At 44.6% G+C, this 144,179-nt stretch overlaps 1 protein-coding gene and 1 long non-coding RNA gene across 5 annotated transcripts; one reads left to right on the top strand and one right to left on the bottom strand.

The window, feature by feature from the left end:
- Positions 1-943: 943 nt before the first annotated feature.
- Positions 944-74,964, bottom strand: SGK1 (serum/glucocorticoid regulated kinase 1). 4 transcript variants are annotated; one of them, XM_081855334.1, is made up of 14 exons: positions 74,725-74,964; positions 40,990-41,205; positions 25,019-25,094; positions 7,270-7,345; positions 6,411-6,486; positions 5,963-6,067; positions 5,471-5,554; positions 5,223-5,354; positions 4,743-4,855; positions 4,218-4,341; positions 3,716-3,811; positions 3,070-3,225; positions 2,860-2,949; positions 944-2,330 (listed from the first exon to the last, which is right to left on the bottom strand). In XM_081855334.1, exons 1-14 carry the CDS (start codon positions 74,791-74,793, stop codon positions 2,163-2,165), a joined length of 1,581 nt encoding a protein of 526 aa, XP_081711460.1. In that variant the 5' UTR covers positions 74,794-74,964; the 3' UTR covers positions 944-2,162. The 4 variants fall into 4 exon arrangements, with proteins under 4 accessions (XP_081711460.1, XP_081711462.1, XP_081711463.1 ...); XM_081855336.1 differs by lacking the exons at positions 25,019-25,094; positions 40,990-41,205; positions 74,725-74,964 and adding an exon at positions 13,287-13,490; XM_081855337.1 differs by lacking the exons at positions 25,019-25,094; positions 40,990-41,205; positions 74,725-74,964 and adding an exon at positions 9,710-9,836.
- A 17,322-nt stretch (positions 74,965-92,286) lies between these two features.
- LOC309338655 lies at positions 92,287-97,593 on the top strand. Its single transcript, XR_014154999.1, has 3 exons — positions 92,287-92,425; positions 95,031-95,219; positions 96,730-97,593. It is a non-coding gene; the product is annotated as an uncharacterized lncRNA (long non-coding RNA).
- The last annotated feature ends 46,586 nt before the right edge of the window (positions 97,594-144,179 follow it).

The following is a 144,179-nucleotide window of genomic DNA, read 5'->3' on the forward strand; positions in this document are numbered from 1 at the left end:
GTACCACCCATTGTAGAAGCACAGGCACACATTCAAAGCAAGTTTCCTTGCTATAGGGTGTGCATTTTCTCTCAGATCAGGTTGGCTAACAGTGGGTGGAAGGTGAGCAGGGAGTTATGCACACCATCCCCTCTATGTGAGATGACTCACTTGTTCGAATCACCAGGTCCTTTTGCTAATCTAAATACATGATGCAACAGGCATGTTTAGCACTATGTGTAGTGACAGGTGAGGAGCAAACTGCTTTAGACCCAAGCAGCCCTGTGGTTCATGATTCCAGCTCCAACTTCCAGATTCGTACTTGTAGTAAGAATACTGTTACCGCAGTAACATGAACAAGTGGGTTCAACCGCCAGGGAACACACTAGTGGGGTTTTGATTTTGCACAGCATCTACACAAGTTTCTAGATACTTCTCTGGAAATCACTCCTTTAGTCTGCTGTCCCCAGCATGCATGTGCTACTGGCAGCCTGAGAATGCCTACCCACCAGGTTGATTTGACAGCTGGCAATCGGAAAAAGTGCCAGGCCAAAGGAGGTCGGATGGCTGTGATAGCGTCAAATTCTGTGCAAAGCAGGTTTCTGGGATAGGAGTTTTCACTAGCCTATTACCAAGGCTTAGCTGGGTTGGTGGGCATGCTGGGCTGCTTGAGGGGTTTCTCACCAGGATCTGCTTGGCCACTGTGAAAACAGGACACTGAACTACATGAGCCTTTGGCCTGATCCAGCAGGACTTTTCTTATGTCATTGATTTTCTCACTGGCAAGCATTTTATCAAATAGCCCGAATGTACAATACTGAAAAGACTACTCTTTCTATAGTAGTTTTTGACCCTTGGATATTTAAAAACATACACATTTCATGTCTTGTGAAGGAAAATGCTAATGAAAAAGTGGTGCAGAAGAAATGATGTCTTGATCGTATAAAAGGAAGAACTGACAGCATTTATAGAAATATTGTCCAAGATTTTACTGCAAACCAATGGGTTTGGTCACAAAAATTATACATATTGTATAATAACCATGTAAAGTACATTATAATAGTGGTATACATTATAAGCCTTTAAAGGTTTTTTTTCCTTTTTAAATATACATCTACTATTGCAACCAACTGTACAAGTCTTTTTACAAATACGTACAACCAGGAATGAAAAAAAATACAAACCATAAATAATGCCCAGTTTTACAGATGAACAAAAAAAATGATAATGAAATAAACCAACAGCTTTGATAGACTGCAGCTGGGGCATTTTGGTCCCTAGAAACCCATTCTAAAAATAGAAATATTTATATATATATATATTTATATATATTTTTCCATAGCAGCAATGCTTTCTTCAAGCATTATGGGTACTAAGTCATTGAAGCCCATCATCATTATTTTTTACATTTTTTTTCTTTAAAAAAATCATCTATCTACACATATTAATTTATTGTCTTCCAAATATGGAAGGAACAAGCAATGCCCCCTATTGTAGAGTCCTGCAAGTGTTGCACTGATGCTTCTGAACAAAGTCCATCTGAAAAATGTGCATACCACACTGACACCATTGTCCTCATAGCAAACTCGCACATACACACAAAAGAAACACACGTGTGAATCAGGAAACACTCTTGTGACAGGAAAAGCTTTGGAGCTCACAAGATCTCAGGGGAAAAAAGGCACGTTTTCGTAAAATCATCCCCATCGTATCCAGAAAGATCTTCAAGCTAGGCTTTTCAGAACAAACTCTCTCAAAAAAAGGGGGAAAGGGGGGATGCACACAGGATGTTGTTCTTAAGCTTACAATCTATGGCAGTCTATGGCAGCAGTAGCTTCTTCCTTCTTTCCTTCTAAAGGCGATAGCACCACTTTGGTGGGTGGGAAGAACTGGAAGTTGAAATGTTTTGCAAGTTCATTTAAAAGTAGTTAGAATGTGCTCTTCCAAATGAACGGCAGGAACGACGACAACAAAAGCTTCCAGAAAAATAAAATAAAAACGCAGTTGAAATTAAGGCTGCAAAGCTGCCACACAGTGAGAAGATGTGCAAAAAAAAATTTCCCTCTCCTTTTTGAAGGTGACCGGACAAACTGGCAGCTCACACAGAAGGCCAACAGAAGGGTCATTATTAAATGAAAAAAAAAAGAAAAGAAAAAGTACAAACAGATCACTATAATAGAAATTCACAAGAAAGAATCCATGGGAGGGGCATAGGAGAAGCCCAGAAATGCTTCAGCAGCTTCCTTGACGCTGGCAGTGATGAGGATGCTGTCTGAAGACTGGCCAATGGAGTTCGGGACAGGCTCATCTGTAAACTCAGGGTCAAAGTGCCGCAGGTCATTGGGGCCACTCTGAGAAAACAAAGAAGGTTCTGTTGTTAATGTCGGACTGGGAAGAAATGTTCAAATATTTCCTTAACTGGGAGTGGGGCCTACGTGTTTTCTTGTGTGTGTGGTTTTTTAAAAAAGTAAAACCAATCTAGGCACTGCATGAGACAGCAATTACATAAAACAAAACTGGATCACCCCCCTGAACTCGTTTCAAACAAAAACTAGAAATCTAATGGTGTGTGTGTGTGTTGGACTGGAGACGGATCTGGATTGGCTGCAGCGGTCTCACAGGTCAACATGCACCTCCAAGCTCATAGAGTTCACCTGACCTGGTTGCCTCACCTCATACCTGAACTGCATGAGGCAATTCCGTCCACTTATGTATAAACTCAAGGCGGCATTTAAAAATTAAGACACCTGCTCGATTGCTTCACATTGATAACACACTAGAACCTTCTAAAACCTAGCCTGTCATTATTTTTATCTTCAACCCCTGGGTACCCTAGTATAAATAGAAAAGTCTCTCCCATAATTAGAAGACAACACTTACCACATTTGGGTTGAAAGGGGGTGTAATCTTCTTATTAATGAGATCATCCCAGTTAATTAGGGAGAAGAAGATGTGGTTCTTAATCTCCATCTGTTGAGGAAATGGAAATCAGATCAGTTCAGGCAAGAGTAATTGGAAAAGACTGTTATCGTCTAGCCAACTTCCGAAACTCCCCCACCCACCCCTCACAACTCGCAGGGTTATACTTACAAAGTCCTCCTTTGCACCCAGCCTCTTGGTCCTGTCCTTTTGCAGAAGACCTTCCAAAAGGTGTCTCGCAGAGTTGGTAATATTTGGCTTCAGCTGCAGAGGTTTGTTCAAGATGTTGTCATACATTTCTGCTGTGTTTCTGCTATAGAAAGGGGGCTGGAGAGAGAGAAGGGGGAACAGATTTTTACTCCCAAGAGTCTAACTTACTGTACTGCCTGTATCACAATACACTTAGTTTGATACCCATCTTGAGGCACTGGAATGGCTATGGCACCTGTAACTACATCTTTCCCCTTCTCATGTCCCACCCACCCAAGGAGCATAAGGCAACTGCTTATATCGGGTCAGACCAATAGTCCATCTAAGTCATTATTGGCTACATGGCTCTCCAGGGTTTCTCAAGTAGGGAATAATTCCCAGCCAGGGACTGAACCCAAGACCTTTTGCATGCAAAGCAGATGATCCATCACTGAGCTATGGCCACAAATATGTGCACCATGTTAGAGATCCACATGCAAAATATTGGCTCTAACTGAAGTTCGCAACATTTATAAATTCAGTGGGACCAAGATTCAGCTCTTTCTTATGCTGGTAACATGACTGGTATGTGTTTGCAATTAGCCAGTTGCTCACTATTTTTGCTTACCAGTCCATAAAGCATCTCGTACAAAACAGCCCCAAGGCACCACCAGTCAACAGTCCGGTCATAGGGTTGCTTGTGAAGGACTTCGGGGGCAAGGTACTATCGAAAACAAGAAGATAGGAAACATTAGAATAAAGTAGCCAGCCTGCATTCTTTTAAATGCTCCACTTAAAAATAACCTTAGTGACCTGATTGAGTGGGGGCTGCACTTGTGGATAGATGACCACACCAATCTTTGCATCTGTAGAACTTTGTTCTGCAGGAGTCCCTAGGTAACTTTATTTTTGCCCTTAAAGCCTTGCATTTGTAACCTCTGACCTTTCTCTCCCTCCCCCACCCGCTGCAGCTTTGTCAGCAGGGCTCATCAATCAAAGCCTGTCTGACTGCTTCACCTAAACAAGACAACATGCCCTTTTGTCCCATCTGGGAAATTCCTCTTCCCTCTGCACACTTTGGGCACATGCATCACTGCCATGTGGATAAAGAAAGCAGAACCCAGACCTACCTCAGGAGTGCCACAAAATGTGGAAGTTGTGCCATTGTGTTCTATGTTCTCTTTGCAGAGTCCAAAGTCAGTCAAGACAATGTGGCCTTGAGAATCCAGCAAAATGTTCTCTGGCTTCAAGTCCCTAGGGCAAAGGAAGGAAAATACACAGGTGAGCCAATGGCTCTCAACTCTTATGTTTATTATAAGCAATGGGATTTTATCGGGGTTTTTTTTTTGAAGGGGGGGTTGTCCCTTTGAAAACAAACGGGTTTGATGGATAGCCCCCAAGCACTTTCTAAAGGTCATTTACCAACAGGATTTAGTCTATGTGCATGAGAAGCATCTATTTACCGGTTCTAACCCAAAACCTGGAAGCGAATCTAAAAATTTTGTGCTGCACTGATCCCAGTACTCAGTGTCAGTGTCTGTGTCTTGGGAGCCTATTCCACAAGGTTCCTGACCTCCCCTTATTACATATTACAGCCTACTTCCCACAGTTTTCACAGAAACCATGCACGTGTGCAAACCATCTGCCCTGCTTACCGGTAAACTATATTCAGTGAATGCAGATAACCCAGTGCACTGGCGATTTCAGCAGCATAAAAACGAGCTCTTGGCTCCAGGAAGCAACGTTCCCTCTGGAGATGGTAGAACAACTGCAGGAGACAAGGAAGGAGGGGGAGAAAACTGTTAGCGATCCCAAAACCATTCAAAACAATGCATTTAATTAAGCTCAATATATATATATATATATATAGCTAGAGAGAACAATGGTAGGAAATGGCCTAGTAATCCGCTGGCTGCTTCCTGCTGTGAGAGGCTGGCAAGCAGGAGACCCTGAATCTAGTAACTCCTCCCCAAAACTCCTCTTCATACTTAATAGGAAGAAAGCACTGCCTTATTTGTACACATGGCAGGACTGGCTTTGTTTTCAGCAAGGAGTTTCAATGATCTTTTGATCAAGCCCTGTGTATCTTTGGACACCCCCCCCCCTTTATGGTTCTGTGCACTCTCTTTGCTTACCTCTCCACCATTGATGTAGTCTAGGACAAAATACAGCTTGTCTGCAGTCTGGAAGGAGAAGTGGAGTCCCACCAGGAAAGGGTGCTTCACGTTCTTCAGTAGGACGTTGCGTTCAGACATTATGTGTTTCTCCTAAGAGGAAGGGAAGTAGGAAATCATTCATTGGCTGAGCAGCAGAACAGTAGGACTATTATAATTAGTTTGCCGATTGGCATTTCTCGTGAAATGGGTATAATTCAGTTACGTACCTCTTTCTTTTTCAGGATTGCTTTCTTCTGGAGGACTTTTACTGCATAGAAGTGCTCTTCTGCCTTGTGCCTTGCAAGAAGAACCTGAAATAAACCAAGGCACCCTCTTTGTTTAGGTGTGATCATGATGCAAGGGAACTATCAAGTCACAACTCAGCTACGTCCCTTTTGCTATCATGAGGCCCAGCCATAGAGCAACCCTGCACAACTCAATGGGCTGGCAGTAAAATACCACATATCAACATAACGAGTGGGTGCCACTGCCTTAAGGCAGGGAATGGGACAATACAGCCTTCATTTCCCCTTTGTGCCATATGATCCATATAGCAAATTATCTTACATAAATTTTAATGGAACCTTGATTTTCAAGAATACTCCACCTCACACCCCTTCACAGTCACCAGTTCGCTTATTAAATCCCCCTGGCACTCCCAAGTATTTTGATACCCTTAATATTACAGACCCATTGACCAAATGAATATGTATGCTTACCTTCCCAAAGCTGCCTTTTCCAATGACCTTCAGGAAATGGAAATCTGATGGTTTAGCATGTGGGTTAGAAGAAGGGCCAAGGTTGATCTGCTGGGATGGACTGGGCTGCAGTGAACAAAAAAGAGGGAAAAAAATTGTACTGAAATATTTTGGTGCAGATTATTACTTTTTTAAAAACACAGTAAATTGCATTGCATTCTTCTATGGGGGAAATATTCTTGAAAGAGTATGTCAATTTAAAAATAAGAGTTTTATCTGCTCTGGAGGGAAATGCTAAATCTTTATTGCAAAACACTTCTTTCCAAGTTGCATCACTACAATATGTCCTGAATGGAAAAAACCCATGCCAGATTACCAACGGACAGAACATCTATCTTTAAAACCTGTTGCTATTACTGTCACATTAAAGTCTTCTCAAGATAGGCTGTGCATAATAGAAGCTACTTACTGGAGGAGAAGGATTGGCATTCATAAGTTCAGGCTCTTGAGGCTGGGAGATCTTCAAAATAGATTGAACTTCAGGGCTGCAAGAGATTAAAGTCAGGAGAATTTGTACAGCTGAACAAGGTACAGAACATTAAAAACATTTCACCACTAGGGGGCATGGTAACATTCTAGATGGAAAGTTTCAGGTTGGCAGGCTGCTAAAAACAACTGGCTTACTAGGTTTCAGGGCTAAGATGAAACCGGAGACAGAAACAAACCATTCTGAGCAAAGAGACTTAAGTTTCCTCTGTAATTAAAGGTCAGAGGAGGGAATGAGGGATCAGGAAATCTAAACTAGGTGCCTTTCTCCAGTTTTCTATTCTTCAGCCAAACAGTAAAACTTAGCTGAATGCAATTAACTCAAAACTTGTGATATTTTCAAATCTAGAAAATTATATTCTGTTTCCTACTAATTTTTTACAGCATCTACTCTACTGCTGGTCTTTTTTCTTTTTCTTTTTTTGGCATAAGGTGTATCTACTCAAAAGTGAGCCCAATAAGATCTATTCCAAAGTGCATATAGGATTGCAGCTTTAATGACACTCGCTTCTACCACACAGGTGTCACTAAAGTTCCTTTCTAGTAAGTATACTTAGGAGTGTAAGTCCCACTGAAATTTCTGAAATTTACATCTGAGTAGGCATGCATGATACTGTAAACATTTTTTAATTTAACAAAAAAAAAATTCAACTATCTCTCGCTGAAAGGAGTTATATAATTTCTCATTCTCTGTTAAATTTTAGAACGAAGTTCCATGCATTTCCCAGGCAATTTCTGCAGAAGGGCGTAAGAAAAAAACACAACCCACAAAAAATACTTACTGTTTGCATGCGTAGGAGTTGGTGGCTATCTTCTGAATGAAGTCATTCAGCCCCATTCGTCTCTGTTTCATGAAAGCTGCAAACAATCACAAGAGAGAAGAGGGTTGTTACAGATTAATTCCCCATCTTCTTTCCTTTCTTTTATTTAATTAATGCACGCGCGCGCCCTCTCCATCCCTTGAATACAACGAGAGCCTCCTACAACACGGTTACAATCGGGAGGGCGCACGCCGTTTTATGCTCTTTTTCTCTATCGCTATCTCCTCGTCGTTCCCACTCACCGATCAGTATTGCCACCATCCCTCTCATCTTGGAATACGTTAGCGTGGATCCCGAAGCTTCGGCTTTGACCGTCATCGCGGACTTTCTAGGTTTCTCAGTGTTGGAAAGAAAAATAATCCAAGCAGATGCGCGAGGGATAAGAGTGGATGCGCGAGCGCCCTTCCAGGCAGCTGGCTGTGGCTTGTTGCTTGCTCTGCTTCCGAGTTAGGGAATTAGCAGCGGGGGTAAAGCGCGCAGGGTCAAGATCGTTCAGCCTGTTGAGTCAGCTCGCGTCTGCCGCTCCGCCGCTCGCCCCGGGGCTTTATATAGGCGCGGCCTCGGCGACAGCCCAGGCGGAGAGGAAGGAGGGGCGGAGCCAGAGGGGAACAAGGAGGAAGAGTCTCGCTCTCCCCCCGCCCCAGGCGCCCGGAGCTGCCGGGAGACATGCAGGCCTGGCGCCCGGCCCTTCCCTTCCCCATGACATGTTCCCCTCCCTTGACGTTAGAAAGGAGTCTCGCAAGCCGGGTGGAGAGGAAGAAGCCCGCCAGCTACCACGCACCAGCCCCCCCCCCCCTTTATCCTTTTTCACCCTCAGCAAATTGCAATGGGATTAATTGGCAGCAGTTCGAGAGAGGGAAAGACAATGCAACAAAGCTCTGGGGTTGCAAACAAACCTTGGAGAGAGATGCCTGCCTTATTTTTATGTACTGATTTATTGCACGGCAGAATTAGAACTCCGCTCTTTGCCTTGCCAAGGCGCCCAGGGCACTTGCTGCGTCCTTGTGGGCCCCCCTCACCGCACTCGTCCACCCGTGTGAGTTAAGAGATGTGCCCAGGAGGTCGCTGACCCTCGAAGGCGCTAAATTAGCCTTGGCCAGCAGCCCCTCCTTTTTTTTCCTTTAAATGTACCTGCCTTGTTCCTCAAGGCCACCATAACGCGCAAAGGAAGTCCCATTTTTGCCACTCTTTACACTTCCACAGAGAGACCCGCCGCGGGATAGGCTAGCCTTGGTTTTTCAGACACCCCCAGGTCCGAGATGGACCTCATCCAAGGATCGATTTGTTCCAGAGATAAGAACAAAGGCATTTCCGTTGCGACACTCTGCCCTGTCTCCCGCAAGAGGCGCCGAGGACTGGGGTGGGGTGGGGGGTGGGAGAGCCATCTCCAGGTCGTTCCCCCCTCCCAACCTGATAATCGGAAGGTACATACAGCCCCTGGACGTGGAATTTCCATTTTTAATCTATTATGGTTAAATCCACACGGAGAAGGATGCCCTTCGCGACCTTACTTAGCCCCCAGAAATTTACTTTTTTATATAAAAAGTATCCGTACAGTTATTATATAAAGTAGTAACCAAGGGTGTCCTTGAACATATTTAGATGTTCTGTGAATCAGTGGACAACCACAGCTAATCCACACACACAAACACACAGACAGAATTAGACATCGGGGTTTCCCGAGAGCTGTGACTCCCAGGCAGGCCGGGGCATCCTTAGACGTTCAGCCCTGCCCTCCTCCTTAGCATTAATCCGGCGGCATTCCCTCCAACATTAGCTATTTATGGCACACCTACATAGGAAGAAATCTCCTTAATCTAAGGCAGTGAGAGCAAAGAAGGAATCCCATTAGGTCGGAAGGTCCTGTGCCTCTGGATTCCTCCATCAAGGCAGGCAGAAACTTTTCCTACTCTTGAGAAAATACGCCTTGCGGATCTGAGCCGCAGAGAGCAGACAGGGCTGCTTTTGAGGAGTCTCTGAACTTCTTCTGTCTGTTTCCACCCTCCCTTCCCTCCCTTGCCCTTTTCTTTATAAAACCACCTCAAAGCAACTCCACTGCCGTTCAGACTGCGAAACAGAAACCGCTGGAGTCACACGGTTCCTGCTTTTACCAGATGGTTTTTATTAATCGCCAGAGAGCGTCGCGGCGGGACGGGGCTGTCCAGGGCTGCCTTGGCTGGCAAGCGCCGGGAGGCTCCAACCACGCGGCTCCAAAGGAATCCTGGGCCGAAGGGAGGCGTCCGGAGGCGGCTGCCAGTCAAGCAGGAGCTCCTCGGAGCCTCATAGCAGGGAGGAGAGAGAGTCTCTCTCCCTTCACCCTGCAAGCAGCCCGAACACAAGGAAGGGAGAGAGACGCAAGCAGAGCTGTAAAGGTCCCCGGCGCTGCGCAGGACTTTCTTACCCGGATCCCGGCCAGAAGCCCCGGTCTTTTCCGTTCCCTGTAGCCCCGGCGGTTCCTTCTCCGTCTCACATCTGCAGATGTTAAGTTTATGGCAGCCTCCCCACCCCCAGGTCCAAGTGAAGCAAAGGGAACCGGAGAGAGCCCCCCAGAGAGGATCTAAAGGAGAACCTCTGACGTCTGGGGTGAAGGCCGATAAGCAATGGCCTTTCCGCAGGGAGTGACTTCGGGGGGGACGGGACACTCTTGTTTCCTGCCGCTGCTTCCTAAATCCCACAAACAAGCGCCCCTTCCAGGCGAGACCCCAGAAACCGATTGGCCGGGATATTGCTGAAAGCGCCTTAAAAATATTGGGCGCGTGTGCCTGCGTAATAATAATGTTTAAAAACGAAAGAGAAATGCCATCTCATGGAAGGAGATGATGGAAATCTCCACATTTGCAAAAGCAACGGGGAGAGAAAGAGGAAGGGGGGAGCTGACTCAGGCTGCAGCGATTTCTTTTTCTTTTTCTTCATTTGCACAATTGTTTGAGAACACTCTGTGCCCGGATGGCCCGTTTATTTATTTATGCCCGTCTCCGCAGCAGCGTTGCGGAACACGTGAGGCGTGTTTATGAATGGAGTTGGCCGGGACGCCGCCCACCGGTGACCTGAAGCACCGGCGGTGGCACGCAACGGACGGCAGTCATAACATATTGCGGGGAGGGGAACGGGGCGCGGAGAGCGAGCGGCGAGCTTGGGGCTGAGACCACCTCCCACGTCGCGGCGAGGGGGGGGGCACCGCCTTCCGACCCGATTGTTGTTACATTCCCCCCCACTGATAAATGCAACACGAATCAATTCAAGACACGCCCCCCCCGCAAAATAATAATAATAATAATAATAATTATTATTATTATTTCACCTTTGGGCACTGGGAGAGAGGCAAGCTTCTGATCAAGAGCTCGCCTGCTTATTTAGCTCATTATTATTTTTAAGTAGTAGCCTTCCCATCGTTCCCCTGCAATATATTAAAAAGTCGGCACCTTCTCCTTTCTCTTTTCCTATCACTTAAATGTATTATCTGCGATGCAAGAGCCTCGGCGAACGGACAGGCCTGCAAGTGCAATCCAGGCAGGATGACTCGGGAGGAAGCCCGCCCGCCGACCCACCAGTCCAAGGGGTCTTGGATGCAGCAATAAAACTGCAAAGCACATTTGCTAAAGCTAAGCAGGGTCCGATATTGTTTCCAACTGGATGGGGAAACACGTGTTGAGATGGTTGCACTGCAGGGGGTTGGACTAGACTACTCTCGGGGGTCGAACATACTAAACTGATTGATACCAACTGGATCCCTGGAACCCACTATTTTTTGGTTCCTGAACGCTGCTCATTTTTCCGCGGTTTTGATTTTTATTGGATAAGCCCCGCCTCCGTCCTTCCCCCTTCCGAGCTCCTCCGGCTCGCGCACGATCTCCTGCGCGCGCCTCTGCGCGCCCACTACAACATTGTTTTCCCCGACTGTCCTGTTTCAAAGCTGGGGCGGATGGTTTGCAGAACCCAAAAATCCTAAACAGAAAGCCCGAGTTGGAAGCGGGGTGGGCGGGTAGGGCTCTTCCACGCCGGATCTAGAATTAACACCCCAACAAAAGGGCTGGGCGGAAGCGCCTCGGGCCTGTGCGACTCCCACGGGCTGCCAGTTGACTCTGCTGACGCAAGTTTGCAAAAGTTGCAGTTTGGCTAATCCGCTGATTTATTTTTTATTTTTTTAAAAAACACTCATACAAAACCTTTCGACTCGAATCCTTCAAGAATTCGGGCTGTAGGAAAAAGCCGGGGACCAGTCCTGCTTTATTCCTCCTTTATAACACCGCAGCTTTGATTATTAACAACAATAATAACAATAACCGAGATCCTCCGGGGAACTCAACCCTGATCTACAGCTTCCTCCGCTCCTTTCCATTACACATATGTCCCCGCGGCCTTTTCCTCCGCCAGCAGTGGCAGAGCAGCACCCGGGAGCCCCCGGCGACACACCGCCTTTCTCGCAAACTTTACAAGCCTCGCATCGCCAGCAGCTCGAAGGGGCGGCGGCGCCTCGGGACTTCCCGCAACGCGCATGCGCTCATGTCCCCGCTTTGGCTCCTTGCCTGAACCCGGCGAAACTGCTCCTCCGCAGCCGTTGCAAGACTCAGCCTTGGAGCCCCATTCATTCGCGGCTTCATTCACTTATGCTGCTCTAGCGATCAGGTGGCACATGATGCCGAAGAGTCTCCTCTGTGTGCCCCTCCCCCCGCGCGCCTTGGCCACTTTTCGCCTGCTTGCCCACACAAGAAGCTGCTATAGTATGTATATATATACAGTATAGGGTCAGACTCATGGTCTCCGCTTGGGACCCCCAGTCAATCTGCCCACGTGATCTGCTTAACCGGAAATGCCTGCCAACTGGGATGGTGTTTTGGCCAGTTCACTAGCGGTTGTTAGCCACGGTGGCTGAACTCTTCTGCCTCCCCTGTTGGAGGCAGCTCGCCTCCGGATACCAGTTGCTGGGAATCGCTGTCGTCCTTCTCAGGTCCTGCTTGCCCCCGGGGGCTTTGCATAGGTGTCTGCTCCCCCAGTCTGGGAACAGGATGGCGGGCTAGATCTAGGCCAGTGGCCGGACGTGGAAGGGCGCTTCTTACATTCGCAGGAAATGCCAGGAATCGAACCCGGAGCCAGATTCTGCATTCCCAGCATGAGCCACGACGCTTCTCATCTAATGTCCCTGAGCCAGCCAAGGTCGTTCTCACCCTCATAGCACCACATTCTTCAGCATCATTTGTGCTCCCACAACATTAGTCCTGTGGCAGGTGGCTGGGTGAAGCAAGCCAGCTGCCCTGGTGAGCCTTCTCTACCAAGAGCTCAAGATTTGCATTCAGAAGGTCCCAGATTCAGTCCCCGCAGCATCTCTAGGTAGGGTTGGGTTTGGGGGAGGAATTGTCAGAATCCCTGGAGAGCTTCTGCGGTCTGCCAGCCAATACCGAGCTTTGATGCACGAATGGCCTTGGAAGAACACATCCTATGGTATTCACTACATCCTTGGAAGGATGCACTTGGAAAGAAGCACTGCTGTAATACCTGCCCCCCACTCCGCAAAAACCACCTCCCCCAAACATTTAAGTTGCACTGAGACATCCAAGCCATTGTTCCACTCCTTCGTCCTCTTTGACAAGCCACCTTTCAGGGAAGCCCGCACAAGCAAAGCGAGTTCAAGGCAACATTCCTATGGATTTGCCAAGGAATGACCTACAGGCAGTTTTCCCGTAAGACTTAAGCCTCTAGCATACAAAACCCTGGTTTTTACACAGCTCTGTCCATCCACTCCCCCTCCTCCTGCTCTTTCAGAGATTGCCTCGGAGCTAATCTTATCAGCGCACCCAGAAAACAATTGAGCCTCCAGCCCTTATCTCCAGCCGCATCTGATAGGACTATTTTATAGAGAGGGACAATCTAAAAGTGTCCATCTCAACTCGAGATTCAAGCGCTCTCTTCCTTCCCTAGTTGTTGTGAAAGTTTCCCACCGCGGAAAAATATATATACAGTGTAACGTTAATTCGACCAACCTTTCAGCGAAGACTTTTCTTCTTTCCCTCTCATGGTGTTTGCCTCTTCCTCTCTGCCTGCTCCTCAAGATCCCACCACAAGTGCCAGGAGCCGCCGTTTCGGCAACCCTGTTCTAAATCCTCGGGCTTTGTTGTATTGTAATTCCCAAGCAAAAAGCGTCTCCTTCTTTGGGCCGTCCGGCTCTCCGTCAGCTTGCAGGGAGGCGGGCAATGAAATAAAGGAAACGAGCTGATCTGGCTGCCCAGTTTATGAACCTCGTATTAAAGGTGATTTACATACCAGAGAACTAAAGTTCAACAAGAGCCACGTTGTTGCAACATAAACCCTGAGATTGACTGAAGTCAACACTTGCTTATTATATATATACTGTATGTGTACACACACACAGAGAGAGAGAAACATGCCCACACACAAACACACACCCAGCGCGGCAACTAGAAATGCCGGTCTCTTTTAATTGATGCAGCAGGAGACTTGAATCAAAACACAATTTGGGAAGTAAGGAGGGAAGAAAACACAGAGGGAGGAGGAGCCTGCGTCTGCGATCCCAAAATGCCCGCGTGACTTCTTTAATGTCCCTGCCTGTGCCCTCCAGGTATGGTTGGACATCAGTTCTCTCCAGCCCTAGCCAGTGGCCATAAGATTATGGGAAGAAGAATAGGAGGAGTAGAGGCAGCCGGGCTCCTGAACATTTGCCATTCTTGTTATCATTAAGATCTTTTGCCAGCCCTTCACAGCAAACTATTTACATGCGATGTTAAAAACCATCAAGACAGATTTGCAGCCCAGCAACATCCCAGTTTGCAGGGTTTCCCACTGGTATCTGGTTGGCCACTGTGAGGACAGAAACACTGGACTAGATGGGCCATTGGCCATTCTCTTGCTTGCTTGTTTAATCGCATTTATATACCCCACCTCTGCTCCAAAGGTGGTACATGGTTCTGTCCTGGCCCGCTCTACAACAACCCTGCGAGGCAGGTTAGGCTGAGAGGCCGTGACTGGCCCGAAGGTCACTCAGGGAGCTCCGCGGCCCAGTGGGGATTTGAACCCTGGTCTCCCAATTTCATAGTCCCCGACACTCGAACCACTTCCCCACGCTGGCATTTTTGTGTTCCCCACCTCTGATGTGGTCTGGGAACGCTGGCTAAGGGTTCAAGGATGGGGATGTGGAGGCAATCTGGTGTTTTGTTTTGCTTTTTTAACCGTCGTGGATCATTGTAGGAAGAATCAGGCAGGCGATCCCCCAGATGAGCTGAAATGGGTTGAGGAGTTGGGTAGGTGGGGGATGGGTATCGTCTCACTGGAAGCTTGAAGGCTTAAGGAGGGGGCAGGCCAAAGGCAATGCGGGGAGACATCGCCCTCCTGCCCGCCTGCCTCTTCTGCTTCGTCCCCGCGTCAGATTTGCGCTGGACGGCGACGGCAGCACCAGGCGGCGTCCGGCCGAGTTCCTCTCCGCTTCCCTTCCCGCCCGCCCAGCCGTCCGCTCCACTTCCCCCCTTTTCCTCTATATAGCAGCGGCGGGAGACAGCCGGGCTCCTGCTGCACACAAGTCGCTTGCGCAGGAAAGGAGGCAAGCTGCGCGGAGACTGGCAGCCTTTTCCTCCCAGCCCGGCCAACGGAGGGGCGTGTGGAGGTTGGAGCCGGCGCCCCCATCCCCCGCCCGCAGATCCTGGCACCTAAGCGCTTCCGAAAAGGAAAGCGACAGCTATTGCAGGCAGGGCTTTCCCCGCCGCCTGCGCCTCGCCTGCATCCCTCTGACGTCTCTGCTCCACAAACTCACAGGAGAATGAGAGAGAGAGAGAGCGCGCGCAAAGGGTTAATAGCCTCCGACGGGGCGGTCGTCCCTAAGCTCCTGTAGTTTAAGTGTGGAATCGGCGACTAGGGGGCGCTCGAGTTCACTTCCCTTTCTCGTGGTGGAGGAGGGGGAAGGGCGCTTTAATGAGCTCCCACCGTGTACTCCCTGCAGCGAGGAAACCACGCCGTGTCCCCATTTGGAAGGGACGAACGCGCCCCTCGTTTTAAAGCCCCTGCCCCCTTACGATTCGAGAACGCGGCAGCCCTGCTGTTATCTGAACGAAGGCTACGGCCGGCAGATCAAAGGCACTTTGAAACTCTTGGCACCTGCAGTTGGCAGGCTGTGTCCCTGAGATGAGGGGTGGTTCAGGTCCTCGTTTTGCACGACGGCCTGCAGCACAGTTAGGACATGTCTGCGCCCGGAAGCTTCCCAGGCTGCTGCTGGGACTAACTGACCCAGAAGCACAGGAAGTGCTCCTCCCTACGTCCCCAAATAAAGCTACAAAGGAAGGAGGCGCAGGGCAATTTATTCCCGAGACTTCAGCATCCTCTCTGCCCTAGCAATTTGGCGCGTGGATCAGCGTAGCGATGGTTTGCATTAGCTGCGTGCCTTCCTCGGGGTAATCGCATGAACCCAAGTCATGCTGAGTTAGACCTCTGGCCCATCACGGACCAGAAGTGGCTCGCTAATGTTTCTCCCAGCCCCACTATTATGTCTGGGGTTGAAACCAGTGGCGCCTGCCTAACATGGTGTTGCACTGAACCTCTGTGCTGACCAAATAGGCCAGCAGGATCAGTGCTGTACAGTGATAGTAGAAGTAGCCCCCTCTGCAAGGTTCATGGTTACCATAGAAGGATTAGACTAACAGCTTTTGCATGCAAGACCACATTTCCACATTATTTTTGATGGCTTGATTTTCTGTAATGTTCCAATTCTAACCACACTTATTGGGGGATAAGCTCTGTAAAACACAGCAAGACTTACTTCTGAGTAAAATATGCTTAGGATTGCCTAGATTGATGGGTGGTAACAATGACAGGTGCTTATAGGAGACAATGTGGTAATCAAGGATGTCTTAACTGGTAATGGTGATTTGCCAGTATTGTGGTTAGACTCAGTTAACCCCCCAAGTAGATACAAGACAGGTACCTAAATGTACCACTGGCAGAGGTGCAAGCTCTTGCTAGCCTCAGCAAATCACTCTGAGGTGTGTCTGTGGTGGTGGTTCTTGTTGTTACAAAGCACCTAGCATAGATGTATCTACACATAGCTTCATCCAACTGGTCTGCCTGTGTCATGTCACAAATCGGGCTTCATATGCAACAGCTCTTTTCAAAGGCCTGAGGACTGATGCTCCTGCAAGCCAAATATCCATTTAAGCCAAAGCACTGAGTTTACACCAGTAGATCCCCAATCTGAAAATGTTTACATAGAAGTAAGACCCATTAATTCCAGAAGAATGTATTGCTTCCAGATAAGTATGCCAGGACACCAGCAGTCCAAACCAGCAACTTAAAGAGAGTCATGACTAATGTCCCAAACATTTGCTCTCAAGGGATCTTAGTTATGATTTTGTTCTTGTTTCTGTTGGATCAGACCCCGTTACATGTAAGCAAGTCCCACTGATCAGAAAGCAATTTGTTTCCACATTTGGCTTAGGCTGTGGGGTTTTTTTTTGTTTTTTTTTTTGGGTGTGTGGAAATAAATCCCCCCTGGAATCAGTGGGCCTACTTGCAAGTAATGGCCTCAAACTAACAAGGGTTGGATGCAGAATAATTTAGCTGCACTTTGACCCCATTGAAATAAATGTGACAAATCAGTCACAGAGCTAAGTGAAGTTCCATTGATTTCGATGGGAAGAATTAATCTCAACTAACAGCCTGGGTGGTTTGTGGTTCCTAGACCTGTTTCGCATACTGAGACTGCTGGCCTCATTTTCACTGCTTTGCCTAAGCTGCAGAATGGATCTGGCAGTGTACATGTAAGCTGTTGACAATAAATAGGCCACATTTAATAGATTTAATAATAATCGATTTAATTATTGCAATAGCAGGAGGCTGCCGAAAGACTGCTGGACACTTCTCCAGCAAGGAGATTGATATTGGCTGGGAAAGCTTCTATGGATCTGATTTGAGTGCCATATTTTGCCAGAGATAAATTTGCTACCTATTTTACAGTATTTCAGTTTGCTGCTGGCCATATCGTGGGTTTATGGCACTGTCAATAAGAAGCTTTAATGCCAGGGGATTGGAAGTGCAGGATCATAAAGTGAAGAGTCTCTGAACTAGGAGAAAGTAATTTCCCAACACGGAAAATTACAGCATCTCTTAGCTGGCGTGACCTGTAGTTAAAAAGTATCTGATACTTTCAATATTGCTCCAATATTCCCTTACTGTTGGTTGTTAAACTAGCTGCAGTTATCAGAGAATTGTGACCTGGTGGTGACCTGGTGCACTCCCAGAGGTGATGGTCTGTTTGCTGCCTGCATGACCCAGCCCTTAGGGGGCTTCCAAGTGGAGAATTTTGTAAATCATAGGATTGTAGAGTTGGAAGACACCATAAGGGATCATCTAGGCCAACCCCCTGCAATGCAGGAAACTTTTGCCAAACAATGGAAGACTCAGAAGGGAAATGGGGATCAGTGCCAGTCTCAACTGGACCTGCATTTGAAAACCCACACTTGCAAGCTTCTCTCCCTGTCAAAAGTTATTAATGGACATGAGGAAACAATGGTCTGGAATGCCCATGTGGTTTGCAATTGGCTCTAGCAAAGAGGTTTTCCCTGTGTTACAATGGACTTTCTGATTCATTGCCGATTAGTGATTGCCGATCAGGGTATTGTGAACAGTCTCATGAATGATATATAAGAAGTGTCTATAGTCTCTGAAATGTATGGTGCTTGTAATTGAGAACAGAGCATAATGGAAGTCTAGGTATATGGGCCTGTTCTTCCCCTCCCCCAGAAAATAAAGGCTAGAGATAGGGACAGTCTGCCTTGTAGTTGATTAGATCAAGACAGGGAGTCCCCACTGCTAGGCTTCATTGAAACAGCATGGAGAAGGAATATTGCCCCACCTTAATTTACATTGTATAGGAAACTCCACATTCAAACACTGAAGTAGCCCTTATGTCATACCTGGTGCAACATACAGGGTGTACTGTAGCATTTTGTGCTGCGCTGTATTGAAGTTTTAATGCTTTCTGAATTCTAGTTTTTTACTCTCTCTTTTCGTTTCCTGATTTTTGTGGATCTATGGCTCAAAAGGTAGGATATGAACGTTTAATAAATGACATAAATACTATACTCATAATGACATACGCTAGAACATTCAACCTATTCCATTACTCAAGCAGGACACTCTAATGATGTGCAACTGGAAGCTAATCTCATCTATCCGTCTGCTTGACAGAGAGTTGTTCCATTACCACCTCTGTCTCAGAGCCTTTTAAGTGGGACCAGAAGCCCAGCCAAAACAAAGGCCTGGGAGCTGTGCAGGCACACAGACCCTCATGAGTCTGCTGAGCATCAGGAGCCAAGGGAATCTGTGGGGACCCAAATGGGAAAACAGATTAGATGACAGAATACATGTCCCCTTAGGTACATGTCCCCTGAGTGAATGCACAACCTATAGTAGGACCCTTTCAGCCAGAGGTGGAGAAATTAATCAGCTTTAATAATAATAATAATAATAATAATAATAATAATAATAATAATAATAATAATATATTATTTATACCCCGCCCATCTGGCTGGGCCTCCCCAGCCACTCTTGGCGGCTTCCAACAAAGTATTAAAATACAGTAGTCTGTTAAACATTAAAAGCTTCCCTAAAACGGGCTGCCTTCAGATGTCTTTAAGTCTGGCGTTCCACAGGGTGGGCGCCACTACCGAGAAGGCCATGACGAATGCTCAGGGTTGATAGGACATGTAGTTTATCAACAGTTTAGCAGCGTGTGTGTGTGTGTGTTTAAAGATGGTTGTAGCCTATCTCTAAATTCATCACTGAATTCATCCTGAAAGTTGTTATTACTGGTGTAAGTATCTGTGAAAAGTGGATACCGGTAGCTGTTTCTGAGATGGGGCCCCAGGTTTAAAATGCAAGAAATACGTCATAGCTTCAAAGGAGTTAATTTGTTTATGCAGTCAGACTTGAAGCCATGCTTCTGCTGCTTGCAAGAGGGTTCTAAAGCAAACAGAAAAACAGTGTTGAGCCTTATCTGAAAGCGAGATTGCTTAAGTCCCTTTCTAAAGCACTCAGATCTCATCTGAAATTACCCCCATAAGCATTCACATAAGCCTTTGTAACTACTGTGGTGATCCCCACTTGGTTGTTAACAAACGCTTATTATGTATGTGTATGTCAAACCATGCTCCCACTTGAAAAGTATGCGTAGGCCCACTGTGCTTCAGCCGGTCTGAGGTCATCCTGACGAAAGCTTTGCAGTCAGGCAATGCCTGAAGTGTTGACCCAGTTATTTGAGGAATGTTTGCCTTTGGATGTTGCAACCACACGGTCACAGTTCTCTGGGCCAATTACCTTGGCTGCACCTGAAGCAATTCCCCTCCTCCATCAATTGCTTCCATTCATACCTTAGTCAGTGTTTATTAAGAAGGATCAACACACACGCATAATAGCTGTGCACACATCAATTAGCACAGATCCCCTGAAGACAAGCTGGTTGGTGGGAAAATGTAACCGCAGCAGTACTACAGCCATAGGACAAGGATAGGATAAGTCCCGTTATTAAATCACTGGCAATGTTATCACCATGCATCTTTAATTCTTGTAACTGAAGAAGGCAATGCGTATTCCATGTGCTGCTGCAGCAGTGTAGCCAGCACTGAAAGAAGCTCCACTGAAAACAGAGAGAACCAAATTAAGGAAAGTCTCAAATGTTCCATCAGTAGCCAAGTGGGGAACCTGTGACCCTCCAAATGTTACTGGATCACAACTACTATAATTCCTGACCACTGGCCATGCTGGAAGGTGCTGAGAGCAGCTGGAATCGGACATTACTGGAGTGTCTGTGATCAAGCTGTGGTGCTCTAGGCCAAACATATTTCTGTTAAGAGTGTTTACTGTGTTTTGGTGGAATGAAGAATTTGTTAAAGATGGACACCTGGTTTCAAACAGGAGTGGCTTTTCTGTGACTCTCCAGATGTTGTTGGATTCCAGCTTGGCTTAGTCCAGGCACCCCCAAACTTGACCCTCCAGATGTTTTGTGACTACAACTCCCATCATCCCTAGCTCACAGGACCAGTGGTCAGGGATGATGGGAGTTGTAGTCGTAAAACATCTGGAGATCTGAGTCTGGGGATGCCTGGCTTAGTCAATGGACAGGGATGGTGGGAACTGAAATCCAGCAACATCTGGAAGTCTACTAGTTAGCCATTTTGCTTTAAGCAATGTTGACGAGCTATTGCTCATTAAATTGTAAAGTTTCCTTTCCTTCCTGCCCTTTCCTTCCTTATCTCAAAAGGTTCCACATTTGGAAATCTGCATGTTTAATTATATTTAATGATTACTTGAGTACACGGCACCTCGTTAATCAACACAGGGCCAAACTGCATGAGATGCTAAATGCGTCAGTAGAAGTTGCTTATCTCTTTCTTTAACTCAAGCAGGGACCATGATAAGTGATAAGCCTCCTATGCCACAGTCCCAACAAAAATCATTTGTCCAACTGTATAGGAGAATCCTCACCACATATGGAGTCTTTACTCTCCAACAGAAAGCAGCTTTGGGGCAGGGTCTGCCCTTTGTTGGGCATCAGCACCTCCTCCACATGTGCCATGGTCCCAACCCCAATTACACAGCTGTCACAGTGAAGGGGCAGAGTTAAAAGAGAGAGAGAAAAAGAAGGAGGGGAAACTTCCAGTGACATTGCCATTTTAAACAAGGCAACACAAATCTTGTCTTTTTGGACAAAGAGACGTATGCCAGAAAAACATCCTGTATTTGTCGTTACCATTATAGCCTAGTAGCCATGCTTTTGGTATGCTGTTGTTAAGTCTTAGATTATTATTCACTGCATCATTCACACTGCTATTTAATTCTCAGCAAGTAATTACATGCTCCTATGTTCTATGCACATAAGGGCCTGGCTTCCTACGGCAATTATCTCCCTGCAATCATATTTCTCAGGATGTGATAGTCAAAATGAAAAGGATGGCAAATTGATTTCCACTATCAGTTAGCTAAATTGATTTCCACTATTTGAGGATCTCATTATTACCGTGCCGTTTGATTTTCATTTGTCTAAGTACTACACTGATCATCCTGCAACCTGGCGCAAAAACAAACATTTACTGCTGAGTGGTATTTAGAATCTCAGGATTGTAAGGTGGAAGAGTAACCCAACACCCCCACCCCAGATGGATAACCTAATGTCATCAAGATTACACAGCATGGCACAAACTGAATGCAGAAGCAAAAAAAAAAAAAGGAAGGAAGGAAGGAAGGAAGGAAGGAAGGAAGGAAGGAAGGAAGGAGAGGCGCCATTGGAGGATTCCCTTAAAATGCAAAAGGCAGCTTTGGAGAAGCAATCTTGACAAAATTGTGAAAGAAAGATAAAGAGTTGAACTTCTCCTTTGCACTTTCCATGGACCTGAGGCTGCTTAAGTTTCCTCTCTGCTACTCTTTACATAACAACAACAAAAATCCTGATTCCTGACCATTAATGGCATTCACACATTTTTGCATTTGCACTATTAATGTCATGCCTAGTTTGGCCTTCAATCAGTAACGGCGGTTGTTAAATCCACCAGATGTCAAGGATATTATCTCTCGCATGGCACAACTATATTTTTTCCTTGTTCCTCCCCGAGCTTTGGACAAGTTCCTATTCAAAGGAGTTCCTTTGAGCCTCATCGTTCTATTATTCTATGCATCTATAATCATTTGTCTCCACCTAAAAATATAATGGCTCTCAATGAAGCCAAGAGTTTTGTGTACTGGAAATAATCCTGCCTATGAAGCATCTTTCCAGTTGATTTGCCAACTAAAATGCAGAGTCCTGCAGAGGCAGCAGGACAAGCCTTCAGTGAAAATAGCTCTGGAGTTTAGATATTGTCTGGGGGTAGGGCTGGATATTGGGATTGCCAAAGACAATTCTGACCATCACGTAGGAACAGAGGAAATTGCCTTGCGGTAAGCCGGATCACTGGCCTATCTAGTGCAGTGTCATCTTGTCTACACTGCCTGGCAGCAACTTCCCCAGTCCTAACTGGAGACACAAGGGATTGAATCTGGGATCATCTGCATTCCAAGTATATGACCTACCACCAAACTATGGCAGTTTCTGGTGCAACTTTTCAGATGTGGTGGGGAATGCATCAATGCTATAAAATAAAAACTTCCAACAGCAGTCAGTCACGGGGAACTTGCAGACAATGTCAGGGACTCTGCCAGTTCATGTGACAGATGCATGCAGAATACAGAACATGCCTGTGGAAAATTACAAGTACTAGACTGACAGCAAATCCTCCCAGGACCATTCTCCAGCTATTTGCTGCTTTACACAGAAATCCAAACACTCTCCACCTGAAAGTCGCATTCCAGCCATTCCAGTGGAAAAGACACCCTCAGGAGTGAAACTGTCTGCCAACGGTTCAGGGACAAGCCTGTCCCCTGGATGATTCAGTGGACAGGTTAACTTCAAAGTCAAGCTGGAAGCACTAAAATGGAAACATTATCAAGGAGCCTAAGGGAGCAAACACTCAACTGGAGCCATGGGGCAGCCAGAAAAAACAGAAGCTGAAGCTGATAATCCAAGGCTATCTGGCAACCTATACAATCACAGATGCAGTATGACCTGACTTACTGAGGTTGAATAGGATATTAAACACACACACACACACACACACACACACACACGGGACCATCCTGGTGTTTGACCTTAGTCAAACAGCTGCATCCCAGGAGTAAAGTTGAAGACACATATATCCAAATCTGTGCATATTTTGTTACGTCATACACATGGTGCAATGAAGATGCCTGTAATCCCTCTAGGTCAGGCATACCCAAACTCGGCCCTCCAGATGTTTTGGGACCACAACTCCCATCATCCCTAGCTAACAGGACCAGTGGTCAGGGATGATGGGAACTGTAGTTCCTAAACAGCAGGAGGGCAGAGTTTGGGGATGCCTGCTCTAGGTGATTGCCTGGGCCTTTTGCCCAGGCCTCTTTGTCTGGTCCTCAGGACCAGGCCTCACACCTCCTCTCTTCACAGCCCCTCTCTGGTCCTGCCATGCACCCACCTTGAGCATTTTTTCCTGGATGGAACATGCCATTGCCTGGATATAGGTTAGAGAAGGGTGTGTGAAAGTACAGTCATACCTCATGTTATGTTTGCTTCATGTTACGTTCTTTCAGGTTATGTCCCGCGGCGACCCAGAAGTACCGGAAAGGGTTACTTCCGGGTTTCGCCTATCGCGCTTTGCGCATGTGCACAAGCACCAAATCATGCCACGCACCTGCGCAGATACGGCACTTCAGGTTGCTCTCTTTTCAAGTTGCAAACGGGCCTCCAGAATGGATCCCATTCACAACCAGAGGTACCACTGTATGTAGAAACATGCGTATTGTACCAATTAAAATGAACATTAGTTGCTTCACTGACTTTTTTCTGGCCTTGCCAACCACCACTGGCATGTGGCCCCAGAAGTTTGCACAGAAAGAAATGGAGGCCTCGAGTTGGAAAAAAAAAATCCCCTCTCCAGATCTAGGGGAAAATCATCATACAGCTAGGGAAGAAGACTAGCGTCAACCCTTTTTCACATGAATATATTGCTCTGCTGTGATCCAATCCATTTCCCCCCCTCGGAATTACTCCACCACCACCACCCTATGTAAAGCAATCTACCTGGGGGACAGACTAAAGAGGGAGAAAAAGGACTGAAGTTATCTCATGTGAACAAAGCCTTAAGGACTTAAAGTGAACTTGACCATTTCAATTAGATACAGTTCATTAGAACTGACCCACTTTGGCGCCTATCAGCTGAACAGTAACAAATGCTGGAGCCCTCAAGTCGATTACTGCACTTTTGTAAAAATGCCATAATAGGGTTAGAACATGATAAACTAAATGGGCAATTAAACAGCGACTCTTCTCGGATTGCTTAAGTTAGCAGTAGCCTTATTGTGCCTTATCAGTCCAAGAGATTCTCTTTAAGCAGTGTTCCCAGTCACTCTCCTATGCAGATTTCAGTTTCAGATTTCCTTAAATATTATTGGCTTGGGTTGAGCACCCTGCCATTGGTTGCATAACCACCAGACCATTCATCCAGCCAACTGTTCTGCTAAATATCTAAGTGAGCTGCCTTACCAAGGTGCTGTGAATAAGGGGCTATGAATGGTTAGTTTTAAAACAGATCCTGGGCCCAAAACCTAATGGGTTCATGGGGCTGGACAGAATATAGGTGATACAAATGGTCATAGTGCATGTTAAGGTATGGAATTTTCTTCCACAAAATGCATGGCCACCAACTTAAAAGGAGGCTAGACAAATTTACAGAGAATAAAGCTATCAATGGCTCATAGTCATGGTGGCGGGACACTGCTTCCAATATTAAAGCAGTCTGCCTCTGAATATCAATTACTGGGGAGCACGTGGAAAGAGGCCTCAGATTGGCAGAGTTTGCCGTAGGCATTTGGTTGGCCACTGTGGGAAACTGGATCCTGCACTAGAGACACCTTTTGTCTGACCCAGCAGGGATTTTCTTCCATCCTTATTCTGAAGTAGTGTAACCCTCAATGCAAGCCCACTTTTGCAGGCTCAAACCTTCCACCACACTTAAAAAGAAGAAGAAAATATGTTAGTTTGGGATGCAGTGTATGCATATTACTGCACAGGTGTGTGTGTTTTTTTTAAAATCCAAACATAATACTGACTGCAGCATCCTGAAGGATATGCCTTTACTTGCTAAATTCTTACCTGAGTCATCATTAGTCCAGAAAGTTCTCTGATCAGGTTGAGCCAACAGATCTTCTTTACTGTAATGTTCTTTCACCTATAAAGCAGAAGGAACAAAATGTATCTTGAAACATCTAAAACTTTTTTCTACTCCAAAGAAACCTTTTAAATACACAGGTGTATTGTATACAGCTGTGCATTGAAGTGTGGACTCTGTATTTTGTGATATAGTTTCTATGTAAAGTTTATGAGATTGCTTTACACAGTGTTGAGGGAGAATCTTATCTCAGCCCTGTCAGTCAGACTGCCTGCCCATACCCAGCTGGTCTCCTTCTGGCAAAGGAAAATTTCCATTAGTTGGACATGGAGGAAAAGTGTAAACGAAAGACTCAGTTGTGGTCCTTATACACATCACCAAAAACAGGATCATAACAGGGACACAGATTTGCATTAAGTGTGCATATGCTACTTCTATGTATAGATGCAAATGTAGAAATGATTTATACATTTTAAATAGCAATCTGGTAAATCTTGCCATGGCAGGGAAGGCTAGGAAAATGTGTGCCTGCTTAATCTGCAACCCAGGTGCTAACAACTGATGGGCAACCTCAAGGCCTCTGCTCTCACTTCTTGTGGTTCCTTATCATTAAGTCAGACTTGGACCAAACAGCTATTCAAACAAAAGGACTAGCTTTGGATGGTCTTCAAATAGAGGACTATAAAGTAGGTCACATCCCCCACTCCACCACAGAGAAGCCCCTTCTTTCCCCACGAGTATTGCTGCTGTGTGGTGGTGAAGTAGACACCCTCAGAAGGTGTACCTGCACTCTGCTCTGAAGAGTTGAGACAGTGTAGTCTGGTTCCCAGAGACAAGTGTGTACACACACAAAACTTAAGGGTTTTTTGGGGGGTCCCAAACCTATTTACCTGCATCTGGAAATTCCCTGTGTCAGATTATATGCAAATTTGTGGGAGATAGATCTAGATATATTGGCATCTTCTAAATACTAAAGCTAGGAAAGCACATGGACGAAAAGTACTGTTAAATTACACTGGTGTAAAATTGGACATAACTATTGTTTATATCAATATATATTGATATAACAATATATTGATATCAATATATATCAATCAACCTCCAGATGGGAAGCATATTTATGTGCTTTCAAGACATGAAACCAAACACTCTCCGCATCACTGAGACTAACTCTTTCTGTGGACAGTACATGAATTTCATAAATAGTGAGGAAATATTTTGTCCAGTGGTCTACTTATGACTAGGTTGAAAAAAGGCATTGATTCACAAATGCTAACTCTTCCCCCACCACATTCTGCCCCCAAACAAGAAAATGACCAGGGAATGCTTTTCTTCCATCCCAGTAACCGAAGACCATATGAACTGGCTGGAAGTCTTGTCCTCTTGAACTTGCCCATTTGTTGCACTTATTGCTCTTTCGATTTTTGTTCCTTGAAAAGTTTTCCTCCAGAAAACATGAGCTTTCTGCATGCCTTCTTCGTGCACTCAAATGGCATTTCCCAATGTACCTGCTTAGATTTCTCTTGATATTGCTTAGACTAAGTCAATTTGGACAATCAGACAAATTGCTTAATAGGAATCGCCGGGTCTTTTTGTCTCTTTGATTGTTTGGCACACTTAAGCTTTGGCAGATAGCTACTGAAAGTAGTCAAATATTTTAAAACACCAGTTAAGACAATGGGCGATCAGGAGACAAAAGCCCTGTGCAGTCTATCATATCATTACACACTGAACTCGGAGTCTCCAGTTTCCCAGGTATGTTGCACTTTGACCCACAAAAATAGAACACCGGAGCTTAAGCACTCACTTGATCGGCCTTAATGATTCTTACCTAAGGAATAAGAAATGTTTGGCAGAATACAGTGACTCATGGAAAATTCTTACCAGTTCCATACCAGTACTTATATTTTATATTGGATTTAAAATTATAGGGCATTTTGCTGCCAGAAGCTTCCCCAAAGAAGCTTACAACCAGTGTCTTTGAGACAGGAGTGTGACTCTGCCCTGCCATGTGATGCCCTAAACCTTTCTGACACAGGGCATGTGCAAGGCATTAAGGCTTTGTTCCTGGCGGTTGTAAGTTGCCCACATCACGCTACCATAAAGCAGCATGCTCAACACACCAGCCTGGTAGACCTTCATCTTGGTGTTGGTCATTAGCATCACATTCTCCCATAGCCTTTCAGAGAGGCAAGCCATTGCCATAGCTGCCTTGCCAATACTATTGTACAACTCAACATCCATGGAGAGGTTATGAGTTATGGTGGAGCTCAGGGAGACAAAATCATGTACATCTCAAGCATGTGGTCATCAATGCAGATGTGTGGGGTGCTGGCAGTGTCATTACCCAGGATGTTGGTCTTTGTCAGGCTGACTTTAAGAACAGAAGGAAAATGTGCTCTGGCCCAACCCATCAACTGGAAGCAGGACTGGCCCTACCTTTAGGCAGTGTGGACAGGGCACCTTGGGCAACAGATGCTGAGGGATAGGGAGCATTTGTGAGGTGTTGGAGGACAGAGCTGCTCTGTGGCATCAAAGTTAGCCTGCTGCCTTCAGATGTCCCATTCTTAGGGCTGGATTGAACTAACTGGTCCTGCTCACATAAGGACTTCCACTAGTGCAATGGGCTCCCCCCTTTCCCCCACCCCATGCTCCCCTAATTGGCTCACGAACCCCTCAGAAGAGCATGTGGGGGAAATAGTTCTGCAATATTTGCTCTGATAGAACATTTGTAACAGCACACCATTGAATTCTAACCCCCACTAAATCTGAAGTAAGATTCAGTTGCCAGTTTGGTTGGTTTCTGTATGTAGAATGGTGAGTACTGTCCTGTCATTTGCCTCAGGTAAAAAAAAAGAAAAGGAATTGAGTAATCCCAGAGTGGAAGACCAAGGTCTGCTGAGTTTCTGTGTCTCTGTGCGTATATATTTCTGGGTTTTGCGATAATGGTACTATTATCTGTTGCTTGTAAATCACCTTGATAATAATTTGAAAGGCAGAATATAAATCTTCTAAATAAACAAACAAATGAATACCACAGCTGCTGACATAATAATAAATCTTTGACAGATAATGAAAAGCCAGTAGAAAACCTTAACATCTTCAGCCTCTTTCAGACAGCTGCAGCTGAGAGTGGCTTCATGGATGCTGCTGCTGCAGAGATAACAGGAAGTGCAGCTGTCTCACACTTCCTGTTTCTCCTATGTCATACAAGTTTCCACATCTCCTGAGTAGAAAAGCAGAGGCATTCTCAGTTCTCTGGGCCTCAAAGAACTACTCTTTGAAGAAGACTTGGAAATTATGCACCATCACTTCCGATCTCATGCTTCAACCCACATACTTAACCAGGAGGGCCAGTGCCAACCATGTAATGGCTTAACACTGAGGGACATGGATATGTGAGAGTGTGTGCCACAACACCACTCAATGTCTGAAATCTTTTCCACAGCATGTCTACCAAAACCTGATTTTACTCTACCTGCATTGTGTGTGACCATAGTGGTACTTTCTCAGGGAAAGAAAAAACCCACCCTCATATTATTAGAAGCCAGCACCACATTTCTACATGGCTGCAGCCTATTCAGGGATGTCAACATGTTTAGTCATCAGCATCAGATGCTGCCAGGAACATTTTCAGTCCTGCTTCCAAACATGCATCCTTAATAGATGGAAGAGGTTGTTGTTGTTGTTGTTGTTGTTGTTGTTGTTGTTGTTGTTGTTGTTGTGAAATGGGGATCCTGTGGCTCTTTGGATGTTGTTTGGCTCCAGCTCCCATGCAGGCTGGGACTGATGGAAATTAGGAGTCTAGCAACAACGGGAAGGCCACAGGTTCCCCACCTCTACACTACAGACTGAGGAATGAACATCTGAAGGACAATTTTTGGTCAACCATGTAGATACAAGCCCTGGGCCCTGACTGGAGGGGGAAATGCTTTTTGTAGGGATTTCTGCTTGGTTAAGTAGCATGCTTCTGAATGTCAGTCGCTGGGAATCATAGGTGGGGAAAATGCTATTGTATTCAGATCCAGCCTGCAGCCTTCCCATAGGCTAGAATCATAGAATTGTAGAGTTGGATTGGACCCTGAGGATTTTGAAAGCTCTGATCTAATTCAACCCCTTGCAGTGTAGGAATATGCAGCTGTCCCATATGGGGATCGAACCTGCAAAATGTAGTGTTATCAGCACCAAGCTGTAACCAATTGAGCTACATCTGGTTGGCTACTGTCAGCACAGGATGATGGTCTAGATGGGTGTTTGGCCTGGTCCAGCAGGGCTCTCTTGATGTTCTTAGTGACCAAGTAATACTGGTTATGGAGTCTCTGAATGAGTTGAAATGACCTATCATATTGAGTCAGCACTAGTTATTGTATAGATAAGTCTTTACTCACTCCCTGAGTACTATCATAAAGCTAACTGTTCAGATTGTTTGAACATAATGTTTGCATTTAGGTCATCTGATGAGCCATTCTCTGAGTTCCATCTGTAGAAAATATGTTTTATGGATTCACTGAGGGCATTTGCAGTGATTGTTGCCCAGTTTTGGAATGACTTCCCAAAGGTAAAAGACTGGTGCTGACACGGGACTCTTTTTGGCAACACGTTAAGATGTTTTTATTTGCCCAGACATTTTATTTTGAGTACAGTGGGGCAATCACTGATGGGTAAACTATGTTATCTTTTCAAAAATCCTGGCAAAGATGAGACTATTGCAAAGTGGGAGTCTCCTTAGCGAGTTCACATGCACTGGGATTTTCCACTAAGATAACTTCCTTGAGTTAAGTGACTTCCATTTGAAAAGGACAATGTCCATGAAAGTGTATAGGCAGCTGGCCTCAGGCAGGTGTACAGATAAAACAGCACAGGAGCTTTTGCACAGTTGTTGCATGTGCTAATCAAACCTGTGGAAAAGTTTCTAAAAGTTACTTGCTAGGGCTGAAAAAGTTAAGGTCACATTCAAAGTTCATTCTGAGCTACAGGTCTCTCTAAGCCCAATTAAGCCCATACAGACGAAGCTGTGTGCTGACTGCACCACTCCAGGGCTGACATAATTTAGGAACTACTTTGGACAGGAGTCAAAGAAATAAGGGGACTTTGGATCCTGCAAAGCCTTAGCTGCCCCAACGTACCCCATTTTGGAACCCCACCAGAGAGCATTCTGCTGCAGAGTGTTCTGCAGGTGTACTGGGGGTGGGGTCCAGAAATGAAAGTGCTGCCCTGCTGGTAGGCCTCCCTTTCTGCCAGTTGAGTAGCACACACCTTGTTTTCAGCAGGCTCTCTGATGGCCTTGGGCTAGCTTTAGCATCACTCCACAATTTGCATAGTGCTTGATGAGTGACAGAAGTACTTAATGATTGGCGGCATGATATCACTCAGTTTTCCACCATATTACATAGAAGTCCTCCATTGTCAGTTGCCTTCCCAAAACGTAACACTTTAGTCTTAGAAAAATCCAGGAGTGCGAAAATGTTTGAATGGAGTTATGAGAATCTACATCTCATGAGTCAGAAGAACAATGCGGACCCTTATTCTAGCCATATATTTGCAGAGTTGCATTGTTCAACATTTCTCTGGCTAATGAGATGTAAGCATGCAGCGGCCATGAAAAGCTTTTGAACAATCTTTCTGTTAGGCTTAGGATATTTGGCTTCTGTAAATGATGTTCTGTATTGTTGCAGGCCACAATAATACCTGTGAAGTAGTAGCAAGATTCCAGGGGGTTCCAGGTGCTCACCCAGGGTTGTGTTTCTGCTGGGAAAACCGAGGCACAGTGGAAAGTAGTGTTTTTAAGAAATATGGTTTATTTTACACATATCTACACCTAAAACCTTCAGTGGAGGGGGTGCACAACATTACACCCCAAGAGTATCCCTATTACTCCTTTCATAGCTTCAGCAAGCTTGGGTCCAAAGAAACAGCCAGTCTTGGTCCCTGCTCTCTCTTTGCAGCATCCTTCAGTCAGCACTGCATGGAGTTCTCTCTTTTGTTCCCCTCCTTCCTCCCAGAACACCTTGCCAAAATGCAACACACACACCCCTTCTGCTTGCCCCGCTTCTCCAGACCTCTCTCTCTCTTTTTAGAAGGACCGCATTTTTTATGTGTGACATTCACATTACATCATCATTTGATGGCTATCAACACCTTTGTCATGCTTAATGACAACCCAGGCTATACCCTGAAAAACAAGCTTAGCCTGCGTTTTTACACTGCTAAGCTGTCTCTCCCCCCTCCCCCCCCGGAAGACCCCCAAGCATTTAGTAATTTATAGCATCCAGTAATTTCTAACATTCACTAACTTTTTAGAATTATGGGCGCTTTTGTACCCCCAAACTCTAGTATCCCAAATCTGTAATAGTACTAGTATGGTTATAACTCCTTACAGCCTCCAGAATTCCACAGATGAATGCAGGGACACTTCTAGGATGCTTATTCTTACACCAAGGTCCAAGAATCATTGCCTGAGGGCCCTGGGACTTTGTTACACACTACCAAAAGTTCTTGTCTGCATTCTGTATTTATTTACTCTGCAATGACTGGTCCTATAATATGCTGATCAGCTCAAATTGATCCTCAGCAGCATGTGAAATGTCATGGAGTGGAATTCAGTGTTGCACCCTTCCAGCCCTTGCACAACTTAACTAGAATGCCATACCAGTGACTCTTCATTTCTGAAAACCTCTCGACAGAAAACAGATCACAATCTCATGTAACTTTGGCATGTTGACATTTTGACATTAAATGTCAAAAAGAATTGCCTTGTGCAACTCAGAAACACATTTCTGATACAATAAGAGGCACATGAAATGCACTCCCTTGTTCAAACTAATGCTTCCTAACATGTTTCTTTTGTTCATGCTTAATAATTAAATAATTAAGAACCTGGCCAAGGGCACAATTTTGTGAACAGAGAAGGGTCATTTAAATTGCTGTGTGTTGAGCATAACACAGACCTGGCTTTTCAGATCATGAATGTGTCACCAGTGGCAGAGCATATGCCCGCGCTGCCCAGGGCTGGCGCTCTCTCGAGGGGGGCATGGTGGGGAGGGTGCCCTGCCAGGCACGGGATAGCCGCTCAGGTGCCCAGAGCAGCGTGCGGGCCCTGCAGCTGGGCATAGAGCAAGCCACCCATGGTGGACATTCGGCGCGCCACCCGCCTGCGACTCCCAAGCCTCCCCCAAGCTGTCAAAACAAAGGGGGGAGGGGGGAATGCCGCCAGCAAAGCGGCGCAGCTCCTACCTTACCCCAACGGCTTGGGATAGGCTTGGGAGTCACGGGTGGGCGGCGTGCCTAATGTCACCCCCCTCAGTGAGGGCACCTGGGATGGTCTGCCCAGACTGCCCCCTTTCCTATGCCCCTGTGTGTCACAAACACGGGGTTTCTTGGATAGATCTGTTGCTGTTGGAGAAAAGCAGCAGCTGAAGAATGCCACCCCCCTTCTCCTGAGACCCTGGTCAGGAATTGACGTTTGAGTCACACATAGGCAATAGAAACAATAGTGCTATACAGTGGTACCTCGGGTTACAGACGCTTCAGGTTACATGTGCTTCAGGTTACAGACTCCGCTAACTCAGAAATAGTACCTCCGGTTAAGAACTTTGCTTCAGGATGAGAACAGAAATCGTGCTCCAGCGGCGCGGTGGCAGCAGGAGGCCCCGTTAGCTAAAGTGGTTCTTCAGGTTAAGAACAGTTTCAGGTTAAGAACGGACCTCCGGAACGAATTAAGTACTTAACCTGAGGTACCACTGTACTATCTCTTAGTTCCTGTCCTGATGGCCAACAACTTTCATTATAATATTTAGCTAGATGTAAATCCAAATCAGCAAAGGTCCATTGTTACTTTAATTAGAAGCTTTCTCCTTCATTAGTTTCAAACACTCTGTGTGTGTGTGTGTGTTGTTCTGATGTGATTAACCCACAATAAAAGGCATGGGTGATGCCCAGCTAAGCCTCACACAGAGAAGACCCACTGATATTAATGCCCTTGCCCAACTCCATTGATTTCAATGGGTCTGCTTTTACTATGACTAACGCTATGTACCATCCTCGGAATATTAAACAATCACTCATTGAGGGCCCCATACATAGATATCAGAGAATACAGATTCAGGGTTTAGGAATGGACTTCCCTTAATTCCCATGTGCTTAAATTTGCCTTTCCAGATTAGTGCTGCCCTCTTTACTTTTCCACTTGGGAAGAGGCAGCAATCCAACCCATACCAGTGGTATTTGCTTTTGTCTATGATGCCTCAGAACCCTTGAACAGATTCAAGTGGGATTTAATAATACTTGAGTGCAGTCACTGCTTATCAGCATAGCTGATTTTGCATAGCAGGCGCCTGACCTATCATGTCTCAGATCTGAGTCATACTAAAGATTTGCCAGCTTTCCTTGGACTGACATTTGTTCTGTCATCAAGAATTGGGGAAGGGGAGGAGAGGGGGAAAGAGGAGGAGCACCAGCTGTGTGCCGCACAGTTTGATGGTGTTCATTGGAATTACATATAATTTTAGCCTGCCCATTTGCTGGCTCTCCTTGCCCATGCCTCATTTTAAAACTTTGTGCTCAGTTCTTCTGATGCATCTAAATAACTTTCGTAATAACCCTATATCAAACCATTACGAAATCATGGAAGCAGATACGGTATTTCAATTTAATAATCAGAACAAACATCCTGCTCTCACAGAAGATCCTCTCTCCAAACTACTCAGGTTTTGCAATAAAAACTCCTTATCTTCTTCTTAAGAATGATAAGGCACTAGAATGGCAGAAAGACTGGGTATAGTAATATACCTGCTATCTCTGTACTGTATTTGCTGCTCTGTCCAAGTAGGTACTTAGCTTGGGCAGCCTAATGGATCCACTGATGATTTTGGAGAAGCAATGGCCAAAAACTAGTTTTAAAAATCAATTATATCTGATATCTCAGATATGTCACTTTCTGGATAGCCAAGACCTTTCAACATTATCTGTGCGCTTTGTTACACCAAGGACTGACTACTGTCATGCATTCTGCATGGGGCGGCCCTTGAAGATGAATCACATGTTGCAACTAACGCAGGTTGCCACATTAGCAGCCAAGAGCATATTCAGTTGTTCTTGTGCCAGCTGGGCATTGGGCCTCTGGGTTAAATTTAAAATGCTGATTCTTAGTTTTTCAGAACCTCATGGGCCAGGACTAAGATATCAGAGAATGCCTCTTTGCATTTCAGCCTCTGAATCACTGCTTGAAAGGTATGAATATTTGATCCGTATTTGATCAAATCAAATAATGTGCCAGGACATTTCTTTATTTTTGTAAACAGGCTCTTATTCTGGAAGAGTCACTCAAATCCAACAAGCTACTACAGAGTAGTGATATTAGATTGCCGTCTGTATCAGTAGATTCCATTGAAATCACAGTACAGTGGTACCTCGGGTTACAGACGCTTCAGGTCACAGAGTCTGCTAACCCAGAAATAGTACCTCGGGTTAAGAACTTTGCTTCAGGAAGAGAACAGAAATCACGTGGCAGTGGCGTGGCGGCAGCAGGAGGCCCCATTAGCTAACAGTTTCAGGTTAAGAACGGACCTCCGGAACGAATTAAGTTCTTAACCTGAGGTACCACTGTAATACAATATTTATATTGCCAGTCAACCTAGTCATTGAGAAGTGACTGTTTAGGAAATGGGCCAAAGCTATGGCTTCCATTTCAGAATTTTGGCTCACAATTTGAGGGATGATTTTGGTTTGCAAACCAGCTGCTGTTGGATTTTAAAATGAGGGATGCTGAAATACCCATGCTCTAATTGCTCCCAAATGCAGATTTAGTTATTTTTAAAAACTGCTTTTTGGTTTTAAGACTGGATGACATGTGTATAGTCAAAAATTTTATTAGTGAGTGCCTCCATACGCTCTACTAGGTCACTCGTCATGCCAACCGTATGAAGATAAAGTGGACAAAGATCAGAAGATGGCTTCAGAAGCTGCTGCTTTCGTACTTCTGAGCTACATCTGTCCATCCACTGTGCAATTTCATGTGAATGCTTACATAGTGCAGCCCCCCCTTAACCTTTCTTAGAGCCACTTTGAGAGGGGACAACTGAGAGCAGGAAAAACAGTGGATGGCCTCACAACTCCTCCCTCACTCTCAGTGACCTCTGCCTGAAGCAGCTTTTCAACCTCACAAAAGGGCAATCAGGTCACAGTTACAGGCATCTGTATGCAGGGCCAGTTCAAGATCTCTTGGTGCCTGAAGCAAAGGGCAAGATGCCATCTCCTCCATTCCTGATACAGAAGCTGATCAGATGGGCACTTGGAGCTTACTTCAATGTTGGTTGAAGGGCCAGTATCATTCACTGCTCCTGCACAGCAGCAGATACTGGTGTGGGGCACTGCTGCCTGCTCGCCTGGCCTCTGCTCGGAGGGGGAGAGGTGAGGCTGGCATGCTGCAAATGCACACCAGCAGAGCCAATCCAGTATTGCATCTGGCCTACCCATGAGGCAGAGTGAGGCAGACACCTCAGGCATAGGGAAGTATCCCCACAGGTGCCCCACCCGCCCCTGCCACTGCTGGAAAAGTGAGGAAAAGTGGCAGCTTCTGGCTAGATCTCTCAGAACTAATATGAGGTCTAATTGGAAGCTGCCACTGCTGGTCGACCCCAGTAAGCAAGGCTTTGGTGGAATAGCAGTAGCAAGCATGGTGCCTCATGTCACCTCAGGCAGCAAAAAGGGATGTGCTGCTCTGGTCTGCCAGTGCATTAGCACAGGGGTAGGCAACCTAAGGCCCGTGGGCCAGATGCGGCCCAGTCGCCTTCTCAATCCAACCCACGGATGGTCCAGGAATCAGAATGTTTTTACATGAGTAGAATGTGTGCTTTTAATTAAAATGCATCTCTGGGTTATTTGTGGGGCACAGGAATTAGTTCATCCCCCCCCCCAAATATAGTCTGGCCCACCACATGGTCTGAGGGATGGTGGACCAGCCCACGGCTGAAAAGGGTTGTTGACCCCTGCATTAGCACCACACCACCTGCACCACTGCCTCCCCCCTTCCCCTCTGCCTCTGGGTTGGCAGCAGTGATGGAACCAAATGAGGGCTAGGTGAGAAGTGTCTCCATGCCACGTCATCCACTACTGCTCCTGCGGGCCCCATGTCTAGCTTGGGAGGTGCAGGGCAGGCTGCATGTCCAGTCCCCACCCCTCAGTACCTGAAATGATGTTTGTATGTAAGGTCATCAGCTATGTCAGTCTCTATTGGACCCACAAGAGGCCTGTGTTTCTCTTGAAAGTGACTGAGTTGCCCAACAGACATAGGCTCAACTTTTCGGAAGCCCCAGCCTGAGACACCACAGATAGCTTTGGACCACATAGCTGACAGATCTGGGGCAACAAGGAAGCATTTGGTCCAACATTCATCTATAGGCAACTTTGGGCTACGTCCAAAAATATGATTGGGTACTTACGAATGCTGCTTTTAAATGACACCTTACCAAACAGTGGCACATGAGTAGAGGGTTGGAGCAGCAGTGATACCCTTTCCACAGCAGTCATGCTACAGTCACTGGGGCAGGGAAGGGGTGAGGGCATTAGCAAGATCACCTAACATGGCATTTTTGGCCTTACCTCCCACATCTCTGTCCCAATATTGGCAGCACTGCCACTGAGAGGGCACTGCTGCTGCTGCACCTTACAGGTGTTAGTAAGTTGCACCAATTAAAGTTGCAATCCTAATCATCCTTACTAGGGAACAAATGAACATAGTGGGACTTACTTTCTAGCAAACATGAACAGGGTTGTACTATTAGAGTCTTTTTGACAGACGATAACAGATTTATCTTGTTTATTGGGTAAGAGAAATGTTTGATGTATCAGAAAAATATTTGGAATTCATTATTTTTGAAGTCTTTAGGTCAATTAATCTAAAAACAGAACTAAAACACAACACACTTGATTTTCTTTTTTCTCCTGCCAGCATCATTTAAAACTGCTCTGCTTTTACTAATATTTCTGTGGTGGGCGACAAAGCAAATCAATAAATCAATACAGCACAACTATGCCAGAGAAAAACTTATTGAAGGGCTTATGTGTTTTCCATGTTAATCCAAGAGTTGCACAGCCAGTTTTGAGGGGGGGGGAGGAGGGAATATTCATCTAAAAGCAAAACTGGTATTCAAACTTGTTGTGCCAGCTTTTTTAAAGCTAGGTTATTTTCAGTTGCCCTTGTTATGTAATGTGTGCTTGGCTTTGTTTTGAAAGTTAAGGTTACAAGCATCGAGTGAGGCAGCACATGCTTTAATTGGCAATGTTCACATGGAATAAAATAGAAAAAAAATCACAATCCTTTTAACCTAGTCAGAGGTGTGTCTGTTTGAGCACCTCCCACATATCCAGTTCAGCGCTTGAGGGTTAAAAACAGCACATGAGAGCAAAAGCAAGGATGATGTATCAGAGAAGGGAAAACGGTTTTAATTCAGGGAGGTGAATTATCTGTGCCAGAAATCCTGGTCTTGTGACCCTTCCTGTCCAACAATGCACTCCAGATGGGCTGGACTTGAAACACAATTGTTCTGTAGCCGATGGCAAGAGATCAGAGTCATTGAAGCTGCAAGTTTGATCCCTGCAATGCTGCCTATTCAAACACAGCCCCAACACTTGCATTTATTTCGAATTTATACTCTGTCTTACAAGTAAGGTTGCCATATTTTGAAGAGCAAAAAAGAGGATGCTATGACAGCCATTCATAGCAAATAAACGCAATTTGTCTCAAATTTTACCCCTGAAAAAGAGGGTGTGCCCTGGAAAAAGAGGACACATGGCAACCCTACTTACAAGGAACCTCAGGACAATTTAACACACACTTAGCGTACACTTACATGGACAATATTCCATGCCAATATTCATAGTAAGTGATGAAAACGACAGTGGACCAATCCTACAGGGCCCTCACTGAATGCTCTGTTAATGCTCTCATACAGCCATCTTTCATGTCCCCCACTTCTCAAGAATGGATTTGCCAGCACAGCAGATCTCAGGGAGGCCCTCCTCACAAACAGACCCAGAAGCCACTTTCCCCATAATGCAGTCCTACACCACTGGATAGTGTGTGTGATTTTCCAAACATATGGGCACGGCTGATTGTTTAACTTTCCCATCCAGTTGTGCCTTTCCCTTGCCCTTTCACACACACTGTGGTTTGGGTGATCAGTGCCATCCCTCCCTCCCTCCCTGAAAGGTGCCCATTTGGTACAGAAGAGCCAGGACATTAGTTGCACTGACATGCTTGCTTTTCTTGAGTCTGCACTTGCCGCTTTGGTGCAGGATTGTGCTTCGATGGCAGCAGCTGGCATGCCTCTGGATGAGTGTGCAAATCCTTAACGTTGAAATACTAGTCCTTGGGTGTCAAAGGCTCCCTGCCTGCTAATCTTTCATAAGCAAATCCTCTGGGTTGTCCTATGTGCATATCCTGCTATGTGCGCATGGTGCGCTTTTAAGTGACCTTTTCAAACTGTGTCAAGATTGTGGAATAGCATCTCCTCTTTGTGCTTTTTTCCTGCTGAGGAAACATCTCTACATCTCTATGCTGCCTTTAGCAAAAGGAAAGAGGGGTGAAGAAAATCTCCATTCAGCTAAATCTTTTCCATATGAATGTGCAAATGTAATGGAAATCAGCTATTGAGGCCTTTTTTGTGCAGCAGGCTCCGACATGCCTGAGTCTTAGAGCTAGCATAATAATTTACACAAGGGTCTTTTCTTTAATTATTTGGTCCAAACTTCATATTTTAGGGGAAAGTCATCACTGGAACTCAGCTTCTGAAGAATAATTAGATTTTTTTATTATTATGACCAACATTTTTATTCACCTATTGCTGTTCCTTTTTCTAATGTGGAGCTATTACTGTTTTCAAGTACCTTTTTAAAAACTCCTATCATAACAAAACCAGGAGATTGGTAACCCTTCCGTGGCTTGAATGGTCCACAATGTGAGTTTTGCTTTCTGAGAAACCTGGATTTGTTTGGCTGCCAAAATCCACAGTGCAGAAGCAGATGCAATTTTAATAATCTGGCTAGGTTTGCTGTATTGGAATCTTCTTTTTGCTGGGGCTTCTTCTGCTGCAGCATATTGCCTGCTAGCTTCTTATTAAACAGGGATTTGTTAAGGTTATTATACTGAATGCCACATTTCCTTTTAAAAAAACCCTCAGAGCCATTTATGTGGTGCTGCGGTTAGAATGTTGGACTAAGACTGCTGAGAGCTAGGTTCAAATTCCCACTCAGCTATGAAACTGACTGGGCAAAGTTGGGCCAGTCCACTCTCTCTCATCCTAACCTTCCTTCCTTCCTTTCTTCCTGGGTGGTTGTGAGGATAAATGGGGTATGTCTGTCACTATGTACATTGCCTTTTGCTCCTTGGAGGAAAGGCAATATATAAATATAATAAATAAGCACATGGGAAAGTGGGTCTTCCAGTGGCCTCCAGCAGGACTTTACTATCAATCAAGCACTCCCAGTCAGTTCACCAAGTCAGTGTTAACAATTAATGGTGCTGCGAGGGCTGCCTGCGCCATATGCTTTTTCTGAATATTTAGACCAGTTTTATGATGGAAACCATTTGGCTGGCTCTGCCAAACACAGGGGGCACAACTGTATATGATGGAGGATTGCCATAAGGCCCCATGACATACTACAAAATTGCCAGGAAAATGACCCCGTGGAAGCAACAAAATAAGAGTGGGTGATGGGTGTCTTCAGTTCTCTCCATTAGAAATATTGGAAGCTGCCTTAAACCAGGTCATAATATTTGTTGATCCAGATCAGTATTGTCTACTCTGCCTGGCAGCAGCTCTCCTGGACCTCAGACACCACATCACATCAGCCAAGGACAATGCCACTGCTGTGTCAGATGAGCCCTGACCTTACCACTGCCCTGCCCAATCCAGCTAAGCTGTACGGACGTTGGCTTCAAGAGGGCTCGGCTCCACTGCACTGGCTGCTACTGATGCTAGGGATTAAACACAAGGTCTTCTCTATGACAGATAAGTACTCTACCACTGAAGTATGACCCCTTCCAAACTAATCCAACAAATGGAGAGTGTTCTACACTTACTATTTCGATAATGGATGGTGATACAGGGGGCATTGCAAGGAGCTCGGCAGCATGGGTTGTATAGCCAATGTTCTTATTAGACAAATCCATGGAAGAGATATGGATATCAATAGCTACTAGTCATGGTGTTCTCCCTCCACTCTCAAGTCGTATGCCTCTGTATACTAGTTGCTGAAAGTCATAAGTAAGGAGAGCTCTGGACCACTCAGGTCCTGCTTGTGGATTTCCAGTTGACCTGACTCAGTAGGGCCCTTAGGTTCTTACATTGTGCAGATGGAAGGCAACTTGCTCAACCAATCTTCCTGTTCGTCATTCTCCTGAAGACCCAAGCCTCCCCCCAAAAACCCTCCCCAGAGGACCAGAGGGAGGCTCCAAACAGTGAGGGCTCTATCACATGGGTTTTTAGTGGAAAGAGGGAACTGTCAAACGTTGAGCGGAGGGATCTTGCAGAAGTGGAGCTGCTACTGGAGCAAGATCCCTTGGCCTGATTCCAAGGGATTTCGTCCTTGGGACTGCAGCTCCACAGGGCACAGCCTCCACTGTTCAGGTGGGCTCCCAACCCCCTTGAATCAAATCAGGGGTGATACAAAGGAGGGAGGAGGGAAGGGCAAGATGGGTTGCACTAGCTCTTTTCCACTCACCTAACCATTGGATACAGCCCCCTGCCTCTGTGCAAAGTCAACACGTGCACAAAAGCAAGCTAGATGGGGCTTTTAGCTCACATCTCCTCTAGCTTATACCACTTTAGATGGAACCCCATTTGACCCCTGAATGTATGAATTGCAGCCCTTTCCCCATAGAAAGCTAGGTGTAGTATGTTCTTATCTTAGTGGAGAACTGCACGTGGCGTGAGAAGTGAGGAAGAATCTTGCTTACTTTGCAGCTTCTGTGGTCTTCCCAGGAACACGATTCTGTGTCCTGTGGGACAATCCCTCTTGGAAAAGCGTGATCACTGAAGCACATCTGACATAACGGAGCCTCAATGTCAGGCTCCCCTTGAGGTATATGCATCACAGTGGACCCCGGGTATTTGAGGCTGCTGGCCTGATGTTTTTCCATGCTCACCATAGGGCTCTTAATCCATCTTCGTACCTGTAAACATAAAACAAATCCTCCGTTTAACATCTGCCCTGCAGATTTTCTGACACAGGCTGTTTAATGCAAAGCACATGTGGATAATCAGATGGCGATGACTAACATTTGGACTGGGCTCAGAAGAATATATATATATATATATAAAAAATCAGTCTGAAAGTCTGTTTGAGGGAGAATGCACAAATCCACCCTACCCAGAACACTACAGAAACTTCATGCATTAAGAATAGACATACTGCAAGTGTTAAACGAGTTCAACACATTTTAGTCTCACTCTGCTCACAGAGTAACAACTTTTATGTTCAACTGCTATCTTAAATGGTCTGATTACTTCCCATTCTGTTGATAGCGCACCCCTGGCAGCAGTGATGGTCAGATTAGGAAGTGCCTGTTCTGCACCCTTGGTCTCCTTTCTGCCTTTTTGCTGTAGCTTTTTGTTCTGAGATCCCATGCATAGGGTGTTCCAGTTTAAAAACTATATTGCATTTTCAAGACATCTCATCTCATTCACATTCTAATTTTGCAACCTGCAGGCCCTTGAACCAATGTTACCTTCACTCCAAATCTGCTTTATCCCTATCAAATGAATCAAAAGTTGCAGTGCTTCATTTTCCCCAGAGGAGCAAATGGCAGTCACAAACTTACAAGGGAAGTTCAGGTTGAATGAGTACAGCAACTCTTTTCAGTAGACCTTGCCTCAGTGAGGCAGTTGAGAAGAGTGAAGGTTCCCACCTTCCCACAGTTCCCTAAGTCTTTTCCTCCCCAGATCCTTCCCAAGCAGGAACCAGGGAACCAGGCAGAGGGCCTTCACGGTAGTGGCACCTGCCCTGTGGAACTTCCTCCCATCAGATGTCAAGGAAATAAAAAACTACCAGACTTTTAGAAGACATCTGAAGGCAGCCCTGTTTAGGGAAGCTTTTAACGTTTGATGTTTTATTGTGTTTTTAATATTCTGTTGGGAGCTGCCCAGAGTGGCTGGGGAAACCCAGCCAGATAGGCGGGGTATAAATATTACTACTACTACTAACTCCATCTTGTCTTTCTTTGCTCTGCCCTCTTCACTAATCTTTGTGTTCTGGGAGACCAGGGGGGAGGCGAGCTGGTCACAGCAGGAGGGGGAGACTCCCTGGCTTCTTCAGCAGTTTGCCTCTTGGCCACACTCCTGTCCAGCCTCTGCTTCTGCCTCTGATTTTGGACTGCTCCCTGCCACAGACTCTTCCTGCTCACTAAACCCTGTTACCTCTTCAGCTTCCAACACCTCCTCCTCCCAGTCTTTTCCCTCTGTCCACTCATTGCTGTCCCACCACCAATCCCCTGGCTCTGTGCCTTCTTCCCCTGGGGGTTCCCATGGGGGTTCCCTGGATGGTGCCTCCCACCATTCCTGTGCACCCAGTCAGTCCATTATATCCTTGGAGGAAAAGGTGGGATATTAATGCAATAAGAGAAACACTTTGTTTCTCACAGAACAGCTGTGGGTCTTTTGGGGAAGTGGGTTTGTTGTGCAAGATCTATCTCTACGCAAGCTGAATTTGCCCATATGTGACTGAACCTGCCTCCAAAATAGCAACAGTCAGGTTTCTGTTATCTTTCTGATTCAGAAGACCCTCTCCATTCAACTATTTTAAAAGCCCCAGAACTAAAAACAAAACAGAACATACTGCACAGTCAACTGTATCTGTCAAGTGGGAGTAACTTTACCCTCTCTGACAGGGTTGCTGGCTGATGAATGAGAAACGCATTGAATGATTACAGTTACAGTAACACAGGATGGCTCAAAGATCTGTTGCTGCTTCCTGTGTTGTGTATGGTGTAACCCAGCATAGAATTTGGGGTGGTTTGTTTGCATGTTCTGTATTAGACCCAGGCTCATGCTCTGAATGGGGAAATTAACCGTTTCATGAATCATCATTCCTGCCATAGCAGTGAGAGTACAGCCTGGCATCTGGTAACCAAGGACACAGGTAAACAAACACAATGACTCTGATGAGTTGCTGAGTCTGAATTTTGCGCTGTTGTGTTGGTTTGTGGGGAAATCACACAAACATACCTCTCTATGGACACAAAAACAAATAAATGGACTCATCTTCTGGGGAAGGGGGAATATGCCTGTCATTTTCCTATGTTTCCTCTGCCTGTGTCTTCCACCCTCTCCAGGACTACTAGTTTCTGTTGATTAGTTTAAATTGTAACTCCTTTGATGTTTCTTTGAGGTCTCCATCCTTTTGTGTCCTTCAACAGTCCAGAACCCCTGCAGATGGGTCCATGATTCATATAATGTCTGTGCTTTTCCAACAAAGCACAAGATTTAAAACACACACACTCACACACAGGGCAAAATGCCGAGTGAAATCATTTTTCCATGATGCAAAAACCAAATGTGTTTTTGATCTGTCTTCTTCTGTTTTTATAATTCCCACATTCCTTAATAGGGTACATGGTCTGTTCTTTTTAGTCTTGGTTTTTTGCCAGACTGTTTTTAAAAATATATATATTAAAAAAAGCTTTTTGTTTCAAGATTTTAAAATTTAATTCATTTATTTTAGTTTGGCAGGTCTTCATGGCATTCATTTTGCCAAAGATCATATAGCCTGAGATTGTTTAGCACATCATAGATGTGAAATCATCAATGTGTGTTTTGACCTATTTACCAGGGCTTGGTATCGTGACAAGAAACATTATATTTTCTTGGACAAACAGACAGTTTCTTTTTCAGCTCGGTCATGCTATCAAAGGCACTGCATTAGGTATATCTACATCTATTTGGTTTTGCATGGATGGAGTGGATCTAAACTTTATTACATCTGCATCAAAAGCCGATGGAAACTTTCTCCTGGAAACATTTACTAGCCATACTCTTAATATGTTTTCACTATGGGTTTTGGCATCGGTAGAAAGATGTGAATTATTTAGAATGAGAACTTCTCAAATTTGACCATCAGAAGTCAAGCCAAGTCAAGAAAAAGTATGTGAATTATTTAGAATTAGAGCTTCTCAAATTTGACCATCAGCAGTTAAGCCAAGTCAGGACAATGTACATTTGAGCTCCTCACTTCAGTATAACTGCTTCCCTAAGCCCAGCGGCTATACACCCTTTGTTCCTGGCTTACTACAAAACCATGAGGAAACTATGATGAGATGAGTCAGAGAATAACTCCTGGCTTCCTTAGCTAAGTGGGATAAGCTGGGATGCGATGAGTGATCCAGTGGGCAATGGAAGCAGTCATGGAGGCCCTTCAGAGAGCTGAAAAGAGGGATATAAATAACTCTTATAAATAAATACAATGCTTTTGTCAGGCCCAGCATCCTTGGACAGCATACAGGGCACATGTGTCCAGGCAAGGGCCTCCAGAACAGGCATTTACTGTAGGGCCACCAGGGATAGTCAAAGACATCTTGGCACCTGAGGCGAACCACAAAATGGTGCCTCCCCCAGCCAGAGAAGAAGGGGTGACTGAAGAGCTACATCAGGAACAAGGGGGCAATAAAGATCTACATCAGGAGCAGGAGAGGGAGAGACTCGCAGTGCTTCCTATTTATCAAGCAGACACTGTAGAAGTGGAATGGGGGGTGTTGCTGAGGAGGAGGCAGATTGCCTTCCAAGGAGAATGCTGCAGTGAGGGATACATTCCTTGGATGTCAGATCTGCTGCCCCTGTGGATCCTGCCACCTGCTTCACCTTGCCTCACTAGTGGCCCTCACTGCCACCACTTGATTTAGTTCCTCCATTCCAGCAGTGCAGCAGCCAGTCACTCACCTCTAACTGACACCAGGAATTGTATTTTTTGGAAATATAAGATGGCACCTCTCTGACTCCAGTGGGGTGGGGGGAGTCTACCACATCCAGGTAGGCACATCCAGGAGAGTGAGTTGTGGTTGTAGCACCACTAGGATGTCACATGGCTGTGGACAGAGGCAGATTCAATGGCAATGGCCGAGGTTTAGTGGTTAACTAGTATGTGGGTGGAAGCATTATTGCAATCTCTAGGGACCAGCTTGGATTTGTGTCTCTGTGTTTACTGTTACAATTGAGCCACTGGATCCAAGAGAGATTTCAACCACCTGGTCTCCCAAGCAATAGCCTAGCAACTTACAAGAGGTGCTGGCTGCTGCCTTGCAGCCACAACGCTTCCTGTTAGAGTGCTGCTGAATTTTATTTTATTTTTAAAGTGCAGATCTGATACCAAAAGCCGAAGACGATTTAAGTACTGCAGGGGAGCAGAGTGAAAACAATGGATCCAGTTGTACTTCTGACAAGATGTGGACATGGAGGAGGCTTAAGCCTTTCCACACCTGACAAGTACCCCCTACAAATATTTCCTGTGCCCAACTGACCCCCCTATAGTTTTACAGCCAAACTTAGGGGCAGAAATGACTTGCCTTATACCAAGTGATACTATTGGTCCATCTAGCTCAGTATTGTCTACATTGACTGGCTGGAGCTTTCTAGGGTTTCTGATGGGAGCGTTTCCTAGCCCTAACTGAAGACGCCAGCAGCTGAACTTACAGCCTCCTGCATTCAGGGCCACGGCCCATAAGATGCAAATGTTGAAAGATGGGCAGGCATGTTGAAAGATAGGCTGTAAACACTCTTGTGAGTTTAAAAGTGGAATTGTTAACTAGTTTTAGCAGGTGTGTTGAGTCCTTGAAGCAACGAAGGGCCATAACTCAGTGGCAAAGCATCTGCTTTCCATGCAGAAGGTCCCAGGTTTGATGCCTTGCATCTCCCGGTAGGTCTGAGAATGTCACCTTGCCTGAAAACGGAGAGTCCCACTGTCAGTGTAAACAATACTGAGGTGGATGGACCATTGGCCTGACTCACTGTAAGGCAACTTCCTGTGTTCCTAATAAAATGACCAAGAACATCTTTATTGCAGCTGGGTGGATTAAAGGAGGCCAAGATGAATGGAAAGCTTGGTGACTTTAGAAAATAAGCACAAACACTGACTGTTGCTCTTAAGACTCTGCAGAAATGTCCATCACATCCAGCCCATGTTAATTCATCTACTCTACTGCTGGAACCAGCTAAACCCCATTTGATCATATTTGGTTAGGCAAGGTTCAGGTTCACATGTGTCCAGCCAAGCCCAATGTGGTTTGTTAGCTTAATACAAGCAGTTTAGGTTTCAGTCCTGTGTGCTGCTCCAAATGAACCCCATAACCCACTGGAAAAAAGTTCCTGAGGTCAATTAACTGAAGGCTGGATTTGGCAGGAAGTTCCTGGAAGCTGAGCAGGCTTTTAAAGCTCTTGCATTTTAGACAGCAGAGATAATGAGCGCTTGGTATCCTTGTTAGCAGCCCCGTCAGCTTTTAGAAATGAACCCTACCTTGTGCTATAGTTATTTTAAACAATTCAGCAAAATAAGCACCTATTATTACTGGAACACACAGTGGAAAAAGTGGATAATTTATTATTGAGATTGGTCCCAAAGCATTTCAAATGTTGAAGAAGAAGAAAAAAGCTCAAAAGACAAAGAACTGACTGGCTTTTTACTCTGTTGCATCAATGCCAAGAGCTGATTTCGCTTGTGGGTCACATGGGAGAATACTGTTACTTTACTCCTGAAACAGTGACTGGAAGTCCTCTGATGTAGGGTTGCCATGTTTTGAACAGCAAAAAAGAGAGTACATTTGCTGACTTCTACTTTCAATTATGGATTGCTCTACCCATGAAAAAGAGGACATGTCCTGGAAAAAGAGGACATATGGCAACTGGAAAATAATGGCTTGGTTCTCATGAGAGTCATAACGGTGGCGGCAATAAGCTACCCATTTCCCTCTAAGGAAGTCCTAGCAACATCTGATTTCATTGACATAGAACCAGTACGCCATATTAAAAACGTAAGTTGAGTGGATCTGTGAAAAGTTCAGCCAGTAGTGACTGGTGCTAGTTGGAGCTCGTGGAGTGGGGAGCAGGACAGCTAATTGTAGGTGGAACCAGAGGTAGCAATAGACAGAGCCAACTACTTCTGGTTTCCTCCCCATCCTCCTCCTTTGCAGTTTGTATTCAGGGTGGCCAGATTCTTTTTAAAGACCAGAACTCCTGTACCTTTAGCAGTAGGATTGAAAATTCCCTCCTCTACACAACTATGTCCTCTTTTGCATCCAGTCAATACATACAACAGAAAGGTCTCTCACCTTCTTTAAGGTGTAGGGAACCTTTGGCCCTTCAGATGTTGCTGAACTACAACTCCCATCAGCAAGCACAACCAATGACTAGGGACAATGGCAGTTGTAGTTCAGCAACATCTGGAGGGCCAGAAAGTTCTCCATCCTCACTTGGTTTGCCATTCTTAATCCATTTGGAAGAGTTTTCTCTTTCCTTCTCCCTCCTTCCCTGTCTTCCCATTTTTAATGAGTCTGGAAGGAACTGCTTCCATCTCTCTTTTTAGACAGAGAAGACAACACACACCTCTAATTGATTGATGACTATATACGGGTGTCAGGAGTGGAGAAAGAGTGGACTCTGGTTCTGGGTTTTTTTTCAGGAAGCTGCAGCCCCAGTTTGCCAAGCTGAAAAACTATCCCTGGAATTACTTTGTACCTCTTGTGCTTGATGGAAATGCCATCCTGCCATGCCAAAATTTGTTTTTGAAGCATTACTGTTTGGGATCCAGAAACAATATATATATTTCTTTAAAAGAGCAAGGCCAGAACTATGCCAAGTGATCCAAGTACAGATAGTTCAGATATGGTTCAGGTGAGGAGTGCTTATAAGGTGAATATCTGATCTGCAACCTGGCTGGGTTGGAGAGAAGCCGGTTATTAATCTTAAACCACATTGGAACTGTGACAAGCAGAGACACTCATTTGCCCCCAAGGCAGCTGTTCCATTGACACCTTTTGCAAATAGGCCTTTCATTTTGCTAAAAGGTATTAATGTATTTGTAGAATGTTGGGCTATTTTCTCAGGCTTCTTGAAGCTTTTTACTAAACAAAAACTTTTTGAAAACATGATATCCCATCCCGTTAATTCCTTAGAAAATTGCCAAATGTGCAATTGGGCAAGATTTGGTGAGTCATTACAGGATTATTATTTTCCACTGTTCACAGCTTTTCCTGTTATATAACAGCATACAGATATAGCTTTTCAGGCATTTGCAGTGGCATCTGTCAGTTCAGCACACTTGGGAACTCAGTCAGCCTTAATTCATAAATCCACCTCATTCATAGTAACCACAAGCAATGTTTCCCATGAGAGAACAATATTGCAATGTTTCAACTGCTGTCAGTGAAAACAATTGATCAGCCAGTCAAAGCGATTGCTATGCATATGTTCTGAAGGCTGCACACTGACTTTGCATTTATGCATGCTTACTTTAGAGTAAGCTCTACTGGACTCTGTAGGACTTATTTCCAAGCAAACATGCATAGGATTGCTAAGCAAGTTCCTTTCAGAAGAGTAACTGGACTTCTGGATTCTATATATTTATTAGCAGTATCCGAAGGCTTAAGCATTATGATGGAGTCCCTGAGATATTTTTAATGGTATTCTGATTTTCCAGGAGTCTGTCTCAACCTTTTTTAAACTCAGTTACACTACTGGGCAATCCTATTATGGGTGGCAGTGAGTTCCAAAGGTCGACCAACACTGTTTCCCCCTCTCAAAGCACTTGAAGAATCCTCATATACAACTACTGAGTGCTATGAAAAGGTGTAAAAAATAATGTTGTGCACAACACATCCTGGAGAAAGGAGCATATGATTGTATTTGAGGGCAGGAGCAGTCAACAGCACTGTTCAGACATTTGTCAGAACATGTGTGTACTCGGAAGTGGGATACAGTGGTACCTCAGGTTACATACGCTTCAGGTTACATACTCCGCTAACCCAGAAATGGTGCTTCAGGTTAAGAACTTTGCTTCAGGCTGAGAACAGAAATCGTGCTCCGGCGGTGCGGCAGCAGCTAGAGGCCCCATTAGCTAAAGTGGTACTTCAGGTTAAGAACAGTTTCAGGTTAAGTACGGACCTCCGGAATGAATTAAGTACTTAACCCGAGGTACCACTGTACATATGTTCAGAGGAAGCGCCTCAATAAAATTGAAAGAGCCTAAGACCCGGCAGACTGCACATGCTCACAAATTGTAGGCCAGAGCTTTCCAAGCTGTGTGTTGAGACACATTAGTGTGTCGGCTGCATGTGTCATGTGAATGTTCCCTGCACTCCTCCAGGACTGGAAAGGGGTTAGTTCAATCTCTGGTTTGCTAGGAAAACTAAATTACTGTGTTGTGAAATGATGCATATCTAAAAAGTGTGTCATCAACATGAAAAGTTTGGAAAGTTCTGCTATAGACTCTTGCCTATGAGGTAGGGGAGGAGTAGCTAATGTGGGACCCTCCAGATTGGGACATCAGCCCCAGCCAGCATGGCTAATGGTGAGGAGTGTTAGGAGCATAATACAAGGACAGCTGGAGCGCAGTTTTTTGGCTACTTCTGGGGTAAGGCCTGGGCTAATAATCATGAGCAGGCATGGCCCTTTCTACAAGGCATCCTGAGAACATCTGGACAGGGCTTTGAAGAAAGCAGAATTTTCCCATGGCATGCTCACATCTTTCTCTCTCTCTCTTCTATGGTTGCCTCCAGTTAAAGATGTCTTGACTCCAGGCTTAGGGCTTATCCACACTTTCTCTTGTCCCGCTGCCTCCTCCCTGGAGAAAATGGCTATCTAGCCTTCAGTCAGAGAAAACGGCAATTCAAGCTTCCCCCCCAAATTGTCACTTGTTCTGATCTATCACTAAATAACAAGTTTTAGCTCGGAAAGAAGCGGTGCAAGGGATAAACCACTTGGATCCAAGCTTTCTAAGCATGGCATAAGTGGAAGTGTGGACGAGATCCTAGTCATAAAATGTGCAACAAAGCCTGAATATTATGTTAGGGATCCAGCAGGCGGCTGGGACTTTGAGGACCAGAGCTCTTCTGTTCCAGGGCACAGAGCCTTGGTGCCTGAGCTGAGCAAGATTCCAAAGTCCCGTCCCTTGACCGCAGAAGAACTCCCTCCAGCTCAGATATTTGTGCTCTTTTTGCACCAGTGAAACAAAATGTACTTTGGCCGGCCTTGACTCTCAAAACAGATTATTTTTGAAATGAAAGCGAAAGCTCAGCTTTCACTTTAGAAAGTCAGATTAGGGCGAATCTTGGCACATTCCCAGACATGCAAATCCTGCTGGATGCTTTGACACCCAGTTCATAGCCACTTAACAATTTGTTTTCTTGGTCAATCAAGGATGGAGATCCTGCTTTCTTGATGTCCCCGGAATGCTAGTGTCAAATTGAATTGCAACCCATTTGTTTCCCGAAGCTCTCAATCATCCACTTCTTACTCTGCAGCCACTGTTCCCTGAATGAATATTCATTTCCCCCTCCAGTCAGTAACTTATACTGTTACAGGAAAAATCCGAGGGCTCCCTTGGACAAAACAAAGACACCAACCAGGATAACTTGGAGCAAAACAGCAGCCTGTAGGCTTGGCCTTTATTGAACTGTTGCAACAGGGTATTCCCCTCACGTGCAGGAGAGAGGAAAGACCCAGAATAATGGTGTGCAAGGTCTTATAAAAACTTTTGAAATTCCCCTCCTCTAGATCAAGCCCACCCCCGGAAACATCATGCATACATTACAGAAAGGAGGGGCTGAGGGAGGAGTTGGTGGTAACCTGAGTGTCTTGTCACCTGGCTGGTTCCTCCCTTCCCCCCTTCCCCTGAGTCACTTCCAGGAACTTCCAGGAGACAAAGGGGAGGTGGCAGTTTCCTGCCCCCTGAGGGAAGATCTGATCAGTGTCCTTTGTTTCAGACCATGTTGAATCCACTCCCATATGCAAGTTCTTTGTGATCTTGATTGTCTTCTTACAGATAGGTAACCGTGTTGGTCTGCCATAGTCAAAACAAAAAAAATTCCTTCCAGTAGCACCTTAAAGACCAACTAAGTCAGTTCTTGGTATGAGCTTTCGTGTGCATGCACACTTCTTCAGATACACAGAAGTGTGCATGCACACGAAAGCTCATACCAAGAACTGACTTAGTTGGTCTTTAAGGTGCTACTGGAAGGAATTTTTTTTGTTTTGATTGTCTTCTGTCTGGGATCATCAGGGTTGGCATGGGCAGGGCTCCTGTGTATGTGCTGAGACAGTGAAGGGACTATGGCTGACCAGGACTAAGTCACCCCCCTTTGTTAGTTCTTGTCATATGGAGTAAAATAAAAAATGGAACAGTGCAAATCCGATGTATGGTTGATTTTCTATGAATTTATAACAGAAATGTGGCGCGTGTGTGTGTGTGTGAAGTTTATGCAAACAGAATGATTGGGGTGGGGGGGTTCCTGCTACAATACTGTGTTTGAGATCTAGGCCTGCTGATGTGTTTGCATGTATTCTGTGTCTCAGCAATATCAAATGTTTCCTCGTCCCCTCCTGGTCTAGCTGCAGTCCATCTGATCTGCTCTCTCCTTCCTGCAGCATTATCTCATTGCACCTTGGACCACTTTTGCAAATGTAAGGTGCACATTGTATGCAGAGCCCATGGAAATAATCTCCCAGGAACCTTAGGGGCAGCCTTCAGGAAATCCACTTTATATGGCCCTGGAACAGATTGTCCGCATGAAAGATACATTGTCCGAGCTGTGTACAGTTGGTTAATTAAGCAGGCTGATTAATGCCAGAATGGCAGTTTATATTGCTGCTCCCTGGTTTGACTTCGGTATTTAGTTCTGTTTTGCCTCACTGGAAAAGTAATACGGTGAGAAAACAAGTTTGCCAGATAACAACCAGCTACTGTTTCATTCCAAACTGCGCAGTGTGTCATTTTGCTTAATGCACCTATTATTTCAGGTGGGAAATGAGTCACCTAAATATTTTGTTCACTCTTGGAAATGATCTAGGAGTGTGCAAATGGCATGAAACTAAATGACAGAGGTCACTGTGGCAGTTTTGGTCTTGAGACGGAATTATTTCAACATTTCTCAAAACTATTTTGACCCCCTTTCCGGTTCCACAGTCCAGCATGCCAGCACAGCCTATTTCTTTCACTGGTGAAAGTGCTGACAGCTTCTGCTGAATGGGAGGTTCACTGTACAGGGCCAGTAATCCAACACTGGTTTTAGCAGAGGAAAGGAAAGTGTGGTGTAGTGGTTAAGTCAGGGATAACCAAAGTGGTACCCTCCAGATGCTGTTGGACTGCAACATCCATTACCCCTACTGTTGACTGTGATGACTAGGGATGATTGGAGCTGTAGCCCAACAACATCTGGAGTTACCGCAATGGGTACCACATTTGCTGCCTCTTGGTTAGGCTGTCAGGCTAGAAGTGGGGAGACTCAGCTTCACATCCCCAGAACACATTGGGTGACCTTGAGCCACTCTCTCTCTCTCTCTCTCTCTCTCTCTCTCTCTCTCTCTCTCAGCCCAGTCTACTTCACAGGATTGTTCTGATAAAAGGGAAAGGACAGGGAAGAACCATGTGTGCTGCCATGAGCACACTGGAGAAAGGTGAGATATAAATGTAAGAAGTACATGTCTGAACCTTTCCTAAAGCTACACCCAGGAGAATGCCAAAGGGACAAAGCAGCAGCAGTGATCTCTTCTTAAATCAAGATAGGATGCCCTGTTAGATAATAATAATAATAATAATAATAATAATAATAATAATAATAATTTATTATTTATACCCCGCCCATCTGGCTGGGCCTCCCCAGCCACTCTGGGCGGCTTCCATAAAAACCAAAAATACAGTAAAATATCACACGTTAAAAACTTCCCTAAACAGGGCTGCCTTAAGATGTCTTCTGAATGTCAGGTAGTTGTTTATCGCTTTGACATCTGCTGGAAGGGCGTTCCACAGGGCGGGCGCCACTACCGAGAAGGCCCTCTGCCTGGTTCCCTGTAGCTTTGCTTCTCGCAATGAGGGAACCGCCAGAAGGCCCTCGGCGCTGGACCTCAGCGTCTGGGCAGAATGATGGGGGTGGAGACGCTCCTTCAGGTATACTGGACCGAGGCCGTTTAGGGCTTTAAAGGTCAGCACCAACACTTTGAATTGTGCTTGGAAATGTACTGGGAACCAATGTAGGTCTTTCAAGACCGGTGTTATGTGGTCTCGGCGGCCGCCCCCAGTCACCAGTCTAGTTGCCGCGTTCTGGATTAGTTGTAGTTTCCGAGTCACCTTCAAAGGTAGCCCCACGTAGAGTGCATTGCAGTAGTCCAAGCGGGAGATAACCAGAGCATGCACCACTCTGGCGAGACAGTCCACAGGCAGATAGGGTCTCAGCCTACGTACCAGATGGAGCTGGTAAACAGCTGCCCTGGACACAGATTTGACCTGTGCCTCCATGGACAGCTGTGAGTCCAAAATAGATCAGAGGGAAAGCAGCCACTTCCACCAACCCAGGGTTGAAGAACATTGGTCTTCTGCCAAAGGGTATTCAACCACTCTTGGCTGGGGGGAGGTGTAAGACTCCACAGCTGCAGGGTTCCCCCTCCCCCTAAAATACAGTCTGTTCTTCCTGTGCCACGTCCACACTCCTTTTTAAGCCACTGCACTCATGCACATTGGGGCCATAGGCCTCATAGGCAGAGACATCAGCTTATACAACCAGCACAATGCCAGAAACACCATATGCATGAAAACATTGGGGAGGGGAGAATGGAGTGTCAGAATTATATCCAAGGTATCATGCACCTCTAAGCATATGGAGGAGATTAAGCATACAGTCATACCTCGGGTTACAGACCCTTCAGGTTGTCAGTTTTCGGGTTGCGCACCGCTCCGAACCCGGAAGTACTGGAACAGGTTACTTCCGGGTTTCGGCACTTGTGCATGCACAGAAGCACTAAATTGTGCTTTGCGCATGCACAGAAGCACCAAATCATGACCTGCACATGCACACACGCAGCACTGTGGGTTGCGAACGCTGCGGGTTGCGAACGTGCCTCTCTCATGGATCATGTTTACAACCCAAGCGTCCGCTGTATTATACTTAGTTATTTTAAAGAGGGAAGTTTCTAGGTTGAAGTGCATTTGGGGTACACTCATGTGTTTTGTTGTGCTAGGAAGTCCCTCTTCAGTAAAAGAAAGAGTTGCATAGTGTTTCACCGGCCTTGGGGAAGCTTGGATTCTGGTCCCCACTCTGCCAGGAAGCGCAGCTGATGACCTTGGGTCAGTAATTCTCTTCCAGCCTAATCTACCTTACAGGGTTGTTGTGAAGATAAGGTTGAGGAGGGAAGAATCATGTATATCACTGTAGAGCATATAGAGCTGCATCCTTTAAGTACCAGGGAAATTATAAAGCTCCCTACTGATCTGCTTATTTGCCACAAGTGCCTTCACATTGCTCCCCAAATGGTTCTTGTCTAAACAAATGAATAAATAAACTAAGAAATCAAGCGGTGGTTGCGGTGGGGTTGTTGACTCAGTCTTAGGCAACGGAATGCTTGCTTTTCAATAGAATCACTGTCTGTTTTGATGCGCTGCACATGCTCTCAGTGTGCATTACGGGTATCGGATGCCAAACGCTGTATTGTACATGACACAAGCAAAATATCCTCCTGATAGAAGCTTTTTTCTTTTTTTTAATGCTTTTGTGCTAGGCACAATGCAGGCACGATGAATGGATCCTGTGTCACCCAAATCATTCTGATTATAGCTTATTTCATAGAATGGCAGTACAGACAGGCCAGAAGCCAGACTTGCACAACGCATGGCCCACCAAGCCGAATGCAACCATGTAGGGCTCACGAAGGGCTCAAGAAACCACCTGTTTTTGCAGCCTGCAAGGGACCAACAAAGCATTGAGATTGTTTGGGAGGCCACAGTGCAGGACTGACTTCAACTTGGAGGATGAGAAATTGTGCAGGCCTGGCCTGAGCTTGGCCCAGGGGTCTTTCAGACTGTAAACCTACCTTGGAGTAAGTTCCAATGCAGGGGGTTACTTCTGTGAAGAAATGTATGGGATTGTGCTGCAAGTCTATTTATTATTATTATTATTATTATTATTATTATTATTATTATTATTATTATTATTACCAGAATAATCACCATGGTCCATCTCTGTGTTTCACATTGACAGCTCAAGAACACAGGCTTGGGATCCCTTAACAGTAAAGGGATTACTAATCGAAACAGATCCTAAGCATGCACAATTGCATAAGGCAGTGGTTTTCAACCAGTGTGCCGTGGCCTTGAATGATGGTCAGGGGTACTGCAAGCAACACTGGCCTCTGTCCATCTTTCTTTCTTTCCTCCCTCCTCTGATGCCCTCTCACGTCTCTCCCTCCCAAAGGCTTGCACAGCTGTTAGTTGCAGCGGCCCTGGCTACAAGCTCAGCAGGAGAATGGTGCCTCTGGGGCTGGCTAGGGGGTGCTGGTTGCCAGTAACTGAGGCAGCATCAGAGTAAGCAAGCAAGTGGGTGAGGGAGCCCAGCCAGCCAGTCCACCATCCCTTGCTGTTGGGACTAGACAGACAAGTGGGAGGTCAGGCAGGTGAGCAGGCAGGCACTGTGGTGGCCTTTCTTGTGCTTGCTGTGTGCAAAGCCTGCCTGGGAGCTGAATGCCCAGTGCTGAAGAGAAGCCTTCCCACCATGCAGGCCTGGCAGCACTCACTGCTGCCACAGCTGCCTCCGAAGCTGGCCTCACGTTCACCTTTGGCCAGTCTCCATTGGGCCACTGGGGCATTCTCTTCCCAGGCACTTGTGGGGCATTGTGAGGAGGCACTTCTCTTTGGGGCAGGGAGGCAGCTCAGAGACCAGGGGCAGCGGAAGAGGCTGCCTGGAGGACTCCCAAGAGAGGGGAGGGGAGAGGAGGTTGAGGGATACTCCACAAGAGAGGGTATTCGAAAAAGGGTGAGAGGCTGCCAGCTCTGCAGGCAAGGGGTGATATAGCTGGGCTCCTGAGCCCCACAGGGGTGCCACAGAAATAATGTAGCACTCAAAAAGGTTGCAAACCTCTGGCTAAAGGTCATAAGAACATGACAAACTCAGATTGATAGCTAGCCCAACATTCTCTGCAAAAAATCAATGCATGTTCAGTGGCAGACTGAAATCCATCCAATTGTACACTAGTAGACTATAGTCGGAGAAGGGACGCGGGTGGCGCTGGTGGTTAAACCACAGAGCCTAGGACTTGCTGATCAGTAGCTCGGCAGTTCAAATCCCCACGACAGGGTGAGCTCCCGTTGCTCAGTCCCTGCTCCTGCCAACCTAGCAGTTCGAAAGCACGTCAAAGTGCAAGTAGATAAATAGGAACCACTCTGGTGGAAAGGTAAACGGCGTTTCCATGCGCTGCTCTGGTTCGCCAGAAGCGGCCTAGTCATGCTGGCCACATGACCCGGAAGCTGTACACCGGCTGTACTCCCTTGGCCAATAAAGCGAGATGAGCACTGCAACCCCAGAGTTGGTCGTGACTGGGCCTAATGGTCAGGGGTCCCTTTACCTTTTAGACTATAGTCGATCCAGCACTGAACAAGACAATGCAAGTCCAGGTCTGAATTGCTATGCTGTAGAGCACATGCTTTGCATTCCAAGGTTTGTTCCCTGGCTTCTGCAGGCAGAGCTGGGAAAACTGACACCGTGGAGAACTGTTGCTAGTTAGTGTAGAGAATACTAATCTAGATGGACCAATGGTCTGGCTCTGTCTAAGAAAGGTTCTTCTGCTACCCAGGGTCAGAGAGAGACAAATGGAGAAAACAAGGCTTGACTGGGCAAGGCTGAATTCTACACAAACTCTCCATCCTTTGCTAGCACAAGAGCACATGATTCCACAGTAGCATAATGGTCAAGAGTATCATGTCATCATCCATAAACATCAAACAGGCAGTGACAACAACAAAAATATTTCAGACATTTATACTGCATTGTATCTTTTCTCAGCCTGCTATTCTTCCAAGCACATGGTTACAAACTGCAAGAAACATATTGCCTGCCTTAGGTTTTTTTTTTAAAAAATAATAATTCTAATAGATTTGCAAAAATCCTTTGCTAGGACCACTGCAACACAAATCCTTGTTTTGGAAACAGATGATGAAGTGAAGCCAGCAACAGTGATTCACCAGTTGGAGTCTCAGGGCTGGAGGCTTCCTCATAGCTGCTTGAGCACTAGGAAATCTATGTCTGAGGAGGCTTGCTTTCATTTCCTTATTCCACATGCCCAGTTGTTTGTATATGAATATATGTGAGAGGATTCCAAAGACTTTTCCTGGTAAACAACTTCCCCTGGCATGCAGACAGGGTACAGCTTTAATAAGACTAAAAATATGCATTACATAAGGGAGGGTTATCATCTAAAGCGAAAAGCCCTCCAGGTAGAAGAGCATCTGGGATTTCATTTTGGCGTCCATACAGCTTCATTTGAAAGCATCAGAGTTTGGGTCAATGTGACCCAGACTGAACAGAAGTGGCTCAGATTTCCTTAAAAACTAAGTGATTCACAGACAGGAGAGAGACAAGAAGGCAGGCAATGCATAAAGGCTAATAACAGATGCTAGATAACATATAATTTTGCAAGTGGGTACATGAAAAACACACATACCAGGATGGACTTGTCTTTATCAACACACCATCAAGCCCTGTCTGAGGTCTGTTTTTCCTGTTACGATTGCTCATCCTGATGAGAGTGCACTTCCCCTTAGAAGTACATTTTTTACCTGTGGCAATCGTCCAAAGCGCAACCAGGGATTTGTAAACAATCTGCATTGCTGCTTTTGTTCAGTTAGTTATTTATCTGATGGATTTATAGTCTGGTCTTCCAGGGTGGTTCACAACAATGATGATAACAAAATGCCATGATCATAATAAAACAATTTCTGAAACCAAGGAATAATATAAAATAACAGTGAACAGTGGTGCTAAAACTCTCTGCAGAACTGCATCACAGGGGCTTAGAAAACATAAAGAGAGCCCTTCTGGATCAGACCAAAGGCCCAACTAGAACAGGATGCTAGAGTCACCCCAGGAGGACACTGGAGGGTAGCACTATCTCTGTCATTCTTTGAAAGACGATCATCAAACAGTGTGACCAAGTTTGTTTAAGTGCTGTAAAGAGATCTGAAGCCAGACTGAAATGAATCAAGACAGCCTGTTTCCTTCAGGGTATACCCTCCAATATTTCTCTGATGAAAATAGGGATATCTAATAATAATAATAATAATAATAATAATAATAATAATAATAATAACAACAATAACAATAATAATAATTTTACTATTTATACTCATCTGAATGGGTTGCCACTCTGAGTGACTTCTAACATAAATAAAAACTTAATAAAACATTAAAAAAAACCTTCCCTATACAGGGCTGCTCAGATGGCACAGGAGGTCAGAAAACTCTATACCCTCCAACATTTCTCCATAGGGAGATCCTAAGGAAAAGTAGGACATTCTTGGATCAAATCAGAAACCGGGATGGCTTCTGTAAATCTGGGAAATAGGGAGACTTGGAGGGTCTGTCAGGGTTGATTGCAGCTGGCTTGCCAACATCCCCTCAATCAACTTGGCCAACCACTCTGTCAGTCACTTTGGTGGTGGCAGTGAAATATACAAATGAAGGCTGTGACCGTGTACCCCTGTACCTCAGAGTAAACCCTATTGAACTCAATGGGACTTGCTTCTTAGTAGACATGAGTAGGATTGTGCTGCTAATGACTTGCCTTAGGGATGGGGAATATGTGACCCTCCAGATCTTGTTGGACTCCCACTCCCATCAGCCGGAGCCAGCATGGACAGCTTACATGTATGATGAGTGTTGTAATCCAACAACATCTGCAGGGCCAGCTATCTCCCAACCAAAAACACAGTTAGAATGGTGTTACTTTGTTTCCTCGAATCTTGCAAATTAACTTAAACTTCCAAAATGGCTGTTATTTAACATTGTTAAATCACCACAGACCATTGCCTCTGACCACCTCAGGCAGGCAGTCCAAAAGTGGAAGCCAGGCCGAGAGATGATAGCAGCCAATAATCCACAGGCAGCTCAGAAGTTAATTTCAATAAATGGTATCCTTGAGGCCATTTTTGCTGCTTCAGTAATCTGGTTGCAAGCCAAAGTAAAAGGTGGACAAGATGAGCAAATCCACCTGCCAGAGAGAAAGCCAAAATAGAGAAATATTTCTCCCCTGAGAGGATTAGAGGAAGGATGGAGTGTATAAACTAGAGACTCAAGGAGGAACCAGCACTAAAAGCATTAAAGGAATTATTCAACAACACAATAAATCAAAGCTGCAAACCTAGTTATTAAAAGTGCAGCCATCCAACTTGGACCCCGGGGGGAACATAACCAGTGACATTACTCACAGATGAGCCACTGTCAAGACAAAACGTACAAACTATGAGATAAACAGCAGGTTCAAAATAATAATAATGAGCTGAGATACCTATGTTCCTCCTGAGGACTCTGCCGCTTCTTTTCTGCAAGGTTTTAGACAGGCACTGTCTAAATTATAGTGCCCCTACTCTTGAGGGATGCATTTAGGGTGACAGAGTATTGCTCTTCAAACACTTTGGTGGCTGTGGAGAGACTTTTCATGCACGCTTACAGCTCCACTTCCTACACTGGATCCTAAAGCTTGGAAGAGTGGAAACTGAAATTATAGAAGATGCATGATCTAGAGTGCAATCCTGCACACAGGTAGACACAGGTAGACAATCCTGCACACAGGTAAACCCCACCAATGTCAAAGGGCTCATTTAATCACCTTACTCTGTTTGCAGCCACTCAGCTCCATCCTATTCATACCCTCCAACTTTTCTCTGATGAAAATAGGGATGCCCTATCACATAATAATAATTTTACTATTTATACCCCACCCATCTGACAGGGTTGCCACTCTGGGTGGCTTCTAATACATATAAAAACATAATAAAACATTAAACATAAAAAACCCTTCCCTATACAGGCCTGCTCAGATGGCGCAGGGGTTGGAAAACTCCATACCCTCCAACATTTCTCCATAGGGATGTCCTAAGGAAAAGTGGGACATTCTGGGATCTAATCAGAAACTGGGATGGCTTCTGTAAATCTGGGACGTCCCAGGAAAATAGGGACACTTGGAGGGTCTGACTATGTATGCCTTAATGGACAATTTATATGAGGCCCATTTCAAGGAAGGGTGCATAGGGATTATTGCAGCACTGAATCAGATTTGTAGAGGTGTAGAGGAAGCTCCTGTTGGATTTCAGTCACTTCTAATAGCTCTTAGTGTTTTGCAAGAGGACTATAGGGGATCCGCTTGGGGGAATCTCCCCATCTTGTGCTTCTCTGCTATCTGATATGGTTCGTATTGAGTCGGGGCTTCATTCTGGACTGGAGAAGCCACTCCTCTATGGTGTGTATTTCTATTAGAATTACAGCAATTCTTTCCAATGTGCATCTATACAAATGAATGGGCACAGGGGTGCCAACTTGAATAAAATATTGTGTGTGGGGGGGTGTAAGCCCCACCCTGCATAGTTGATCACATGACACAGTGCATGCACACCATTTGAATGGCAATGTCCATCCACTTTTGGGGGGCCCAGCCCCCTCAAATATTTTATTGGGGAGCTCAAAGGGACCTCAGCCCCTAGGAGTTGGCTCCTTTGAATGCCATATGCCAACTTTATGCAAATCTGTGTCCTCCTCTTTTGGGCCTCTCTTTTTTTTGGCATTTTCAATCTGAAGGCCCTCTGCCTGAGTCCTTGGAAAGCCCCTGCTGGCCAGAGGCATGGCTCTGTGCCAGGCAACTTCGTATGTGTACAAACAGGAGCATTGCCATAGCAAATACTGCACCACTGTGTAAATACAGCAATAAGGGAAGTGGAGTAAGGTTTTGCTGAGAAAAAGTCGGAATAATAAACCAGACTAGAGTGCAGACTGGGGAAGTATATAAACAGCGGACAGACTGAACCCCTTACGTTGAGGGAAAGAATGTAAACATCAGGATCCCAAGTTTCTTTAAAATTACCATGAAACTAAATATCCTTGTAGCAATAAATCTGAGCTCTTGCCTGGGGATGAGCACCAAAGGGAACGATGTTATCCTTGCACCGGCCCTGAGGGAGAACTATGCATTCGCTTCACATTCCTGTGGGGACAAGATTGCTGAACAAACACGCGAACCTACTGATTAGTGGCCATCTCTGGTTAAAGAATAAATCTTTAGAAAAACACACCTGGAGAGATGCTTGACACCAAAGAAAGTGAACATGGAGTAGTCCTAAAAGTGAAATCCAATGCTATACATATTTAGTAGGCTTCCCAGCCAGGGAAAGACGGGGGGGGGGGTAGTTACATAAGCTGCTTTTCGTTTCCCTTTGAATTGGGCTTGGGTGCGATTGCAAATGACTTGATCCTGATGAAAGCAGGCACCTGAGCCAATTTATTCAGGCAAGCGTCATTAGGGAGGTCTATGTTTATAGGAAGAAATAGCGAGGACTTTCAAACATATTGATAGCTTTAGAAACAGTGTCACTTCCAGAGAGCAAGTGAAGGAAAGGGAGCGAAGAGAGACTCCTTGTGAGATCTCATGTTTATTTGCACATTTACAGCAAGGTGTAGGAGCAGCAATCAGATATTTCTGCATTCAGACTCAAAGATGCTCATAACTTCCTGAAAAGATTCATTAGGGAATCCTTGCCTCGGAGCTTGTCTGGCTCCTACTTCTCTCCAACACACTCACCCTCCTGATACTCGTTGGCATTCATGAGATGCTCTTTATGGATTCCCTTTGATCTGAGGCATCATCAAAGGCAAGCCGATATCTCTGAGTATTTATTCATGAATGTCTCCAGTAGAAGTAAATGCGATCTGTCTCACTCTGAAACTCTGTCCTAACACCAACAAACCGATCCGGCCCAAGTCAAAGCACTTTGAGGTCTGGCAGATTTCAATGGCAGTGTTGAGCACGGCCTTCAGTCTCTCCTGTTGAAATCAATGGACCTTAGACATGCTTCATGTCAGTCAGAAGGTGTCTGAGCTGATGAATTAGCTATGAAGAGAGGGAAGAATGCTGCACTCCTAATCCAAATAGATGCTTATGCAACAGCCATGGCTACATATGTGTTGCCCTGGTAAGGTGGTGCAAACAGAACCAACCAAGGGGAGGGCAGGAGAAACTAAATATAGCATCCCATTCCCCTTTCAACCTGTTTGCTGACTGAAGGGTGAAGCAAGGTTAATGGGAAGACCATCAAGCCCGAGGGTAGTTCTGCTGGTCTCTTGCAGCAGGAACAATAAGTTTAAAGTTTTAGGGCACTTTAAAAACAAGCAATAATGCATTATGCCGGAGTATCCTTGTTCATCAAATGCATGAAGGTTACCTTCAGTTGGTAGGGGAGGGATATATAGTGTTTCAGTCACATACTTAGGGCTTAATTGCATCTGGGAGTGAGGACAATTCAAATTCTTGAATGTCTTCCTTTGGGCAGAATTGCCAGATGGAGGGGATATGTGAGCTGCCCTGTGGATAGAGCTTTGGAAATGTTGGTCATTCTGCATTCCACAAGGGGAAGGCAAATGTCTAATCTCCCAGTCTGATAAGGAAAAGGTATATCAGTGGGAGGGGAAAGTGGTACATTGCAGAATGCGAAAGCCAGTGTCTTTGAAGAAGTGAAAGGCTATCAGTGGCTACTCATCATGATGGCTGTGCACCACCTCCAATCTCAGAGGCAATATGCCTCTAGATACCGGTAGCTGGGGATCATGAATGGGAGACAGCTATGCGCTCATGTGCAGCTTGCACATGAATCTAGTTACCGGTAGTTACTGTGAGAACAGAATGCTGGACTAGATGGGCCTTTGGTCTGATCCAGAAGGGCTCTCTCTAAGCCCCTGAGGAAACTGTGCAGTTTCAGTATCATGGTTGTAATAGGCACTGACACTCACTCCCTGCAGATGACATTCATCGATTTCACAGTGTGACAAAACTATGACATTCATTTCATTTTCCCAGGAGCTCATATGCAGCTTGTTTGTCTGCCAAAGCAATGCAATGGCCTATTTGGCAACATCCTGCATCAGCTACCGAAGAGATCAAGACTTCTGTATTGTTCTCTTCTCGCCAGACGTGCTGATAGTTTCTGACTTTGCACTGGTCTAGCGCCAGCTGGGATCGTCTAAGGAGGGCAGCCTACAGTAAGTGATGTTACGGCTGTTGAGATGAGTTATGATAGCAGAACTGTCATCATACTCAGCAGATGAGCAGCTTCCAAGAACTGCATTCCAAATTCTCTGTCCTTCCCTGAGCACAGATATAGACATGTTCAGAGAGGCACATCCAACACGCACAAGAGAGGGATGGGAATATCATATTGTTCCTCTTGTCTGCAGTCATTCAAATGGTATGAATGGTATGAAGAGCAAGGTAATGTTAAAATGTCCAAAGGTATCTAAACCCAATCAGATCTTCTTTTCTGGATGAAGCCTCCTTTCACACTTTTGCTGTATGTTCCAAAAACAGAGTGAGAGGCATCTACAGATGTTGTGCTTTGAGGCCAGAGACAGCAATAAGGCTATACTTATTAGATGAAGTGGTTTATTTACTTTCCTTGCTCACATTTACCATGCAGACTCGTGCTTTCCCTTCCAGAATTTTCTGTGAGCCCTGAAGTGGACTAATTTATCCTTAGCTCAGAGCACTTTGGAATTCTGGTCTGGATCAAGCAACAGATCTGTCATAGACATTACAGAAGAGGGACTGAAAAATGTGGAGAGTTGGCATGTCCGACACTTCAAGTCTCCTCTATGTATGATGTTAGAAAGGAGATCCCATAGATTTTATTCTCTGCCTTTCTCCTCTCAGTACTGCACCACATCTACTACACACGGATACATATGGATACAGAGGTACCACACCGTAGAAGAAATCCAGCAGAGGCAAAGGGTTGAATAACAGAATCATAGAATTGTAGAGCTGGAAGGGACCAAGGGTCATCTAGTCTAACCTGCTGAAATGGAAGAATCTTAACTAAAGCATTCATGACAGACGGCTATCCAACATCTGCTTAAAAACCTCCAAGGAAGGAGAGCCCACCACCTCTCGTGGGAGTCTGTTCCACTCTCAAACAGCTCTTACTGTCAGAAAGTTCATCCTGATGTTTAGTCAGAGAAGTGATATGGAGGAGATATGGATGGAGATCTCTTCATCCTCACAATTTCCCTTTGCCTGATTGCCTTTGTCCTTTTCATGCTTATATTGCTACCTCACAAATGTTTCAAGACCATCTCCCTCATGGTTTTAGTTTGTGAGAGCACCAAGAGATATCTTTGTGGCCACAAATAATTTATGTACTTCGTGATCAAGGATGTTTTCTTGGATTGCTGTTGCAGTAGCAATTTAAAAAATGGTGCTGGTTGGGCTTGCTAATCCTTCTCAAATTTACACATGTATTATGAGAGTTCATAAACTTGTATATACCCTACTTAAAAGGTAAAGGGACCCCTGACCATTAGGTCCAGTTGTGACCGACTCTGGGGTTGTGGCGCTCATCTCGCTTTACTGGCTGAGGGAGCCGGCGTACAGCTTCCGGGTCATGTGGCCAGCATGACTAAGCCACTTCTGGTGAACCAGAGCAGCACACGGAAACGCCGTTTACCTTCCCGCCAGAGCGGTTCCTATTTATCTACTTGCACTTTGACGTGCTTTTGAACTGCTAGGTTGGCAGGAGCAGGGACCGAGCAACGGGAGGTCACCCCATCATGGGGATTCGAACAGCTGACCTTCTGATCAGCAAGTCCTAGGCTCTGTGGTTTAACCCACAGCGCCACCCGTGTCCATATACCCTACTTAGTCCCTACCAAACTGAGCTTTCACTTGAGAGTCTGAAAAGCACTGGACATTCTCTTTCCTTCTTTTGATTATGTTTTGCTCAAGCAAACCATTGCATGGCCTTAGGAGCAGCCTTTTTTATAATAATAATAAAAAACTTTCATGAAAATGTCCGATATTGTGCATTGTCATCTTCTCAGAAGTATTTCTCTCATTTCACCTTGTCCTTTTCTCCATCTGCTTAGCACATGGGATGCTCAGAGGGGGTCTGCTCTGCTGAAGGCATGAGATAAAAACATCCTAAGTCTGTTCCGAAGAGAAGCTGAGCACCTGTATTTCTTTTACTAGACGCAATTAAACTTCAGTGATTCAGTTGCCCAGTATCGGGGAAGAAAAGTATGATGGGAAAGGCATTTGCTTCTTATTTGGGTTGCAGCCCACCAGAGTCTTATTTTGCTGAAATCTGTTTTAAATGCTACTTACTAACAGTTGAGGAAAGGGGAAAAAAAGAATGCCTCCACCTTTTTTTTTTTAAAGCATTAGACAGTTGTAAAAAATAGGCAACTGTCCCAGATCTAGCTGGCATTTTCAAGATTTCCCCTTCCGTCTCCCGAGGGAAAAGCCATTATCATCCTAAAGGGTCTAGTTTGCAGTGGTTTCTTGGATCTATTCCTGGCTCTGCAAAAGTAATGTTGCAAGAAGCAGAGCATAAAGCATATTTCCCATGAATTATACCACAAATGCTACTTAACCACATACAGTCAGCTCTAAATGTTTCTTTTTAAGGGACTTAAATACTGTTATAGGGCTCTTAATATGCAATTAGAAAACAGGCAAATAATTATGCACTCTCCTCCTCAGCAGCTTACCCCCCTTGAGCAAGCAAAGCATTTTACCCCCTCTCACTTGCATGCTAATTACATAAATTGGTTTCAGTGCAGGAGATCAGACCTAAAATGTGCCAATCAGTACCCTAATAGATATTGCTGCCCTCTCCCCTTCCCCATTGTCCCTGACCATTGGCCATGCTGGCCAAGGTTAATGGGAGCTGGCACTCGACAACATTGAGTGGGCCAGAAGTTAGCCAACCATGGGTTAGACAAATGACGGATGTGTCTATCAGCAAATAGTAGCCAGGAAAGCTAAACAGATCCTCCATGTAGCAGTAGACCTCTGAATTCCAGATGCTGGAGCCAATGAGAGAGAATGGCCATCACCTGCATGTCCTGCTTCTCAGCCCTTGGCAGTCCAGTCTGGCTGGCCCCTGCCAGGCTAGGTGTGGTCCAGCTAGTCAGTGCATTTGTATTTTATGATGATGCAATTGTAATAAGAAAGTGCTTTTGAGCACGTGCAGAGTCTACCACTTCACCACAACAAACCTTACCTGTGTTGAATTAGGACAAAGAACATATATAGGAGTGCATGGCAAGCCAAGTAGGCTTGAAGCCCAGGACATATTCAGTTTAGAAACTGGTCACTCTTGAGTCTGATGTGAGTACATTTGCCAAAACACAGAATATCACTTTTTACATGTTTTGAGAAATGGATGAAAGCATGAAGCAGGAAATGTCTCTTTTGTCCTTACAAGTCCAGCCCTACCATTAGCCAGAGTGAGTGAGGTGGCAGCCTCAGTAAGCAGTTAGGAACATAGGAAGGTGCCTTAAAGCAAGACAAACCATTGTTCCATCTGGCTCAGTAATGTCTGCATTGACTGGCAGCAGCTCCCCACAGTTTAAGGACAATTCCTCCACCCAGCCCTTCCCAGAGATGCTGGGCATTGAATTTGGGACCATCTACATCCACAAAGCCTAGGACTTGCCGATCAGAAGGTCGGTGGTTCAAATCCCCACAACGGGGTGAGCTTCCGTTGCTCGGTCCCTGCTCCTGCCCACCTAGCAGTTCGAAAGCACGCCAGTGCAAGTAGATAAATAGGTACAGCTCCGGCGGGAAGCTAAACGGCATTTCCGTGCGCTGCTCTGGTTCACCAGAAGCGGCTTAGTCATGCTGGCCACATGACCTGGAAGCTGTACGCCGGCTCCCTTGGCCAATAAAGCGAAATGAGCGCTGCAACCCCAGAGTCGGTCACAACTGGACCTAATGGTCAGGGGTCCCTTTACCTTTACCTTACATGCAAGATAGATGCTCTTCTGTGGAGCTACAGCCCTTCCCAAAGATGGGGGGGGGGCAGCCATTTTTCCTGAGCTTACTAGCCATTCTCCTCTGTTTGTAGATAGAGCTGTGTGTGCCACATAGCCTCTCTGTGCCTCCTAAACAAATCCTGTTTTTCTCCAGTGTGATGGAAGCGGCTGCCCTGTTGCCAGCATTGATTCAGTTGCCAGTCCAATCAGCTTCTGAACATGGAGTGAGCAGGTGACAGGCGCCATCTTGTCTTGGGCTGACTTGTCTTCATAGCTTGGCCCAAGTTGCTAATTACTGAACATTTTCTAGGATAAGCCAGTTGACAAGACTTTAATCTTTTTCTCAGGCTTTTGATTAATGAACCCTAAATCCACCCGAGTATAAATAAACAAAGAAGAGTCGTTCTTTGGATTCTCTCGCTGCCTTTTGGAGAGTGTTACATTCTTGTTCCCATTCATCATTTATTTATCTTTTTAGCCTTTCTCAACGGACAAATAGCTTCCCCTTAATAAAATTGGGGAAAGCCTAGGTTACTGCTTTATCTGCCACTGTACTTAGTAAGACGGACATTTTGGTGCTCGCAAAATGTTTCTTTCTCCCTGCTCTCTTTCCTTCATCCCATTTGATCAGATGTCACACCATGTTATTTCATGAAAGCTGAAGATGATCTCTCTTAAGAAGCTGAGCAATAAACTTTTTTTTTTTAAAGGGAATGAGCATCAAAGACAGAGTGGGGAGAATAAAACGGTGCACTTTGAAACAGCTCTTATTAAAGCCATCTGGCAGCAATTTTGGCATATATAAATATGCAGGCATAGGAAGACGCATAACCTCTACATCCCAGGAGACATAGAAAATGCATTTTAATATTCCCCGCCCTATGGTTTACTGATCAAATCCTCTCAGGATATCGCCAGCAGGGTTGCCATACGTCTGGATTGTCCCAGACATATACAGAATACTGCTGTCAGCAGCAGTGTCAAGGTGGAAATCGGGAAAATGTCCAGGAAAATCTGGACACATGGCAGCCCACACCAGCAGTGCCGTTTGGGCTGTTTTTCCATAAAAATAGCTCGAAAACGGCATTTCTTTTTGTGATTTTGCCCCAAAAGCTCAACTTTGGGCAAAACTTTAAAAATATGGCAGCCCAAATTGCAGTCCAGTCTACAAAGTACTATGTTTTGTTTTGTTTTTGAACATTATATTACTAATACAAAGAAAAATGGAATGTGCATTGCCTGCCCCTTCAGACCTTCTACTGAATGTGCAGAGGGCAGGAGGGTGGAGCAAGCATGGATGTCCACATTAGGGTGGCCCTTGGAACAGTATCTGGACTTACAATCTTGTCCTTCGGTGGTGTTATGAGGGTGGGTTTTTTCCAGGGTAGGCAGTATGCCTGGGCCCCCTTCTAATTCTGGGATCCAGCAAGTGCTAAAATCTAAGCAAAGATTCAAATTGATGAAATAGCCACACAAGTTTCTCTAAGTATGGGCCATTAAGGTAACAAAAGAACTGGCTGTGTGCGGTCATGTTGTTTGGATGCAACTACTCTATTCCAAACTTAAAAATGGAAAGCTTAATGCTGGTGATCAACAAAAGAGGTTTGAAGACTCTCTCAAGGCAAATCTAAAAAAATGTTGTATAAGACAATTGGGAAACACTGGCTTGCGAGCGCTCCAATTGGTGAACAGTCTTTACCAAAGGTGTCATAGACTTTGAAGACAATTGAACTCAGGATGAAACGGAAACATGTGCTAAGAGGAAGGCACCTTTGGCAAAACCTCACCGTGATCAACTCCTGCCTGGAAACCTATGTCCCCACTGTGGAAGGATGTGTGGATCCAGAATTGGCCTCCACAGTCACTTACGGACTCACTGTTAAGACCATGTTCATGGAAGGCAATCTTACTTGGCTTTGAGTAATCAAAGAAGAAGAAGAAGAAGAAGAAGAAGAAGAAGAAGAAGAAGAAGAAGAAGAAGGGCACTCCCCTCCTCAGCTTACTGGTACAGTGGTACCTCGGGTTACAGACGCTTCAGGTTACAGACTCCGCTAACCCAGAAATAGTACCTCAGGTTAAGAACTTTGCTTCAGGATGAGAACAGAAATTGCGCCATGGTGGCAGCGGGAGGCCCCATTAGCTAAAGTGGTACCTCAGGTTAAGAACAGACCTCCAGAACAAATTAAGTTCTTAACCTGAGATACCACTGTAATTAGAAAGACAAAGGCCAGAACTGGGAGTTGTGTGTGTGAGCTAGAATTTGGCAAGCTGGACATCTGGGAAACAGAACCATGCCTGATGTCTGCTGAAACCCAAGGCTGGGCTATGGGAGAAGCAAGACTCTCTTGGGTGTTAATGCTATGAACCCCTCCATCATAGGCTCAGGTGGTATATACAGTATATGTAAATAAACCATACATCATAAAGACACCACAGATCTCTAGGTAAGTGACTGGAACGCCTGAAATCTATCCCTGCTTGGTGATTGGGGTGGCGTGCAATGTAAGATCAAGCTTTCCTTCCAGGCACAATTGCTGTGGTAATGCCAAAGAAGGCATGTTGATTTAAATGGGGATGACATCTGATTTCTCATTGAGCAGGACCAATGTTTCTAATAACTATCACTTAAAAGTTTCTAAGCATGAATCATCGTGCCTCTGACCTCCATCTAGCAAACTCAAATATTTCTATTCTGATGACCCCAAAATGTTCGGAAATGTCAAGAGACAGCGTGTGACAGCGTGAAGCCAACCAAGGGGGAATTATACCTCAGCAAGGAGAAACACACACAGCCTGGAGCAGTTTAAGAAGTTATTTCCTTGGTCTTTGTAGATTAGGCTACTGATGCACCAGAATGATGCCACTCTGTATCAAATAGTAATTATTTTCTCCTCTACTGAAAACAGCAAGGTAATGAAGGAATACACACACTATCAGCCTAAGCTATAAACGCATGTGTGATTTTTCTCAAAAACTTAAGAAATTATATCTGCAAGAAATTATAGGAAAATCCCTACCTTACTATAATAAAATAGGGGGGAAAAATAGCTTGTCTAAAACACCCACTTCCTGGCATTGCATAATTGTCCAGATCTTCAGAAGGGGGGCCATTTGCATGCTGAAACAGGTAACTCCTGTAGGAAACACGCCCCCCCCCATGCCTCTGTTTGCACCATGTTTTAAGACACACACTTGAAAGAGAGGGCAACCCCACAATGCTGGAAAGATATGGAATGCATTCCAGGTTATTGCTTCAGGGTGCATATAAATTATGAATTGTGTATTATTGCTTTTGTTCTCTTATGAATACGGTTTCAAGAGACAAGAACAAGCACACATTTGTCTCCTTAAGAAACAAGAATTCTGGTCTGCTTACTGAAGACACTTTTACTGTCTTATTCCGTTTCTTCTATGACTGAAAAATTAAATGCTTGATTTTGGTCAGGAATTGGCAGGCTGTGTTCCCTCCGGAGTTGTGAGGTGCCAAGTCCTGTCAGCTTCAGCCAGCATGTTCAGTGGTGAGGAACCAGGGGAGAAGCAGTCCAACATCTGAAGAGCCACAGACCCCACACCCCTGATTTAAATGAATGCAGAGTATTGGTAATAAACATTAGACTGTAGCCAACCAGGTCCTACTTTAAGCAGACCCACTGGGAATTAATGGTGTTAAATCATGACCATTGATTTCAATGGGTTAATTCTGAGTAGGGCTAGCATTGGATATAATCCTTAAGAGTGTGAAGTTTCATACAATCGCTATAACATTTAAATCAGGTTACTGCCTCCTATATGTGCAGCGTTAGAATGACTACACTGGTGGGCTACTGCAGCAGTGTGTGTAACATCAGAAGAACCTCAAGTCATAAGCAAAGTACTCTCAGTTTGGGATTTTGTGGCTGAAAATAACATTTTTTGGGTTTTTTATGGTTTCAGGATCCAGTTCATCAAAATAACATTTTCTTACTTATAGCCAGTACTTTTTTTCGGGGGGGCGCGCGCAGGGGTACGCATACTCCTAAACATTTTGTGAATCTAAGTTTGGCCTCATTGAGGGGCAGTATTTCAATATGAGTAGGAAAATGAGAGTACTCCTAAACATTTTTTAAAGAAAAAAAACACTGGTTATAATCTCATTCGCAGGCACTTCTACAGAGTATTGTTGTGGGGGTCAGATCACCAAGGAACCAGGCAACAAAATTTAGAAAGGTTCTCATGTTGCCTGGAATCACAGAATTGTAGAGTTGGAAGGGACCCCAAGGGTCATCTAGTCCAACCCCCTGCAATGCAGGAATCTCAGTTAAAGCATCCATTACAGGTGGACATCCAACCTCTGCTTAATTCATACAAGTTCATTCAGCATGATACCCAAATCTCCAGCAACTTTAAAGATGAAATTTCTTTCCATATTTCCCAAATATATTGGCTTATGTATTATGTCAATGGCTAAGGGCCAGACTAAACATGCCCATTTTTTCTTTCTTTTTAAAAAATGTAAATAGCTACAACATCCTCCTGACCAGTACTGAGATTTTGGTGGGTGAGCTGTGGGACTTCGCCCTTTTGCTCACTGCCATGTTTCCAATAAAAATCACCCCCAACCCCTGAGATGCTATAATCAAGGGTAGGGTAAAGTCTTTTTCAGCAGATCCTTGAAATCTGGACATCCAAAAGGGGCTCTGGATTTCATGAGTCTGTTGGTGCGTCTTACCTGTGGTTACCAATTCACACACACTTTTAAGTAGAACACACATAAATGAGTTCAACATAGGGAAAGCATAGCAGGCAAATAATCATAATGTGTTTTTCCTGTCTGATTTTTGGCAGAGGCTGAAGCTAGAAGAATTCCTTGGTGATGGTTAAATTCTATTTGGAGAAAATTCTGCAATGAATTTAGACTGAATGTAACACAAGGTACTGTTGTACAAATAAAACACAAGAGCTGAGTAACCTTTCCATGTTGATATTCATCAGCTATTGATTAGAAATAGTCACTCAAGGTCTAAAACATCAGGGATTCTGTGGCAAATAGTTCACAGTAGCTTTGGATCACACGAAGAACTCAGGATAGTGAGGGATCAAAATGTCTCAAAGCAATTTGTCAAAAATATACCACTTGCATTAGGTTTTCTGCCTGCAATCTCTATCCTGAAGCCCAATCCTATGCACAGTTACTCAAAGGTAAAGCCCAGTTTCAGTGGGACTTTACTCTCAACCAGGGCTTCAATTCTACCATCTTATACCTGGGAGTAAGAGATTATAGGTCTGAAACTTAATGGGACTTACAACACCATCCTGTATATGAATCCAGAAGTAAGTGAATTTAAGACTGCATCCTTAGGGACAGATTGCAGACCTAGTCATATGTTCATAATGTGGCTTAAATGAACATGTGAGGAGCTCAGAGCACCTGCAAGTGCATTAGCTCCACCCCCATGCACATCGCCCTCCACCACTTCAAGTCTGCAGAAGGTTACCATGAATTTAAGAACCTTGGAAAACCCAGATTACAAAACGTGCAGAAGCTTCCTTGAGTTCAGGAGGCTTCCCCAATGCAGACAGCCATCCTTGAATGTGCAGGGAGCAATGCAGATGGGGCAGAGCTGGCATGCTCATGGATGCTCTCCCCTCCTTGTGTGTTAAGCCATATTATGAACACCTGAACAGGTGAGGACAAGTACTGCCATACCAGCTTTATAAGAAGCTGTCTTCTATGTTGGACCTTTGGTCCATCGAACTCATTAGCAGTGACTCTTTGAGATTCAGGCAGGGGTTTGTTTCAGCCCTACATGGATATGCTGGAAACTGAACCTGGGACCTTCTGCATGCAGATGCTCTAGCACTGAGTTATGGTCCTTCATTGCTGGGGAGATGTCTCCAGTTTTCTATCTGATGCATGGAGGCTGTTGCTCTTGACTTATCATTCAGAGGTCCTAATTTATGCCACGGAAATGAAGAGGAGCTGGGCACGGGTGTCTGAGCAGAGGTTCTCCGAGTTTGACTGGTGGGCTAAATGAAGTGACAGCTTCCTCCATATAAGGCAGGCAGGAGGTGAATGGGAATGGGTGAATGAATGAACAATGAATGAACGGAACTGTCTGCCTTGTTTTACTACTCCACCTCATTAAAGAGAACCCCCAGCCCTAATCATTCAGAAAAACAAAAGAAATCCTTACAAGAAGGAACTAGGTAGAATCTTATCCACCTGTGTTGGCTTGAAAAACACCATCAGTCTTGCTTTTGTCTTGTTTGTTCAGAATTCCTGTGTTGCCACCATAAGGGGAAAATGATCCTGCTGTATTAGCAAAATTTGGTGGAATATCAGATCCCTGAATGATGGTGGGTGCTCTTAACGTACTACTAAGGAACTATATGGGAACATAACTGCATGTATACACACAGAGAGATTTCCACAAGCATTGCAATATGCAGCCTTTCATCTCATGAAACACTAATTGCAATTATTTGGACACACTGAATCAGGCAAGCGGGCTAAGAAGAACCCAAGTATTTTAGTGGAGCTAGGGATGCTGTCATTGTCTTGCACAGCAAGTGCCTGCCTGATGCTACTTCTCTGCCTCTGTTCTTATTGCTATTCGGTCGGCTGTGGGTTACTGGGTAGATTATAGGCGGTGCCATAGTTTTGCTGAACCTGCAAACATCTTAGCACAAAGCAATGAATGGAGGTGATATAATGCAGCACTTTGCTAGGTGTGAATGAATGGGCTGGAGCCAGCAGGTGAAGTGGACAAGAGAGAGGGAGACACAGAGTGGGAGAACTGGAGAACTGGGATCCTACTGGCACTCAGTTCTCATCGTTATAGCCACATATTATTGTATTGTATTAATGTGCATAATGCTTTCCTATATCTTCACCTGTCAGATCTCACCTTTATAATTCTACATTTCAGGGCATATGCCCCCATTTTACAGAAAGAGGGATTAAAGTAGGTCACAGAGCATTTCCACCCCACCCCAAGATGGGAAATTGAGAGGGAGGAGAAAAAAACAAATAGATTTGACAAAGAGAGTTAACAGTCAATGAGACAACTTCAGAATATCAGAAAAGTCCCTCTAGGTTAGCTCAATGGTTTATCTAGCCTAGTGCTTTGTTTCGATCAGTGGACAGCTAGATTACCCCTGGGAAGAGCACAACAGTTCTCTCCTGTTGTTGGTCCCCAGCATTTGGTATTCAGAGATATACTGCTCCTGTACATGGAAGTTCCTTTTAGCTACTGTGGCCAATAACCTTTGAAACAAGAATCAAACCCCCTTGGCTCTCTCCCTCTCTCTCACTATACCTCTGGTCCGTCTCTGCTAATGCACACACCTCTTTCTTTAGGTATCTTCCTCCAGATAGTGCCTTGTTCTGGGTGCTAGACAGAGGTCTGTGAGTAGCAGCAGCACATTCCTCACCAAACAGCATTTACGTAATGCCACAATCATCGCCCAAAATGCACTTTCTGTTTGAAATTGGTACAATTACGCCACTGTTAAAAAAAAAATGACCATAGTTTTGCATGCTATCCATACTGGCGGTTCGCTCTTAAACACACACACAAACACACTCCTAATGCTCCCGCGTCTCTCTCTCTTTTGGCAGCACAGTAAATAATCACATCAATTAAACAAAAAACCCAGCATGTGCTCAGAGAGCATCCTTACCCTCTTTTTAAAGAACTGAAAAGCGGAACACTTCTTGACTGGGAATCCATTCATGTCTTTGTTGACCATTTTCCTCGAGGGAGGCGGACACACAGCGATAGATCCAGGGCAGGACTCCCTTTCGCTAGCAGCGCATCTGTTTCGCTCAGCGTCCCTCCTGGAGCCGGTGAATGAAGACAGAGCAGGGCAGGAGAAGCACAGGCTGGGCTCAGGCGACTTATCCCCTCTCACACATTCATTCTGCTGCACTGGCTACTGCAGCCTCGGCAGCAGCTGTTGCTGACTAGCTCTACCCCCCTCCCCAGTTGTGCTTAAAAAGAACGTTCCATATACATGCACATCAAAGGAGCCGCTATAGAATCCAGAGACAGTTAGCCAATCAGCTGGGGATGAGATGTAAGGGGGGGGGGAGGACCTGGCTTCGCTTTACGCGGTGTGGTTCCTGAAAGCCTCCTAAGCAAAAGCAGGCAGGCAGGCAGGCGATTGCTCTTCTTCAGGTGATGGTGTGATTCACTGCTGTTTGGGAGGAGAGAGATGGTTTGTGCAAGTTCCAGAGGGAGATGCAGTTCAACAGCAGCAGCGGGGTGGGGGGGAGAGAGAGATGCACAGGAAGCGGCAGCGGAGCAGAAATAAGTGCAAAGGATGGAGGGGGGGGGGGAGCTCAGGGCACAGAAGGAGCACAAGGCAATCTGTTTCCCCCAGGGGAAAATGATACTGGCAGCTCTCGCATTACAACAGAGCCGTCTCAATACAGACAGGCGAAGGAGACTATCTTCGACGAGAACATGCCAGCCTTGTAAGCACAATAGACGACATTAATTTGAAACAACAACAAAACCGTATCTAAATTTTCAAAGGATGGTAGAGTGGTGGTGTTTTGTTCTTGCTTGCTTGATTTGTGGTGGCAAGATAAAATACAGGGGAGCAAACTACCAGGGGTATATATAGGATGCTCTAAGAAAAATATGATCATACACCCCCCCTCCACATTTTCTGCAGGGATAGGAACGAGGAGAGACATGCTTAATGTATCTGATGTGTTTCTGCTGGGCTTAATTTCTCACAAGCCCCCAAGTTCCTTTTCAACATTAAGGTAGTCCTGGAATATGTTATATATTTCAGAAAAATACATATACCGCTTGATTGTAAACATCCACCCACCCCTACCTCAAAGCAGAGTATATACGAAATGATCACAAAGAAATTAAGAATCTCTAAGCATGTGCAGAAGGTTTTCCTCTCCTCACTGAGTAACAGACTGTACCCTCACACAGCACCTTTTTGGATAGTCCATTTCTTAATCATGAATGCATATTTATCGTGCAAGGTAAGATGCTTCTGTTCTGAGGGTGTTACATTTTCCCTACTTGGAGAATGTGATTCATGGGCATCCTTTTGAATAAAGCCTATTATAGAACTGGTGCCCTCCAGATGTTTTGGACAACCATTCCCAGCAGCCCCAGTCAACACGCTCAGTGATGCATGTGCACACCAAACCTTTAGCACATTTTAAGCACTTTTTCTCCCCCTTCGCAAAGAATTTTGGGAACTGTGGTTAACAGTTCTAGGAACTGTAGGTGTGTGATGGGTAAACTACAATTCCCATAATTATTTTGTGTGTGTGTGTTCGATAAATGTGCTTTAAAGGTTTGGTGTGCACACAGCTTATATCTCCTATCTCAAATCTGCAATAACATGCACACTTAGTAGCACATCTGTTTGAAGCCAGTGGGATGTATTTCTGAGCATATGTGCTTATGACCAAACTGCACAATTAACTACTCCCTTGCCCCCATAAAATTTCAGGTGTTTTAATTTTTTCAAAAAAAAATTCAGTTATTTTTGAGATCTCTAATGTGTTCTGAGCAGTGGCGTAGCGTGGGGGGTGCAGGGGGGGCCGGCCGCACCGGGCGCAACATCTGGGGGTTAGGGTTAGGGGGCGCAAATCCATGGGTTAGGGGGCGCAAATCCATGGGTTAGGGGGCGCAAATTACTTGCCTTGCCCCGGGTGCTGACAACCCACGCTACGCCACTGGTTCTGAGTCAGACAAAGCTTTGATCTGCCACTTGCAGTTATTCCCCCCCTGTAGTTTAACATAATTCTGTACCTCTCTAGAAGAATTTCTTTACTCCTTCTGCTTGTTTCCTGAACAGATTCACTTCTCCTATTAGCATATTAATTGTATACCACATATCTTTAGTGATACTTCATGGATGTGGTAGTATCATTTCTTACTATTTTATGAGTATCTGCTCTACATGCCACAACAATCCCCCTCTTCAACAAAAGCCTGTTAAACTTATTCTTACTTTTTATTTCTATATTTTGCTACACACTACCACACTTTATTAGCCAGCCAGGCCAGCTATGTCACCACTGGAAGACACCTATTCTGAAGTGACTTGGAGGGAAAGCATCACCAGAAAGGTTAGGAAAATTCCACACATCACATTGAATAGGGTATATCCAGACCAGCACAGTGATTCAAGTGATTTTCACGTTGAAATAAAGTGAATGGTAAGTGTAGCTTTGTTCTTTGTTGCATGACCTGTCCTAATGTTGACCTTGCAAATAAGCCCACCAAAGTCCACAAATAATTTTTGGCAGCTTGCCTGAACATACAGGTCAATTATATGTAGGACATGAACTATTTGGAAACGAAGAAAAACCCAGTCCTCTTCCTCTTTGCACAATCTTCCTTGTTTGGTCTTCTGCAGGCAATTGTTGCTTTTGACAGTTGACTAGACAAATTGCTATTGACCCATGCCTGGAGTATAAATTTTCACTTCACACTCTGTTCCTGAGAAAATTAATACCTCATTTAACACCCTATTGATCATGCCCCTTGTTCATGCCTCTCACCATGGCTGTTGCCCTGCTTCCTCTTGCTTTGATATCACAGTCTTTTCTCCCCCCCCCCCCCATTTCTGAAACCCAACCAAACCTGGTTTTATCACTTCATCAACACAAGCTTCACTAAATTTTGTTTAAAAAACAAACAAGAGATACATGTGAAATCACCCAATTGTCCTATTCAGATGCTCCTCCTAATGCTTCAGAGTTCTAAATCATGTGGGGAGCTGAGACAGACTCAAGTAAGGAAGACCATAGTTCAGTGAGGAAGGGCTGTAGCTCAGTGGCAGAGCACTCACTTTGTGTTCAGAAGGTCCATGGTTCAATCCCCAACATCTCCAGGTAGTCGAGAAACGTCTCCTGCCTGAAATCTTGGAAAGCCACTTTCTGACTTGGCATAAGACAACTTTATAAACTCTTGTGTTTCATTGGAGAAGTTCAGTCCCCAACGTAGAGCGCAGTAAAGCCCTTGATGGTGACGCCACAGAGGGGTGGGCTAACCCCTGCTCTTTTCCCTTCATGAAATTGGAACTACATGGGGAGTGGGGAGAGAGCATTACACCTACGGAAAATGCTTGAATAGGGCTTCTGCCAAGGAGACATCATGGTCACCATTTCTCAGTCCAACCTACCTAAAACTGGCAGCAGGAGGAGAAACTAAGTCAACTTGATCTCCTTGGAAGAAACGTAGGATACAAATGCACATATATAGAGAGGGTAATAATTTATATATAAATATCTGAAAATAAGTTCTCCTCCCTCCCAGTGTAGTTTGCACACTATAGGGAAGTTTTTGTTGCAATGTGTATAGGGGGAGCAATTTATATCCTGCTGGGCCTATTTTGAATTTAATAAATATAGAAATTGTATCCAGTAGTGGCTTAGCAGAAAGTGCTCCAACCTGTGCAAGCGGGGAACCTGATTTTCATAAGAAAAAACAAAACAAGTACAAAAGGGGGAATTGTAATGTCTGTGAACGGTCAATCATTAGGACTCCTAAATATTAAAGAGTTGAGAAATTGTGGGTGAACACAGTTTTTCACATTCTGTAGTATGTAGTAGGTTAGAAAAAGGCATGAGAACCGTTTTTGATGGTGATGTATGCAAAGAAGTTGAAAGCAGAAGAATTTAGAGATGCAGTTTAGCTGGCAAGCTGGTTTTGGTTTCCAGGATAGCGGATGCTGCATTGGAACTAGGACTGCTGACACATGTGCTTTCCTCATACCTGCTCAACCTGTACATATCTAAGCAGATCATCAGAAAATGTCCATAAGTCTCCACCAAAGCCTCCCCCATTCACTCTCTCATTCTGCCCACCTGGAAATTCTACAGTGGAGGAGCAGTAAGAATATTCTTACAACAGCACCTAAGCGTTCTTGGCAAAGGACATTACCAGTGGTGCCTGGTGCCCATTGGGTCTTGCAGGGCAGAAGGCAGAGAGATTGACAGGGAGTGCATCTGGAGCCAGAGCCAATGACAGACAAAAGTTTCATCCCAATCCTCTTGCCTACTAAGTTATATGAGAGCAATACTGACACTAGCAAGGAGGAAGTTGATGGGTGGTTCCACCACTTGGGCTGCTTGTAAATAATAAAGTGGGCAAGAGCGGGTGGCATTCACCCTGGTGGACCAGCCTCCACTGGCTAAGTTTGGTGAGCACCTCAAGTCACCTGCAGGGTGAAGGCATGCTCACCCCCCCACACACACACCTCTTTTTTTTTGCCAGCCAGCTCAAGAGGTTGTGGGATGGGGAAGACTTTATTGAACAGCAACTAGAGTCAATGGAGGCTGAAAACTCATTGCCCTCAGCTGGCCTTTATGGCTGGATAGCTATGATAGGTACTTGGATGGCACTGTGTCAGGACTGGGGTGGCAAGCCAGTCCCCATGCTTGCACATACCCCCTTTTGTGATTGCCTTATGAAACATAATATACCCATAATATTGTTTTGGGGTCTTCATTGCAGTGTGTGTGAGTGCACACGCGTGCTTGCATGAAAGAGCTTAGAAGCATGACCATTAAACTGTGCCATTCCCTGCTGGTGTTCCCTGCCGTTCCCGTGATTTTGCAAGCATGTCTTCTTAACACCCATCCCTTTCAATGTTGACAAATTTCTGGAAAGCGTCACTTAACATATCAAGTTGGCAGGCAGAAGTAAACAGAGGTGTGGTGCCATTTTGAAATGACAACTCCTCCAGCACTCTCAGCAAAGAGGAAGGGGAACAGGAGGGAATTTCCAGAGTTGTAAGCCTTGGAGGCCGCTTTGTGTCTGGAGGGGTTAGCAGAGGAAAGGGCTGCCATGTGCAAAATCTGGGTTGTTGTGGAGCAGCCTCAGGACTCTGGTTTTTCCTGTTTCTGTAGTGATGATGAAACATGAACTTTGCCCAGAGGGGATCTAGGGCTTCTCTCTAGAGCTTCATCTTGATTTAAAATTGTGCAGCGTGTGTGCAATGTAGCGATCTGCATTGACGCACCCACTCATTCACCCACGCTGAACATTGAGCAGATGTGTACATTGCAGTAAACGTTGAGACTTGCTGCATGTTGCCATTTATACAGGAAGGCCAACAATCTCAGATAATGTTTGTGCATGCTCTCCACCCCCAAACTCAGGAAGATACCAATGAATGCCAAGAGTCACCTCACTGTGATTGCCAGCATCTGCTTCTTTATGTCTGAAGGGGGGGGGGCAGCAAACGGAAGCGACATTGGGCTCCTTTGACTGCAGCCTTCCTGCTGTGTGAAGTGGGGTCAGAGATCACCTTACCATGTTGTGCAAGAGCTTCAGCAGAGCTTTGTTCCTTACTTACGAAAGGGGGAAAGGACAAAGCCCTTGCACAACATGGCAAGATGATGTAGGGAGCTGTGAGGATTGTCATTGATCCTATCTCTCCACACCTGAAGATGTCCGATTCTTCAACTGTCCCAGTTTTAGTAGAAATCAGGTCTGCATCATGCAATATGTGGGAGAAGAGACTTTCATGCTGTAAGCAACTTGTTGGATTCCCAGAAGCTACAAGGGGACTGCAAGGAGCTAGGAAGTCTGGCCATGGCTAGCAACAGAGGCTGGCATCTCTGGAAGCTTCCTTTGCTCTCACCCCAGCAGGAGGCCTGCTGTCAACTGCTGGTGCTCTTCAGCCTCGCAGTTCCTCCTCATTGCTGTCGCTGTGCACGTCCTCTAAGCAAGTGAACAGTGAGAGGAGCAAGAAGGAGGGGGAATAACCTCTGCTTGCCTTCTCCTGGCTGTGTGGATAAAGTACAAAGGGAGAGGACAAGCAAAGGAGCAGAGGTGACATCAGCAAGGAGGAGGAGTGGCCATATTGCCTAAAGTTTCCTCCAAGCCTGGAGCCAGCACTAAGTCCAGCTCCTGTGTGCCTATCCTTTTTGCACCCTTTGAACCTATAACCCCCTTTATTTTAGTTTGCATTATATCAATGAAAAACATAAGAAAAGTTCTGCATGTTCGGTCCAAAGGCCCATGTAGTCGAGCATCCTGTTCTCACAGTAGCCAGCCAGCCAGCCACCTACAGGAAGCCCACAAGCAGTTTCAGAGAGCGACAACACTCTCCCTGCATGACATCCCCAGCAATTTGGCTCTGACAGTGGAGGTTGCCACCATTCTGGTTGCCATACTATTTCTTACCATCTGCTCAAATGCTGCCCTTGGGATAAATGATTTGAATCGAGCCACCCCCACGATCTGTAGCTGCTGTACCAATTGCATGAGTTTCGCTTCTATATGGGCACCAAATGTGGATTTTATGTTGAAGCGCAGAATGCCAAGTGCATCCTGGGAAGACTAGATTAAGCTTCTCTGGAACTCAGGGGGTTGTGCTGTTCTAATTATGTCTGAATACATCCTCTATGGCCTTGCTTAGAGAGGCAAGGTAATGAAAGGTCATTATTATCTCAGGCTGCTAATTACATTTCTTTGCTCTATCTAGACTGATAAACGTAAAAGCAGGAGCGGATATTTATTCAGAAAGTTTATTAATCTCCCCCACCCAACACCCCACTCTCCTGAAGTCTTTTTCTTTTTGTTTCTGAGATCCATTTACACAAGGAACTTCATTGAACAGCAGTTCTATTAGATTACTAGATCCTACCTTATACAGATTGCAGGCTATCAATTCTGATGTTAAATGAGTTCTCTCCCAGTTCAGCCTCCTACAGTTCAACTGCATTTGTTTACTACTGTGAGTACACCATCAGTCTGTGTTGCGCAGTTGAGCATCAATGAGATTTTCATTGTGGATAACAAATCACAGGTGGGTATAACCCGCCCCCCCCCAAGAACAGGTGGCTGTAACTGAGGAGATAGGAAGCAAGGCATTATAAGGCAGCATTTTATTGTTATTGCAGGATAATAGTTACTGATCTAGATGCTAATTGTCTTCCACATGAGACCTAGGAAATCAAACCAAATCCATTTATAGTTTGGCTACAGGTAGCAGGGTCGGGGATGCTGGGGGGGAGTGATCTAACATTGTTGAACATCTCATGCTGAGAGGGACAAATATATCTCCAGGCTTAATTTATGGCTGTGCTCTCCAGGGCTTAACCTCAGCATCTGTTTTCAGAGCCGGAGCTTAACCCTCAAACAGATGAAGAACAGATGACAGTACCTCTATAGAATTATGGAGTTGTGAGAGTATACACTGTTCCCTTAAAGGACATTTGAAGCACATTTCCCCTGTTTGTTAAGGGTTGGTGGGAACCATAACCCTGTGGGGGCTGAACTACCGTGCCCATTTCTTTGAGGGAAAGTATGTGCTTTGAATGTACCTAAGCCCTTGCTGAATACTGGGTCTACAGTACAAGATTCAGCTAGAGCATCTCTAACAGATGCTTGTCTACCCTTTGCTGAAACACATCCAAGAGAGGAGAACCTACCACTTTCCAGTGCATTCTGCTCCACTGTCAAAAAGGCCCCACTGTTAGGAAGTTTCTCATGTTTAGCTAAAATTTGCTTTCCTGCCGTTGCCACCCACTGGGTCTAACTCTGCTCTCTGGAGCAACAGAGAACAATACCATCATCTACGTTACAGCCATCCAGGTATTTCAAGACTACTATCATGCCTCTCCTTAATCTTCTCTTCTCCATGGTAAACATACTTAGCTCTTTCAGCCAATCCTTTTATGAGACTTGGTTTCCATGATTTTCATCATCTTGGTTGATGCCCTCCTTTAGACATCTTCTTCATCATGTGCTAACTTCTATGCCATTTCCCCACAAAATTGTGTCCAAAGTGACTCAGAACTTGTCAACTGAACAACAAATGAACAACGATTCAAAAATATATTAGGAACAATTTTATTTAAGTATGGTGTCAGTATTTCTATACCTATAACTTTGTGCTGCATAAAAGGTGGGGCAAAAGAGTATTGGAGAAATGTCCCAGGGCACTGCTAGAGAAGTGGGAACAAATATGGATAGAGAAAATAATACACACCAGAAAAAGCTTACAGACTGAGGAATGGGAGGTTGTGAAGACAGAAAGGGGTCAGTCTATGAGGAGGGCAAGAGAGAGATGAAAGAATAATAAATTAGTTCTGGGTTTGTAAACCCAATGGTGAGACTTTATCTATGGGAACTGTGACACTCATAAATGAATTTTCACAAAAAATTCACATCAGTAACTGGAACTTCAGTAAATATCCATGTGGGAGATAGTTTGGGTTTTCCCCAAATTAGAGGCATACTCGCACAGATTAAAAATTTATTGGTTTTTTAAAAAATGGTTTTTCAGTGTCATCAGCATTGCAAGCATTCTCCAATTATCATTTAAATAAGAACATGCAAGGAATTTTTTTTTTGGGGGGGGGAGGAAACTACTCATAAATTATTCCAAAGTGGGTAAAAATGCTTTAAGAAACATTTGTCTCAGAGGAAGAGAAGCAAAATTGCAACAATAACACAGACTGGTAACAAAGATTCACAATTGAAGAGGTGTGAATACAATTGAGTAAGTGATGGTGATCAGCTAGCTGGCATCTTCTGGAACATAATACAAATGGAATAGTGATTCCAGATGGAGGCAAATGCATTGAATAAATCCCAGATTTATTCACACGCAATGTTTCCCACCCACGATGCACAGGCGCAGTAAAATATGGCTAGATCACATAGTTTATGGGAATACTGTATGTTCATAGTAAATTATCTTTTATGCATATTGAGAGGATTTGCCTACCCAGAGGAAACCGTTTGACCCTTTATTATCATCGACCACACAGCTCTTAAGAACTATCTGTGATATGAAGGGCTGGAAAACAACATTGTTGCCTTTGCTTTACTGGGGGGTCCTTTCAAATTCCAGCATAAAGATGTTTCACTCGCATGCGAAGGATGACCTGGGGTGGGAGACCATGCAAACTTCCCTCCTATCAGGCAATAGCACTTGAAGAGTCTGTTGAAGAGAACAAATGCCTGTAGTGCCTGCTTTGAAAGACAAGGTGAGATGAGATGATGCTGGCAATGCTTCATTCACTGGTGATGGCTTATGTGCAAACCTTGGGCATCCTTTGCTGAAAATTTGGCTTGGCAAGCATAAATTGTTGAGTTCCAAAAGGAGAAATGGACTACGTTTAATAGATTGTCTTCCCAAGCGCTTTGTACATGTGAGGTTCCCAGTATTGGCTAAGGAAGAAACAGCCCTGCACATAGTCCAGAGTTCCCACCCCCGCACCCCCGCTATACACAACAATGGAAGATGTCCACCTATAAGAACTGAGCTATATTCCTGGCTGACAACCAGCTTCTCTAATCTGAATGGCTCAGGTCACATTTCTTGGGGTGTGTGTGTGAAATGGCTATGTGAGACTTGGCAATGTTATTTCGTTCTCAATGAGCTGCTCCGTTTTCCTGCCTTAGCGTTTATGCTGAAGTCCATTTTTCCTGCAGTAAAGTGAAAGTCACTAATTGTTTCAGATTTGCAATTAGGGAATTGCAGTTTCATTTGTAGCAAAGCTTTGATTGTGGCATAATTGTTCCAGCAGAAAAAAAATGACTTTCCTATCAGAGGCTTCTGCTGTGTATTCATACTGTGCACATCTTTGGTGCTGTATATCTTTCCATTTTAATTACCAAATGTTTCCCCACAGAGCCTTTGCAAACCTTTGCAGAACTGGTGTTTGTACTGTGTGACTCCCACAGTATAAAACTGAGAGTGGAAATGCTCTCATGTACAACAGATGAAGGCAGAAGAGCAAAAGATAAATAGACATTTGATGTTTTAAATGCTTTCTCCACATTTGCCAAATCCTTGTGAAATGCCATGGGATACATCAAATTTCGATAGCTTTAAAATTTGCATTTCTGGGCCATGCACTTTTCCATTGTTTTCCCTTTCAAGCCAATGTTCTTTTATTGAAGTCTCTCTGCCACCATTGGCTGTCTTTCACTTTCACAGAAATGAGTCCGTGTGGACTGGTTCTGAATCTTGAAATGTGTAAGTCTGGAGAATGACAATAGCTTTTCAAAAAACTGAAAAGTTAAAAGAGACTCACTGTTGGGGCTGTGCACAGTTTCACCTCTGGCAAACAGGTTGTGGGACAAAAGGAATTTGAGAGGGGGGAGAGATGTCTCACTCAAACTACTTTCATCTTTCTTTCAAATTATTGTTTGTCTTTAGTCACAGTGAGTCATTTTAAAATGCTACCTTTCCTGGAAGAGTTAAGCAAGGTGAAAGCAGCTTCTGTGAAATGGGATGGTCCCCACAATGGCAAGGAATATAATTTAAGGCTTTAGAGTGTGAGATCTGAGGTGAAAAAAGAGGTCTAAGATTGCTTTCTCCCAGTGCAGCATTTTTGGAATGAGATCAGATAAACACAGGGCTTCCTCAAATGGGCAGACTGGAGCTAGGGGTGTAATAATGTATGTCTGAGTGTGCAAAAGCCACTCAAAGTTTAGATAGACTGGAAGCAGGACAAGGAAAGTGAAGCCTAAAGTAGTGATGTCAGCAAAAGGTGGACAGGTTCCACACGGGGAGCAAAACTGAGGAAATGAAGAGGTATGTAGGATGCAGGAGAATCAGAAGAAAATCACAGGGAACTGCACAGGGACACCATTGATCTGTCTGCCATCAATCTTGCCTACACAGCACTTTCTTCAGATAGCCAATCACCAGAATATGGAACATTAGAGCACAGAATAAACATAATTTTCTTGTTGTTTTCTTCCTCTTCTGAAAATACAACTATCATAATATCTCAGACGCGAAATGTTCCTTGCATGCATTCCCTGTTTGCAAGAAAACATTTGTTTGTTTGTTTGTTTGTTTGTTCATTCATTTCACAACATTTATACACAGTTTGATTGTAATGAAAATGCTATAAGACCTCTAATTTGGCAATAGTATGAACTGTTGACATTTCATCGGACAACAGCTTGAGGTGTTGTCTGGTGAAAGTTGAAAGGAGTTGATTTGGGAGAGGAATATATATCATAAATAAGAGAGAAAATACCTTAGGCTATCCAAATCTTTTATTGCAAGGTTTGTGGGCCTTTAAAAAATTGTATTATTGTCTCTTGGAAAAATATCAGTTGGTTTCCACAAAAGTAATGTTCCTCTTTATTTTTATTTTTATTTTTAACATCTGGGTCACAGATAATGAGTTGATGGTCCACTACATCTGTCTGCAGAGTATTAGTGTAAAAGTAGGAATAGGTTGCTGATCTCGAAGTTTCAGATCTGGCCAACTAGAAGTTACAATTGGGAAATCCTGTTTGATCTGTTAATACATCCTGTATTGCAATGCAATACAAGCCAGATCTGAAAACTATATTATACTCAGTGGACACACTTATACTGGTGCTTATTAAAATGTCATTTGCTGTGCCCCCAGACAACTCACTTTCATGCATGAGATAATGCATGGGCATTTCAAGTAGTTTTAAGTAGTTACCATGGCAATAACCTTCTTCCTACAATATTTCCACCTGCGCTTATTCATAGATAGCTCTCATTAGTGCAAAGCTCTCTACTAGGTAGATAGCCATTTTGTTCCAATAACAGGAAGGATCCTAGTGACAGAAGACCTTAGCGCCTGCTTCCTCTCACACAGGGCCATCTAATAAAACTGTCCTGGGCCCAAGAAGAGTGATGGAGGCAGGGACACTGAGGTCCACCTCTAAGGGTCTTCTGGCAGTTCCCACACTGAAAAGAGAAGTTATAGGGAACAAGGCAGAGGGCCTTCTCGGCAGTGGCGCCCACCCTGTGGAATGCCCTCCCATCAGATGCGAAGGAGATAAAGAACTACAATTTTTTTTGAAGACATCTTTAGAAGGCAGCCCTGTATTGGGAAGTTTTTAATGTCTGACATTTTATTATGTTTTTATATGTGTTATAAGCCACCTAAAGTGGCTGGGGTGGCCCAACCAGATGGGTGGGGTATTATTACTACTACTACTACTACTACTGCTACTACTACTACTGCTACTACTACTACTACTACTACAGTGGTACCTCGGCTTACATATGCTTCAGGTTACATACACTTCAGATTACAGACTCCGCTAACCCAGAAACAATACCTCGGGTTAAGAACTTTGCTTCAGGATGAGAACAGAAATTGTGCTCCGTCGGCACAGTGGCAGCTGGAGGCCCCGTTAGCTAAAGTGGTGCTTCGGGTTAAGAACAGTTTCAGGTTAAGAACGGACCTCCGGAACGAATTAAGTACATAACCAGAGGTACTACTGTCCTACCATTATTTCAGGCACAGCACTAGCTGGACTATCTGCTCCCTCTCCCTGCCCCCCACCCACAACAAGCTCTTATGCCTCCAATGTTCTGCGGCACCACCAAAAAAGAGGACACAAATTGGCATCAAAATGTAGAAATACATCTCACCATTGTGGGGAAGACTCTAGCTCGGTGGCTTGTGTGCCTTCTCAGTTTGCTGCCTAGGAATTAACTGCTGATAGGCAACTTCAAGGCCGCTGCTCACCTTTCTTATGATTCTTTCTCTTTGGACCAGGTAGCCCATGGAACAGAGGACTATCCTCTGTAAAGTAGGTCACATGGCCACTCTACCCACCATCAAGTCTTTTTATATGTTGATATTTATTGTGGGGTTTTTTAAATAAAACAACAGCACAGCAGTAGCACCAGCGAGTATTTTAATGTTACTTTTAAGCTGCCATGGAAGGATTTGTATCCTCCAAAGTGGGATATAAATAACTGTAATATTGATAAATATTCATTGAGCAATGAAGCAATATCTATGGCTATTTGTCTGTAAAAGACGCTCCAGGTGTCTTCGGACACATTCATTCCCTGTTTCCAGTAGAAATAGGCAGGGTTAGTATACAAAATGGATGACAGCACGTGCATGATGCAGCTGGCAACACTGGGCCGAAAAGGGGCACCGCTACATGCTTTTGTCATTTACAGAAAAGGCTTCCAGGGTTGCGCAATTTATTCACCTCTCAGGTTATACAAAATGAGATCTATAATAGCTGTAATAATGCCTTCCCTTTCAAATATAGTGGTGTATCTGGTAGGTGGAAATTATGAACAGCACAGTTGTGTGCTCGTGCTTTTAGGGCCTCTGAAGTCTTTTTATTTTAAGTGAACAATTCCTTTCTCTTCTGAGAAAACTCCGGCACAGTTTTATTGTCTCAACTGGGTTTCAATTGTGCTGACTGTTGGTGCTGCTATTATTCTTCTGATCTGTTGCTCTCCAAGTAGATTTTGATTGTTGCTGTATTTTAAGTGATGTTTGGGAATTGACTTACACATGCTGAAAAGGAAGGTACCATATTTTAATTAGTGAGCTAACTTAATAGAACAGGAAGGGAAATGTCATGTATTCAGGATTTAACCTCCTTCCGTCAGGCCTGTAAGACAGAGCTATTCCGCCTGGCCTTTAATTTGAATTCAGCCTGATCTTTTCCCTTCCTTTCCCCTTTTCTTCCCTCCCCCTCCCCTTTTATGAAGATCACCCGCTCTGAGACCCCACAGCTAATTCTCCCCTGGCCTCCTCGCTGGCCCAAGTAGGACCAATTCAGCCAGCTAGCCCTGGGGATTATCTAATTGATTTTTGAATTTTGAATTTTATTGTTATTCATATTGTTATACTGTATTTTATGCTGCTTTTATAAGTAAGTGTTTTAAAGTGTTTTAAATTTGTTGTTAGCTGCCCTGAGCCCAGTTTTTGAACCGGGAAGGGTGGGGTATAAATAAATTATTATTATTATTATTATTATTATTAGGCATGGATTTTTACTTCATTATAGACCTGGGGTCGGACAGCTCCTTCCTGCCATTCTGCTTCCAAAGGCTCAAGAGGGTCCTTTCAATTAGGATCCGACACTGATCAGAATCCAGGGGTACAGTGTAAATTGAAGTTGTTTCTTTATATTTCCCTAAAAGGGGACAGCTCATTTTCCTGACCTGCATATTCAGACTGGAATAGTGAAAAATCTAAATCTTTTTAGGGGAAACAAGAAGCCTTGCAAGCAGCAATTTACCAATCTTTTGTGACATCTCCTTTGTGAAAGGTCATCTGTAACCCTTGGTGACCTGTGACAGTAAAGTCAAAGGAAAGGCATTTAGGGGCTCATTATATTGATAACTTATGACAGACAATCATTATAAAGATGCATGAGGGAATCGATAGGTTGTCTGTTGCTTAAGGCATTTCTGCTCCACTAGTCTCCAAGGCTTGACTGAGCTTCCTCATTGAGCCAATTGCAGGGTCATATTTAAGATATGGAACTGTAAGGGGTGACTGTATAATGCAAGCTGAAATAATCAAGGCATAAAGACCATCACTTTTTATACTTAGTAGGTAATTATTGCTGCCAATACTGTCAATTTTCATACTTCCTTACACCATGCTTCTTTTGATAGATATTTGGAATTCTTCCAGCATTTTGCAACAACTACAAATAAACAAAATCAAGCATTTCCAGATGTTGCTGGCCTACAACTCCCATCTTCCCTGACCATTTGCCATATTGGCTGGTGCTGATGGTAGCTGGTGTCCAACAACGTCTGGTAAGCAGCATGGCCACCCCTGAACCAGTCCAACGTTCTGTATCAAATAGTGGCCAACCAGTTGCCTCTTGGAAGCAAATCAGCACCACATGAAAGCAATAGTCCATTCTTCTTCTCACCATCTGGCATTCAGAGATTACTACCTCTGCATTTGGAGAGTCATGCCTTAGGGCACTGAGGAGAACACAATGATTTCTTCCAGTCCACTGATTCCTCCATGGTTTATATTGATTACTCCATTAGGGATGTTTTAGTAAAGGTGCTCGTCTCATAGGAATTGTTCTCTAGCAATTATATGGATGGTCAACTGGTCTATAAGAATGCCTCAGCAATGAGACATAGTCAGCACGAACATTTCATGTTAAATTGTTACCTTGTGCTCACACTGGTAAGCACACTACCAACCTGCCTCTTGAGAGGATTTTTGGGGGAGTGCATTTGTTCTTCTGACTCTCTCTTGGAAGATGAGCTCACATTGCTCAAATTCGCAGTTCTCTTATCCAGTAAGCCTTTATTGCAGCATTGTGGTGTAAACCACTGAGCCTTGGGCTTGCCGATAGGAAGGTCGGCGGTTCGAATCCCCACAATGGGGTAAGCTCCCATTGCTCATTCCCTGCTCCTGCCAACCTAGCAGTTCGAAAACACATCAAAGTGCAAGTAGATAAATAGGTACCATTCCGGCAGGAAGGTAAATGGCGTTTCCGTGCACTGCTCTGGTTTTGCCAGAAGTGGCTTAGTCATGCTGGCCACATGACCCAGAAAAACTGTCTGCAGACAAATGTCAGCTCCCTTGGCCTGTAAAGCGAGATGTGTGCTGCAACCCCAGAGTCGTTTGTGACTGGACTTAACTGTCAGGGGTCCTTTACCTTTACCTTTTTAAAACAAAATAAAAAAATTCCTTCCAGTAGCACCTTAAAGACCAACTGAGTTAGTTCTAGGTATGAGCTTTCGTGTGCATGCACACTTCTTTTTACCTTTTTAGTGCAACTATAGTGTAGACTAAGCCAAACCTTAAAGGGGAAAATTGACTTCTAGTCTTCAGACCACCACTTTGGAAATGGAGCAATTCCTCAGAATGCAAACTTTGGCCATCTGAGGCGTAGATGAACTCTATACCTTTGCAATCCTACAATTCTTTGTGGCTCTGGTATTAAACCAGGCATGGTGAGCCACAATGAATAAAATGAATGTGGAACAGTTAAAATCCCTGCTTCTGAATTAACATATCTAGCCCACAGCTATACCATCTGCTGCTCTACGATTTATGAGTAGTAAACTCTCAGTCCTCTGTCCCTTACATTTCAAATGCAGAGCTCCAGGACCCCTGTGAACAAGACTAGCTTTGATTTATGAACATGTCTAGTGCTTCTTCTGTGGTCCATTATGAAGATGCTCTTTCACATAATAGAAAACAAGCCTTGCCACATTTCCATCTGACAAGCACTGAACGTTACGGAAGTATTTGAAGCTGCCCAATTGGAAGAAATAAAGTAGCAAAGCAGACTCCAGCCTAAATATGTTTTGCGTTTTGCTATCAGCAGAAAGTAAAGCATCTATTATAACAGGATGCATTGTCATACTGCGATCATTCCCTAATGCTATCTAGTTCACCTGTGTGCATTTGATTGATCCTGATGCTCATATTTCAACCTCTGTGGACCTTGCACATGATAGCTTGGACATACGGTGCTTTTTTCAAGCCCTCAGCCTCTAGGTTTTTGAACCTTCCACTATAAACACAATCTAAAAATAAAGTAGTGGTATGGATATATGTCTGCATGCAGACATGTCTTCATCATACAAGTACCCTGGAGGAACCTTTCGAGAGGATGATTCCTTCATTCTGATTAGAGAGGTGTGTGAAGTGCATTGATTATTACTTTGCAAAAGGCATCCAGAACACCTCTGAGGTTCTTTGGGATCATGAGAGAAAGCACTAAGTTTAATGTGAAGTCCAAGTGAACAGGAACCTTGTTTTTATCTCTCTGAAATGCAAGGATAAACGTTTCCTGAAATTCAAGAGAAAACAGATCACCGCTCATGAAAATGTCAAGAGCATTTTGATGTGACCACTGCCCATGATTTAGGTGTCAAAGGGACACTTAAGTACATAGAGTATTGTATTTTGTTGGTTTTCACCCAGTGGGTATGTTTTCATTTGGTATATTTTTTGCTATGGATTTCTTTTGCGGGTGAACTTTACTCATGTATTGGAAGATAACCTGCCATGTCAGGAGTGGGGACCCCTTGTCATCTCAAGGGTCACCTATGTTCTGTGCCATTTTTGAGGACCACATGCCAGTGGTGGGTGGGGCTGGAAGCAGAAGTAGGTGGGCCGGGCCGATGCTCTTTTAAAAATAATGGTTGCTTTGAAATCGTTGTCATTTTTACATGTAATTTTTTTTTAAGGCAAATTGGCTCCCAAAAGGCAGAATGTGTGTGTGTGTGTATGTGTATATACGTATATATGTATATAATTAAGCACAAAGAAGTGGAACGATGCAGGGTATAAAACCAGCGGAAGCAGCACAAGGGCTACCCCTGGGACCTTTAACTAAATTTAGACCTCATTTACATCTGTGCATCCCTGATTGAACTGCTGCCTTGGTCCCAAGAGAAGAACTCATTGCCCTGCATTCAAATTTGCATTGGGTAATTATAAGACAGGGTGATTCACTGAGCAAGTCACAGCAATGCCAGGTTAGAATTTGCATTTCAAACACACTGCAGATGATTCACTGCCATTGTACTATATGAAAACTGACAGCAGGCTCAGGAGGAATTGAACCACATCGTATGGAAAACAAACTCCAGCCACTGCAGAGAACAGAGGCCTTTAGGCAGGGTAAGAGAATTTGACTGGTAGAACTCTGCCCAGAAAGGGTATTTCCAGACTGTCCCTATCTTCAGGTGAGATTCAGTCACACGCCAGCATATTCAGGTGGTGAAATTATCATTGATCAGGAGCTCTTGTACTACAAACCCCACTTCCCCAAAATATCAGACATTTTGTGATACAGAAAGTGACGGGAGAAAGGAAAGTGTGGGGTAATACTTAGGTTTGATGCAAGGTCATCTACTCACCACCCTCTGCCACAAACAAATCAGAATGAACGCTCAATAAACAGCACCCACAGCCTAGTCTCTGCTTAACTGAAGCCATGCCCTTCTCGATTTTTACAACTGGCTGGCTTACAAAGTAGACTTTCCTGAAGGACAGTTACAACATTGCTCTGTTGCCAGGGAAGAGTAGGAGGACAGGAGAAGAAACTACAGTAGTACCTCTGGTTACGAACTTAATTCATTCTGGAGGTCCGTTCTTAAGCTGAAACCGTTCTTAAGCTGAGGTACCACTTTTGCTAATGGGGCCTCCCGCCACCACGCCGCCGCACAATTTCTGTTCTCATCCTGAGGTAAAGTTCTTAACCCGAGGTACTACTTCTGGGTTAGCGGAGTCTGTAACCTGAAGTGTTTGTAACCCGAGGTGCTTGTAACCCGAGATACCACTGTACAAGGGAAGCATGCATTTGATTATTGTGGGCAGAAAAGGCATTTGGGAATAGGGGTACAATTTGGAATGGGAATTAGCGAAAAGGGAGTAGGGTTTAGCATTCCAATATTGTTTTTCCAGTTATAATTACTTCTCTATAAGTGGCTTTGACTCTTTGGAAAACATTTGGGGTAACACTGGCTTTTATTCCAAGATCACCTCATCCTTGGATTTTCTTTCCGATGTGCTTGCATGATGCAGAAGTAAGCTGAAAGCAAGGAAAAAGAACTCAAGAACTATTCGGGACTTTACTCCTCTCTGGTTTTTATCGTGTCAGTGTAAACAATAACACAGTCATTATCCTGGGTGGGTGGAGTTCAAAATCCATGGAAAACAAGAAGGGCGTTGTAAAGAGGCAATTTGTCATCTGAGATTCCATGAATGCAGATATGGTACTGGGGAAAACTCTGGTATGAATCTTTGTGCATTAAAATATTTCTACCCCTCATGATTGTGGAGGTGTCATTGCTGTATCCAAGTAAGGCTGTGTTCACACCATACATCTAAAGCACATTCCTTTCCCTCCCTAAGAATCATAGGAGCTATGGTTAAGGTCACCAGGAATTGTAGCTCTGTGAGGGGTAAACTATAGTTCCCAGGATTCTTTTCTGTGTGTGTGTGTGTGCTTTAAATGTACGGTGTGTGTACACAGCTTAAGAGTTTCAGGGTGTACCAAGGAAAAGTCCATTCACAAGAGCTTCTACAACCAACTCATTGCAAGTGCTGCCATTTAATTTTATTTTAAAAAAGAGAAACACATTTTCACAAAAGCTCTGAATTGAGGGGGGAAAGCCCATAAAAGGTTTCATAGCATGAGGCAGCCAGCCTGCAGCTCATTCCTTCCTGCTTACCTCCAGTTACACATCACCTTACTATACAGTCTTGGTGCCCTTGGTTTATTCAGTCTCTTTAACTTCCGCAACCATAATGTTCCCTGCCAAAAAGAAACACATTTTGAGTTTTGCAGGTTTTGAATTTCAAAGATGTGAGTTTCATAAGAAGGCATTTCACAGTCCTTTAGTTCAGATTTTGTCCAGCTTGATTTGACATGCACGTGGAAAGTTTGCTAATGCCTTCGTTGACATCTGACAATTTCATATGCATAAAATTAGTGTAATCTTAGAAGTGTTTTCTTTATTTTGTTTCAGCATTAGTTCAGTTTGAGTGGCATGATGCATAAATAATAGAAGATAAATGCAATCATGTAGCACTGTTCTTTTTTTGTTCATTTGTTTCCAATATATTTTTTAATCTCCAAGGCTTAAAAAGGATCTGCTTATAATGGTGCAGTCTCACAGACTGATCAGTTTGTTTATTAATACCATACAGATGTAAGTTCTAAAGAGGAGTACTGTGTAACACTCCTTTTATGTTGGATAATCACTGAACTATATTAAGTAAAGACTTCTTATGACAATGGGGGACACAACTGCTACATAGCTGGAAGCAATAATCGGAGACAAGTTCCTTATTTCAATCTAACAGCGGTCTCCTAATGTGGTAGTCTGGATACTTAAGAGACCTACTGGAACCTTAATTTTATGAACATAGAACCAACAAATTATTTCTTGTCTTCAAAAGCTTTTGATGTCAATCAACAGCTGGATGATTTATACCATCTGACTTGTGATATATATATATATATATATATATATATATATATATATATATATATATGGTATTCAAGTTTTAAATTTGGCTATCAAAACCATTCATCAAAATTTACATTTTTCTTTTTAAAAAACAAAACAAAAACATCAGCTGTGTTTTGCTTGGTCTAAAAACAGTCTCAGTCTGTGGAATATTCTCGGCATTTTCTGTGATTTACAAATAGTCATGTCTACCAAGAAAATGAGAGGGCAGAATTACATGTACCCTTGTTGTCTCACATTTCTTTCAGCACCAAAGACAAGCAGATATCTGGAATACCTGACATAGCTGCAAGCCAAGTGAGACTAGCACAGCATGATGGGGGAAATGACCTCCTTAGGACCCAGCTACCAACACCTGCATGAGGAATCCCTACAGTCATCAGAAAACGGAGGGTGGTTGTGCCAGACTGGAGTTAGCCTGCTGAGATATGCATACGGTATGTTCTCTGAAGCTGGAATGACATGCCTTCTCCCCTGGCAAGCCATTTGTCACATGAAGGTCTAGAGGCGGCACCAAAGAAAATAAGCAAATATGTTGAGAAATATAGAAATATGAAAGAGGAGTTCCCTGACCTTACCTGGATTTCCTAATTTTTCAACAGGTGCACCGAAAAGTAAAATGCAAGATTGTCACCCAATCCTAAAGCATAATACAGTGGTACGTCTGGTTATGGACTTAATTCATTCTGGAGGTCCGTTCTTAAGCTGAAACCATTCTTATCCTGAGGCGCGCCTTCACTAATGGGGCCTCTGGCATGCGATTTCTGTTCACATCCTGGGGCAAAGTTCGGAATCAGGAGCAGCTACTTCCGGGTTAGCGGAGCTCGTAACCTGAAGCGTTTGGAAAGGTTTTGTCATCTCTTTTAAAGTTATTGTAAGCCACCCTGCATGATGAAAATGCAGAGAAAGGGTGGAATATAAGTTGTTGTTGTTGTTTTTTTTAAAAAAACCCCATAATAAATCAAACACCACACTTGCCTTTACCATTTTGGAAAGTGTTATATAGACATAAAAATTCAAAAATCATCCTCTCTAGTACCACACAGGTGTACTTATGTGACACACTTTTTAAAAGACCATGGAGAGCCCATGTGAGACTACCCCTACCCTTACTACAATGCTTGGTGTCTCACAAACCTCTGCTTTTCTCTGAGTTTTTAGTTCTTTGAACAATGTGCGCTCTCCTGCTTCAACTGGCAGTCCAGTCTTATGCATGTTTTCTCACTGTGCTCAATGACGTTTACAGCACAGTCCTAACCATGTCTACTCAGAAGTAAATCCTACTGAATTCAGCGGGGCTTACTCCTAGTTAGATGGCGTTAGGACTGCAGCTTTACTCATTGTGTAGACCTATGTGTTTAGGATTGCAGCCTCACTATGAGATGAGTGTGGGTGTTAGTCTGTGCACACAATGTACATTTAAAATTTTAAGCACATTACTTCCCCAGCAAAATCCTGGGGCTATAGTTTACCCCCCAGAGAAGTGAAATTTCCAGCATGCTTATCAAACTACAATTCCCAGGATTCTTGAGGGGAAATAATCTGCTTTAAATATTTGGTATGCACACAGCCTTAGCATAAAAACTACTGGTGCTACTAAGGTATTCCTAGCTGGCTCCATAAGGAAAGGAAAAACTTTGCTATTTTCCATTAAATTCCTAGGAAAAGTTGGTTTTGAGATGGATGTATCTCTCTCACATGGCAGGTTGCAGGTTTGCCAAATGCATCCTATTGTTTTCACCTCTCTCCATGCTTTCCATCCCCCATATATATCTCTGCAAAGCAGTTCAAGAGGGGACGGTTGATGGACAGACAGACAATCAACACTCACCGCTGTACAAGTTGTGGCAAAAGAAAGAATAATCAATAAATTGTTCAATATTTAGTTCCTGTACATTATAAGAACAGAATGTAAATGCGTTCCATTTCATGTTCCCACTCCTGCAGTAGCTCCAATAATGGATTCATGACTATTCCAGCAGGAAGCAGTGAACTGCTTATGAAAAACACCGTAGATGTTGGGACACGTCAATGCAAAAGCAAGATGGAGCACGCACGCTGTGAATTTTGCTTTGCCAGCTGTGACTTACAGCATGTCCAGATGGATGTAGCCAGCCTGATTATTAACACATATACTCGGGGCTTACTGTAAAAAGCTGTTGTTCCCATGGAAGATTGCTTGGAACACATGAACAGAAGTGTTGAGACTGTGAGAATCATTTGATCAGCGCAGAGACAGGCGGGGAGGGTGAGCTTGGGTAAACTGGTATCATATGTCAGCAGAACGTCTATGCATTACATAAGAATGGGATTGCATATAGACGTTTGAGCTAAGCACCCCCAAGCACTTAAAGCAAGTTTGCACTAATGACATATTCAGACACTGGCTCACCAGACCGCCCAGCTTTATATATTCAATGTCTGTAGAATATTGGACAAGCATATTAACCAGATGGGTTTTTTCTTTCTTTCTTGAAACGTGTTCTATTTAGAGAACACATTGTGGGGATTATAGAGGCAATGTGCTGCATGATAAAAATAAGTTCCTTCTTTTATTTTCTGATGGTTTAGCCAGAGCAGTTTTAACAGATGACCTCCACTCTAGCTCTTGTTTCCCCATTATGTTCCTTCTGAGCAGTTTAATTGCTGTGTTTCTGCCATCCTCCTCTCCTTCTCCAAAAATGCTGAAAACATTTACTACAGTTGCATTGCAGCCCTTTACAGTGTGAACTGACTGGTGCAACTGTACTGCCTGGTTGGGTCAGTAGCACGTAACATTGCTTTTCTGCATTATTTGCCCCACTGCCATTAACTTCAGCATCCCCCGTCCTCTTGCTCTCTCAATAAAACTGGCAATAAACTGAAACTGGCAGGCCTTGGTGGTTCACTGTGCACTTACACTTCTGGAAAAATACAGCAGACCTCAGGTTTCCAGAATTTATGGTGGACTGGGATGTCCAACTGAGGGGTAGGGACAACACATGGTACAAATATGTCCCAGCCAGCACCATCCATTACTGCGGATGGAAAACAATGAAATAGGGTTTGGAGGTATAAAACTGAAAGTGCAGACACATAATCAGTAACCCACACAGCCTGTCAAACCATTAGTCCATCTATATTACTACCATTGATGCTGAGGGGCAGCAGATTTTCAGTGTTTAAGCACCAGTCCTTATTGCAGATATTCATATTGTGCAGCTTGAAGCAACCGGATGCATTAAAACTGACTCCTTTTGAAATGAAACACTGTCCAGACCCATTAGATTGTTGAAAACTTTACTTGCAGAACTTTCTTCAAAACGGAACAAAAACATCAAAGATACATCCAAATAATTCCATACAATACTGTGTACAAGTCCAGCACAGGTTCACCTTCTTAGAAATAAAAGGTTATTCCAAACAGACCTGCAAGTAAAGGTTTCTCACCTTACAGCCTCCATTTTGCCTGGAGCACATCTTTACTCCCACAGAGCCTGAGAACAAAAGACTCGGCCACCACCTTTCCAAGATGGCAAATTTGCAATTTAATAGCTCTCATGTGAAGGTTAATCACTCACGTGTTAGCTACTAGAGAACAACAGTTTATTATCAACCCATCAAGGAGCTCAGAGAGTTCTAAGTATACTCCAGTGGAGTTTCCCTGTTAAGCCTTTTCAGCAATATATACAGGCACTCTCCATTTCAGTGCCAATTAAACAATTATACTTAACAGTCTTTCCCAGCCTTATCTGTAGTTACCAAGAATTGAACCTTCCATCTTTTGCATGCAAAGCACATGCTATTGGACTGCATCTCCTCTTTTACCCTACTCTTTTGGCTGCCTCTTCTTCCCTGAGCTCACCTTTTTGGCTACTGCCTTCCTCCCTGCTCAGGCAGTCTAGATTGTGTGTGCATGTAAAAGGCAGTGGAACGGTTCACAAACAATGTATGGGTGGATGAGGCATTAAGGCAAACCTTGGTTTAGCTGCTATGCTATGTTGTCTTAAAAAACCCATGGAGGAGCAAAATGGCTCCAATCTCCTCCTTGAAAGTCAGCACATTTGCGCATTCATACTAAACCATAGCTTGGCTTGGTATGCTGTGCAAATGCAGCCAAATTCACTCTTCCGTTTATTCTACTTTCCTCGCCAAAGTTGGTGAGGACAAAAGCTGGGCTTCTTTCTTTTTAATTCTTGAAGTTTATCGCCTGTTCTCTCCTGGAGACCTCAGCAAGCAGTAATGCTCCCAAATCCAGAGACAATAACAGAAATAGAATTTTTAGAATTTGTACATTAGAATGAGATAATACACAATTGCTACAAAGCTCCTTTGGAAACATCTGTAATCTCATCTTGAATTGCTCCTGCTAGCTTATCCTTGCCTCTGGACTTAGGGATTCTAGCCAAATCAAAATAGTTCCGCTATAAGAACGAAAAGTTCACGTTCAACTATATAATCTAAAGTGGCTGGTGCTCAATTGTGACTGCTGATCAAAACTAGTTCCCCCAACCTATAGTTGTAACTACTGTGGGGCAGTAAACAACACCAATGAAAAGTCACTACTGTAAATTATAGTCCAACCCTGTGCATGTGTACCCAGAAGTAAGTCCCCTTGAGTTTGACAGTGCAACTTTGTAGTGTGCTCTTTATTCTATTTCTTTGCATCATTTCTACAAAAATCAATGAAATAAACAAATACACTACAATTATAATTACAGTACTGTACCCAGCACTGTCTGTACCTACAGCATAAAGGCACACAGAATCAGCATAAAGCTTTAGCAAAACAGCATGAAAGCGTAATAGCATAACTATTGGCTATAGCCTTGACTATCAGAATGGTTTGGGATGAATAACAACTCTTGAACTGCTACAAGATGATGCTTGCATTGTACATGATCACAAGTACTAGACAGGGAGAAAGCCAAACACAGTTACTCTGTGACATTGATTCATATCAACAATAACTAGTGGTTATTGTTACTGCTATGGCACATAGCAGGAAGCAGGAAGAGAGCTTGGTGTGTGTACTGCAGGAAATGAGATGTGGGTGGGTAGAACCTATGCTGGCATTGTTCAAGAGCTTGTGCAGAATACAGTGACACAACAACCTTACACTGGAATTTGAATGCCCTAGTTATTGCACTGGTGTAGACGGATACCCAATTGATCCATAATCTGGTGCAGATTGCACAGATTGGCTGATCACCACCAGGCAGTCAACAGCCAGCTGATCCACAGATTCTTACAGAGCACTGTATACCATGATCCTGAAAACATTATGTTTATTTCTATGTAAAAGGATTTAGGAGTTGGATTTTTACCTATTTATTTTGCTAAGAGCTATATGCAAAGGTTACCACCAGTAGCTTCAGAATTACCACTGGTGGAGCCAAAAATTATCTAAATTGTGAAAGAAAGCTAAGCTCTTTCAGAGGAATTCAATGTTGCACTAAGGCTTTTGTTCTGTCAAAGCAAGCATTTGGGCTTGCCAGACAGAAGGATCCCGCTCTCTGTTCCGGGAGTTCTGTTAACTCATACTGGAGGCAATTTGGGGAGGGGGTATAAAGGGGGAGGAGGGAAGGAAAAGCCCCATTGCAGAAGGCTTCTGCTAACAGGACTCATTAGCTGAATTCCTCCCCTTATGTTTGCAAGACTAATTTTCTTTTTCTGGCCTCTAAAATTTACCCAGAAGCCTTCTACATTATATGCGTGATGAAACGACATCTCGTACTGTATTCACTTGCTCCCAATATTTATTTTGATTTATTACTTTAAATCTATGAAAAAAGATTGAACAATAGTACTTTGATTAAAAATGTTTAGAAAACAGAAATATCTATATTGACAAAAAAACAAAACCTTGCATGTATTAATCAAGACATATTGCCAAATCCCCACTTCCATGGCAGTTCAAAAGAGACAGTTTGTCTAACAGATCTCAAACGCTGGGGAATAATGTAATATCTTTCCACAGAATCCCTTTCAATTATCACCTTTAGACTCTTCCCCTGTGACTCCCATGGTAAATACCTAAGAGCCAGTTACATAAAGGCTCTCTGATTAAAATTAGTCTTGCTAAGTGCTGAAGATGTTAGCTCTTATTTTGCCACAACTGATAAATTTAATTAGTTGTTTCAACCACGAGATCCAATGCGAGACCATTAAGCTTCCGCTACTCAGAAGGCTTTATATCCGAAGTTTGTGTAGTGCAAGGATTGGGAACCTCTGGCTCAGAGGCTAGATTTGGCCCAGCAGGGGTTGCAATTTCACCCACATGGTCATTACTCACAAGCCATGCTCATCAGCAGCTGATGAGTGGTGAGATCAAGCCCCCTTGATTGGCTCCTTGATGGAGTTCCCCATGTTTTCAGTATTAAAGGGTCAGTGTCAATGCTCGCTTGTTAGAAAAAAGTTCTTCCACATCTATGGATAAAAATTGGATGGTTTCATTGTCCCCTTTTCTGTGGATAGTTTCATGTCCACTACTTGAAATGCGAATAATTTTATGCCTGTTAATTAAATGTCTTAAATAAAGTAAATAATATTGAACCAAGGATGAAATAAAGAGGCATGCATGGATAACTATTTTCAGACCCTGATCTTAAAGTTCCCCACCCCTGTTAAAGGATATACTGGATTATGCACCAATATTGTGGTGGTTTATCTGCCTGCCCCCTGCATAATTGAGGTATAGGAAGGCTCTGCAAAATCCATAGATTAAGCAGATAGCGTGTCTGTTATTGACAGCCATCGTAGTAAGTAAACTTAAGCAAGTAACAGCATTTGTATTTTGACTAACTGGAAGAGTGCCTCTTATTATAGTATCTACTGTGTCACCTTATATGTCCAGGTACACACTTGTAACAGCCATACCTATAAAACCTATCACAGAATGTCTTTCACTTTTTCTGCTTCTTCTAACTACATACCACAAGTGATGCATCAGTGATCTGAAATGGCTAGCAGCGCTTCAGCAAAGTCCTTCCAACAGCACATTAGGGGAGAGCTGTCCAGCTCGCAGAGTTCTCATTACTTTGAAATGAAATGAGAGACACAGACCATTAACTAGAATGGGGGTCTCACTCTTTTCCTATACTGACTCAGCAGGGTAGCCATCACATACACACACACACACACACTGCCTCTGGCAACAGCATCTATAGGACCGTTTTGCTTTCAATACTTGATGAGCAGCATCTGTGCATTTCGTATGGTGCATTCAAGGATACTGTTTGTCGGATGCCACATGAAAGGTATTTCCCCTGCTACCATGGCCTCTTAGTAATTCAAAGCTACCTCCAGGAGCAATGTTGAAGTGATGCTCCTCAAGGCCTTCCTAAGTGCCTCCTCACTTGATCTTCTTGTCCCTGAGGCCTGTTGAACTTTACACAAATTCCTCCATTCCTTTTCTCAACCTTCCCACCTCCCCCAGTCTCTACATGGTGCCCATAGCACTCCATACATTTTAAAGCTACTGTGTATATTAGGTGGACTAATATATACTGTGTATATTAGTTGGGTGGGCATGCCATGTATTCCTCTTGTGTTTCTGAAGTGCCTGACCCAGAAGCAGCTTGCTAGGTGGGATGGAGCTACTGCACTACTTTCCCAGTGGGTGGGCTCACTGTTGCTTAAGAGGAGGTAGAAAAGAAGGGGATAAGGCCATATGCAAACACCTACAGCTACAAATATGTGATTAAAATGTGCAGTTTTGCCTCACACATTATGGCATATACCAGGCATAGGCAAACTCCGGCCCTCCAGATGTTTGGGACTACAATTCCCATCATCCCTAGCTAACAGGACCAGTGGTCAGGGATGATGGGAATTGTAGTCCCAAACATCTGGAGGGCCGGAGTTTGCCTATGCCTGGCATGTACTGTGTGTAAATGTGCTGCATCTCTTGCATCAGGAATGAGTGAATTGGCCTTCAGGGAGTGCCTCCCCTCCTCATTTCCAACTGTTTTGCTACCTGAGGCAAAGAACAAGATGGCGCTCACCCCTCATCCCATGTACAGAGGTCACGTGGACAGGCAGATGACCCACATATTTTAAAAGCTTTTTCTGTGGGCATGAGGGCTAGAAACTTTAAAAAATAAGAGCAGGTGAGAATCTGAGAGTGCAAAATTCTATTCATGATTCTTTATGGGTTCATAACACACTTTTTCATGTGTGGAAGATGCGTCTTTATTGTTATTTGTAATGCACACTGTTTTATAACAAGGATCCCTTAATTAACAAGATCAAGACTGCTTTCCTGTCACACAGTTGGAAAAGGAACTGTGCAGACATATGCAGCAATTATTTGTCATGCCAATATTACAAAGCAAGAACTATAAAGTTATTTTGTAAATGCCAGGTCCCAAATTAATAGCAGGGCATTCCTAACTTGGCAGCTGGGGTGTAGGCTATGCCAGAGTGTTCCTTTTCTTTATTTTTTCCTTCTCCAAATTCCCTGTCAGTTTTAAATAACTGCTTTTTGGTGATTATGTATGAAATATTCTTTATGGACATTCTTTTCTTGTATCAGATTTATGAAGAGGATCATGCCTATTTTACAAATCAATGCATTTCTTAATTATTTGGTTATAAATAATCCTTAAAAGCAAACAAGGCTCTGTTAAAACCCGTACACAGCTTTTTTCCAATTTTGTAATGTGATGAGATTTTGGAACACAGGTCAATAATACAAATGAAATTAGATATTGTGCAGTTTTCAAAGCTTCTTTTCAATATATAAGATGGCCAATCGACAGCAACTTTTAGGCCACAAACGCATTTTCCAAGGCAAAACTTATGTGGCCAGACATGATTTTGTTATTTATAATGTTGGTATTTGCTTATAATCAAAACTGGCAGGCTCTCTTTAGCCATCCAGTTGTGTCTTTCAACTGTATATTCCATTCTAATCTACTTTGTTGCCTTTCACTTTCTTCTCACAGCACCTTTGTATGAGGCATCTCTTACTCCTTTTACTGAACATCGCAACCCTGTACATATCTACTTAGAAGTATGTCGATTTGTGTTCAGTGAGGCTTAGCCCTAGGTAAGAAGGTACACAATTTCAACTTGTATTTATGGCTTTTAAACCTACTTTTAAATTCCTACGAAGAATTTGATGTGTGCACAAAGAAAGGCATCCTTGGTGCTTGACTAACCTTTAACATTAATTTATAAACAGATAGGTAGCCGTGTTGGTCTGCCATGGTCAAAACAAAATAAAAAAATTCCTTCCAGTAGCACCTTAAAGACCAACTGAGTTAGTTCTAGGTATGAGCTTTCGTGTGCATGCACACTTCTTCAGAGGTATCTGAAGAAGTGTGCATGCACACGAAAGCTCATACCTAGAACTAACTCAGTTGGTCTTTAAGGTGCTACTGGAAGGAATTTTATTAATTTATAAAATATGTGATCCACCTAAGAGGGGAGCAGTCACTGACAATAAACTGTAAAATGAATCTCTCTTCTACACTAGCTAAAAAGGCAGAGTGTGAGCAACTTTCAGGAATAGTGTGATACGTAACTGAGTTGATCTTTGTTTGATTCAGATTAATCTGAGTGAAAGGGGAACATGTTGGATAGACGTACATTTATGTTTTATCTGGCTGATTGGCAATCTTAGACCTGCATGTGTTAAGGTGTGAAAAGTATGCAGCTCTTAGGTGTGGTTAGGCTAAGAAAAAACCTCACAACATGTTCCAGAAATCAGAGAGAGAGAGAGAAAGAGAGAGAGAGAGAAGCAGCAGAAGAAGTATGAGATTTTCAATTGTAAGGAGTGTCTCTCAGCATAGGCTGATTTCCTACCACATGGCGACTATCCATCCATTATTTTTCTGCATCCAATTCTCTCTCAGATAATTACCCTCAAGCAACACCACTATCAGAGATGCTACGATCAGTTGCTATGGTAATGAGACCCAATAAATGATTGCTATAAGTGTATGGCTAAAAATGTGGGTTCCTGTTGTTGTTGCTGTTTTTGTTTTGGTACTATACAGAGAAAGATGGTGCTTCTGGAGGCCCTGAAGGAGGGAGCGAAGGAAAGCGTGAAGCTGGCCATGGTGGTTGGAGATGATGGGATTTGTAGTCTGAATAATCTGGAGGGTGCAAGGTTGGGGAAGGCTGGTCTGCTATCCCTTGACTGTGTGACATTTTTAATAATAAGAAGAAAGAAGGGATGTCACAGTGACCAGCATCAGGCCCAGTGAGTCTTAGCTTGTCCATGGTCTCCCAGGTGCTCCATCATCTACTGCTCTTTGGGTGGTCAACTTGTGTCACCTAGGTTTGGGGTTGTGTGCAGACTTTGTATGCAATATGATGAAGGCTCCACATGCATTTTGGACCTCTGGTTTGCAGAGGACCTCCACAGATACAAAACTCCTCCTGCTTCACACAGTCACCTTCCATGAGTTTGGAAGAGGATGGAACCAGGGGGTGGAGCTAGTGTATGCATCAACACTGCCCCTCCTCTCTCATGACCCATTCCCAAAGGGCCAGCATCTCTTAGAATTCTATGCTTTCTCAGGCAGAAGAGATCCATTTCAATCTTCCTTCCAGCTTGGAGGAATTTCTACATGGGAGGCAGTGATTTGAATGTGTTACCTCACTGCCTGCAAATTGACAAGCCCGAATGAGCTATCGCAAAATGGTTTCATCATCTGGCCTAACTGAATAATGGAGTCTCACGCTGCTGAGCTGACATGGACAGCAGCTTATGCTCATCAGCAGTGACACTCAGGCTGGTACAAACCTTCAACAGAAGTGATTATCATTATGTAATCATTTTTAGAAAGTAGATGAGGGGAAGTCCACTGGGAACTGAATATGTTTCTGTAATTTTTTTATTGAAGCTCCTATAAAATATACATGGGGTGGAGCTGCAAGAATAACTTTTGGGTGGAGGGGAGGCAACACATATTTTTCTTGGCTGGTTCTCATATATCTGTGGTTTGGTTTCAGAGTGCTCCTTCAATGAATGGAAGGGCTCTTTCTGTACTCAAAGAAGAGAGACTGAGTTCCAGCGGGCACCCACCCTGTGGAACACCCTCCCATCAGATGTCAAGGAAATAAACAGCTATCTGACTTTTAGAAGACATCTGAAAGCAGCCCTGTTTAGGGAAATTTTTAATGTTTGATGTTTTATTGTGTTTTTAATATTCTGTTTGGAGCAGCCCAGAGTGGCTGGGGAAACCCAGCCTGATCGGTGGGGGATAAATAATAAATTATTATTATTATTATATGAAAACACAGGGAGCTGCCTTCTACCAAAACTGTCTACAAGGACTGGTGGTGGTACTCTAGGATTTTCCAAGTCCTACCTAGAGATGCCAGGAATTGAACCTGGGACCTTCTGGATGCAAAGCAGGTGCTCCACCTCTGAGCCGCAAGCCTTCCCTACAGCCACGACCATTTGCTATGACTTCCTTCTATTTCTGTCTACGGGAGCGTAGGTGGAGGAGAGAGTGTTGCATATGCCAGCAGCATTGTGGGGACCCTGAAAAGGGCTCAGGTTAGATGCCTCCTGTGTCTTAGTGCAGCTCTGCCTGTACTTGAAGCATCTCTCCAGGGCTAAGATTTGTTCTTAGGCAATTGTGAAATCAGCTCTGCGCAGTCCCTCTTCTATCCCCTTCAAGGGGTTCTCCCTTATATCTTTCAATTCCTGCCATTCCGGCCCCTGCTTGCCAGTGCTCCACTGACTTGTCTGGCAAAGTTATGACTGGGAGGCGGAAACGTCATCTGCAAATATTCATTCCCTTGCCCTACATAGAAGTTCCCAATCTCTGCTAAAAGCGTGTGGCGAAGCTTCTTATGTAAAGCTCTTGCCAGACTCTGCAAAAAGCTTTTCATGAAGATTCAGTTATCTGTGCTCTTCATAATATCACTTTTCTCTACCTTGACTTCTTGGAAATGTCAGAGGGGGAAGCTATGAAAGATGTGTTAGAACTTGGGCCTTCAGAGACCACCCCAAAAAGCAGATTTTCCATTTGCAGTAAAGCAGTGGTGGCTACGATCAGTTTCATTCTGTGCCCACATAGCAAAGCAGGGAAGCTGTGGTGGGAAAACCTTGCTGGATTTATGGAGCTGCCAGTTTACCCAGTGATCTATGCTGTAGCTTGCATTTCCTGTTGTAGTGGGATGGCGAGGCAGCTACTAACCCTCACCTGTACTACTTTCTGGTGCTAGCATCTTCCATGATGGTTTAAAAGACCGCACCAGAGAATAGCTGGGATAAAGAGGCATGGAGAAACATGCTTAGAAGTATTTTTCTTCTGAAACCTAAGGCTGTGCTAAAACTTCCTGCTAGGCCCCTCCAGTGGACCTAGGGCTCAAAGTTTTGGGGACAATTTCCTTTGAGACTACAGCAGGGGAGGAAGGGGTTAACCCCCTTCCCCACTTGCCATGGTTCCAATAGAAATTTCCCCCTATCAATGCTACAAATGCAACCTCCAGTCACCTATTAAACATCGCATCTAGTTTGGCCTCAAGTGAAGCTAATGTGCTGAGATTCATATTTTCTAGGCGGGGAAAGCTCCATTTTGTTGGGAAATAATTTGTGAATTAAATATGTCTCTACACAGCACAAAAGAAATGTGATAGTGGAGAAATGCTGGCTGCAAAACATGGATGGAGATATGGGAACTAGCAATTGACTGAGGAAATGCTCTGGCAGATCTTATATCTGTTTTACAATTGTTATCAGACTTAAAAGATGTTCTAGTAGCAGTGGTTTGCATTTCACAGTAGTTTATATTTGCCTGACACAGGCTACCTTCAGACAGCATTTCATTGCGGATAATTTCAGCTTCTTATATGAACTTTCACACAATGCAAAAGCCACATCTGGAAAACTAGCAGAAGTTTAGTGCTCATTTCTGTGTTAATTGCATACAGAAAAATATTGATTTGCAACCCAGAAAACCATTGGAGTTTTGTACTGCAATTTCTCCATTATTTTCATGGATCACAAATTTGGAGTGGTAACCAGTTCTTTTCTTTTGTTTTTATGGGTGAATCATGACAGAACAGAAGCATGCATTCACATAAAGGGTGGCAATATGGCTAAGGTTTTGTGACCTGAATGAAAATTTGCACAGCATGGTTGGTATATTTATCAAAAAGCCACAGTTCACAATGCAGCAGGAGATATGGTGTTAAAGGGATATTAGATTCTGGAACAGAAACACTAGCATTATAACCAGGAAAACTAATAATCCCAATATCTAAATGCACCCATAATATTTTGCTGTTGTAATATGTCCATAGTTCACTGATATGCTTTTAATGCTGTACTTCAGACAAGCTGGTCCTGCTCTATGTGTTTACAGCAGCTGGTCCAAAGTTGTGTCTCTTTCCTTTTTTGTACTGAATCCATCCCACTCAGCTGTTGGCAGTTGTGTAAGAATGTCTGTTAAACTATGATAACCTCAAGTTGATATGAGGTTAAGTTGGCCTGAGGCTTTGCAATGATATATTATGACACTGGTATGTGTTGGGAGTCCTATGACATCTTCTAGAAATCCTGCTAGAGATAATATAAATATATCCATGTACAAACTACTGACTGTTTCTAGAGATCAGGAGGGAAGAACTAAATAGAGTACCTACTACCTTCTTTTATTTCTTTTTCAGATCCTGGAATATGTTGTCCTTTATTGGCTCTTCAAGGAGCTTTGCAATTTCTTTCTGTTATTTCTCGGTATTTCTCTTTACAGTTGTGGCCAAAGTTATAGAAGGCAAGATGCCTTTCTAAAGCTCCCATAGAATGTTGCACTTTGACTAATATAAGGAAGAGGGCATCATGAGATGATAGCAACTGTAAATCATTATTTAAATTGCTTATTTTTAAAAGCGCTCTCAGGGACTTTGGAGCTGGGTTAAAGAGCAATGCTAGCTCTTTAATGCTATTTTTAACTCCCACGCCATATGAACATTAAGTAAACATTTGCTTTCTTTCCCACCTGAATTAAGGAGCTGTGCAGCTGGCCTTACAAACAATCTTTATGTCCTCCATTATGTGCTGCTTAGGTTTACTGCATTTGGATGTTCCCATCTCCAAGTTCATATTAGAAGCATGCCTACTTGCAATCATAGTTTGAATCACGGTTTAAGAAAGCTGTGATGGTCATAGAATGACCATGTGTCCTGTTTTCCAGAGAACGGGACACTCCTCCCCTTGAAGAGGTGACAGAGGATAGTTCTCTGTTTGAAGAGTCCATGCCCAATTTCAAAAGAAAGACCCATAAGAAGGAAGCCAATGGCAGCAGCTGAAGTGTATGCTGAGCAGTCACACAGCTCCCCTGGTCTCATCCTTGTCCCTATGTATTATATTTATATTAAAATTATAGTAATTCTTTCTTAATTTGCATCTGCACATAAAAACAAGCATATGCAATTCCTTTTCCCCCTCTCCCAAATCTGTGTCCCCTTTTAATGGTGCACGTACTGTCTTTTTTTGACAATTCACAAATGACCATCCCAGACACAAGCTCTTCTTCAGCTTCTTCAGCAAAGGGGCAGAGACTTGGCCTGGCTTCAGGAACCTTCAAAATCCCACTTCAGTCATCCTATCCCTTGGTTGCCCAGGGCGTAATAAGAGAGCTGCTGGATCAGGCCAGGGGTTCATCTAGACCAGACCTCTGTTCTCACATGGGAAGCCCACAAGCAGGCCCCCCTGGCAAGAGTGCTTTCCTAACTTTCAAGTCCCAGCAACTGTTCACATAGTCAACAGAGAACACAGCTGTCATGGCTAGTAGCCATTGACAGCCTTATCCATGAGGATAAGGGTGAGTCACTGTCCCTCAGCCTCAATTCCCCTTCTGTGAAATGTGACTAGGTCACAGCGCTGGCGACAGTGCTGTCAAGAATAAAGACGTAGATCAGGAGTGTATATAAATGGATTTAATACAAGGCATCTGCTGTCAAATCTCCTGTTTGCTACCATTAGGGTTACAAACAAGTTAAAAAATTTCCTTGTCTCATCAGGTCAAGAATTCTAATTCTGTGGCAGATCTTCCTCTGCAACTCAAGGGCTCTCCTCAGCCATTTCACCTATGTCATCGGCTGAGGTTGTGTGTGGCCGCTAGCACCATTTTGATCCTGAAGCAACATGTCAATAGCAAAGATCAAACCTGCTCTTTCTCCACATGGACTCATTTTCTTGGCTGTCTTTCTCCTTTAATTCTCTATGAGCTGGCATTACCTAGCATGTTCCTAACAACCATGGACTTCTATTTCCTATCTGGAGACAGATAGCAATGTTTGTACAGGTGCCCTGGTCTGGAGAAGGGAATGAATATTTATTTTCTATACCACATAGACAAGCAATGGAAACAAAGTCATCTTTTTAACCGAAATGAATAAATGTAGAATCTATGAATTATGTAGAGGATGAACTAAATAGCTTTCCTATTTATGCAGAACTATAAAAGCCACCTGCTGGTCTAGAGAGCCTAAAGCCACCATCTTTTTGGAACCTCCCATCTCCTTTGACGTTATTGTGGGGTAGTTGCTGGTCACGACCAGGTGATTTTAGATAAGCCATTGTTCCCTTGCCTTCTGTTGCTCTCCATTTTGTAAAATGGGAATACCAATAACAAGTAAAAGAGCCACAGCCAGAACCCCACTTCTCAAGGTTGTTATAAGGACGTGGGAAATAGATCATGCAGCACCATGCATGCACCTTGCTGATTCACCCGGCACTGCTAATAAATGGCCAACAGCATAAGTACAAGCCAGTGATGTCCTCAGCCCAAACCCACCAAAGGCTGCATGTAGCCTGCCTGGCACTGCACTATGTCTGCATTCAATATACCCAGGGCTCTCCTCCTTCTCAGCTGAAACTCAGCAGCAACTGTTTCTAATAATAATCATTTATTATTTGCACCCCACCCATCTGACTGGGTTGCCCCAGCCACTTCATGTGGCTTCCAACAGAATATAAAAATACAATGAAACATCAGATATTACAAGCTTCCTGATACAGGGCTGCCTTCAGATGTCTTTGGAAAGTCATGTAGCTGTTTATCTCCTTGACATCTAAGGGGAGGGCATTCCACAGGGCAGGTGTCACTACTGAGAAGGCCCTCTGCCTAATGCCTTGTAGCTTCACATCTCACAATGAGGGAACCACCAGAAGTCCCTCAGAGCTCAAACTCAGTGTCCTTCTTTGATTCCACCCCACCCCACCCCACCCCACCCCACCCCACAGCACCTATGGTTATGTTTTCTCTGGAATCCCAGATTTCAGATAGTATTGAGATAGTCCAGAAAACATTGTTTCTGTATTGATGAATAGAATCATGACTGTAAACAACTTTGCATGCTTTGAAAGGGCAGACACTCTGAGCCTCTGTCTGGTACATGCAGTATTGGCACAAGAGGAACTCTAAAAGTTGGCCTTGGCCCTCTGCAGACTCCTCGTGTTGGAGTTGCCCTGCTATTTTAGGATCAAAGAAGGCATAATTATGTTGCACCCACAGCTGATGCCAACATCTGAACGAGCAGTTTTATTTCCCACTGCTGTGTGCTCCACAAGAAGAAAGTCAGAGAGAGAAGCAGGAGAGGAGCTTACAGGAGAGGAAATTTGCAGGCAAAGTTCTGCCTTCCCATCTCTTACGGGGCATTGGAGAATAATTACAGAATGAAGACACAATAATCTTCTTCCACAAAAAGTATGTTCAGGGGGGAAAGTATGTTCAGAAAAGCACAAGACAACATCAGAAAGTAACACAAGGCCACATAGAATATAAAAATATGTAGTTTTCTTCTTTGTAATCAGGTAGCACTGTATCTGAGTAAGTGGTGCTCACTCCTGCTCCCTTCTTGCTGACAGGCTGTTGTTGTTGTTAACTGGATTTCTTACCTGCCCTTCAGCATAAGGTCCCAGGACAGGTTCAGCATATAAAAATACAATATTAAAATTGTGGCAAATCTGTGTCATACTTTTAAAGCACGTTCAACAGACACGGATGGTACTTGACTTCCCACAAAGAATCATGGAAACTCTAGTTTAATTGTCACAGAGCTACAATTCCCAGCACCCTTAGCAAAGTAGTTCCCAGGAACCTTTGGGGGAAGCCATGTGATTTAAGTGTGCATTGAATGTGCTTTAAATGTATGGTGTGCATCTACCCTCAGTTATTCCTTATTGTTATTCTTTTGTTTGGTGGTTCTACAGCTTACTCCAGTAATCTTTCTGTAAGGAGTGTTAAACATTGTTGAAGAATTTCCTGGTTATACAGTCTAGAGAATGACAGCTTCCCCCCCCCCCCATTGTAATTAATATGCATTCCAAGTTTTGTGTCAAGGGGTATTGGGTTGTTTGTTTGTCTTTGTTGTGTTTAAACAACTCCTGTGGCTCATATTATGAGGAATACTGTGTGAATTATCCTGAGCATCCAGCCATGCCTTATTTCAAATAATTAGCTGTATATTGCTTAGGTTTTCTTCTCAGCCCCATCCTCCAATACCATGTATAAATGTCATTGCCACAACCTTTATAGCAGTTGCTTTGGAGTTTCTCGATCACCAAAGTTGTGACTTGTCTATTGCAATCTATGGTTTTATGCGTGAAAATTGCTTTATCCCAATGCAAGGTGTGCAATCATTAATTGTTCTCAGGAGCTGGGTCTGGAGAACTGATTAGTTCAGTTATTCTTAGTTAATTGGTGGCAATCTGATTCTTATTGTGTTCTCTCTTTGCTTTTAACACCCACGTTCATCTGTGTTTTGTTAAATGTGATGCCTGGGATTCTCTGGTGCTTACTGAGATCTGGATTCCAAGAGCAGCAAGCTTCTGTCTCGGTGGTGCTGGCAGATCAGCCATGATGTATATACTTTTCTAGGTACAGCCGAAGGGATCTCCTTACTGCACTATTTAGAGAGAAAACAAGATACGTCAGAAGGTATTCCCTGGCCTCTCATGGGGGGAACTTCAGTTTCGCCTTTGGTCAAAAGATAAAGGCCTTTTATTTTTAAGCCCTGGGTGACATCAGATCTAAGTTATTTCTGGACAGCAATAAGAACAGATTAGCAGTTCCTTTGGCAGTAATCTAACTGGGCTACTAAGCAAGGAGCTTTGCAGCTTTGTTTCCTTCCAAAGAGAAGACCTGTAAATCTTCTCCAGCTAAAGATGGAACTGCTGTGTCTGTGTCACCCTGGAGAACAAGAATAAAACATCCAAGCTTAGGTCACACAGCTAATTACGGCAAGGAAACAGTTGCATAAATAAGATGGTACTCCACTTTCTTGCTTTAGCCTCGGCCCTCCCAAGGTCTTATCTGCAGCAAGCTTGGGAAGGGTTATTTGCGGTGATAGCCGTGCTTTGTAAAAGGTCCCAACTAGCTAAGTACAACAGCATTATATAGCTCAAGCCATTAATACATTTCCCATTTACTTTTCAGATGAAAACATGTGAAACGGGACGCTGGTGCAATTAATCAAGCCAAGAGCCAGTCCCAAGGCACTGCAGTTCAGTGACCTGGCGGGCAGAACAAATGAATTGGATCGATGTATTGATTCAAGTGTGGACCCTGAGATATCGTATTACCAGATGGCTATTTTAAACCTTTCTGTGGACTCAATTAAGCAGAGCTGGCTGCACTGTGTTTGGTTCACCGAAGCATACAAAAATAGCCATGTGGTAAGGCTTTCGCAGGGCTGCTGCAAGATTGCAAAGAGTGGAAGATAATCTCCAAATATACTCAAATGTTGATGTCAACTCAAAGTAATATTTCACCCCTGTGCCATTGTTCTTCATGCTTGTTAGGTAATTTCAACAATAAGGTCTTGGTTTTACTTATTTTGCCCCTCTGGGAGCCACATCAAGCCTCTGGAAGGGGCTTTGAAGGCTCTTGCAATAGTTTTGGGATAGTGTAGACTTAATGCTTAACTATGGTTTCCACTTTCAGAGGTTTGCTGCCTTAACTCTGATTAAGCTCTCAAGTGTGTAGGCTGAAACTGTAGCATACCTTGATGAACTGAGCCTTCTCCTCCTTCAGAGCTTGTGAAGGAAGATATCAGCTTATTGTCTTGCATTTGAGATGTGAGGAAACTGCTTTAGTTGTGGTTTCTTTGATATAGATTGGCTTAAAACTTTGCCTCATAGAATCATAGAATCATAGAATCATAGAGTTGGAAGAGACCACAAGGGCCATCGAGTCCAACCCCCTGCCAAGCAGGAAACACCATCAGAGCACTCCTGACATATGGTTGTCAAGCCTCTGCTTAAAGACCTCCAAAGAAGGAGCTTCCTTCTAAGAAACACAAACTATGGACTACAAACTCATTTCAAATCATGGTTTTATTTTTTTATCAACTGCTTCATTATGGCTTAGGCATTCTTCAGATGTAATGTTGAACTATGATGAAATTTAATCCGCTGATGAGATGTGCTCCATTGCTCCTCACACAATTCTCAAGGGTTTCTTAGTGGCTTTTATTTCTCTCCCCCCCCCCCCACTTTTCTGAAGCCTATGATGGGACATCAGTGTCCTAGAGGAATCACATGCATGCATGAATGTACATACATACATGTAGATGCCCATACAAACTGCAATCATATTGTAGGCAATTCTCCTTGGACAAACTGCAGTTGCAAATTCAGAGCCTTGAAAGATCTATGAAAGGTAACAAGCTTTGGCTGGATTTTTTAATTTAAAAAAACTGAAAGAGAACTGCAAAAGCATCTTGAACTCGATAGATCATTTGGCCAAAGGGCAGCAAAATATTATTCTATGTTATTAAAGGCCTGTAACTTTCCATCTCAGAGGTGCCTGCCTATCACCAGCAGAGAAATTACTCTAATAGAGCATATCCTGGTAGCTGCTTTGGAATTTTTTCAGTATGGGATTAAATTTTATTTGATACTCCCAAATGCCTTTACCAATCTACATTCCTGCCAGACTGAGTGAATATTAGGAAACATTTCCCCCTACTTCTGAAAGAAAATAATGATAGGATCTTCTGCTATAATTTAAGTTGGCATTTCAGCTTAGAGCTGAATTGAGGACACTGAACCTATGCTGAAATTACTAGTGCAAAGGGGTGCAGTACTCTGGAGATAGGATTTGTTGAATAAATGTGGGAGGCAACATGAAAAATTATCTATTGATAAGGTACTGTGATTGGCTTCTAAGACATTACGTCAGCTCTGAGGGCATCCACGGGGTTATATTTGCCTTCACAACAAACCTGTTGAGGTAGGTTGGGGTTTGAAATAGTGACTTGCTCAAGGCCATTTACCTATTGAGCTTCATGGCTAAGCAAAGGTTTGAATCAAGGATTTAAGGAAGTACATTTAACACTGTCCACCCCCCCCCATTATTTTTATTTTGTATACCATTCAGACAATTCTCCAGACCAGGAGACAGTTTTCAGCAGTTCATACTCCAAAACAGGACACTTAAAATGGGGCAGCTGGTCTTTAGGACAGCAATACTGTTAAACTGGAACAAGCCAATATGATCCTCTCCTTATGTCAGGGCTTTGCCATCTACATTGGCTTCCAGCCTGTTTCCAGTTCCAATTCAAAGTGCTTCATTTACAAGAAGTCCCCGATGGAGGAGTTGTAGTGCCTCATCACAATCTGAGATTTGTCAGGGTGGAGAATGGGAGCAAAAGCAGGTTGCACAACAGGAACGGCTGTGGCATGGGAGCACTACGAATCCAGTGGTTGCTGCATGATGGTGGACTAGAACAAATACAGCATGGAGAGAAAGAGAAATAAATAATAGAGAAATAATTGAACATGTTGATTTGCTCTGGAAAGTTTGTGACAAAGTACATGGTCAGTTTTGTCTTGGCTTCAATGGGGGCTTTTCTCCTAAACTTCGCAGCTGTACCAGGTGGGGAACATTTGAGTGTTGTGTGTGTGTGTGTGTCATGGCTGGAGATAAACCTCACCTCCCTGTATATACACCCCACAACCATAACCAGTTAAATAAAAACAATAGATATCCCCCATGCCCATTATACACTAGGCAGTGGAGGCTGGTCCATTAAGGTGAATGGGGAACTGCCCTACCAGCATCAGTCGGCCTTCCTCCCCTGCCTGCCATCTTACAACCATTCCAGGTGGTGGTACAGTACTGGCTGTCAGCTTCCTCCTCCTTAGTCTCAGTGTTGCCCTTGTATTACTCAGCAGGAAGAAGGATGGGGACAAAACTTGAATGAGTTGGCTCTGCTTCTTTTTGGCTCTGGCACCACCTGCACTTACCCATCTCAAAGGGCACCAGCCACCTCTGGCATTAGGTATAACAATTTGACCCTGAGTCCTAGGCATGCTGGCACCCTTTGCCTTCAGCCCTGATTACTGATATTGGCAGCTAGACTAAGGAAACATATGTCAGTTCTGTGCAGCGCTCCCCGTGCTCTAGCATACATCTTTAACGTTTGCTCATTCGGTGTGTAAAACTAGATGCAGGATTTCCCTTAATTACCGCCAGGAGCTTTAAGGCCACTTATGTCTTTTCCACCTGATCAATAACAGTCCTTTGATTAGTTGTGTTGAGTCATGTTGCCAAAAGTATATTTTTAATCAGCTTCCCTTATTCTGGGCTGATGTCCTGCTAAGCAGGGCAGGCTAAACTGAGCGCTCGCTTCACTGCTTCTCCAAAGGGTTATGTTTCTTTTTTTAAAGCACAGGGTATGTACATATTAGCAGCTTGAAATGTAGCAAGGTCATTTCCCTTTAGTGCATTTCAAGCTGCATTCTTACGTTACTGTACAGATCAGAGGAGGGGCGGGGATGTCTTTGCCCAATGCAAGTTCCCTGATTTGCTTCCCTGTGCCACACTCCAGTTCACCGAAGCTGTCATCGCCATGTGTTGCCATTTGTGTATATGCAAGCGTTGTCTGAAATGTACACACTTCAGCTTAATTGCAGCTACCATTTTCAAATTGGATGGAAACTGATTTGAGGGAATGCACATCAAACACAAGTATTTCTCAAGAAGCTACAGGATACCTGTGGATTGTAGCTAATCTCATGTGTACTTGGCATCAAACTCCAACAGTGGGAATGAGCTGGAGAAAATGGTAATAGGTGCACAGCAACAAACAACACACTCTTTTTTTCAACATTCTCACACACAAGCAGCAGAAGGAGAAACAGAGCAAATGATTCAGGCAGCTTCCCTGGGATTGAAAAGGATCATGTCACTGCCTGTTAGATGCGAGACTCATTATGAACGGAAGCATTAATGGATTAGTGAGTCATTTGTACCAGTTCATAGCTCTGGAACATCTCTCTGTGGTTTCCATTCCATTCCAGTTTAGGGATATTGTTTGCCTGTATGTGTAAAGAGGATGATAGGATCTTCAACTCTTATTTCTGGAGAAAAGATTAGCTAATCTTCCAAACTCCTTTTGTGTTTCACTGCAAAAAAAATAAAAAATGAGAGGACGTTGCAATCATTTCTCTTAACACCATTCCCTGTTGTCTTTTCTGTGCCTACTAAAAACATTCCTCTTTCAGGAAGCCTTCTAGGTTTTTTTTTACCTCAGTTGGTATATGTCTTGGATTTGAACTGATGTTGAATTGATGCTGCAGTTTTATTTTTGTTTTTAATTTCTCGTTGGTGTTTAAAAATGTTTCCATAGATGTAATTGCTTTAAACTGTTTTTATACATGTAACTGTTTTATATACATTGTTATATTGTAAATAGCTTTGGGATGCCTCATGGGAAGCGATTTGTAAATTAAGTAAATAAAATAAGTAATAATGCACTAGTACTATGGCATGAAATACAAAGCAGTCATGTTGTATTACACTGCATCACCAGAAACAAAGATTGCATTCTAAAGCAGGAGTCGGGAACCTCAGCCCCGCCCCCAGGTATCTATGTTTGGCCTTCATTACTCTCCCCAGGCCACACACCCTTCCTAGCCACACCCTCTCTCAACAGACCACACCCTCTCCCCAGACCACACCCCTTGCTGACCTCACTTCATACACTCCTGGGATGTGTTTGCCTGGCTGCAGTGTGTCCTTGAACTGTCACATACTGTATCTCTCCAACAGCAGCACACCCGGTAAAATTAAAAACAGAGCAAAATGGAGATAGAAAATATTTGGGCATTCTCTTCTCACACCCCCCCCCATGACAAATCACTGACTTACACCAAATTTATATCAAATTTTAACATTACAACATTAATTCTGCTAGCAAGGATTGCCTGGATAGCTCACTTGGTTAGAGCATGATGCTGATAATGCCAAGGTTGCAGGTTTGATCCCCGTATCGGACAGTTGCATGTTCCTGCAATGCAGAGAGTTGGACTGGATGATCCTTGGGGTCCCTCCCAACTGTACAATTCTATGATTTGATGCACTCTTGAAAATGTAAGCATTTGGATGGGCAAGTCCCCTCCATCACACAGCTTAGGCCAAAACAAAACATTTGCTGCTGCTGCTACCCAAGCAATTCTGACTGGCAAGTGAGGCAGCCCCACAATATTTCAGTCCCAGGTTTGGGCTCCACACTCAAGGCTGTGCAAAGATTTCATAATGCTATTTATAAATTGGTGCGGCTTGAGCAGAGGCTGCATGCCGGTACAGCAGTTGGATAATTGTGCTGAACTGTGACACTCCATTAGTGCTCTCATTTGTGAGGGGGCATGCAGTATGCCTCTCTCAATTTGCTGCTTCAGGTGTGCATCAGAATAGCAAAGGCCCCTCGTGATTTTGCATTTCTTTTTCATCCGGCTTTCCAAATCATGGTAAATAAGTTATGAGGAGGGAAAGAGCAGCTTGTGAACATGAGGGGAAACTGAGGTCCTGCCTGATAAGTTTCTTACTCTGTTCCCCCTGAGAATCGACAAGGACTCCTTAATTGGTTTGCTCATTAGAATGCAAAGCAACTTGCTGGAGGGTGGTGTCTTGCCTGAAGAACCTGCTACAGCTTGCTCCTGCCTTTTGCTACCCAGAGCCAAGCGCAGCACTGCACAGCACACACTCCCTCTGAAGTGATCTGTGTCAGCAGATTCCTCGCAGCTGGCTTGCCTGCTGTGTTGCAGCAGCACTCTGAGCTGGCTGGCGGCGTGCCAGGGGGAGTGGGGAGAAGGGGAGGCCATTACTTCACACTGGGGACCATTGCCAGTAGCAAGCAGCTAAATACCTGAGAGAAGCTGGGGAGGAGGAGGAGAAACTGGGGAGGATGAGCCATCAAAACCAGGCATTGGTTTTATGCAAGGCAGCTGTCAAAAGCTCCTCTCTGGCTCGGCGCATGCAAAGGGCTGGGAACCAATGCAAAATTAGTTCACTTGTGTTGTACTTACTGGGAGAAGGCCAGAACGGTGCAGCTGTCAAAGAAGGAAAATCCCATCACTTTCCCTCTAGTTCAGTGGTCAGCAACCTTTTCCAGCCATGGGCCAGTCCACTGTCCCTCAGACCATGTGGTGGGCCAGACTATATATTCGGGGGGGGGGGATTAATGAATTCCTATGCCCCACAAATAACCCAGAGATGCATTTTAAATAAAAGCACACATTCTACTCATGTGATTCCCAGACCGTCCGCTGGCCGGACTGAGAAGGCCATTGGGCCGCATTCAGCCCCCAGGCCTTAGGTTGCCTACCCCTGCTCTAGTTTGTGCACCTTCAGTACAAATTCTTATGTTTAGGCTGTTACGCTGGCTGTGATCCCACCTGGACAGAGATAACCTGGCCTCTATTATCAGTCAAAGTAACCTTTCAGATCTTGTTGGACTCCAACTCCCATCATCCTTGATTGTTGGCTACACTGGTTGGGGCTGATGGGAGTTGAACAGCATCTGGAGGGCACCATATTAAAACAACTAGCCCCAATGAATTTAGTGACTTACTTTTGATGAGACATGGTTAGGTTTGCAGCCTCCTCTTTCTTTCTTTCTTTCTTTCTTTCTTTCTTTCTTTCTTTCTTTCTTTCTTTCTTTCTTTTGCTGTTGCTGTAATAATGTCCCAACTCATCCACCTCTCATTATAAGGAGATGGCAAATCCATCCTTTAGACTTTTTAGTGGAGAGCTTAGCTGATTCAATCTTCCTTCCTGTCCTTGCATAGCATCTCCTGTAACACTCAGAGACAAAATACTGACTGTGGGCCTGGTCCAAAATGATTTATTTTCCTAACATGGATCAAATAGGGAGTTAAATGTGTCACTGCATGTACTTAGGAACAAGATTCAAGAGCTCTGTTCAGATTACTTGTAATGTGGAAGTTGGAGTAGGAGGAGAGAAGTGGGATTGCAACGGGAGGCCTCAGCCTTGATCTCTATAGGTGAATTATGTATTGTGCAGAAGACCCCCATGTACACAAGTTGTACATGTATAGGCTCTGTACTGGATGCAGGTTTTGGGTTAAATGTACAGAACCTACACACATACAGCTTGTACACACAAAGCTTCACTGCACAAGGAATTACAGGGTTTGTAACACCCACAACCACACCCCTACCCCAATTCTTGTTAGCCCTCATGAGCTTTATAAAGGCAAGATTTAAGTGCCTCAAATAAACACAATCTATTCCTGAAGGCTATGTGTAGATGCCACCGCTATCCTGCTTCACACCCCACAGGTTGAGTGTGTGGGAGACTGCAGTCAAACTTATTAGTTTGCCTGCTCAGGGCTCTTGTTTTGCACTATACAACTGCCCATATTTACTTGAGCATGGCAGGTAATATATATCTTTATTTTATTTATTCCCTACATATTGCTGATCTTGCAAGTGTGGCACTCAGTATATAATATATAACTCAGTATATAAGGTAGTTGTCAGAGTCACCCGTGGTCCCAGCTCACGAGAGACCAAAGTCCACTCCAGCTTATGTACAAAAGCTTTTATTCAAGAACATCAGTAGCTTTAGATCCGAGGTCCGTGACCCTACGTCTGTTACCCTTAGACCGCTGAAGTCCCCTCTGACTCGCTCCCCCCTCGACACCAGTTTAAGAGGCTTGTACTGGTCCACCTCTTTCTCTCTTTCCTTTTCCGCAGGGTCTTTCTGCCCCCCTGTGTTCTCTCCCTTCGGGACTCTCCCGAGGCTGAATCCTCTGCCGTCTCCTCCCCCCTCCTTCGGGCTTTGGGACCAGGCTCCTCCCCAGGACTCTCTTCATTTCCACGCGCCTCCCATTTTGAACTTGGCGCGCTTACGTTGCTCTTGACCTTCCTTTCGACAGTTACATTGCCCTCAATACTACTTTCCTCCCCTTCCGGCAGCACGTTTTGCCCTGATCTCCTTCCCCTCTCTGCTTCCTGTTCTGCTCCTTCTGACACACTGGTCACTCCTCCCCCCTCACTCCGTTCCAGCGGAGCAGCCGGTCTCGCTCTCCAACTCCCACTGGGGGTTCCCCCTTCCTTTCCCTGCTCCTGACTGCTTCCCCCTCTAGCTCCCCTTGGCTTGACCAGAGGGGCTCCCTTTTGGGAGTCCTCCGATTCACTGGACGGACTCATGGACAATCTTGGGTCATTGTCATCCTCTTCCTCGTCAGTCTGGAATCCTTCCCCCTCACTCTGCGTCTCTCTCCCTGAACCCCTGACATCCATCCCCCCCTCGAAGCCCCCCCTTCCCCCCTCCCGGCCCTCGGAGGCAGGTCGTGGGAGCCGCATCTCTTCGGAGGTAGATGCAGGATACAGTTCGTTTGCTTCAATGTCCTCTGCTAGCAGCTCGGTGTATGTGTGTTCGAATGCGGGTTCTTCACCCAAGGTGTTCTCGGCTCCCTCTTCCATTGCTACTTCGTCTGGTGCTGCCTGCCAAGGCCCCGTCAGCCATTTCTTGCGCCAGTCGTCCTCTGGTTGCTCGTCCCACCAGTAAGAGGGTTCTGTGTCTACCCCCGAACTCGATCCCCTGGGTGGGCTTGATTCTGGCGTTCTCTCCTCGGCGGAAGAAAAGCCCCTGAAAGTACTGTCTGAAAGTGTGGGCGTAAAGAGCCAGTCATCAAAATATTCGGCTGGCATGGGTCTATGCGGGAAAAGTGCATGGAACTCGTCTTTCAGAAGAGGTTCGTCTAAAGCGTAGTCCGGCACCCAAATATTGGCACTGGCCGGGGTACCCTCTCTGGCTAGAAAGTATTCTACTCCCTCTACCCCCCATCTCGAGTCCAGGATCTCAGTGACCTCGTTGAGTGGTTCGGCCCTGGGCGCCCCCTCCCTCTCGGGTGACTGAGTGCGTGCGTGCGGTACTGTTTCAGACTCCTGAAACCTGTGCGGGGTCTTGTAGGGAGTGAGCACCGACCTATGAAAGACCGGGTGCACTCTGGAACCTTCGGGGAGGGCCAGTCGAAAAGCTACAGGGTTAATCCTAGCCTCCACCTGGTATGGCCCTAGCTGCCTGTGTCCCAGCTTCTTCTTAGCCAACGACCTGGCTGGCATCGCTTGGGCCGCTAACCATACCCAGTCCCCCACCTGGATGTCCTCTCCCACTCTCCTGTTTTTGTCTGCCTGCACCTTATATGCTTGTTTGGCTAGCTCCAAATGTCTCCGCAGCTCCTCGTGCACCTCTTGCAGCTCTGCTGCGAACTGGTCGGCTTCTTGCGTCACCCCCTCTCCCGGTGTTACGAACCCCGGGAAGGTTCTGGGATGACGACCATTGTTCGCGAAGAACGGCGTCACCCCCGTCGACGCGTGCTTCGTGTTGTTGTAGGCAAACTCCGCCATCGGCAGGTAGTCTACCCACGCCGCCGGGCGCTGATTGGCGTAACATCTCAGGTACTGCTGCATGATCGCGTTGACTCTCTCTGCTTGGCCGTTGGTCTGCGGATGCCTTGCCGACGTTAGGTTGATCTTGACATGTAGGATACCTAGAAGCTTCCGCCAAAAAGTAGAAACAAATTGGCGCCCCCTGTCGGACAGGATGGATTGTGGCAGCCCATGCACCTTGAACACGTGATCGATGAAGAGTTTGGCGGTCTGTTCCGCCGTCGCCACCTTCGCGCAAGGAATGAAGTGCGCCATCTTGGTGAACAAGTCCACCACCACCAGCACCGCCGTCTTGCCTCTGGAGCTGGGCAGGTCAGTGACGAAGTCCAGCGCCACCCTCTCCCACGGTTGCTGTGGCGTCTCCAGCGGTTCCAGTAACCCCGCTGGCTTCTGGTGCACTGGCTTGGACCTCTGACAAGTGTCACACCTGGCGACGTAATCCGCTATCTCTCCCCGCATCTGGGGCCACCAAAAGTCCCTGGCCACCAGTTCTATTGTCTTCTCCTTGCCGAAGTGGCCCGCACTGGGGGCGTCGTGCAACTGCTGCAGAACCCTCGCGCGGAGCTCTTCGCCCGGTACGTAGAGGGCACCTTTGTGAGTTAACAGCCCGTCGCGTAATTGGAACTCATCTTCTCTCTGCGAACCCCTGCGCAGCGCCTCCATCTTGGATTGTGCAAATCGATCTACTTGCAACGCACGTCGCACCGCGTCCAGGTCGACTGCGATGGTAGCGCACGTCCACGCCTGCGGTGCGAAAATGTGCTTGGCTGCCACTGGCGCTGCTTCCTCGAGATATTGCGGTTTCCTGGAGAGCGCGTCGGCTATAACGTTGGATTCTCCCGGGATGTATTCTATCCTGAAGTCGAAATCCGCGAAGAATTCAGCCCAGCGCATGTGTCTTTGGCTCTGGAGCTTCGCCGTGCGCCAATACTCTAAGTTCTTGTGATCTGTGCGGACCTGCACTGTGTGCTTGGCACCTATGAGGAAGTGTCGCCATGCTTTGAAGGCAGCGTGGATGGCCAACAGCTCTCTGTCCCATATGGTGTAGTTTTGCTCCGCCTTGCTGAGCTTTCGGGAGTAAAAGGCACAGGGTCTCCAATCTCCTTGGGAATCTTCTTGCAGGAGTACGGCTCCCACCGCTCTGTCTGAGGCGTCGGTCTCTACTCGCATGGGTCTGCCCGGATTCACGTGCAGCAGCTGCTCCTCGGAAGCGAAGAGGCTTTTAAGCTTCCTAAAAGAGCGCTCTGCCTGTTCCGTCCAAGCGAACTTCTTCTTTTTGGAACTGAGGGTGTCCGTGATTGCTGCTGTCTCCTTTGCAAAACCCCTGATGAATTTGCGGTAGAAATTGGCGAACCCGACAAATCTCTGGACCTCCTTCCGATTGCGTGGGCTCTTCCAGTCTAACACGGCGCGGACCTTGACGCTGTCCATGGCCAGCCCCTTGTCAGACAGCTTGTAGCCGAGGAAATCCACCTCCGTCACATCAAACTGGCATTTCTCCAACTTGGCGTAGAGCCTGTGTTCTCGCAGTCTCTGCAGGACCTCCTTCACGTCTCTTTCATGAGCCTCCTGCGATTCCGAAAAGATCAGGATGTCGTCGAGGAAACACACACACTTCTTGTAGAGGAGCCCCGCCAGCACGTGATGCATAAAGGCTTGGAAGACGTGAGATCCATTTTGGAGACCAAACGGCATAACTCTGTATTCATACGTGCCCAGAGGCGTGAACATGGCCGTCTTCCACTCATCGCCCTCCCGGATACGGATGAGATTATACGCTCCACGCAGATCCAACTTGGTGAAGATCTTCCCCTTCCGCACGGTCGCTAGGAGGTCATCAATCTTGGGCATGGGGAAGGCCTTGGGCTTGGTCATGGAATTTATGGCCCTGAAATCCACAATGAGTCTTTTCTGGGGCGTGTCTTTCTTCTTTACAAAAAACACAGGACTGCCCCCCACTGCTTTGGACTCCCGGATGAATCCACGCTTCAAATTATGCTCTGTGAACTCCCTGAGTTCTTGCATCTCGTCCTCAGACATGGAATACAGCTTCGCAGTCGGCAGCTGCGCCCCCGGCAACAGGTCGATCGCGCAATCGTAAGGTCTGTGGGGCGGCAGCCGGTCAGCTTCCTTCTCGCAGAAAACCTCCAGGAAACTCTCGTACTTGCGAGGAACTGCCTGCGCCATGCCAAGTTGCAGCTGCTGCTCCGCCCCTTCCTCCTGGCTGGACTGGATACAATGTTGAGCACAGTACGATGAGCAAAAGGTGATCTGCCGTTGGTACCACGCTATCGCAGGACTGTGTCTCTCCAGCCAACTCATGCCTAGTACTATAGGCGTGTCCGACAGGCGGGTGACATTGAAGCTGATGACTTCTCTATGATGTCCAATCCGCATCTCCATGGGAGGCGTCTGTTGCACAACTTGTCCTCCCAGCAATTTCCTGCCATCAACCGTGACTACGTTTAGAGGCGTTGTCGCGGGCAGAAGCGCTATGCGATGCTGCTTGACGAACTGCACCCCCACAAAGTCCGCGTTGCTCCCAGAATCGATCGTGATGGGGACTTCCAGGGTGGTTCCGTTCGGCAACTGGAGTGTTGCAGTGAGCTGCACCGTTGGCTTGGGTGGTAAAGGGTCTGTACGTTGCAAAGGCACTGGGGACTGCTCTACAGATTCGCCTGGCTGAGCCCCAGCAGCTCTGCTTCCAGCCAGGCACTGTCGTTTCCCTGAGGCTGCTCCTCTTGCATCACTTCTGCTGCCACTGTTGCTAAGGCTGCAGTGTGCTTCTGGGGCCTCTGGGGACACTCTTTCGCCATGTGTAGTGCACTGTCACAGATGTAACATTTCCTGTTCCCTCTAGGAGGCTTCGCCTTTACTGCACCGGATGCTGGAACTCTGGCTGTTGCCTGAGCCTTAGCACCACCAATTTCCATCGGTTCCTCCCCCTGCCGCGCCAGAGGCGAGGGATGTGCCTGGCTGAAGTCTCTGGGGAGAAAAGGAGGCGTCCTTGCCGGTGCACGCGCCTGGCGTCCCTCCTCATTGTGCCAAGGACGTTCTTCGTGGCGTACCCCTATTGCAAGAGCCCTCTGCACGACGTCCTCCAGGGTCTGAGGTCTGTCTCCCCTGGCAAGTTCATCTTTTATGGGGCCGCTGAGACCCTCCCAGAACAAATCTCTCACTGGTTTGCAGTGCTTCTCCCAGCCCAATACAGTCAGCAAGGCGAAAAATCGCGAATGATACTGACGCACAGTGGCTCTCCCTTGCCGCAACCCGTGCATTTCCCTGCGTGCAAGATCAAGATCCACGGTTGACTGGAAACAAGCATCCATCGCTTTAATAAATTCATCAGAATCGCGGCGGGCAGGGCCGTCTTCGCGCCACAAATTGCGCAACCAAGCTCTTGCCTCCCCATGCAAATGAGACACAATAAACCCCACTTTCTCCTCTTCATCTTTAAAGTCATTACGAAGCAAATGCAGTGCATACAAGACGTCTGCTCTGAAACTTGGGTAGTGCTTTAGGTTCCCATCGAAGTGGGTGACTAGACTGCCCCCCCGCCTTCCAAGTCCAATTCCCTCTGATCTGGACCCTGGGAACCCCTCCTTGCTAGCACGCTCCCACCTTATTTGCAGGTCCTGGCAGCGCTTCTCCGCTTCATCACTCTTCTTCTGAGATGCAATGACTGCAGCGGTGAGTTCCGTAACTGCGTTGCGCAGTGTTGTCAGCTGTTCCTCCGCACTCATGGCTGCCACCGTTCGTGAGCTTTGCAAAAAAAAATTTTGCGTTCTAGGAGAGGGGACTTGCTGTCAGAGTCACCCATGGTCCCAGCTCACGAGAGACCAAAGTCCACTCCAGCTTATGTACAAAAGCTTTTATTCAAGAACATCAGTAGCTTTAGATCCGAGGTCCGTGACCCTACGTCTGTTACCCTTAGACCGCTGAAGTCCCCTCTGACTCGCTCCCCCCTCGACACCAGTTTAAGAGGCTTGTACTGGTCCACCTCTTTCTCTCTTTCCTTTTCCGCAGGGTCTTTCTGCCCCCCTGTGTTCTCTCCCTTCGGGACTCTCCCGAGGCTGAATCCTCTGCCGTCTCCTCCCCCCTCCTTCGGGCTTTGGGACCAGGCTCCTCCCCAGGACTCTCTTCATTTCCACGCGCCTCCCATTTTGAACTTGGCGCGCTTACGTTGCTCTTGACCTTCCTTTCGACAGTTACATTGCCCTCAATACTACTTTCCTCCCCTTCCGGCAGCACGTTTTGCCCTGATCTCCTTCCCCTCTCTGCTTCCTGTTCTGCTCCTTCTGACACACTGGTCACTCCTCCCCCCTCACTCCGTTCCAGCGGAGCAGCCGGTCTCGCTCTCCAACTCCCACTGGGGGTTCCCCTTTCCTTTCCCTGCTCCTGACTGCTTCCCCCTCTAGCTCCCCTTGGCTTGACCAGAGGGGCTCCCTTTTGGGAGTCCTCCGATTCACTGGACGGACTCATGGACAATCTTGGGTCATTGTCATCCTCTTCCTCGTCAGTCTGGAATCCTTCCCCCTCACTCTGCGTCTCTCTCCCTGAACCCCTGACAGTAGTGAATGCACCCCTGCTCTCCAGCAACTCAGCAACCCTGCAGAAAAGGACTTCAGGGTCAAAGCAATCAACTGCTAAAGCCATAAAGGCTTTCCAGTGAAATAGCTTTGAGAAGCCCAAATGAAGTATGGGAAGGATTTCCTCCATCAGAAGGCACTGGTGAAATGAGCTTGTACTCTGGGGTGGTGGAGGAATAACATAAGAATGTCATTACACTTGCTTTTCTTTATTCCCTGTATTTTCTGCTGATAGTATTATAAGTAGTAATTATAATACAAATTATAATTACAATGGAATATGAATAATTTTTATAGGATTTCTAGGTGATAACCCCATACCAACTGGCCTAAGTCCTGCTCAACTCAATGGGACTTACTTCTGAGTAGACATGTACAGGACCACAATTTTCTTTTGGTGATAATACTTTGGCAGTAGTTGCCAATGAGCAGGATGTTAATACTTGCTACGTTTTTAACCTTGTTTTTTTTAACACGTTTTAAATGCTTTGATTTTGACCTGTCCTCAATAGAGTAGCAACACACATTGTTTCAGAGCGGAAATTTAGGTTGATTCTACTGAGCAGCATTCATACACATAGATACTTCTTAAAGTATCAAATTAGTTTTGTGTGGGGACATTTCTTAATTTGCTCAGTACACAATTAGATTAGAAGAGAGAAAAAGAAAGTCTCACGAGTATCTAAGTCAAGATGTGTCATTTTTATTTAGGGTTCTCCAGGTCATGTACACAATGTTTCCCAGTCATCATTCAGAGCTAAACTGGAAGTCAGCTTAGATCATAAAGCATAGCAGGTGCAATCCGTTCTTGGCACAAATCACAGTTTGCTGAGTCTAGTTTGCTAAAACTGTGGTTTGTACATAGTTCAAGGGTGTACTGCCTTGTAGAACATATTTCAGTAGCTTGTTCTCAGAAGAACTCAGAGGAAGACTGATAGCCATGGGAAGAGAAAGGGACTCAGCCTACTTGGTAAGCACTGATGATAAAGCCATGGCAATAACACATTTTAAACAGTAACTTTGCCTTTGAATTGTATAAATAGGCAGATCGAAAGAATTCCTTAATGACGGAGGATGTGGATAATTGCTTTGGTTTAAATAAAAAAGGGGGGTCCAGCACAAATTTTATTATTTTTCCTGAAAAATGCATTTAATACACATATAAAGGTGAAGTGTTCAGCCCTGAGAAATATAATTGTGCATATGCCCCATGGCAATCAATGGGATGTGCTAGCTGCAACTAACATCCTGTTCATTAGGACTTCAGCACAGGCAACTTTCTGTGGATTGTGGCTATATCTAAAAGCTCTAAAATTTCAGAACATTTAGATATAGCTACAATCCACAAAAAGTTGTCAGAGTTTGTTTTCTGATGATATAATTGAGTTTTTACCTAATGATTAATATACACCTTTAACACATGAACTCCGCACTCTACTCTGAAAGTCTTATTTTAATGTCCACCCCATCCCGCTGTTGTCCATATGTACCAGGAAACTCCACTGCCACTCAGCCAGCTCTATTCTCCTCTCTTTGGCCAGCAGGCAGCTCTGTCCAAATGTGCCATACAATTTGCTTTCCAGAATTCTCAAAAAAGAAAACAATCCAATATTAATGATAATGCAAGTCTGACTGCTTCCTATCAGACATCGACGTATTTTCTCCTCCAGCTCATTTTTTTGGTACTACCTTTTATCCCTCCCCCCAAATCCTTAAACCCTTCTTACTGCAGAAGACACTTGGATGATATGGCTCCCCCTATTACTCAGCCTCCCTGTTACCAGCAAGGTAAAGGTAAAGGACCCCTGGAAAGTTTAGTCCAGTCAAAGGCGACTATGGGGTTGCGGCACTCATCTCGCTTTCAGGCCAAGGGAGCTGGTGTTTGTCCAAAGACAGATTTCTGGGTCATGTGGCCAGCATGACTAAACCACTTCTGGTGCAATGGAACACTGTGGCAGAAACCATAGCGCACGGAAACATCGTTTACCTTCCCGCCACAGTGGTACCTATTTATCTACTTGCACTGGCATGCTTTCAAACTGCTAGGTTGGCAGGAGCCGGGACAGAGCAACAGAAGCTCACCCCATCACAGGGATTCGAACTGCCAACCTTCCATTCGGCAAGCCCAAGAGGCTCAGTGGTTTAGACCACAGCACCATCTGTATCCACCAAACAGCCCCTATACCAGCCTTTCTCAACCTATGGGTCCCCAGATGTTGCTGAACTACAACTCCCATTAGCCCTAGCTAGCAAGGCCAGAGCTCAGGGATGATGGGAGTTGTAGTCCAGCAACATCTGGGGGCCCACAGGTTGAGAACCGCTGCCCTATACTATGCAGTAGTGTACAGGGTTTTATCTTCTCCTCACTGCCTGATCCACACCTTGTCTCATTCACTTCACTTCTCTCCATCCCCAGTGCCAGACCAACCTTTTTCTGTGCTTGGACTGTGACCGGCTTGAAGCTCTACGGCTGCCATCATTGCTACTCAGTCTTCCGGTTTCAGTTCAGCCAGCTATTTGTTCCTCGAGTGCACATATTCTGTGGGCATTGCCCCATTCACCCCCCTCCTTGGATCATTGAAGTGAATGAGAGAGACCAACTAGTATGCATATGCTGAGACTGCAAAGGGATTTAAACAAGAAGAATGCCTGGAGGGCTGCTTTCTGCTAACTTGGCCGTAGTTTGCTAAATTTGCAACATAAGATTATTTAAGACAAAATACAATTTTGTTTGTAGAATGAGATGTCACATTCTGAAGCTCTGCAAAAGAGCTGATTACTGCCTGCCTCTTTGGTTGAATGACAAACTGGACTTGGCTACAGAGGCCTTTGTCAATCAAACCAGGCTAGGCAGGGAACAGTCTTGTTAATACAGTGGGCTTTAGTGTCAAGGAGCCTCAGCTGGAATAGATGAGATGATTTAAGTTGGCATGTGTCCAGGAAATGAAAAACATGGCATGCTAAAGTTATGCACCTTTCCAGGCATTTTCATCTTTTCATTCTCAGAACTATTTGATTCTCCAGAAGGAATGGAAGGCTTCAGGATTACAGCCTTTGGCTGTGCTGATTGCTTTCTTGTTCCAGAGCTAGAAGGAGTTTAGAAATGAAAAGTCTAGTCTACTAAGGTGAAAGCTCACCTTTGGACTAGAGTAGCCTGCCCTGAAGAGAGCAAGGCCAGTTCAGCTCTTACAATCATCCAAAGCATTGCCCTTTTCTCTTCCAGCGGTAACAGTGCCTTGTCACAATGAATGAAGGAGAAGGTGGGAAAGTGAGTGTTGGTTGCTAGTAGGCATGATGTCCAATCACCTTTGAATCAGCTGGTCAACAACCAGACATAGCTGATGTATAATTGCACCAAAAAGCATAGTATCAGCAGATGGGGAGGCACCTGGGCACTTCTAGATAGAGTCAGGGACAGTGAAATCCAGGAGTGATGGAAGACATGGAATTTCTTTCATTAGAAATTTTAAAACAGAGACAGGATGGTCACCAATCAAAGGTCCTGTAGTAGCTGAATCCCAGTATTGGCTGGAGATTGGAGTAGGTCACTAGGTGGTATCTGAGGATCCTTATAATGCAATGATTTTATATGAATAAGTGCTCCTTAGCATTTTATGTAGCCTATTACCCTGGGCAAATGTCTCACTTGCCCCATCAATGGGCTTGTTCTTATGGGTAATGGAAGTATGAAGTAAATGCAAAACCTACCTTATAAATCTGGGGTGGGGAACCTTTTTCTGGCCAAGGAGTGCTTCTGGACAACCTTCCAGGGGCCACACACCAGTGCGGGGTAGGATCGGAGGCAAAAGCAGACAGCACAATGACTGTAATTTTTACTTTTGTATGGTAGGCTTATACACACTGACACATCCCTTTCCATCCAAACAAGCATTATTAGAATTTTAGCACACACAGAAATCAAGCAAGAACACTTCAGGTTTGAGGTGAACCAGTGAGAAGGGGGATCTGGGGAGTGTTCTAAGGGAGTGTTCCAAGGGCCAGAGAGAGGGGGCTGGAGGGCCACATTTGTGCCCAGAGACTGAGGTTCCATATTCTCATGTTAAATTAAAAACATTAATATTAGTATTTAGGGAAAGGGAAAACTAATAAGCCAGAGTTTAGAGTATTTGGACAAGAACTACCGTATTTTTCGCACCATAGGACGCACCGGACAATAGGACGCACCTTGTTTTAGAGGGGGGAGAACAAGAAAAAAAATTCTCCCCCTCTCTGTCCAGCACCCCTTCAGCGAAGCGGCAGGAGGCACTGCGCAGAAAGGGGGAGAATTTCCTCCCTCTTGTTTTCCCGCTCTAAAACAAGGTGCCATTTAAGGTGCGTTCAGGCGGCTACCTTGGAAGCCTGGAGAGCGAGAGGGGTCGGTGTGCACCGACCCCTCTCGCTCTCCAGGCTTCAGGTTCCTTTCGACCTGCTCTTTGGGGCTGGCGGGGGGAAGCCCACCACCAGCCCCAAAGAGCAGGTCAGGGAGCAGCGGAAAGGCGCAGCGGAGAGGCTGCTGCCATAGTCGCGCGTCACCTCTCCAGCTGGGAGAGGGTCGCGGGGCTATGGCTTCTTTAGCCCCTCACGCGCTCTCCCAGCTGGAGAGGTGGCGCGCGGCTAAAGAGGATCCTGCCATAGCCGCGCGTCACCTCTCCAGCCGGGAGAGGGTCACAGGGCTATGGCTCCTGCAGGGCTCCCCTCGCTGCGGATGTCTGCCCGGCGCGAGGGGCGCTCTGCTTCAGGGCGCATCTCGCGCCGGGCGGCAGGCTGCTATCCGCAGCGTGGGGAGCCCTGCGGGGAACTCCCACAGGGCTGCCTAGGCTGTGGGTGTGTTCCCGAAGCGCCAGGCGCTCTGATTTCAGCGCGCCCGGCGCTCCGGGAATCAGGCTGCTATCCTCTATAGAGGCTCCTTCCATAGCCACGCGTCACCTCTCCAGCCGGGAGAGGGTAGCGGGGCTATGGCGTCTTCACTCCATAGGACGCACACACATTTCCCCTTCATTTTTGAAGGGGAAAAAGTGCGTCCTATAGAGCGAAAAATACGGTAGGTAGATCCACATTCAGTTCTCTCCTCAGCTATGACGCTCACTGGGGATCTTGAGCTAACTGCTTTCTCTCCATGTAACCTTCCTCAAAGATTGTTGTGAGAATAATATAGGGGGAGGCAGAACCATTGCCTTAAGCACATGTGAGGCATAAATATAATAGATAAGTAATAATTCTGAGGTTTATGGGCAAATTTGGCTAACTCAGACATTACCAAACTGTATGCATGCCATGGACTTTGGAATGATATCTCACACGAGTGCAGAATAATCGAAAAGCCCTTTAGCCTTTCTCTGAAAGGAGAAAGGAAACACCAGGCTGTATAAGAATAAGTTGGTATTATTCAGAAATGCTGGAATTTAACCCCCACATTTATTAAAGTACTTAACACAGCAAAGGTGAAAACATGTTTCTTTAGATTAATGTGTTACTGTGGAAACAGGAAAAGCTGTCTCAAATATATAGGCCTAACTAATTGTGGACAAAGTTCTCTCTCTTATTTGCATTAAGATAGCCAAGCAGACAATACTTCACTTGCCAAAGGAACATAGGGAGTTGTATTATTTTGAACCAGGCCATTGGTCCACCTAGCTCATTATTTCCTTTATGAACTGGGTCTCTCCAGACACTATGCTTTACACTGAGTCTAACAACTCTAACCAGTAAAAGTGTTTATTGAATAACCATTAAGATTGGGGCCTGAACAGTCAGGAAATTCACCAACATAGTGGGATTGGCTTTCCCCTATTGATTGTTTCTGGCACATTCTGCTTGCTCTCATAAGATAGCTGAAGTGAGAGAAAGACTTTTGGTGACTGCTCTGTTGGATGGCAAGAACACTAATACTTCCATGATGCTGAGTTTCCTTTCACATGCAACATCCAGCTGACCCAGTTCACAGGAACATAGGGAACTGCCCTACACAGAGTCAGACCATTGGTCCATTTAGTTTAGCATTCTCTCCACCGAGGATGGGGAACCTATAGTCTACCAGATGTAATCCCTGTGGTCCCATCAGTCCCCACCAGCATGGATAATGGTTGAGGATGACGGAAGTGGACCCCAGCAACATCTGGAGTGCAACAGAAATCCCCATCTCTGATCTACATTGGTTCTCCAGGATTTCAGACAGGAGTTTTTCCCAGCCCTCCTTGGAGGTGTCAGGGATTGAACCTGGGACCTTTTGCATGCAAAGCATATGCTCGGCCATTTTGTCTCTTTCTCACTGCATGACTCATGGCATGGCACCCATACAGGTGCTCTGAAATGACATGATTGTGTCATAACAGAGGCTTGAGGAGAGAGCAGGCCAAATTACCAGACAGCTGCTTGATGGAGCATACCTGACAGGAGCTTTCAGACTGCATGATTCTGCCTAAAGCAGGTACAACAAGCTCCATATAATGCTGGCCACAAAAATATTCTACAACCATTTCCAATGAGGTTTACTCCATACTTAGGAAAACCGGCAGTACGTGTCAAATGTGCTCCCAACATAGTGGTACCCAATCACACCTGCAGCTTTTCAGTCTGAGTTCAGCATCCATCATTGCCACACCACACATCTCTTAACATAAAACATTGTTACCATGGACTCAAAAGTATGGAAAGAGCAGCACTGCAAGTTGAACAGCGCAGGAATTTAAGAGCATTAAAGATCAGAAGCACATTTGTTAAACTGAAGGAAGTTTTTGAACAAGGCAGGAGAACTGTTTTTTTCTCTTTCATTTATATTCCAAGGCAGCATATGTCCAGACACTGACCACACCCAGGCTTGTTGAGCTTCAACAAGATGCTGGCCTCTTGTGCCTTCAGCTTATACCTGGGGACAGGGACAGAAGTGTTATCCATATCCCTGCTTCCATCAGAGCAAGGATTTCCACTTGCATAATGGAACTTTCCCATCCTCTGTCCTCCTCTCTTATATACTCTGCACTCTTCCCAAATCTGCTCTGGGGGGTTGGAAGAATCCCCAGAAGAGATTTAGGCTGCACAGGGGGAGGAAATGGTGGAAATTTCAGATGCAAAAGTGGAAGTCAGGGCAGCACTGAATTCCACCCAGAGTTGCAACAAAGGGCCCATCTAGACTTCCATGGAAAACTCAATTACTGTTTGCTCCAATTCAGCAGTAAAACATGAGTTTTCCCAGGGAAAGTGCTGGGACACATGGCACAAAAGGAAGTCTGGGTAAGCCCGAAGGCAGCTGCTGTAACCAAGGTCCAACTATATTCTAATTATTTCTGATTATTAAAAGAAAAACAAATCACCGTGGATACTGCTTTATCTACATGCCACTTTGCAAACTGCCATTGACAGATTGACATATTCCTAGATCCCGTTTGCTTTTCTCTTCCAAGGGCATTGCTTCCTGCCTATGACCATGGCTCAGCAGTGATGTCTTTTAAAAGCTACCAATAAAAGGCAGATATAGTTTAGGAAGAAAATGCATTCACTCCCTCACCCCCATCCCCTTGAGAATGAGCCGGTACCTGCCACAATGCTTTTAGCTTTGGGGACAATATTGTTTGTTGCATGCTTAGGCACATAGCTGAAAAGGTGTCAAATGTCCAAGCTGATTCCATCTAAAAATAACCTCGGAGTACATTCTCTGTCAGCATTCTGTTGATTTTAGCAGTTCAATGTGTTTCAGAACCTGAGATGAATTTTTATTACAAATAGCAAGGCCAGAACTCATATTACCTGACTTGAATGTCTTCAGTTGCAGAGAGTATTGCTGCTATGATGGTCAGGAAATGGAGATATTAAGTTCTGAATACCAAGAAGATTGGTAACATAACTGCATGTAATACAAGGAAATTGAGATTTCAGTCCATAACATACATTTCAAATGTTTTGTTTTCATTTCCCTGCCCAGTTCTGTCCTGCAGAGCTTAATGTTAACAAATTCTGTACAAATCCAAGACTAAGGCTGCTCTATCTACCTCTGCTTATTTTGGTTATAGTTGGTGCTAAAATGCCATCAAAAACAGGCCTTTAGAGATAATTTCCTCACAGCAACTAAAACGAGTTAAGGGCTGATTTTCACATATGTATAGGTAAAGGTAAAGGGACCCCTGACCATTAGGTCCAGTCGTGACTGACTCTGGGGTTGCGGCGCTCATCTTGCTTTATTGGCCGAGGTAGCTGACGTACAGCTTCCGGGTCATGTGGCCAGCATGACTAAGCCACTTCTGACGAACCAGAGCAGCGCACGGAAACGCCGTTTACCTTCCCGCGGAGCTGTACCTATTTATCTACTTGCACTTTGACATGCTTTCGAACTGCTAGGTTGGCAGGAGCAGGGACCGAGCAACGGGAGCTCACCCCGTCGTAGGGATTCGAACCGCCAACCTTCTGATTGGCAAGTCCTAGGCTCTGTGGTTTAACCCACAGAGAGTGTTTAGGTGGCCCCTATTCCCCTCACAGAGCTACAGTTCTCTGTGTGGTTTAACAATCAATTCCTCTTCACAGGAAACTCTGGGAATTGTAGTTCTGTGAGGGAAACAGGGGCCTCCTAACTACTCTCAGTACCCTTAAATAATCTCCTAACCACAAAACTACAGTTCCCATAATTCTTTGGGGAAGCCGTGACTGTTCAAAGGGGTATCATAGTGCTTTCATTGCATGCTGAATATGACCTTTGAATGCCTAATTCCAAAAAGCTGAAGAATTCCATGGCAATCGAGCTTACTTTGAGATACATAGTCTAGTTCTGAGCCCGTTGTTTATGAATTTCATCAACATCACTAGTCAAGCAAGGTTTCAGCCATTATGCCACCATCTAGTTATGGAGTGACCCAAGAAACACCAGATAAAGAAATTTCCATTCAATACCACAACAGAGCAAGTCAGGAGATACCCTTTGGGATATATCTATGGGTCAGGATTGTTTTATGAAACAAGCAGCTAGAAGACTGGTCTTTGCTGATCACAGATGACATTTGCTCTCAGTCGCAAAGAGGCCAAGCTTGACACATCACACTATGCAAGTAGAAAGGCTGTTATCTGGGTTTCTCAAGGTCCAGACCACTGATCTAGCTGGAGTATCTACTTTTTATTCTTATGACATAAATCAGAGGTATGAGGACCTTGTTCAAGGGCAATATCTGTCAAGTCAATGTTAAGCATTATCCCATACTGTATTAAACTGAGCTATCCTGCAGCCCTACCCTACACAAGACAATTGAATTGATTCCCAAGCAAATATGCTTCAGATTACGCACTAGAATCCCACTTTAGTGGAAATTTATGGAACTTATTCCCTCAAAATGGACGGACTTGATCCAGCATAGCTTAATTAACAGTTTTTTCCTCAGCAGTTTGAAAAATAAAAAAATAGTTAGTTACTAGTGCAGTGGAAATACACACTTTCCTCTGATAACCATTACAGCCAATCTACATTTCAATAACATTACAGCCAATTCCAGAAGCAAACAATGGTGAGGTTATTGCATCCTACAGAGTCGGCAAGGAACAGACTTTTCCATTTCACCTTGGTTTGTTCTATGTTTAAGCTTCACACAGCAAACATTATAGATCCGAGCATAACCTTGGGTCTTGTATAGAAAAATTAATGAGCGCAGGGCAAACAGAAGAGAGAACAGAACAGTAGCTTAGCTGAGGGCAGTGTACCCAGGACTTATGTAACCATCAGTGATCATCCAGGAAGTTGCCCCTTATAGCTAAATCAACACCTTTTAAAGAACGATCATAAACAAAACTGTTCCATGCAGGTTGCCAGATCAAACATAAAAAAGATGTTGTAGTTCAAGTTAGATAAACATTATACTAAAGATGCAGTGGAACAGGGTGCCAACCAAACTGGTGTGAGCAACACTCTGTGCTGGACTTTTTTTAAATTCTCATGCTCTGCACTGGGCGCCTTCCCATTATCAAAAGTGAAATGGGTTGGTGAACTCTGATGTAGGGGAATCCAGCATACCAGTAGATTACCTAGCATAAGCACTAACAAAATGACCACTTTCTGTTAACTGGGTTAGTTCAATGTGATACTGGGGACAGAGAGTTATGTTGAAAGTAGGTGACCCTGGAAATGGACCATCACCCCAGAATATGCCATATGTCAGCATTTCCCAAACTTGGGTCTTCAGCTGTTTTTGGACTACAGTTCCCATCATCCCTGACCACTGGCCCTGCAAGCTAGGGATGATGGGAGTTGTAGTCCAAAAACAGCTCGAGGTCCAAGTTTGGGAAACCTTGCCATACGCATGGTGTACAGAATGTCCTCATTTCAGCCCCTGCTGCCTCCAGTTTTAAAGGTGATGTGATTTGCTGGGGATACTAGCAGCAAAAAGATAACTCATATTCTTGCCTTTTCATAAACGAGCACATAAATTATCCCACATTCTCAGGCACAACCAAGGAATTAATAAGGATTTTGTAGGACAAAGCCTAACCCCCACAGGCCTTGAAGGTTGCAGAAAGAAAAAAAACTTTGATACTCTGTATCTTCAAAACACCTGATAGGCTGTGGAGAGAATGGCCTTGACATAGTTATTTATGCCATGCAAATAACCTTGTGATTCAGACTGTACATAGCGACTGTGTTTATTGCCCTCTCAGGGAACAAGAAGCAAAGAAGACAGCATGACTCTGAATAGGCTCACAGTAGCTGAGTGCATGACTGACACATCCAAATATATATTATGTAATTTTGTTTTCAACTGTGCTGCTGAGGGGAAGGCACTTAGAATACAGTCAAATGTCCTCTCCCTAACCCTGTGTCACATTTCTGCCAATAACGTATCAAATTTCAGAACAGTGTGTTACATAAAGACAAGGAAGTTAGGCAAAATTAATTGCTCACCTGATTTCAAAGTTTCAGGTCTCAAAGTAAGGTGTGTACATTCCTTAAACAATGAGTACAGTCCTTCCAAATACGAACACAGTTAACTCCTGTTGATTTCAGTAGGGGGGCTGAGCGTTCAGATAGACAGAAGCTTGAGACAGCTGACAATCTTTAGCGCCAATTTACTAACATAATAAACTACACCAAAATAAGAGCATGCAGAATGCTGACAGGATGTTGTTGGGTTCCAATTCCCATCAGTCTCAGCCATCATAGGTAGTGTCTAGTTTGGCCTAAGAAGTCAAGGGATTGTCTTAAATAATGAAATCTGCTTCAAACATGTTGTACAGTGGTACCTCAGGTTAAGTACTTAATATGTTCCAGAGGTCCATTCTTAACCTGAAACTGTTCTTAACCTCAAGCACCTCTTTGGCTAATGGGGCTTCCTGCTGCTGCCGCGCTGCCAGAGCACGATTTCTGTTCTCATCCTGAAGCAAAGTTCTTAACCAGAGGTACTATTTCTGGGTTAGCAGAGTCTGTAACCTGAAGCATATGTAACCTGAAGCGTATGTAACCCGAGGTACCACTGTGGGGGCAAATTGAAGTGCAAATATAGGGATAATATTTATTTCTGTTTTGTTTCAGTTTGCAGTTTGCTTTGCTTGGCTAAAGCAAAAAGCTCTGCTAAAAGCACAGCTCTTTTCTTCAGCCAGCTCTGCTCCAGTGCTTCTTGGAAAGGTCTTGCATGCACACAGAATTCTGTCCTTCACATTATTCCTCACTTTCTTGACCTCCTTATATGGGAAGTGGAGATACTGTACATGAAATGAGCTAAATGCAAAAGCAGGCCACGTCAACTGACATTATCTTCACTATGTCCCGGGAGGTTCTGATCAGGACAGAGATCAACCTGTGATGTTAAATGATTAATGGAGTAGAGCCAATGCAATGTCTTCCATGCTGCCTTTTGATCAGAAGGGGAGAAAGGGCACTGTAGTAATTGCAACAGAGTCCTCTTGCATAGAAATGGACAGTGCCCATCTGTTTCACAGACTTGCTTGCATCCTGAGCAAAACACAGGCTTCAGAGACTGCTGTAGCAAAGCCATTCTTGGAGGTGCAGCACCTATTGCACTGGAATTTCTGCCTTGGTGTAACCAGAAAGAGGATGCTTTGCCCTGTTAGGAAAGAAGTACACAGCATAAGGAGAAGATGAGTCTTTAACTTGTGCTTCTCTTGTAACATTAAGGTTTGCGACACTTTCAGAGAAAGGCAGCTAGTGGGAGGAGGTACCTAACCTTTTCCACTTCTGCTGATTCTTCCCCACAAAAGCTTTCTGCCCAGCAGCTTTTAATATTTCCACCTGAGTTCTAAAACAGAGACAAACTTAACTGGAGGGAATATAGCTTGGGATACATTTGAAGGAGAAAGCATAACCTCCTGGAAATCTTGATCTGCAATTACTTCCTCCTCAACCCTCACATTCATATTACCTTTCCAAACCCTCAGAAGTGAGGGGAAAGAGGGGCTACCTAACTGCTTGCATTCACATGGAGAGTTTTCTTACCATTGTGCATTTTCCATTTTGACACAAATGCACACACTGATGCCCTTATAAAATAATACATGAGCATGTATATTCCCCCCCCCCGGCTTCTGCAACCCACCCAGTGGTGAGACAAGGCACACTTGTTTCTCTGGGGCAGCCACCCATCTCTCTGGGGCAGCCACCTGCAAGGACCACAACAGCAACAGGCAACAAACTCTTGCAGCCCTGAGTAATCTTAGCCAAGGTGGAGCACAGAATAGAATAAATGTGACATGCAGCTGCCTGGTGCATGGCCAGCAGTGAACAGGCCAGCCCTGGTGGTGTACCCCTTTATCCTCACTTGCCTTTGCTCCATTCTCAGGCTGGAAGTCAGCTGAGAAAGGAAATGTCATTAAGCATGGTGATAACACTATATTCTTTTGCAAGAAGTGCCATTTCTTTGAGATGACCCCAAGTCTCTTGGGAATGCATGCAGAGGCAGTCTGCCCAGCCAGCATGCTCACTTCAACATAGGATACAAAAGCCAAGGTCAAAGGCAGCTTACCTCATGCGCTGTGTCCTCATGAACACTCCAGGTAAGAACTTCATAAGCAAAGTATATTTATAGCCCACACCTTGCTTAGCTGGGTAAATACTGGCATAGACACAAATGCCAAGGGAGGGGAAAAAAGAATAATCTGATAGAACGTCTTGCAGAAACAGCTAGTAACCAACACTGACCCCTGCCCTTCACTCCAAAGATGCAGACTCATCACTTAATGCCTACCTAAGCAGAATTGATTTTTGGTTTCCTATCAGCCAGTTGGAAGTTGAGTGAACTTAGCACTAATCAAAGGTGCCAAATCAACATCCTTGAGGACTGAAGTCCTTTCAACCTGAAGCGTGTCCCAGTTCTTCAGGACATGACAGCAGCATGCCTTTGCTTGCAAAGGTTGTGCCAGTATTGAGGAAGTCATTCCTTAACTGATTAAATTGCCCTTATCACCACCATACCCAAGTGATTTATAACCTTCCCATTGATCCTCAGAACACCACTATGAAGTTAGGCAGCAGCATTCCCTGTGCTCTGGATAATGAAGCAGCACAAGATAATTTAAGTCACTGCACCACACCACTCGAGGGACAACAGAAAACTCCTGAATGTCAGCCAATCCTCAACTTGCTACTAGATTATGATTTAGATCTCTCCCTCATTTAATCCTTTTAATTCCTTCCTTCGCCTTCTTTCCAGGAAATTAGGCTAGCTATTATTTAAGGTAAACTCCAGTATGTTTACAAAATAATGCAAAAGCACACAGGGAAGAATGAATGGGTTGCAACAACTGGGAAATCTGAACAACAACAACAACAACAGCCAGCAGTCCTAATTACACTGGAAACATCATACCTTTTTGGTGATTGCTTTCTATTCTTTCCCACCCCATCTTGACTGGTAATTACATGAAAGCCATTAGTCCATGACCACTGTGCCATTTGACAGATGTTGAGGACTTTCATCATCAAGGCTGTTGTCACATTTTATATCTATTCACCTAGCCAAAGTCTTTATATCTATTCAAAGTCTTTATATCTATTCACCCAGCCAAAGTCTTTTAGAAAAGAAAAAAAAAGCCCCAGCGCTTCCAACCTATTTCCTACTTGCAATGGTGTTTTCTTATAATGACAATTCTTATTTAAAGAGAAGTAATCTATTTCTCTGATAGGGCCAGCAGTGAAAGTTGGACTTTGGGTTTGAACCTGAAAAGTAGACGGGTCCTACTAAAAAAACAGCCATGCTTTTAACCCCAGAGAGAGGTCCTTTCAAGCTGAACACCATACTTTCCATTGCAACTAAGATGTCAAAGAAGCAATCAGCTGCCTAGAAGTCACCCAAAAAGTCTGTGTCTGGGAGTACCTAATGACATAACAGACACGATCTGTGCATTACCATTTGAGCTGTAAGGAATATTGAAGAATCTCTGCAGAGAGATGCAGATCAAAGAACCATTTTCACACAGAGATGCCCTCAAGTGATACAACAAAGGGCCCCTTCAGGAATAGGCCAAGACATTTTGCTGTCTAAGAGTAACAAAATTGTGCCCCAATCAGCTTGATTGGGCAGCTGAATCTTATTTCAATTCTGGAGACAGGACAGTGACTTCCACTGTTTCCCAAGGACTCAGACTAGTTTAGGGGCCCAGCATAGGCCATGTGGGATACCCAGCTCTGTACTCCAGCAGAGTTGAAGGGGCTGTGGCTGCTTCCCTCCAGCATCTGAGATATCCTACCTAACAACTGAGCTGGCCCTGAACCTAATAGTTATCAGAGCGATGATAATTTCCCTGCACCACCCTCTTCCAGTTCTGCATCGAAGAGAACATGTGAAGATGATAGCTGTAGAATTTACTATGGACTCAGATCCAGAAATTTATGTTCTATGTCAATTCTGGAAGAAGTAGGGAAAAGAGCCACCTCAATCCATTCAGCAAGAGAGATTTATGTACCGAATGCTGATGTAGATTCTGATTTAGATGCTCATTTTTGCCTGCATTGTAATGCTTATCCAGTTGCATCTTTTGGCTGGATACACCTTTTGATTCAAGTGGAGATGGCTGCAAATGGATGCTTGGGTTGGTGCCCTGAAACCTATACAATATGATTCTTCTTCACCAGAGAGAAACCAAACACATCTAGGATGTATTAATGATATAAAGCAGTTTACGGCAATGAAAACATAAAACATAGGATTTGCAACAGGCCTTCCATGTTTGATGTCCCAGCTCCTAGCAGAAGAAGTCATGTCAGGAAATAATTGTAAATGAGTGTCTGAGACTCATTTCCCGTATCTATAAAATAGCAATCATATAAGGATGGGGAGTCCTAGTGGCTGCTAAAAAGCTTTATCCTCCTGAAATATTTGTGGGATTCCTCCATAACTAAGACACTGGGGGCGGGGGGGGGGGGAGAGGATTGTTAAAGATGTACTTAGTTCCCTGCAGTTTCTTATTAAGCCCAAAGCAGTAATGAGCAGCACTAAGAAATTGGCAGCTTGATAGAATCTATCCTGATAAGGTAAAGGTGAGTGCCTATATAGGTGAAAGGTGAACAATTGGTGGGTTCACCAAAATTGTTAGCCCAGGAATTTCATAGTTTAACAATGATACAAGGACAAAGGGCAATATCAGTGCTGTGTATATATTGCACAAGGTGTGTGTGTGTGTGTGTGTGTGTGTGTGTGTGCGTGCATGCATGCAAATTTTGCACAATTTATTCTGTTTTTGCTAGATATGCTGAGTACTGTAGTTTCTTCTCATAACTGGAAATCTTGGTATTTTCAGTATATCTATGGAGAAAGGGCATAGCTAAGAGGGAAAACACAGGCATTGTGGTCTCCTGTATCCCTGGCATTTCTGGCCAAATGGATCAGGGCGCTGTTGATGGGAAATACCTCGCTTATAGAGCTGGGAAAGAAAACCGATGGCCAAAATAGACAATACTGGGCTAGGCAGAACAGTGGTCTGATTCAGTATATGACAGCTTAATCTGCCCATAAACCTTAAGAAAATGTTTTCTTATAAACCCAAAGTGGAGTCCTTAGGATGGTGCCATTTCTGAGCCGATGTCACCACAGAAAGTGCCTCCTAGGTGATGCAGCATACAAAAAACAACGAGATAGGTCTTTGTTTTCTCTGTCAACTTGCTATTCATAGTCAAAGTATCTGGTCCTTGCACTCTACCTAACTACAAAGTCATCCATCCATCACTGGAGACACATTCCCTAAGTACTGAAGCTTAGAGGTGTGAGTAGAAGCTGGGGAGTAAGCACTTAATCCACAATTTACTTAGCTTCTACTATTCCTGTTGAGCCATACTAGCATGATAACATGTGGTGATTTGCTTCAAGCATCAATCTCTAAGAACATTGTGCAGATATAAAAGAAAAGTGGGTAACTTTTAACTCTAATAATAATAATAATAATAATAATAATAATAATAATAATAATAATAATATATTATTTATACCCCGCCCATCTGGCTGAGTTTCCCCAGCCACTCTGGGGAGCTTCCAATCAAGTGTTAAAAACAATACAGCATTAAAATATTAAAAACTTCTCTAAGCAGGGCTTGCAGTAGCTTAAAAATATGACAAAATATAGGACCCAGCTAACAATTTTTATCACTGAGGCCATCAGAGGGAGAAGAGGTTGTAATAGAAATAGGCAAGCCTCTCTCATGCCTGGATCTAGCTTCACCTGAAACCCACATAGCTAGCAGCCATTCATGCTGAAGCTTTCAGAGACAGAGATGATGCTGCAGCTGGCTGGGTATCCTCTGAGGCAAACAGAGTAACAGCAGACTCATTAGACAGGGCCAGTCCAAGACACTGTGCTGCTTGAGGCCAAGACAGCAGCCTCCCCCCATCATTACACATGTAGAATCTAACCTGAATTTGACTTCAACACTGGTGATAAGGCAGCACACTCACTTGCACCCGAGGAGGGTAGGATACGAGCTTAGAGGAGGATGTTGCCTAGGTCACAGCTCTGTCCTTCAAAAACTTCCTGCCACTCCCCACTCCCCATTATATGCTGTCTGAGGCAGCTGCCCCACTGCCTAATGGTAGGACCTGCCTTGTTGTTAGGAATTAGAATTGTTGGAAAGGATAATACTCCAAAATAGTTTGGTTGAGAATTAGTTAGTTAGTTAGTTAGTTAGTTAGTTAGTTAGTTAGTTAGTTAATTTAAAAGCATTGATAATCCATGGAATAGATGA

The sequence above is a fragment of the Podarcis erhardii genome (genome assembly GCF_964252035.2).
Source record: "Podarcis erhardii genome assembly, chromosome: 3".
In the NCBI taxonomy this organism is placed as follows: domain Eukaryota; kingdom Metazoa; phylum Chordata; class Lepidosauria; order Squamata; family Lacertidae; genus Podarcis; species Podarcis erhardii.

Bases quoted from the DNA above. Each gene is read 5' to 3' on its own strand.
- SGK1 (XM_081855334.1), bottom strand. From the start codon at position 74,793: ATGGTCAACAAAGACATGAATGGATTCCCAGTCAAGAAGTGTTCCGCT. The intron at 41,206-74,724 runs GTAAGGATGCTC...TTATGTTTACAG, and splicing joins TTCAGTTCTTTAAAAAGAGG to GTACGAAGATGGATTAAGAG. The intron at 3,226-3,715 runs GTAAGCAAAAAT...CTCTCTCTCCAG, and splicing joins ACGAGATGCTTTATGGACTG to CCCCCTTTCTATAGCAGAAA.